Source organism: Barbatula barbatula, assembly GCF_947034865.1.
Source record: "Barbatula barbatula genome assembly, chromosome: 1".
Lineage (NCBI taxonomy): Eukaryota > Metazoa > Chordata > Actinopteri > Cypriniformes > Nemacheilidae > Barbatula > Barbatula barbatula.
The window spans coordinates 13,817,867-13,962,045 of NC_136766.1; the positions used below are offsets into that span (position 1 = coordinate 13,817,867).

Consider the following 144,179-nt stretch of genomic DNA (forward strand, 5'->3'; position numbering starts at 1 on the left):
GCCCTGTGTTTGCCGGGTGCCATTAGGCATTCGGTAGCACCTGTCAAAGGACGGCCGCTCTCCCAGGCTCCCAGTGCCACCGCCGTGATTGATGACAGGTCACCCACAGACAGTCCCTTTGAATTTTCAATACCTCCGTGGGGAAATTGCTCATTTCTTAGAAGTACATTTTCATTTTTGCAACAAGACAGCCTCCTAACTTTCTACATTACTCTGGGCCCGGGTGTGGAATTGTGATGTATCATACATGGACAAGAAAAATGTTCAGTTGAAGCAAATTTATTTGCTATTTTCTCCACATTCATTGACGTGTCAAGTTACCACGGAACACAGATTTAAGCAGGCATGACATCTTTATTCAGATAAGCATGGCGGGCGCCCTTTGCACTCATAGCAGCAGAGTTAAGATTGACACTTTGACATTGGGGCATTTTTGTAATACAAAACTTGTATCCTATTCGACGCGGCGTTGACTTCAAAAGAGGTTATTTGTCATCGCACAGATTTACGCTGTCACTCAAAAACATTTATATCACTTTAAGCTCCGAGGACGGCAGAGGACTCGTGACGTCGTGTGCTGGCAGCGGCACTGCAGCCTGTAAGCTCAGAACCGCCGCGATTACGGCTGCGTTAAACACCTAATAAAATTCCCGTATTTGAACTACGCTCACACAAAAGAGCATCTGCTTCTGAGGGGCGGTTAAGGCTGAGTGTATTAAGACTTCACGGATTCAGTGAGCTTGGGTCCAACCCAAGGGGCTAAAACCTGCAACACGAGCGCTCGGCGTGTAAATATTTGGAATGCCTATAAAGTGCTTCCTTTTTGGACAGATGATTAGCCAGAACATCTGGAGGAGAATCAAGCCCACATCTTTTCATAGGAACTCCATATGCCAAAAAGAGTGAGTTCTGCAAGTAGTGTCGGAAAATGAAAAGGAAGAGAAATGGGAAGAGGGTTTTAATAACAGCAATTACGGTTTTAATTAACCCCCGTGGTCTGCTGGCTTTCTCGAACATAAATCGAAAAGTCAGGGTCTTGACTGTTCAGCACAGCAGCTGCTTTTCCTCTAAAATATTCGAAGAATAGAAATATTGTACATTGAGGCAAAATGTAAAATACAAAAAACTCTAATGGCCTAAAATGCGAACAACTGCAAGACATCAAGCAGTTGCTGACAGGGTTGTTTTACAAAATGGCGCTGACAGGCAGTAATGGAAAAGCAGCGCTCTCTGGATCCGTCCCTAAACTCGTAGCCATCTCCTTATTCGGCCTTAATTAGACAGACTTAATGTGAAGTGAAGTGTGACTGATACTGTGATATTTGTGTCCCTGATGGAGGCAAATGTGAGGCTACTTTGCCAGCAGTGTCCCATCAGCGGGCATCTGGACAACGCACAGAGAATGCAGAAACCTCACAGCTTCCACCACCTAATGAAGCCATGCTTGATTTCCAGACTCCAAACAAACAGCCGAACCAACAAAGCAAATCATATAGTCCGAATGTATTTTAGCAACGTTTACACATTTTAAAGCATGCCTTTGACTAGAAAATTACATGCTTCTCTGGTGGGCCTGCCGTGTTGCAGAGAAACTTAGGGCGGGGTGTGACATATAAATATCATTAGGGGGATATGACTCCATAGGAGAGGTCCCCTGTAATAAAGGAGGGAGCAGCACTTCACAGGTCTCTACCACACTCTCTGAAACCTGTTTGGGAGCTAAAGAAATTAGGGGAATACCGTTAATCATATGCATGTTTTTTTTACTGTTTGGCTTTGTCGCTTTATGGATATGAAATAGGTTTTCTCTTCACTAGACCAAACATAGAAGTACATGTCTTTCAATTTCACTTTACTGTCATTATTGATTGTAAATAAATGTATACCGTTTTTAATATAGTTTGCTGAAGCATCAATACTCACAACACAAGGACAACTGAAAGCATACCTGTACAATGTGGATTGTCACAAAATATGACAAATTTTGAACAAATTATTCAGAAAGCACAACAGCTAATCAAATTCAGATTATGATACTGTATGGACTAATGCTAGTTTTCAGCATCTGCATCTCATTATATGAAAACTTAAACACATGAACTTCATCATCGGAGCTGCTGCTTTGAGAGTTTATTTCAGAGGCATTTTAAGGTCAATGACCTGCCAAAATAAAGGTCTGGGATAAAAATAGAGTTGTTGCAGCATACTCTAGAATAGCAAACTGTGGTAAATTTTAATATACTAGTATATGATACAGAGCGATACTTTAGTTTTAAGTTAACTTGTAAATTGATCAATTGTAGTAAATTATTAGTAGTAAACTAATTTACTGTAGAAAGGTTCAAAACAGAGATTTCAGTAAACACCCTGTAAATCTTAACAGTATTGTTTCTTGTGGACGAATATATAACAATAGTATTGTAAAAGAAATCTAGAAAAAAAACGGACTTTAGGAAATAAATTTGAATTTCAGAAAGATAAAATCACACAGATTTCATAGAGCCGTACACACACACACACACACACACACACTCAGGAGTCATTACAGAGGCTGAGAGAGCACCACTCCTCCGCCCCCATGCGCCCTTGCGAGACATTCTGTCAGGACGCCTTACTGTCCTCTGGCCTGAGAAGGCCACCCAGCTTTGTCACCTGAAGAAATAAAAGTCAGCCCTGATTTACCTGATGAGGGGCCTTTGTCTGGTCTCTCCTTGACCGCAAACTCTACCTTGTCTTCTATGCCAAAGCCTACATTTTAATTCAAAGGCGGCCCGCTTGGCAACAACTCAGCCCAGCAGCATTCAATCTAATTAAATGCCACTGCTCATTTTCAGGAAAGACATTTTTCCTATCCACCTTAGCTACAGTCAAAGATAAAATGTTTCCAGGTTGTCTACCTTCTTTTGCCACAAAGACAATGGGATATCATTGCCATTGCCACCCAAACTGATAATTAAAAGCACATCACATATTCAAACCCAACCATGTAAGTAAAGGTCACCTCGCTATAATTATGATTCCAACCATTATTTGCCCATCATATTTTCAGTGGTCTCTCTGCAGGAGCTTGGGCGTTGTAAATTTGGTTGTGAGTCTTTCTCCTGTGATTGATTCACTCAATATCATATAACATTACAACAGAAACAAAGCTAATTGACTGTAGCAGCGAAAACCTGAACAAATGTAATTTTAAAGACAACTGACTAATTGGTTTCTGTTTGGATTGTGATTAAGTGAAGGTAATACAGTAGTTTTCAGTTAGCTCAAATGACAGTCCAAGTTCATTTATGTCCACTAGACATTAATCTGAGCCTCACCATTCCAGCATCCTCTAATCACTAAAGTACAACCATCTCATATTGCTTGTTGTTATAGTGTTTAATCAATCTGCCCTCTTCCGACAGCAATATTGCTCTATTGCTCAGCGGACTAAGAGAAATATTTTAATAGAAAATCATTCACTGACTGTACAGCTGCCGCTGGTTGCTCAACTCAATGCTCATCTTGACTTTTATAAGTTAATCCCCGCTGGTAGTATTATTGTGTTTAAATGATAAACAGTAGTGTCCTGCTCTTCACTATAGGAGGCTAGTATACATGTTAACAAAAAGCCCATAACAGTGTCATTGTAAAATTAATTACATCATTAAATATATACGTATATATGTGACCCTGGACCCCAAAACCAGTCATAAGTACAGGTATATTTGTGGCAAAAACCCAAAATCCATTGGGCATTCTCCAAACGGCATTTATGCAACCTTGGGCGCTTCGGGAAGGTGGCTCCATTTGTTGGGGCATTCCAAACTAAAGTGAACACCTAAGTCCCTTTGCGAAGGGCCCGTTCAGAAGTCCTTTAGCGAAGGGTACATGCCATGGTCACTTCAAGAATGTGAGTTCTGTTTGTGATCATGTGATCTTAGATAATGAGTTCTTGCAACACATTTAAAGCAAACATGGAGTGGGATTTTGACATAACCTACAAAAAGTACAATCATTTAGTTTGTATGTGTTTTATACTATTCTTGTTGGTGATAAATATGATTTAAGATTATTAAAATATGTATAAGACAATTTAGTTTATAGGAAAAGTATGTTTAATATGTTTAATAATAGCTACATTTCCATTATCATATACTTCTAAAATACCAAGTGGAGTGAAAAATCAAGGTGCAATAAGAGATAATTGGACTATAGTCAACAAGAAATATATTAAGGAGAGCTGCGAACAGCACCACCGGGGCCAAGCCCACGCTTTGCGCAGCGCACCCACCACATCCAGCCCACACTTCCCCCAGTGTACCCACAGCATGCCCACACTTCCCCCAGTATGCCCACAGCATGCCACCATACAGCCCACACTACCCACAGTATGCCCAAAGCATACCCACACTTCTCCCATTGTACCCACACCCAGCCAACACAGGTCGAGAAGAATAGGTGACAACATAGTAAAGCCACACAATTTACATAAAAGTATGGAATACGGCCACAGTTGGATTTGAACTGCTGACCCCCAAGAGTCCACACTAGTGATCCCACAACCGGGCTGCTCAGCAAAGCAGATAGAGGTGTAAGTCGCGATATGTAACAACAACCAAACTTGCATCTATTAGAGAGCGCACAGCCACAAGAACAATATGTACGTGAAAAAGGGATATGTTCACACAACAGCCGGGAACGTAATCACAATTTACACTTCATATATACACTGAACACGCATGTCTCGCATGACCTTGCAGTACCCAGGCATGTGTTTTATTTGATGGGCAACTCAGTTGACATAATGTACTCTGCCTGCCATCCCTGACGTGGATGAGTGGATGAGTCAGTAGAGCAAAAGTAGCAGAAATACGGCGTACAGGAGGAACAGATGTCAGTGGTGACAATGAAAGAAAGATTGTCATTTTGTACTTACCATGTTTCTGTGTGTATATATTTAAAAATGTTTTTCACATTTACTAAATTAACTTCTCAATCGAACGTTAGAAAATGATAAATGAGACATAAACCAGGGAACATAACGAGTGACAAGAAATTGCTTGAAGAGTTATAAGGGATTTTATAAAATGCAAAATATCTTATCAAGATATCGCGATTCATGACACATTTCAAAATGGCGGATGAGCCTTCAACCGCGACATAATCCGGCACGACTCGAGGAGTCTGTAGACAGCAAGATCACGATTTACTGATAAACGTTTCAAAAGTTATAGGCAAAAAAAATAATTTTCCAAATCTCGCGATTCATAGGTGACGCTGTTCCCGGTTTTGGCAATCATGCGTAGCAATCACGCGTACTAAGCACTTTTTCTTTTCATCAATGTGTTCAAAAGTTATAGCGTTTTAAAACTGCATTTTGTAACTGTTGGTGGCACTAGAGAGTGAGTACTAGAGACCCCATACTTGATCACGTGACTAATGAGTACCACCTCTATGAGTGTGCCAATTTTCACCATTTCCCTACATATTTACATTTACATTTACATTTAGTCATTTAGCAGACGCTTTTATCCAAAGCGACTTACAGATGAGGAAACATTGGAAGCAATTATAACAACATAGGCAACAAAATACATAAGTGCATCAAACTAGTCCATTAAAGCCTAGCACAGTATAAAAAGCTAAGAATAGCGAGGTTAGTAAGGTTTTTTTTTTTTTTTTCTTTTTTTTTTTTTATAAAGAAGGAAAGGGAAGAGAATTAGGAAAAATCATTCAGCGACGTGTTGACGGAAGAGATGCGTTTTTAGGCGTTTTTTAAAGATGGCAACCGAGTCTGCTGATCTTGTAGCAGCAGGTAGATCATTCCACCAATGTGGAACAGATCCAGTCACAGTACGGGAGAGTGACTTATTTCCTTTTTGGGATGGTACCACTAGTCGTTGTTCCTTTGCAGACCGCAGTGATCTGGCAGGAACATAGATCTGCATTAGTGAGTGGAGATACGATGGTGCAGATCCGGTGTTGGTCTTGTAGGCCAGGAGCAAAGCTTTGAACTTTATGCGGGCGGCAACAGGGAGCCAGTGTAACCTGATGAAGATCGGAGTTACATGCGCTCTCTTCGGTTCATTGAAGACCACTCTTGCCGCCGCATTCTGGATCATCTGGAGAGGTTTGATTGTGCAAGCAGGAAGTCCAGCCAGAAGCGCATTGCAATAATCCAGTTTGGACAGGACAAGAGCCTGGACTAGGACTTGCGTAGAATGCTCCGATAGGAAAGGTCTAATTTTCCTAATGTTGTAGAGGATGAATCTACAGGACCGGGTGGTGCTGGCAACATGACTTGTGAGGTTAAGCCGATCATCGATTACCACTCCCAGGTTTCTGGCTGTGCTGGACGGTGTAATCGTTGATGAGCCTAGTTGAATGGCAAGGTTGTGGTGAATCTTTGGGTTGCCCGGGATCACAAGCAGTTCCGTTTTTGCAAGGTTTAGCTGCAGGTGATGATCCTTCATCCAACGCGAAATGTCACTCAGGCATGCCGCGATGCGAGCAGCGACCGTCGGATCGTCCGGTTGAAATGACAAGTAGAGTTGTGTGTCGTCCGCATAGCAGTGATAGGAGAAGCCATGCTTCTGAATGACCAAGCCGAGGGATGTCATGTAAATGGAGAAGAGTAGCGGTCCAACCACTGAGCCCTGTGGCACCCCCGTGTTGAGCTGTTGGGACGTGGAGACCTCATCTCTCCAGGATACTCTGAATGACCTACCCGAGAGGCAGGACTTAAACCATTGCAACGCCATTCCAGAGACACCCATAGCACCGAGAGAAGCCAGGAGGATGTGATGATTGACAGTGTCAAAGGCAGCAGACAGATCCAGTAGGATGAGCACAGATGACATGGATGATGCTTTTGCCAGTCTCAGGGCTTCGATGACTGAGAGCAGTGCAGTCTCTGTGGAATGACCGGTCTTGAACCCAGACTGATTGCTGTCCAGGAGGTTGTTTTGCATGAGAAAGGAGGAGAGCTGATTGAACACAACTCGCTCCAGGGCTTTGGCGATGAAGGGAAGAAGGGAGACAGGCCTGTAGTTTTCTAGTAGTGTAGGGTCCAGGGTGGGTTTCTTTAGAAGTGGTGTGATGCGGGCCTCTTTGAACGCTGTGGGAAATGTCCCAGTGGTGAGCGAAGAGTTGATGATGTGGGTCAGAGCAGGCACAACCGTTGGAGAGATGGCCTGGAGGAGATGGGTGGGGATGGGATCCAGTGGGCAGGTGGTAGGGTGATTGGAGCCAATGACCTTTGAGACATCAGCTTCAGACAGAGTAGAAAAGGCGGGAAGCACACACGTGTCAGGGATGTTGGCGGGTTCGACAGATGGTGGCGTAGAGAACTGGCTGCTGATGGCAGTAGTTTTCTTCACGAAGAACGATGCAAAATCAGCAGCTGTTAACTCCGATGAAGGTGCGGGAGCAGGCGGACAGAGGAGAGCAGAGAAGGTTTTGAAGAGCGTTCGAGAGTCCGGAGAGTTGCAGATCCTCGAGTGGTATTAATCTGTATTTGCAGAGGTGACATCTTCAGAGAAAGAAGAGAGAAGAGATTGGTAGAGAGAGAGGTCTGCAGGGTCTTTTGACTTGCGGCATTTTCTCTCAGCTGACCGGAGGCTGGCGCGATGCTCACGCAGTACATCCAATAACCAGGGAGCCGACAGGGATGGACGGGCTGGTCCAGATGCAAGAGGGCATAGGTTGTCCAAGCAGGATGAAAGCGTGGAACACAGAGTGTCTGTGGCATTGTCTGTATTCAAAAGAGAGAGCTCATCAGAGGGGGGGAGTGCAGAGAAGACAGCAGAGGAAAAACAGGAGGGAGGGAGAGACCGCAGGTTGCGTCGGAAGGTGACCATCGGTAAGACATCTGCGATATCCGGAGCAGTGAGGTCGAGGTCAAGGGTGACGAAGAAGTGATCAGACGTGTGCAGCGGGGTGACCTGAGAGTGATGAGTGGAGCAGTACCTTGTGAAGATCAGATCTAGATGGTTTCCAGACTTGTGGGTTGCTGATGTGGAAACCTGCTCGAGGAGAAATGATGCGGTCAGGTTGACGAAGTCAGCAGCTTGTGGCTTTCCAATGTGGATGTTAAAGTCACCTAGTACCACCAGGGGAGTACCATCCTCAGGGAAGGATGAAAGAAGCACATCCAGCTCCTCCAAGAAATGTCCAAGCTGACCTGGGGGACGATATATAACTACAAATGGTTCATAGGGCTACCATAAACACCCAATGGTTAGGAAAAATTTAAATAGAGCCCTTAAATACATTCAGCAATTACTGTATTGCATAAACGCCGTTTTCAATGTAACATATGGCCAGTAATTCCCTTTGTGAAGGGAGTTCCAAACACATAAACGAGAGACAGTTATGCACTAAACACTTCAAACAGTTCACTTCAATGGCTCAAACCTTCGAAGGGAGTAGGGCATAGGGATGCTCAATTCCGTTTGGAAAAATGCCCAATGTATGGGTCAAAATTTTATTTTTCTTTTATGACAAAAATAATTAGGATATTAAGTAAAGATCATGATCATGAAGAAATTACTACGGTAAACATCATCAAAACTTTATTTTTGTGAGTGTATGGAGCAAAATCGCAAAAACAATAATACCTGGAAACATGGCTACAGTCTTTGCTCGCTGCTGCCCGCTCTTTGGGAATTACCCACTAAAATGTGGTATCTATGTTAAGCTTAGAATTTCCGCTTTCAGGTACATGTACCCTCCACAACATCATTACAGTGGTAAGCCAATAAAGAGCATTAAGCGGATGTAACACACTCAGTTTCTGCAAATCCAGAATGATATTCACCTTTTATAAAACATTCTGAAATGCAGTGAGCAAACAAACACAGCTAAACATCGCGAATGCAGTGCTCTCTCTCTCTCTTGCTCCAGCTTGTTGAGGTATGAACATGCTCCTTCTCCTGCACTCCCTGGTTGACGTGTGGGCATGCATTTTCATCTCGCTTTCGCTGTTTGACGCGTGGGTGTGCTTTCGGGAGTATTGTCCAATAAGGGACTAAGTAAAGTTGTTAATTTTATATTCGGAAAAAGTTTCCAAAACCTATACGAACGCCGGGGGAGTGTATCGAGATCAGAAATACTACGTCCAACTTATTTTTTGACAAGTTGACCGTGTCAAGCATGAGAAGCCAGCATGTTTAACATTGTAAAGAAGTCAGACTGCATGAAACACTGTGGCACCACCCCTTTAAAACAAATCTGTTTCTTAGCAACGGCCTGCTCCACCGCCTCTGATGGTCAACTTTAAATATGATTTTCTCAGTATTGAGTTATTTTCAATAATTGTTTCTCGGCCAAATATTGTCCTATACTTAAATGTATATATTTTTTATATTCTGGTAACACTTTGCAATAAGATGTAAATGATGGGTTTTTGTTAACATGCATTCGGTTAATTTCAGCATTTACCAATATATTTAACAACAGAGCTGTAACTGTTAACATTAGTAAATTCATTGTGAACTAACATAAAAAATGCATTTACAAAAACTCACATCAAAAAGATTAAAAATGCTGAAAGCTTTAATGTTCCTTGTTTGTTAAGGCATGTACTAATGCATGTACTTTAACCTTATTGTAAAGTGTTAGCAATATTTGAAATATATATTTTTATATTTTAATGTTCTTCTTCCAACAGCCCAAAAGGGCTCATGTGACACCCCTTTTCATCTCTCTCCACTGGCTGCCGGTTCAAGCCTGTATCAGATTCAAGTCACTGATGCTTGCCTACAGGACTATCACTGGATCTGCACCGGCATACTTTCACACCCTCATAGACTCCTACAGCCCATCAAAAACCCTGCGTTCAGCAAACGAGCGGCGCCTTGTATTGCCTTCTCATAAGAGCAGTAAATCGCTTTCCAGCTCATTCTCCTTCACAACCACATCTCTCACAACCTTCAAAAAAACACTTAAAACCCATCCCTTCTGTGAATACTTGACAGACAATAAAAATAAAAAACCTCTCTCTTTCTCTCAACAGGTATTGTTCTAGCTTTTGTTGAATACTGGTAACTTTGTATTAGCACCTATTGTACTATTGCTCTTGTATGACATATAATGCTCCCTGAATTCTTTGTAAGTCGCTTTTAATAAAAGCGTCTGCTAAATGAATTAAAGTAAATATATATTTATATAATAGATATAGATTTTGTATATACACTATATACTGTACATACTGTAAAAGCACTGACATACAGTATGTACAAGCACTGATTGCATATTTGGTCTTGAAGAATTTGCTTAGAAATGTTAAGGTTAATACTGAAATCTCCAACATTCATTTGTAGACTTTAAGTCACCATAAAACAAATACTGACAATCCTTATCATTTATGGAATATTGCAGTGTTTATTATAAAGGATTTATCTGTGCAATTATTTTTTGTTTCAATTAATACACCCTCATATTATTTCATGAAAAACATTAGCTTCTACTGACATCTCTGCATAACATCTTGTCCTGGGAGAGGACTGACTGTCCAATGGCCAGACTTTAAATTTGCAGCGTTCCAATCAGTTGCTGAGGGATGATCAAGGACTGCCCTATAGCAGAAGCTGTTTCACTGAATTTGGAAGCAAAACACCAACAACTTCTGTTTCACTTTTAAACTTTCAGATTTATGAAAACTCTCAATTTGCTTGTCATCCTCATCGTTGGCAGAATTGAGATGTTGCCGAGACCTCATTAGTGATTTTTCTTTCCTAAATATGAGTAACCTCAGCATGAAGAAGTTCAAGTCTTTTTGCCCGATCATTAAAGTGCAATTCAAACATGAGACAATATAACTGCAGACCAACCTAACATCTCCCATGCCATATTGAATATGAATTAAAAAGTAATTTAATATCACATCTCATTTTTCCTCTCTCCCGCTCTGTCTTTCCTGCTGCCGATAGGTTCGCGGTTGATTCATACGAGTCTCCACTGTGAAAAAGTGGTCTTTAGGAGCAAAGAGTCTGGCCTCCACAAGGTTTGGAATTCTTTTGAACCAGCATCTGCTTTCATTCCCTCGGTTTGAACACATCAGAGAGCCACATCTTAAAAGTAGCCACTCGTCGCTAAAAGGAAGGCAGAAAATAGCGCAAGGTCAGTTTAGGAAACAGATGTGTGCGAGTTTGTGTGGATATATCGTTGTGTGCCCTTTCTCAAGGAAATGCTAAAACAATGTGAAGTGACAGTCATGACACGCAGGCCATTAATAATAAATGGAAGTCCCAGTGTTCACTGCTCTATCAACTGTCATCCAGTCAACAACAACAACTCCAGAAAAACTCCCACAACCTAGTAACTCACACAGGCACAAACCTTAATTCCCCGTCACTGGAAGAGCACTAATCTTGCACCATTTTCTAGCATGCTACACCACCTCACTGCTTACATTCTCAAACTGCAGATAATCGGCATCATTAAGAAGTGAATGTGCTCAAAACTGAATTGCACCCGCTGATATCAGGGTTTATTTGCATGTGCTGTCTGCATTGTTTTAGCACCCTCAATTAAAACCTGAAGAAATTATGCAAATCAGCTAATGGCGCAAACACAGCCAAAAAAATTGTGCTGAATGCAATTTGCATGCCACAATTCCCAATCTCGTGTGGCAGCTCTGAGTGGCAGCTGATGGAGAATGTGATTTAATGTTGCCTTATTACTGCCTGCCTTCCATAGTTTTAAATATAGCATAATCTATATCAAGCCTAATTGACCTGGAATGTTGACAGTGTCAAGGGCTGTATTATAGGGTGCTTTGTGACCTGAGAGAATATGGCACAATAGTTAAGTGAATCACCCCCTTAATCTCCATATTGGCAATCATATCTCGTTTTAAGTGTGATAGAAATTTAAATACTGCTACCCATGGCATGTTTTACTCTAGCATGTTCTCATTGTGCCCCGCTCACTTTTAGAGAAAAAGTGGGAAATGTTATATATTCTCACCAGTAAATGAGATTGTCCCATAGAGGGCCTCAGGGTCTCTGGGTGAAAAATGGTGCGGCAGCATGAATTAACACTTGAGCCCTGAGAATTTTGCAAACAGTGGGCAGGAGAGGATTCAGATGGCACCTGTCCACTCTGCCCCGCTTCCTAATATCACACAGACAAGGCATCAATTAAACATGGTGGCCACAGAGATGCCATCAGCTTGCTATGCGTGTGCGCATACAGTGGCCTCTCAGTTGTAATGTCTATGAAGTAGTTCCCTTGCTATCCAAAGTGTTCACAAGGCAACCAAAGAGATTCATTAACTTTATCCAAAAACAAACTGACCTTCATATGTTACTGTCTTTCAGTTGAGAGTAGTAAAGCGTCCTCAAACTTATTCATTTCCCACTAATCAGGCATCTGATATTGATGTGTGTATAGAAGTGAAGTCGCTAAAATAATGAAAAAGGAGATGCTGGTGTGATTTTCCTGACCGGAGGGGTCATAAAACACTGATTCATCTTATATCATTATCTGAAGTTTTACACTGGGGTGTCTTCATACTGGCACAGACATATTAGAGAGAAGAACTCGGGTAATGGAAAGACGTTTTTTATTTTTTGCTAACAGAGCATGCTGCGTTTCCTCTTGTTGTTATTGAGTAGTTCATATTGGTAAGTGCTGTCGGACCTAATAGAGTTGGAGTTGCTATTGGTCCCATAGGAGAAGTAGAGGCCATAATCGGAAAGTGAACAGGGAACTGCTGCATCTAAGCCTATGGAGTGCTGAGCATGAAGGAATTCATGAGTAATTAGAGGCTGCATTTTGTGAAACCTCACCCCCCCTTTGCAGCTGTTATCAGAACGAGTCCCTATTCTGCATTCAGAAAAACAATCTGACAACACTGGCGCTTGAAAAGAACATTTAAAAGTATTGTATGAATGCATACATGCTGTGGCTGCACATCTAAACCATTTGTGATCTCGCTTCAGGCGTAAAATGAAGGTTTATTATTTTAATTGCAACATGCAATAGAGATCTGAGCATCACTTCTTAGAAGTGTCGCCGGAATGCGTATCAAGGGATAAAACAGCTTCGCTCCGAGGACAGAAAAATATAGCGATGTGATAAAATGCACAGCAGGATCTGAATCCATCATGCCCGACACATTAAAGGCATGAAATACATGTCAATGGCCGTTCCTATTTACATGAAATGATTGAAAGTGTTGTCCTTTAAGGAGAATGTCAAGCCGTCGGACAGCCCCTATTGAATTTTCCAGACTCGGCCTTGCCAACTACACTTGGTGATGTCTAAATGCTGGCTTGATGGATTGGAGTCAGAGAGTTTGTGACGGAGAGCATTCAGGAGCGTGCAAGTAAACACTTGTAAGGCTGCGTTTACACATGAAGGACGGAGGTGATCGGTGGTGGTGCTTGTCAGCTCCTTGCCTTCGAGTGGGGTGATAGAGGAGCAGGCTGAAGAGTGAATACAAAGAAATACTGAGAATCAAGAATTTGAAGAACTGCATGTTTCTTTCATATGGGTATTATTAAACTAATCGCACGTGCGATTTTTAAATCTTAATGATGTTTTGATGGAAACAACTGCCGAGAGAAAGAAAAATAGTGCTGAAAGAAGAATAGTTATAATATTTTTCATGAGATGATTTAGCGCTCTTGGAAGTGCAAGTCAAGTTCTTGTCTAGCGGGCACAAGGCTTTGTGATTAATGAAATTTTGCTGCGATCACGGTCATAGACCACGCACGCTGGTGGAAGTGTAGAGAGCGAGTTGATTTGTCTCTTTCTTCTGGCTGGAGGCATCAGCAGGAATCCTGCTGTCTATATTAGCAGTTCAACGACTGCAGAAAGGCCCTCAAAATAAAGTATGACCCTCAGGACACATGTTTACGAATTGTTACACAAGAAGTGTTTATTGTTCCCTGTCAGGGATGTTGTTTTACTGTCTGGGGACCGGCTTGCTGAATTGACAGTGAAGCAGTGCCTTGTTCCTCTCCAATTACCAGCCTCGACAGCATTTTTTTCTTTCACTCCCTCCTGTTTTAGTTCGACATTTGCAAGACGGCTTTCCTGAGTAAAACAAACAAGTGTTTCTCAAAGGTGTAAAGGAGTGACAAAAACATTAGTCATACAACAAACATGCAATCTTGTTGTTTTGATGTGCAGTGTATAACCTTGCTGTTTGTCATTCCTGAGAGAAAAATACTGCTACAGTATATGCATTATTATGTGTTAACTACGGTCATCAAATAAATGCGCTAATTAAGTGCAGTTAATTATTAAATACAATAAGTTAAAAATGAAATGCCCCCTGGTCTCTCCATAAATTCAACAATAAGAGATTTTTCTAACATTCTATCATTTACTCACCCTCTTGTCATTTCAAACCTGTATGACTTTCTCTGTCATACAGTCACTGTCCCTCAGCCCTCATACTCTAAAGTGCATATCTCAACCCCATCTCCGGGCAGGTATCCATTCAAGATCCCCGCTAAACATCCTCTGATTCTGCATATCTGCTCCCTGTTTTCCTGCTCGCTATCCAGTATCATTCACAGACATTCTCCCTACTTTCCAATAGGATGGACATACGTCCGGATTTCGGCCGGACAGTCACGATTTTAAGCCCCCTGTCCGGCTTCTGGGGCAGCCTCAAACCGGACCCTCATTGTCCTCCTTTTTGGAGTTGTGCTGAATCGGCCTACACAAAACCCGCTTTAGAACATTTATTGGGACGCAGCAGCATAGCGTCTGACGCCGTAAGATCTCTGGTCAAACAAATGATTGGCTGAACGAGGTGTCAAATAAATATCTGATATATCATTGGTTAAAAACGTAAACAAGCCTCCACGACGTGGAACTGGAGTCCACGTGCTGGCTTCGTCACATCATAACGGTAACTTGCCGAAACGTCAGACCTCATTTAATCCGGATATATATATTTATATAAAAAAGCAGTACAGACACTTTTCATGGATGTCAATGTGAAGTGGACGTTTGTAGTCAAGGGACATGCGACATGCCAGCACAGAAAAACAAAAGTAACCAACGAGCTGCAGATACATCTTCCCTTAGGCTTAGGTAAAATATTTTTTCAAAAAATTGTCTGGCAATGAGTAGACTGTTTCAGAATCGCTGTATCATGATACCATCGATACGATGCACAAAATTGTATTGTAGTTGCGAGTACACCAGAGTCCTATGCAATTATTCTTGCCTCACTAAATGCTGCAGTGTCCTCCTTTTTGGTGTTATGGAACTACTACTTTCCAATCAGCATACCATCTGTCCTTATAGTATTCGAAAGTAGAATTAGTATGTCCCAAATCGTAGTATGTTGAAAATACTATTCCAAGGATGCCCGGATGTTCTCTGACAGCTGATTTTACCCACAACTCTTTGCAGTAGGCGGACTAAGATTTATACAGTAGCCTATACAGTAAACATCACATACAAAATAAAGAATGAATAAATACCTTAATGGAAAGAAGAGTTGTATTTTTATGTATTTGACAGTTATAGGCCACAATGTTGTCTAGGTAACAACCGCCATTTTCACTTCCTGTAAGCATATCCCAGTGTGTGCAATCACTTTTACCATGTGCTCAAAAGTACCTACTATTCTAACATAAAAACAGTACCTACTATAAGAGCATAGTATGCACCTTTTCGCAATCTGCCAAATTACCCATCATACTTTTATATCATTTGTAACAGCATAATGCTAAAGAGCAGTGTCAAAATCATTTTACAGGGGCTGCAGGAACAACTTTGTTTCTCACATTAAACTCCAGCCAGCAGGCACATTTTATATATCGTCTTATGTATGTTGATGGCCAAGAGCTTTAAATTTATAAAAAAACACTTAACATTTGACCAATTATTTGCCATAACCATCAACAGTTCACATTTCAAAAGTGGAGGTTGCTAAATCCAGTGTTTTTAACAGGGGAGTCATACAGTAATCTAACTGCAAGGTTTTGATACCCACACCAGATATAAATAAACCTGATCACATCGCGTTGGATCTTTTATAAAATAACGCAGTATTGGAGACATCTGGATGCTTCAGTGTGATGTCATGTAGTGAAACAGATGCTGTGTTGTTAAACGTGCCTTTTTTATAGAGCTACAATGCTGACTTGGCCAAACATACACTTAAATACATATCAAAAAATCAAACAAATCACTATTATTGTGAAAATACTTTATTGGCTACCATAAATGTTTTAAAAGAGTTGTACCTTAACATAGTTGACACATAGCCTAACATATAGATTTACATATTTACTTAGTGGGACAGTGTGATAAATAGGAAGATATTTTAACCCTTAGTAAACTTTGTTTTGTTTCGGCCACTGCGTCTAAAGATTACTGCGCACAGCCCTGCCTGGCACCCAATAACTTCTATTGTATATACAAAAAAACAATGCAAGTGACATTCTTAAAAATATGTTCTTTTGTGTTCTGCCGGAGGAAAGAAAGTCATACATGTTTGAAATGACAAGATGATGAGTAAATGGTTTCGCATTGTTTAACAGTTGCAAAAACAGTACGGTAATAACGGCAGTGTCAGATAAAATAATTGAGCAGATAAAAAACGCATATGCAAGTGTAGCGGAGGCTGGACAGTGTGTGAAAGCCCAGAGCGTAAAGGCGTAGATTGTAATTTCGACCAAACAATTCATCTACACATATATATATACATATATATATAACCTCTGTCTGTCTATCTCCTGTGTTTTTTACTTAATATTTATTTTATACTACATTTATTTTTCCTATGAATCGTTTAATTGAAAATGAAATCTTTTACAACCGCATTCTGTAAAAACAGCGAAAATTATGGCACACAAATGGTTAAGTTTTGTTATCGACAATGAGTCCCACCTCCGTAGTTTATGTCGCTAATAGGACTGGCCTCTCTAACCCACATCGCTTAATGATTGGCTTTGCCTTCTCTTGCTAACATAAGGCTGCAACTGATTTTATACAAACTAAGCGCCAAAACAACGCTGCTATGTCAACATGACGCGATGAGCAGGATTATGCAGGCTACTGGTAAGAAAGCATTATTACCAACAGTTTATTCACTAAAAAATACGGGACAAGTTGTTTTTCTCAATGCATCAGAATTCTTTGAAGCTTTGAATTGTCCAGATGCCATGCACCACCAAGTGTGTCATTTTATTAGATGGCAGAAGCAGCCTTCCAAGCTGTAGCCCAGGTTGAGAGACAGAAGCAGGGTCATAGGTCATTTTAAAAACATGATTATGTTATTTATTGTGCATTATATTAAAGTTATTATAAGTTGGCACCGGCACGAGTAGTAAAAAAAAACTCTGGGCCGCCGCAAAACGGTTTTCTATTATCTATCATTCATTCATTGTATGGAGAATGAAGCGTTAAGCGCGAGTGATTTACACGTTAAGTCAATGCAAAGACGCGATGACCTACTTGCGGTGCGATTTGCGCGAAAGAGGTGGGAATTCGCGCGAGTTGAAAAATCTGAACTTTGGCCACGTCAACCAATCAGGAGCTTGCTCTAGTAGGGCCTTGATTATGACATAGGGAGCATCAGAAGCCCCTCCCATGATGCGAATTCAATTAGTGGGCTAAAGTCAATCGCACACCACCTCGACTTACTTCCAAATAACGTAGTAAATACAGGCCTATAGTTCCTGCACATTTTAGTTTTCCTGAATTGTGTGAAATTGCTAATAAAAAATAAGTAATACAAAACGATTATGTCTCACCTCACCAAGGTGAATTGGTTTAGTCTTTCTGGCCGTGACTCGTTTCGTGACATAAGTGACAGTGTTGGGGGTGGGAAATCTGTTGATTGTCGACTGCAAAATAAACAAAGATGGACAGGAAAAGGTCAAAGCCATCAGGTGCACAAAAAAATAAAATTTTCTCTTTTACTTATGTTGTTCTAATAAAATATTACGGTTTGTCATAATTTTGTGTGTGTGTTTTATTTTTATATATACATTTTTCGGGGGGGCGCTCAGAGGTGGTCTCGCTGGGGTGCAAATCAATGTAGAATCGCCACTGGTTGCACTGTTATAGAGGTCTATTAAGCACTCAGTCATACATACAGCAGTTTAAAAAAATTATTTCCAAGGAAACTGATCCTGCTGTAGACAGCAATAGGCAGTATAGCATTGAGATTGAGAGTGAGAGTGACAACAATGAAGAAGAACAGTGTAGAAAACTATAGAAAGTATTGTTAAAATATTATTTTGTTGGAATAAGTCAAGTAAACAGCGCTAAACTTTAGTGAAAATGCGGCTGCAGACAAATTTTATGTCCCAAACAATGTCAAAATCAAACTTACACCATTGCGCGCAACTCTCATGCTGGAACTATTGTCAGCTCGCCTCACCACCCACTCGGCGTGGATTTAAGTCGGACTGGTTATAATAAATAGCATACATACAAGTACATAAATGCATAAAGAGTAAAACCAGCATCGGGTTTGACTTTGAAACTAGTTTGGATGATGAAACCAACGAATGAAACAGAAGGATGCTTTACAGAGGTATGTTTTATGTTGTCTGCTGTGACATGGCGGGCGGAGCACCACAGCTGCAATAACTAAATAACTAAAACCTTTGCGTGTACATTAGGGTGGCGTCATGCAAACATTACCACATACTGATGTAGAGATGTGGGGGCTTGATTCATTGAGGCGTTTTAGGCAGATCTGGATGAGACTTCTCTTTTAGTAAATCATCACTTTGAGTTTACAGTTTTGAAATGACAAGAGGGTGAGTAAATGATGACAGAATTGTTATGTTTGGGTAAACTATTCTTTTAATGTAAAATAGCACTTACATCATTCCCTTTTTCTTAATTATTTAGATATGCCTGCATTTGCAGATGCAAGAGACGATTTATCCTAAAAAATAATGCTGCGAAGAAAGCATTTCAGATCTTAACCAAACAAAAAAATCATGTCACTGCAATGTTTGCAAGCCAAGGAAGGACTTACACTGCTAGCCACCTCTTTGTGTCAGATAACTCTTTGACAATGAGAAGGCTAAATAAACACAATAAACCCCCTGAAGGCTGTGTCACGTCTTTTAAAAGGGATTATTGTATCTACAATCTTCTATAGATCCTCTTCATGTAGGGAGAGAGCAAGCTGCAATCATAAACCATTCATTACCATCTCTGCTTTTTTTTCAACAACAACACACATCGTTGGCCTTTTAAGCATCTGTGAATACCATGTCTGGCTCCTCCAAAGGGGTGGACCTGTGAGAGTGGCGGCACCAGAAAAACGAATAGTCTTGCTTACTTTCCCTGCAGGGATTCTTAAAGATCAGGATCAAGTGTGCTCTACAATTAGACCTCATCGATACGGAAGCTGATAGATGGTGATTGGCCTTGGAAAGAAAGACTGCAGCAAAAAAATTACCTCCTGCACACAGGCTTATGCTTGTTCCTGTTTTAAAGGCATTTGCAGACTTTGAATTAAAGTTTGTGTGTAATGCATGGAAAGCGTAACAGAGTTGACAAAAACGAAGATGATTGGAAACTTTTATGCAACCTTACAATCAAAATAAATGGTGTTGATTTTTTTTACCAATGTGCAGTACACCTCCTTTAATAATTAGCACAAGATCGCCCGTTCTCAGGAGCTCGATAAACAGTTTGGCTCAACAACCTTGTGAAGGAATGTCGGCAACAATATCTGTCCTAATTTGTTTGTAAACCATTATTTATGCAGAAACAGTTTCTAATCCGCTCACAGATGGTCTACTGAAGCTCATTGCCCAATATACACACTCACACAGTTTTTCTCCATACCCAGCTAGTTCCTCAAAATCTGAAGAATGCAGCCTCAGTGGCTTTGGCATTTCACGTGTGCTAACTTTACCCCTTAAGAACATCCCTTGGCCAAGTCCCCCCATCTCTGCACCCTGGGCCTAGTGTGGATTTTGGTGGGACTGTTTGAAGTTAGCTATAATCAGATGCTTTCCGGTGTATCAGCATGTAAACATTGACAGGGTGTGAACTGTGGCACTGGTGATTCCCATTTGGTTCAATTACAGCTGAAATGGAGACCATCCGTGACACCGGGCTGTGTGCTGGCCTGCTAGCGGTGTCTGCGTGCTCTCCAGACTAAAATGGGACTAAAGTCCATAATTATTTAGCCAATGAAGGGTGACTGTATGTTTTCTCTTGGCTGATGCAAAAACATTTGCCTTCAGACACATAGACTGTAAAAGATGCCAAAGAGTCTTTACCTCAGTCCAGCCTCAAACCTCTTTGGAATATTGATGTTATGCTGATTTGCACCATATAAACATAAATTTAAAGCAAAAGCTAGACTAAAATATTTGTAAAATTAAAACAGGATCAATGGTTTTAGGGTATGAGAAATAGCGTATTTTAGTAGAGCTCTCAGACAATGGAAATCAGTACACTATGGATATGAGTGCTCCGGCTCTCCACAGTGACAAAGCTTAGATATGCTACTCTCTCTCTCTCTCTCTCTCTCTCTCTCTCTCTCTCTCTCTCTCTCTCTCTCTCTCCCTCTCTCTCTCTGCATGCTGTCTTTTTTCCAGTTCTTTAGCCCTATAGTGCAGCCCGGTTGAGGGGCCTGGCCGTCTGCTATCGCTACCCTGATGGTGATTTCTTGGTCTTGGATGAACTGGAGGAGTTTGACTGGGAGCCAGAGCATAAAAATGGGAGGAGAGAACAGGTTATTCGGGTTCTGGCTGGTTAGCTCATGGCATATTCTCAGAAGGGGGCAAGACTAATGATGGAAGATGATTGTATATCCGTTAATCACTGCCATCGGGAGAAGGCACTGCCCAAGGGGGTCTGGATCGAGATCACAAAGTCAGCTTGGCAGATCTCAAACAGTTCAAGACCCTATGGAGCATCTCATCAACACAGATAGTATATATAGACGGTAGTGAAGGTGGACCAGACTTGGATTACAGATAAGAGCTTCAAAGGATAATGAACGGCGTGAGCGGTAAAAGACCTGCTCAGTCATCACAACCTTTCATCGCCACAAGCTTTTTTCATTCTTTGAGTGATTCTGTCTAACGTAGAGAGATAGAAACCCACGACTTTTATTCTGATAATGGAGGCTAAATGCTCCCATGATTGTGAGGGATGTTACTGCATAAGACATTTCTGTATGATAATAGAATTTATGAAGGTTAAACGTGCTATTCAGGGATTCCTTACGTCTTATCTTTCGCAGGAACCTTGAACAGATGGGCCATTTTCCTTGTGTAATGAACGCTTATTAACAAGGGGTCAAAGTGTTTAACATCTTCATTTAATCTGTCTTTTACATCTATGCTGAATTGATGTGAGATTAATCCATGTGTGTCTGAGTTTCCTCAGTTTTTTAATGACGGATTCTTGTTTATCGTTGAATATCACGTAAGAGGAGTCAACAGGAATGAGTCTTTGCTTTCTTTTACCTTTTAAGCGTAATTACAATGAGGTAACGTCACATACTATTCTGGGGAAATTACAAATCTATTCAAATCCAAGGAAACAGTAAAACCCATTCCCCGCCTACTTTTAAAGGCGCCATTCCCTGTGATGACAATTTTCAAACATTAGTTAGTGTGTAATGTTGGTGTTAGAGCAAAAAAATATCTGCAAAGCGAGATATTCTCTTTAACAGAATTCTCTTTTCAAGGACTACAAAAAACGGCTGGAATCGCACTACAGCCCTTCACTTCCTGAGCCAAAAGGGGGGAGGCCTTCGTTAGAGAATAGGAAGAGCCGCTGGAGTAGTGTTTGGTTATCAGAGATTGTAAACACTTGACTGAGCTACGCGCTTACATACTTTCACTTTCATCGCAGTCCTACAGCTAGTAATAGGAATTCAGCATTCTAAGATAACCAACAGTACAGCTCCCATGACTTTAACATTGGCTGTGAAAGCTTTTCTGTGTAATACACTGATATTGTGTGTGCACGCGCATACCTCTAAAACACTTCTATGAAACGTCCTTTGAAGTCCTGCTTGTTTTATTATCCAACTCGGGACCAACTATACAAATAGGCAAAACTTACGCTGTTAGTTATTAGTGTTAATATAACATGTCTGACGGAAATCGGTCCGGTGTAATTTCCCTCGCTATAGTAGGGAAAAAATTGTGATCTCTAACAAAGATTGACGTTTGAACGTGCACTTGCAGACCTCCGTTACACTTCGATTTAACTGATGCAGTGAAGTTGTCGTCATTGTTACTGTTTATTGCTAAAAGCCAAACTTTATGAATACACGTGAACTGACCGACTAATCACAACAACCTTTGAAGCGGAAGCTCGCTGATATGGTATGGATGAGACATCTTCACACGCTATAAGGGGGAAACCAATAACGACAGACTGGGTCAGCTTTACCAATCAGAGCGTTTCGGAAGAAGGGACTTTATACAAACCGGAAAAATCTGATCTTTTTGTAAAATGGACAGCGGTGAACAATAGACTTGAAATATGTGAAATGTAAAAAGCTTTCCCGCTACTCCTCGTAGCAGGAAACTTAAGAACATGCAAGACGCATAGGGCGTAGGATAAAGTGGATATGAATCTATATTTATCAAACCAAAACTGCAAATGTGTCATTTTGTGTGTCAGCAATGATAAATGCCCGCCATATGTTCGCGCCCCCAAAACCTGGGGCTCGTTTCAAAAAGGAGGTTCAACCAACTCTAGGTTAAACCTTAAACTCGAAGAAGAAATTAGCAAATGAGTTTTTGGTATTCAAAATAGTATTTTCTTACTGCCGATCAGTGCTCGAAGTTATGTACTGAAGACGTCATGGTGAAAAGGACACATGTAGAGCATTAGACTCTGGTTCAAGTTTAGATTGATCGCCTGTTCCCCGCTCTGAGCAGATTTGAGTTTGAGTTGCACGTCAATTTAAATTTTTTACGACCTTTATCGCTTCAGTATGTCTGTATTTATTAATTTCTTTATTCATGCACTTTATTTATTCCTTTTTCAGTCATTGGTCATCGTCCATAGAAAATATTGTTCTGATGTAATACACGTACGATGGCTGATGTTATTGTAATGTAATGTAACGATGGATAATATATATTTTGATATATCTTATTCAATGTAAAGAAAAACAGTACATTTTTAATAAAAAAATGACAAAATTCCACTCGGGTCATAAATTCCTCTACTGAAATCCAAGTACATTCCTATGAATTAATGCAGCCTCTTCATACTGAAACCTCTATAAAAGCAAATACGACATATAAGGCACTGAGATGGTCTCTGTGTGATCAAAATGTGTGCCATCAATGTATTAATGAATGAATGAATGAGTTACACCACTTGCGTTTTAAAAGAGCATATCGAAATAAACTCTGGGCTTATCAAAGAAAACCTAAAGGTTAGGTTCACAGAGTAAGTTATGGTTACTGACCCTGAGTATAAGTTTCCTCTCTTTTATAAACGGGCTTGAGTTACCCCGCTTTCTCCGTTTTGACATACCTTGCATTCTGAAACGGAAAACCCAGAGTTTCCCTCATTTCAGGGTTAATATACTCAAAGTTTTCACTAAACCTCCTTTCTGAAATGGCCCCTGTTCGCCAGACGCAGCAACATAAGCGCGACCTGACGTGGGCTTCCAGATATACATTTGAAGAACAGAAGGACAAAAACTTGTTGATGGGCGTGGGGTTCACTGTATGTTAACAAGTAAGAGCTTTTCACAACACACACCTGTGACACAACAAACAGTTTTGTTTAAAATCAGTTTGTATTTCATGTAAGCGAGCACTGCAGATGTTCTAGATCATCTTAGAAAATGCTCTGAGTTTAGTTAAATGTATTGCAAATACAAAACTCTGCAGGTTCACGTAGTTTGCATAGTCTAATATTATTCTAAATAAGTTGTGTATGCTATTGACATTGGGAAATGAAATTGACTGAAATGCCTGTCTCTTCTGTATTTGTCCATTCTTTAGTCTCTGCGTGTATATTGTAAATATATCTGCTCATGATAATAATAATAATTAAAACGATTTATTTAAATATAGGCATTAGTATTAATTTTATGAATATATATAATCAAACACAAAGTAACAAGTAGCTACTTGTGTAGTTTTTTCATTGCATTCTTTTTACTTCCTTTTTAAAAAAGTGACTTTTAATTGAGTTATCTAGTTAAGTTATCTAGTTTCTTGTACTTTTACGTGAGTAAAGATTTAGGCTACTCTACCCACCTCTACATACAGTACGTATAATCCATAAACGTATATTTTATCTGAAGCTTAAGTGTTGAGCCAATATTGCAGAACCACTGCTGCTTCTTTCATTGTCATTCCACAATTGAAATGTTTTGTTTATCTGTGAATATTTATACTTGTCAAATTCATTTGTGGCCTCTTCATCACATGTATTCTCTAAACGCTGCCTTACTGCCACAGCATCCATCCATATACTAAATTTTTAATGAATTCAGTCCAAATGACTTAGCGCTGATATTTGTCTTCTTGCTTTTTGTTTCATTTCTTTTCTCAAACCTCGCAGCTGCATGTCTGCTACCTTTTACCTGTCAGACACATCGCTGATGCAGAGGCCAAAAGAAAAAAACACCCTGGTGCAGGGTTTGTCAAAGTATCACAAGCCGGAGGAGAAACTAGGTCATCTGTTATGATCTGTGCAGAATGAATAGAATTCTAGTTGTATGTTTATTTCTCTCCCTTGGTCTGGTGCTCATTACCACTAGCTCTATTAGTTGTACCAAAGCGCTCAATGAACACTAAATTGTTTTCTGGAGGTTACCACAGAAGCTGCTATGTTCCCTTTCCACCTAAATTTACTGCAATGCTTAATAAAACATTCCAAATACATACTATAATTTCTCTCTCTGGTGTGGTGCTATGCTTCAAGCATGTGTGCGTGTCTTGAATGTATGGAAGAGTAGAGGGAAGGCAGTCTGGTACAAACATGTCACACTTATGGCAGTACAGTGGGAACGTATGGCTGTCATATTTGCTGTTACTATACTGTAGCAATGTTTCTCTGATGCCACATGCGATGATCCTCCAGGGACATCCCTGTTCACCATTACCAAAAATCTCAATTTAACAATTTCTACATGCAATTTAACACGACAGAGTATTACACCATCAAACGTAAATTTAGATTTTTTTGTGCTATGTGCATACTAAAGTTGATTTAAGCAAACTACATTGTGTTTTTCTTTGTTTTGCTCCTTCTGCCAATCCCGCAGAGCAAGCAATGTCCGCCCTATGCATGCAAACGTTCAGACAAGCGCTCAGACATGTATAACTCTAATACGCACTGCACCAGATTCCCTCAGATTGAACAGATGCCGAGTGACAGCACAGACGATTTAGTGTGTTAAACTCCACAACAAACTCAGCCCCCCGGTGTGCAACTGTAGGTCATTTCAATAATAACACAGACAACAGTAACCACTTCCCTTAAGAAAGCCTTCAAAGTTTTCAAATTAGTTCACCACTTTTGAGAAGGAAAAAAATAATGAGAGACAATGATCTTTGACCATTACCCGTGCTCATTCTCTACTGTGATTGGACAGAGATAGAGGAGGTGACTGGATGAAAAACTGTTGGCTGATTGCATCTACCAAGTGACAGCCAAAAATAAGGCAGCAGTCTGATAGACAGCAGAGGTTACAACCTCTATTTCTCCCAATGTGTGGCAAAGAAGCACTACCCATCTGTGAGAAACATTGATTGCGGTTTTGCATGAGTGTCACAGAAGACTTAGGTATTTGGTCATTTTCGGCGTGGGGAAAAATACTTGAGATGAGATTACTGTCAAGTATGACGGCAAAACTGATTCCAAATATATGGACAGGTCAGAAAAGGCAAAAAAATCAAAGATTGTCTACTGGTGTCATTTTCCTCCAGGCTGAGATCAATGCATTCTCATTTTATTGCTGGAATCGGGCCTGTTTTTGTTTTAGAGTACTATGAAACCATCTGACACTGCAAATTGACCTTAGAAATAAACAGGAAAAGCATTTATACATTTATATTATTCAATCTCTGCAGCCTCTATGTATCATTTGAAGACCTAGTCTGTGTGTTTGAGAAAATAAAAGCGATGGCCCATATCACAACTGAACCTCAAAGGTTTTTGCTGAAAAGAGTAAAAGGTTTTGGGGGGCTTTAGGCACTTGGTCATGGACCAGAGCTTTGGAGGAATCTAGAAAAGGCGGCAGTGAATTTTAGGTCAGTCCCTTTGCTGTCCCACATGGAGAGGAGACCAAGAGGCTTATCCTTTAATGTTTGATCAATAAAATCCAACCAGCTTGTGACTCCCAGCTAAAATATTTAGGTAAAAAACATAGTTCAGGAAAATGTGATAGAAAAGGTCAATGTATTTGCCTCTGATTGCTTTATTGCAGATTGAATTTACCGTGCCAAACGATACAAAAACATTAAGACATTAAAACACATCAGAGGCCACATATTTCTGGAATAAGGAAAAATTATAATAGATTACAAAGAATCTTGACCTTTTCTATGGTATATTCCTTTCATTTTTCTGTTGTCTCTCTCGCTTTGATATGTAATGTTTTAAAACACTCCCTTTCATATGTGTCGTTTAATCCTGATACATTTAAAGATCTTCCTGACTCCTTGATTTGAACATATTTTCCCGCATGAAAACAAGCTCTCGTGGACGGTGTCGTGCTCATACATCATTATTTACTGTTGAGAATCTCGGCTTAGAATGGAGGATTAATCATAGCGTTTTTGTAGTATACAGAATACAGCCAGTGCCCATTTAAAGCCTAGCGTGCTGGGTACTTTCCAAAAGTATCCCATTTAATCTTTTTCACGAGAATGCCTTTTTCTTGAATTTTAACATATACAGTAGCTCTGCACATTCACACTGCCTAATTATTCCTATACAGCAAACAAATGAGTCGCACACACACCAGAGAAAGCAACGCTTCTCTGTTAAAGGCCTGCATTAGACGCATTAGTCCTCAGAGTGCCAGGAATGTGGTATTGTCATGATTGTTTCTATATGCATATGGAAAACTTTTAATCTGTTCAGCGATGACTAATCTCTTTGAAACATTTAAAAGTCACTTATAAAAACACATATCTAATGCGTTATACTGACCCACACTTTACCTATTGGTTTGATGTATTAGGCCAAACTCAACAAGTTACTGGCACCACAACCAAAGAGAAGATAAAGACCCATTCATTTTGTTTTATGAATAAATAATATAAATAACTAAAACAGTACACAATATTCATGTGAAATGCAACGGAATGTCCAGATGATAAAAGATTAAGGACATCCAAAGGCACAATGCAGATATCACAATGTGCCCTACGAAAATGTCAATAGAAGAGCATCTCCCAATAATTTGTTGGATTCTAACATTTACCTATTCTCCTTATTCTAAGGGAATATTACTATTGTCTCGACATCACAACTCTCATTATATGAGTCTCTGTAAAGATCAGCCCACATACAGATGCCCTTACTGAGTGGCTCTTGTTCTTTTATCTCTGTAGTCTGGTTTATAATATGACAGAAAAAAACAACATCAGATATGGAGAAGTAAAAAAATGATTGCAGTTCTTACTAGCATTGGCATTTGCTCCTTCAAGTCAGACCCCAGTGCAAGATTTCAGGAAAGACAAAGTCAATGTGTTCAAATGACTAAATTACCGGAACTAACCGGTGTGAGTGTCACCAACAAACTAGCATAGAGAAATCCACCACAGAATCATTTTAACACCACAACTGAAGCAAAGGGCAGATTGACTTTCTCCATTTAAGTGTATTGTCTTTCAAACCCATGGGCCATATTGGGCAAGTTACAGACATCAACTCTCTCGGTAGCTTACAAACAGAAACCAATACCACAATTTGCTTAACAGAGGTATTAAAAAATGGAGAGGTATTGCTCTTAGTTGAGATTTTGTCAGGAAAATCCAATCTTCCATAGAGGATTAAACTCATATCCCATGGGATATACTTTACATTTTAACAGCTTTTTCGATCGAGGAATTGAACTGTTCCAAAGCTTTTAGATGCAAGACTATACTTCTGCAGTAAATGTTGCCCAAAACCCTTGTCATACATCGATGAGAATGTGGTATATTATTGTGTCAATATTTAATGCAGGTAACATAATAGAAGCATTATTTATTTGTTCTTCATAGTAAATAGCTCAATTGACCAGCTTCCAAAACTACAAAAAAATTGTATCTGATATTTGTATGTCATTACCTCAGATGTAAAAAGCTGCTGTTTTAATTTTACAAAAAATTAAAAGTTTCTTAGAACATTGGGTTGGAAACCCAAGACACATGCCCTGTCATCAATGCAGGCCGACTATAAACCCAACAGGCAGCTATTCTAAATTCTGCGTACAGCTAAATAAGATGTCTGATAGTTTTGACCTCAAAACATGGCTCTGTCTTTATTTTCCATAGATACAGTATATGCCTGGTCACAGGTTGATCTCATCTGCTACATGAAGCTGCTACGGTTTGACGTCTTTTAAACTAGACTAGGTCAAGGCCAAATACATTTCAGAAAATACATTTTGAGAAGAAGCATCACGCTCAGCATGTTCCTATCATAAACAGCAGTCACTGGTCTTTACCTCTTAAAGCCATGTGGAAATAATAAAATAATAATCTAGACAATTTATACTAAATAAAAGAAGAGAAGGACATTTCCTTCGGTAGTTTTTAAATGTTTAAAGAGAGACTTTATTTTAAAAAAAAGTTCACATACAGTAAGTTACCAAAGCCAGCATCATTGCAAGAACTTAAATGCTTTGACATACCATCCTACACCTTTGCACATTTCTATTAGCGATATATCAGTTAAACAAAAAGAGAGGTTTCTGATGTCAGTGGTGAGCTTTTGAGGAGAGGAGAGATGGAATCTCACACCTAGCAGATTCAGTGAAGTAACCCAACTCTATGAGTGCTTACGGTCAAGGATTCAAAAGGCAAATAAAGTGAACTAAGGTGATATATGTAATGACTTCAGGCACATCTGCAGTGGTGTAAAAGTACAATATGTTGATATTAGAACATTTTGGTCTTACTTTAACCCACCTTTCATGTTTGGGGTCAAACTGATCCCAAAGCAACTTCAGAACAGTGTCATGACAGTATTTAGCTCAAGTCTTGAAAATATTCCGGAAGAAAATATATTTATATGATAATGCCATAAAAAATTCTAAGGTCTAAAACTAGATAAAAAACAAGATCTGAGAAAATAATTGTTTTCAGTTATACACTATATAGATTTTTAATACACTAGAGCTTGAATGCTGATGTTATTTTAAGATGTAAAGCATCAATGCAAATCAACAGCTCCTTGTGGTTTCTGCAGGAACTCGGCAGCGATCAAATGTACAAACAAAATGTATCAAAAAGTGTTTTGTCCTTATATTTTATAATTTAAAAAGAGCAAGTTACAGTTATTAAAAACATATTTTATGATATATTTATAAATTTGTGTGGACCCCACACCTTACATTGTTGCTAAAATGTGCACATAGCCAGGAGGGTAAAAGTAATATGGACCTTTGATATATGATAATTTTTATTATTTTTGTTTTAATTTTTATCTTCACTATTTGTTCTGATATGTGAAGATACATTTCAGGTCCATCATTTTGGAGGCTATGTTAAGTATTTTAATATTTATTTCTAATATTACAGAATCTAACTATTTCATGCATATATTTGATGTTCATTTAATGCCTGCAAATGAAAATAAATTTAGCTTAAAATGGTTAAAGTTATTGTGTCTGTAATGTTGTTGTATCCATCAAAGCCTTTTTCCCTCAAGTGATCCCTTACAAGGGTATGACGCTTGCCTGAAGCATTCATCTCTCTCAGTAAGGAGATACAGTGCCATCTTGTGTGAGAACATGCAGTCTCACATAGGAACATACCGTATCACCTAAAAGCTTACAATATTCAGAACTATGGGGTAACATCAAACATTTTGATTTTCTGTAGCGGCGATTTCCTTTTTATCTCCTCTTGGGGAATCATGCATTTGAGAATTTTCTCTCATCTTATTCCTATTCTCCTCCTTTGATTCGATAGTGAGGTTTTTATGAAAGCAACACCAGAAATATGACTCATTTCGTAGCCACAGCTATTAGCGTTCCTGCAAAACTAGATGATAAGGGAAGAGATCATACAGTACATTAGTGCTGTGGTTATTCAGTGTTTATGTTTGCCTTATTATTTAAATGGCAGCGTTTCCCAATCATTACGCAGTTGTGTGTAACTGTTGTGATAAGTAAGATGCATCGTGTTTTCCTGTAAATCAGAAAGTAGAGGAGAAAAAACAATGGGAATTAGATCCCCAGTTATCAGATTCCAATCACCAGGAAACGGGTGAATATTACAGCTTGAAAGGCACAGCCACAGACCCATTCCATCACATCCCCCCAACCGCTCCCCCTCTCTCTCTCTCTCTCTCTGCCTTGCATCTGTACAGCAGCTTAAAAAGTCACACCATTGATGAAGGACTCTATCAAAATATTATCGCAGACTTGCACACGCTCAAACACGGGATTATACCCTCCACCATATGTAATACTGCCAGAGACGGGTCGCATTTGAACCACCCACGCAAATATTTACCCCCTTGCAACAAGCACGCTGCTTGGCAGGGCCCACCATTTAAACTCTAAATTAGCAAGAATGCATTGAATCTCCCCGAAAGTGGCACACAACAACGAGGAATCCTGCTTTTCCCCTTCATGAAAGTTATCGACTGTGACGAGAGCATAAACTCAAGGTTAATGTGCAGAGTTGGTGATACACAACTCCAATATAGGCCCACTCAACAAGGATGACGTCGCTGCCTTTTCATTTCTAGTGTTCATCTTGTTATCTGTAATTGTTAAGGGATGAGAAGACCAAGGCAGAGCCATTGGCTGATAAGCATTTGTGTGACAGCTTTGCAAATTGATGCTTATGGTCCAGTGCGGAGGGCTGCCGGCTGAGGATTGTTGGTGGGAAAGGGAGCTGCCCAGGCGTAAGACAATACAATTATGAAAATGACCCATTTCATAATGTGTCTTTAAACACTGACTGATCATATAGCTACGTCGGCGGCAGATGCAATAAGCAGAGTGGAGAATGAGGTCTATTTGCCTGGCAAACTTAAATGTAAATATAATGAAGAAACTGTGCACGCTGAGAGAGAGTTTAAAGAACATCGGTTTAAAATGTTCTCATTTCATAGCCACCTTAGATTGGCAATAAGCGCTACCAATGATGTTTTATTCATCTACATAAGTGAGAGTCAAGTCAGTGAAAGTCCCTGCTGAAATATTAAAAATTATCATTTATATTGCTTCATTTTGTTGGGGTGGCTCTCTTTAGATCCAAGTTCGGTAGCATAGAGGAGACTGGAAAGAAAGGCTTAGATGTCCAAGAAAGGCGGTTTAGAGGTTATAAGGACAACAATGGGAGGTGAAGCGGAGATCAGGAAGTCATGTGCATTTGAACAGAACAGCTGAATATGATTAGAGCATGTGTTTGTTTATGCCCTTCTGAACGCTTAAAATATATGAATGTTGTGCTAGACGCTATCTATTCAAGATCTCTGCAAACCAAAGATGCCAAAGCTTTTTGCAAACTAGCTTCACGTTTCTGACATTTTATCCATTTGATGTCAAGGTGGTTTATAAAGTCAGTTCCCCTCAAGTGTACAAAATGTCATGTTTCATCATTTGAAATGTACAAACCTATTTTAAAATTTAACATATATAAATATAAATTATATACATACAGTGTTAGTCAAAAGTTTGGAAACACTTGACTGAAATTTCCTTCAATAAGATTCCCAGAGCGAGACCTCAAGAAGCTGGATGATAAAATGCATAGTTTGATCATTTTTGTCAAAGGGTGGGTATAGTGGGTATTTCAAAGATGCTAAAATAAAAAAATGTATTTATTTGTTTTATATGGTTTTGGTCTAAACATAATTCTCTTACAACATAATTGATGAGTTTATTCAATATACAGTATGTATATGTTTGCCATTGCCTGTATCCCACATTTCCATCAACAACATCCTCATATTACACATATTGCATTCTAAAGTTGATCACATCCCAGACCTCATGCCACCATCTAAGAAAGCCATTGAACTAAAATACATTCTTTTTCTGAGTTTCCTGTAATTGATATTACTGCGTTGAAAAGGTTAAGCCGAAGCAGACCTTCTAAGCCCTAAACTCTCAGCAGCAATCTTTCATCTCACTCTCATCCACCTATGTAAACATCCCTCTTCAACCATCACCATCCCGCATCCATATCGGGCTATTTAACGTAGCCTCTCAACATGATCCTCCAGCATGCCGACAGCTCACAATATGTAGAACTAAACAACAGCACAAGAGCGCAGCACACTTCAGACTAAATTAGTCGCTTTCTCTTTCCATGGAGTGGGGCAGGGGAGAACAAGACCAATGATAGAAAAGCCCAGGATGGTGCGCTCATATTGAAACGGCGCTATGATTATAGATTTTATCCAGAGAGATAAAACAAGAAGGCAAGTCGTGATCACTGTGTGGAACCGGGATATATATCACAGAACAGAGTTGCACTGCTGGAAACATGAATTTGTTATGGCTGAAAATCTGAGTGTGCTGCACAAAAAAAGGAGGCAAAGTAAAGTATGTGGGTTAAATAAAGGTTTGGTTAGCCAGAGGGGACAGGGCGGTAGCAGTGATATATATCACCCAGCAGATATTTTGCCTCTGAGCCTCCTGGGAAGGCGAATCTGTGACTCTGCATGGGCAGCGAGTCCCGTTTGACGGACAGCGCTGTGACAGGCGGTGTCACGCAGCCAGTGTACGGTGGGTGTGGGCCGGGCAGGAGGCGATAAACTCTGTCACTTTTCCCAACTTCTAGCACTGACGAGTAAGACATCTACAGCTGTCTGCTATTACCATTTCAGAGTCTCCACCTGCACCCAGCTTATGATAACCAACAGCTGGTTAGCCTGATAAACCAACATCTCCTCTGGCCATAAAAGCAATCCTGAACATTGCTTCGCGGTTGATATATGGCGAATCTGAGCGAGATGCTTGGGCAGTGTGTGTTTTCTGTGTGCATTTCTGTGTGTCTCTGTTTGTGTGTGTTTGTTTTAGGCGATAGTGGGGGGTGCTTCTGCCACAGTAAAAGGTCACGGGTAATAGTTTTGACTGTGTGGAGGACTCCTGCAAATCCGGATGTGTCCTGCTGTGCTCATGGCCCTGTCAGTGCGCTCAGAACATGCCTGCCTCCCACAGTCCAATACCACACACACACAAACATTTAAATTTAAGCACAGCTACAAAAATAAAGAGAAAATTTAAAAAAAGAAATTAAAATAACCTAAAACATTGTACAAAAGCATGAAATACGAATAAAGAGCAAAAGAAAGAGAAACATCAAAAGAATGAGCAAAAACGTGACAGAAAGAGTGAAACCAAAGAAAGAAAGAAAGAAAGAAAGAAAGAAAGAAAGAAAGAAAGAAAGAAAGAAAGAAAGAAAGAAAGAAAGAAAGAAAGAAAGAAAGAAAGAAAGAAAGAAAGAGAATGAGAAGAGAATTAAGGAAGAGAATGAAGCTTAACATTTTCCACTGATAACAGGATTGTACAAGGCGAGCCATGGTGGATTTCTGGCTGCAGGGCTCAGTGTCTGGGGATTCATTCATGATACAAAAAGTGTGTCTGCAATTAAAGCACAGCCTTGTCACATCTAATGTAGATCACAGACAGGGCAGCTCAGCCTGGACCACCTAACCCTGTCTTTCACTTTCCTACCATTTTCCTTTTGAGTTTCAGGGTGTGATGGAGCACAGAGGAAACATTTTGTTGTCTTTTTTCTGTTCTACATCTATTTTTTGTGTACAGAAGCTACAAAACTGGCCGCTGTCCCATCAAGAATTCATGGGAAGAACAGAGAGAGCAGAACAGAGAAAATGCAGTGACAGCATACAAACTCGACTGTGGATTGTGTGTTCAGTGTAGTTTAATGTTCTACAAAACAGCTCATTCTCATGCTTCTTGTTTTTCCTCTGTTTTCTTTGACAAACTGAGTAACGCACATCAAATGAAGCGTGCAGTACATCATGTCATTATGCTGTTTGTCATAGACTTATTATTTCCCGTTCCTGTGTGCGTCTCTCTCCGTGGAGCTGAGCGTCTTTACTGTAACATCAATGCGTGACTGTTTTCATTTTGAAGGTCTTTTTGTAAATTTTTAATTATTACTAAAGGGTCTTTCTTTCTTGGTTGTAACTTTTAATTTAAAAGTAAGTGCGAAGTTCCATTAGAGTGATTAATTCTTAATTAAGCTGAGGACAATTTTTCATTAACACAATTGTAAAATGTTATTAGAGCAGAATGACCAGAGAGAAAAGAGTTCATTTTCATAATATGTTAGTGTAAAAAAAATTCGGCTAAGGACGAAAATAAAAACGATTGATCGCCCCAAAAAGCTTGGGTTTCATCAGAATTCCTTTGCATTTGAATACATTCAAGATTGATGGGAAGCCTTATGCATTTTCACACACAATAAGGTCTTAAGTGGTAAAAAGCCATTTGCCAATTACAATGCCAAACTATTTGCTGCCCAATTTCCGTCTTTATCTCAATCTACCATTCCCTTTTTCTGTCATTTCACTCTCCACATTCAGACAGCTGTAAAGGCTCATATCACGGTGTTGACCTCCAAAGTGTCACTCCACCCATCATCCCTCTTTCGTTATCCACATCTCTCCTTGTCCCTCTGTCTCCACCTACGCCCCACCGCCCCTTCTCCTTCGCTCTCCTTTTCTTCCACTCAGACCCTGTTATCTGCCTCAGATCCTCTGCTGATAACAATGTCTTTTATCTGTGGGCTACCTGCACAAAGGGACCTCCGAATTGATCAAATGCCAACTGGCTGATGAGCCCTCAACAGAGTGCTTTTCCAAATCCCACTGGGCCAGGAGGAGGGTGTACGAGGAGACAGAGACACAGCGTGCACGGAAAACACAACTCCAGCGGCTTACCGGACCCCTGAAGCCATTAGAACACATCATAAACACAAACCGCTTCTGCGCTCTCTCGATACCTCCATTAAAGTCCTTTCCAGCTGCCTGCTGTGGAGCTTTTCCATAATTTGGTAAAGAAAACTCCCCCGCATATGCAGGAAGAGATGGCAGAGTTTACGGCAGAATGAGAGAAGGCAGAGTTGTAATGCATCATACTATTAATTCAATAGTTACACTTTTACCCCAATATCAGAGAGCATAATAGTGTAGGGATGGAGCAGGGAATGTCATGCCCATGCTGCCTAGAAACAGCTGGGGATGGATCCGACTGGCTTTGATATACTGCTACTCTTTATGAATCCCCTTCTGTTTTGAATATGTGTATGCGTGCACTTTCGTTCCTCGTTTTCTTCTGTTCGCTGGATTTTCGCACATGCACATCTCCGCAAAACAACATGCTGTGGATCTGCCTATGCACCTGAGTCTAAATATCCTTGGATATATTTGGACAAGGATGCATGTTTCTGTACAAAACACACCCCCTCACCTATATGCATACCCACAAACATGCACAGCTGGGCACAAACATTGCCACAGAGATGTCTTTGACAAATTAAACCTATCCGCTTCACCTGTCATCTCACTAGTCAGCAGGGAGCGAGAAAGCTCGTGTTTCTGGCTAAACCAGCAAACCCATCTCTGGGTTCAGTCCTCTATGGCTCAGCTCTTGTCCGTGTTGTGCACTGACCCTCTCACAGCAAAGACATAAATAACCCATGCTGGGTGAGAGCACTGCAGTGGCCACAGACGCTCTCGGGTATTCAGGCAGCAGACACTCTGCGGCAATATTCAGCACTTCCAAGCTGAAAGTGGGGCTGAAAATAAGCTGAGTAGTGCTGGGGGTCTCGTGTACTGAAACGCAGAAAGAACACATCTGCACTATCATCGCTCACCTTAAAAAGCTTGTTTACAGATTTTGCTTCATTTTAACACACTAGTAGAGCAGTAAAATTAAGTTTCCGGTAAGAACATTTTTGAAAAAACGTTTGCTAGTGCATCTCATTTGAAAAGGGATAAAACTCAGAAAACGCTTACCAGTACACTTCATACATATTAATGTTATAAAAATTTGGCTGAGAAAACTAAAGGGATAGTTCACCCCAAAATTAAAATTCTGTCATCATTTTGCGCTCCTTGTCATTTTAGAACAGAAATTTGAACGACAAATGTTGGTAACCGAACAACAGCGATACCTCTTTACTAGCATTGGTTTTGTGTCTATAAAATGCAAGTCAATGGGTACCGTCGTTGTTCTGGTTTTCTTTTGCTGAAGAAAAAAGTCATACAGGTTTCAAATGACAAGAGGGTGAGTAAATGATAACAGAATTTTCATTTTGGGTGAAGAATCACTTTAATTAAAAATGCATCCTCTAAAAACTACTCTTGATATTTAGTGCAAGAAAATGTACCTTGTTTTTTTAAACAATAAAACAGGCCAGATAAACTGATAAGCATTTTGTGCTCCATATTAAAACCGAGGTAAGGCATTGACTTTCAAATTTTCACACTTGAAAAATCTGTATCTAATAACAATACCTGTGGTGCACTATGCACTTCACGAGAGACAAGTACTCTTTATTGACTGTGCCTTGTTCAGGCTCCAGCCTGGAACAGTGGGAAGGTATTAAGGAGTCAAAACAACTGTCTCTATTTCTCCTCTTGTTGCTTTTGTGGTGGAACTAATCGTTGTGTCCTGCTGTTTTCCAAAACTACTCTTCACAGCTCTTTTTCTGAGGGTTGGTCTGGTAATCACTTCCCCAACAGCATGCACCGTTCTGGGCTAATGAAGCCGCCCAACCACCCCTCAACAGGCTGAGGTGAAATGATTCTTTAAATCTGCACTAATTGATGTGATGCCAACAATGCGAACAGGTAGACGAAGGGTACTTGGCAGACTGCAGAGAGGAGAGTAAACTTCCCGCAGCAGGGGCTTATGGGACTGCACTCATCCCCTCTACGCCCCCGTTCGTGGATCCCAAATGAGAATGCGAGGCTCCCAGAGCAAAACAGGCCTTATTGGCGCTGGAGAATGTTAATGATTGTTTATTCTTTCTTTTAGAAAGTGATGAAGAGGGTGGGGAGGTGATTGATTTGCTTCATTTGCTGTGATATCTATTGTAATTGTTACCATGTTTGACAGCCGTGCCTTGGGCTTTGAGCGGCGTGCCGAGAAGGTGAGCGCGCTCGCGGACCGCTGCTCCCCTCGATAATGGAGTGATTTGTAAATATGATTTATTTATTCGAAGGTTATTAGAGGTGTGCATGCTTTATTTGTTTTGCGTTTCACAGCATCACGCGAAGGCTCTTGAGCCCTGCATGAGCAGGGCTCGGCACAGTGACAGCTTGTTTTGCGCTTTAATAACGACAAAGGGTAGCGACACTGCCACGACTCGGCACTTTCATGTTCGCTTTACCAGAGGCAACAAGCAAAAAAACTCGACTTAAGTGTGAGCTGTAACTGTCATCGACACTCCCCCTGTCTCCCGCTGTCAAATTTGACAGCTCTGAAGCAAAACAGTTGCAGGTAGCTGAGATTGTGGCGTTATCTTTGGAGATGGCAGGCCAGTTTTGAGTTATACCTGCCTGTCACTTGTTTTTAAGAAGGATCTTCTGAGACAGCCATGTAAAAATAGCTCGCTTTTAGAGTGCCGAACCGCATCTCTGTCAATTTTCCTGGGTTTTTAGACAAACTATGCATGATGTCAGCTTCACCAAACAGACAATTTAAACAAAGATACACAGCAGTTGCTACAAACTCAAGTAATAGAGGTCTGACAGCTCCTGAATATGTACTGAAAACCTAAGAGGGGGGCATGCTGTATGGTTTTCATGGTTCTTTACTACTGTACGACACATCGTTTTTTTTTTGGTCCCTGCGGCCCCCACTAAACCAACTGCACAAGGCTTTTACTTTGCTTTCAGATATTCCATGATAAAAAACCTCCTGTTTTACAGATTATGTGTGAAACCTTATTTCTCCTTGCAAATTACTGAAAGCATACTTTCAAGCTAAAACATACTAACTTGGTAGAGTTTCAAAAAGCATTTGGTCTATGCGAAAGACCTCTTGGTTGCTTTGTTCACATTAAGTGGAAGGTCTGACCTTGATCATTTCTCACATTTTGTAAAGATTTTCTGTGATTTTTCTGCTTTTAGAATGCTGGCGATAGCTACAACAGCATATACGAATAAAAGAGATCTGATACAAAATGTAAGTATTAAAATTAACCAACAAACAATGGAGGTCCACAGATATTTGTTCTGATGGACACAAATATATTATGGAAAAAAGACAGATATTTGGGAAAATGTTAGCAACCAACATTTCTGGTACATCACTGACTACCATGAGAGGAAAATTATTCTATCATTATTTTTGTTCTGTAAAAATATTTAGAAGAATTTTGGAAATCACACAGTTCTGGGGCAACAGAACAAAGACATTTATACAGATTTACAACAATTTGGGGGGGAGTAATTCATGACAGAATAAAAACTTTAGGCCAGAGTTTCCCTTTAATCAAATGCATGTGTGTAGATATTTTCAATATCGTCTTAACTCAATATGATCTTAACTCTTGATTTTACTGTCCTTAGTGACAGATGTTGCAACAAAGCCAGCAGCTCAACAGCAGGCAAGCACCTCCCTCTACTGGAGTCAAATGGAACAGTGCTAGGTTGAGATCCTGTGCGAAAGCAACTGCTTTCACTCGAGTGATATTGGCTTCTCTTCCCCACTGTGTCCCTTTTCTAAGGGTACAACCGGCATTCTTAATGCATAGTGCGTACTGTGAAATATGCAGCAGCCACTCAAGCACAAAGGGCTTCACTGACCTGTGTCATGTGCTTCATACAGATGCACAGGTGGCAATAGCTGAGGTGACCTGTTCCCTCCCACTGTTTGTATTGCTATGTAAAATAAATCAATGTCCTCCAACACACAACATCTCAGGGGAGTGGAGAATAGAGCAGAGTGTGTGTGCACAGGTGTGTGGCTGCTTTACAATCTCAGGTACATCAGTGCCTTGAAATACACTGACAAGAAATGGATCTGCTTTTGGCAGTAAATTGATTAATTCAGGGGTGTCAAAAGGAAGGACTTCAGATTGCCGGTGGTCTTTAAGGTAATACATTGCGACAGTTTAAGAGTCATGAAATGCATTGCAATAGCCTTGGAGAGGAGAGGTTAAAGCAGAGGAGAGGGACAAAGGGAAAGAGAGAGAGGCAGAACGGGGGAGCGAATACTACTCTAGTTGCGCGCTAGCATCTTTTTCTCTGTGCCAAGGTCAGCAGGGCTGAAGAGGCGGCAGCGGCTGTCTACCGCTATAGGAACTGTAATCAATTCTTACATTTCAAGGGGAGCAAAATCTGAACTAGTTTCTCAAAGGAAGATAGATGAGCGAGCTCTGCCACAAACACACAGATCAATAATATTCATAGCATACAGAAAAAAACACAATAAATTAAGACTCGATGCATTAAAATGTGTGTGTGTGCTCGTGTGCATGAGTGTTAGGAATGGGGGGACTGTAAGCCGCAACATAAAAAAGACATACTTTGCAAAACCTCCTGGAGCCAAACAGGAGGTGTGGATTTCTAACTAAAACCATAAATGATAATAAAATGTGTTGATAATATGTGTCTTTATCATGCTGTCTTCATGGTGTGGATCTCTGACTGGATCTGCACAATGCAAGTGGTGTGTAAGAATAAAGCAGAAAGAAGGTTTTAGAAATAAAGACATTTGCTTTTTAGCCAGCATTGACAGACTACATCTGCTTATCCTAAAGCTAAATTTGATAAAGTGAGATTACAATCTTATAAGCCTCACAACATTGAGCTACTTCATCTCTGTCTGCACAAATTAAGCATCAGTCCTCACAATGAAAAAAGTAAAAATTAGCAGTTTTATTTTTACTAAGGGTGTAACCAATTGTTCGGCACGCGCTTGGACCGCGGCTCATCTTAAATCTGACGACGCATTTCAAATACGGTTTGTTAAAAATTATAATGCGTTAAACAGACTGACAAATTTCACCTAGTGTATGGTTGTCGATTGATACACATTTAATAACTGCAAAAAATTAACTAACGTAGACAAATTTCAATAGGATTGAGGTATGAAAACTCACTTGCGCGCAAGGAAAGCTGAGTCTCAGACATGGCGCAAATAGAAGTCTTGCGCTAAAACGGACGAATTGTCGAGTATCTTAACAAACATACTAGGTTATGTCCTAAGTGAACAGACGAAAAATAACGCATGTGTACACAGTGGCCGATTTAGCAAATTGGGGGCCTAAGGCGAAGGTGTGTATGGGGCCCCACTATCCGATCTTTAGAAGAGAACGAAAACATTAATCTGATGCTGCACAAAAACTAACAATGCATCAAAGCCAATGTTGTTACTAATCTTTCACATGTCCAAGACTGTGATAAAAGGTTTTTAAAAAATCCAGTCCACAATCACTTTTTATATTGAAAATAAGTCATTTTGTGTGTGTTTTTCAGTTTTAAAAAACATCATTGGCAATAAAAGAGTAAAGAGTTCCTTAAACATTTAGCAGTTTTGATCAGGACTGATGTTGATTAACAGATTAATGCAAAAAAAATTAAACCAAATATTAATCAGATTTTTACAGAAGTTTAATTGAGTGGATGTTTTCATCACCAACATAACGAAAGGGTTGTGAATTTGCTCACAGTGCGTTGTTGAGTTTCTGAAAAATGTTCAAAGCATTTTCCCCAAATATGTGTAAAAATAAGATTTGTCACCAAAATCATTCCATTTGCTGTGACACAGAGAAAGTTGTGGCCAAATTAAGACTCAACAGCAACACATAATGGACGAAAACATCCCCAACATAACATAAGGGTTAAATGAGCTTTTTCTGTAGTAACGTTATTTACTTCACCACAACATATATTTTATCAGTGTAGGGCTATGTCTATTACTAGAAAAACTAGGCGGTTGACTCACCAAAGCCCCATCATCATCATCAGTGTCAAAGTGGCCATCACAGGACAACTCTTCCACCTCATCTGTGTCAACGTCATTAACACTGTCGCCGGTCACAGCGGGAGGCAACAAAGTGAATTCCTCTTCAATTTCTTCTTGGCTAACGTTATTTAGCGCCACTTCACTGCTAGCTGCTGCTGCTGTACAGGCCTTTTCAACACTTTGGACGTCGTTGTTGTTCCTGTCAGTATCCTCAACAACATTACCAAAAAAATGTGTTATCTTTGGCAGCGTTGCCAAGTATTTATCGCTGCCTTTTCGCTTTTTTCTTTTATTTGATCCGCTTGGGTAAGATCGTTTCATCTCGTGTTTATATTTGTCTTGATTCGTCTCTGTTTGTGTACATTCCCAGTCCTCCTGTCACTCTGTGTTTATCTTTCGCGCCGCGCACGGTTACGGACTAGTCCATTTCATTGTGAAAGAAGGGGGTGTATGTGTGTAGTGACAGATAAACATGAACGGGACCTTTTAACTACTACGTCAAAGTTTTAACGTATTTCTTGAGAATATTAATACAATTTGCCATGCTTTTGAAGTGTTCATGATGATAAGGGTTTTGTTTAATTTTTACCTTTTAGGTTGGTTGGGGGCCCCCCGCTGGTAGGGGGCCCCAAGCAGCCGCCCACCTATGCCTCTATGTTAAGACCAGCATCAGTGTACTGGAAAGCGAAAGCAGCATATTCCTGCTGTCTGTTAAAAGTCAAGGAAATCACTCACTGCTGGTGACTCAATAGCTTCTGTAACTTCAATTATGATTCATCTTTATTTAATTTGTACATATGCAATGTCATGTTATTTGATTACTTTCATTTCTATACCTTAAAAGGTATATACAATGTCATAATTTATTTTCTGCTTTGCTCATTTGTTTTATTGGTGCTGTTACTTGTAGCTTGATTTAAGATCCAAAAACACAAAAGATAATTCCAAAAATGTATCAGTGATTTTGTGTTCATGTAATGGTAGTAAATGGAGGCCGGTATTGTTTGTTTACCAATGTTCTTTAAAATATCTTCTTTTGCACTCTGCAGAAAAAAGTCATATAGGTATGGAAACGCCCGAGGGTGAGTAATGATGAAAGAATTTTAAAGGGATAGTTCACCCCAAAAATGACAAGTCTGTCATGAATTGCTCTCTAGTTGTCCCAAACCTGTATACATTTATTTGTTTGGGTTGACACAGTGGAAGATATTTGGACGAATGCTTGTAACCAAACCGTTCTTGGACCCCATGGACTACCATGGTAGGAAAAATACAATGATAGTCTAAATGACCCAGAACTGCTTGCTCTACTTAATTCTTCAAAATATCTTCTTTGGTGTTCAACAGAACAAAGAAATATTTTGTAATATTTCCTACTATGGTAGTCAATGGAGTCCAAGAACTTTTTGGTTATAGATATTCTTCCAAATATCTTTCTCTGTGTTCATCAGCACTCGAAGGTGAGTAAATTGTGGCAACATTTTTATTTTGGCTTAAACTATCCCTTTCAGATGTTAGACATAGTACAAAATTCATTATGCTTGCCTCAACACTCAGTCCAGATGTTCCCCACATGAAGCACATCCTTAAGCAAAAAAAAATGTTTTCCTGCACCATACAGGAGCCTGCAAAATACACTGATATGTCAAGTTCCATACACAAACCCGTTTTCCCCTAACAGCCTATAAAATGTGGGTGGCATTCCACAAATCTCACCTACATAGACTTTCTGACAGGGGTTTAATGCCACCAGTAAAACTTTTCAAAGTCGCAGAGCTTCCAGGAGTCGTGGCTGTGAGGGTCGGAGGTCTTCCGCTCAGCTGGAAAGGCAGCCACACAAAGGTGGAGCGAGCCGCTATCAGCCCCTTTGAGATGATAATCTGCAAGATCGCTCTTGCCGCGACAAACGGGGCCACGGAGACTGCCATCTTTACATTACTGAGAAAAGGCCAATGCCGACTGACAGCTACAAATGAGCCCTGCTCCTGAGCCCAGACACAATCACAGCCATCTAAACCCACACTGACGTTTTAATCCTCCCGAAATAACCTACGCTGAAATTCTCCCACAGAGGCAATGTGAAAGGGTGTGTGTGCGGGTACTAAAATGGGAAGTGGGGCAAAGATAGAATGCTTGTTAGAATATAGAAAAGTATGGATATGGCTTGCCTTTGATTCTGAACATATATGTTCATGGCATCACAGATACATACACCATTGTTCATATCCATGCAACATATATTTAAAAAATAGCCTACTATAACATTTTAATATATGAAACAATATATAACATATTTTAGTGAATACTAAACAACAGACTTTAAAATGTCTCAACTCACAAGCATGGAAACATATAAGTGGAAAAACCAGGTTATCTGCTTTATATTGGCACATATATACTGCATGTTAGCAGTATTAGAAATATCTATCTTATATAATTGTACCTGATACTTTTTTTGGTACTACCTTGGTTGAGATTCCAAGCGTAATGTACCAATGTGACGGGTTTACACACAGATCACTGATTGGGCAGAGAGAGTCATTACCAGCATCAATGAATTTGCAACACATAGATACGCATTTTAATATGTAGTATTGGCATTAAATGCTATGCTTGGTGACATTAAATAGAGATTGAGACAAAATGCTGAATGCAACATTAGCTTACCCTTGTGCGCCGTCAAGCAAATCAAATGATCGTTGTCTGCTCTTTGCTGTAAGATTTCCTAAACTCTCTAGTATTTAAGCAGTATTTTCTTTTGCTGCCATCCGCCATTGATATGCGCCATTACTCCTGTGTTGTGTGTGTGTTTGTCGCGTTCACAATGATACTACGGCAGTTGAGGCGGCCCAACCATAACTATAAGTTTATAATCCCCACCCGCTGTGAAGTGGCACTAAACTGCTGTGGAAAAGCAAACTGAGGCGAAGTGAAATAAGCTGAACAGAGCCAAATCGTACTAAACCCGGCGGTACCATGCAGTGGAAAAGGGCCATAAGATCTATGAATATAAGTTCTATATGTCTGCCAACTTGTTAAAATGTATAAACATGCCGTTATTTCAGCAACTGTGTTTGAGAGACATTGAAATGAATGGGGTTCAAAGTGCAGTTCTTTAACTATTGGTCGCTCCATGACAAGTTACTTCTGCATTCCATTCTTCCAACGGACTGTCTTAACTCTGTTTTCCATGGCTTTGGGCTAGGCCTAGTCTACTTCTATATTATTCGTTTGGTCCTCTTTTATCTATCAACGCGTCTGTCACCGCATATCTCTCTATGATCAGAGATGTATAGTAATGAAGTAAAACTACTTCACTATTGTACTTAAGTACTAAAAGGCTGTATCTGTACTCTACTGGAGTATTCAGTTTTTTTCCTACTTCCACTTTTACTTCAATACATATTGAATACATATGAGTTGAATACTTTTACTCTGATACATTTTTGATGTGCTGCATCATTGCTTGTTACAATTATAATTCTAAAACCACATTATCACTGCCAGAGCGGTAGATGGCTCTGTCACCAGGTTTGATGAAGCTGGCTCATCATTCAGCGAATCAAGAGAACAAGACTGCGCGTCCTGTTCTGCCTGCTGCCTACCTGCATTGAGAACACTTGAACTGTGTAGTTTGTTTCGAGATGGAAGAACCAGAAACACTATCAAAAGGCTATCAAAACACTTCAGCTGTTTCAAAATGCAGAAGCATGCCTCATCTTTCAACAGCCCAAAAGGGCTCATGTGACACCCCTTTTCATCTCTCTCCACTGGCTACCGGTTGAAGCCCTGATCAGATTCAAGTCACTGATGTTTGCATAGAGGACTATCACTGGATCTGTGCCGGCATACTTTCACACCCTTCTACACTCCTACACCCCATCAAGAACCCTGCGTTCAGCAAACGAGCAGCACCTTGTAATGCCTTCTCATAAGGGCACTAAATCCCTTTCCCAACTCCTACCTGGTGGAACATTCTACCCAATGCGGTCAGGTCAACCACATCTCTCACAACCTTCAAAAAACTACTTAAAACACACCTCTTCGGCGAATTCTTGACAGACAAATGAAAAACAAAAAGTATACTAACCCTCTTCTCTCAACAGGTAGTGGTCTAGCTTTTGTTGAATACTAGTAACTTTGTATTAGCACCTAATTTTCTATTGCTCTTTGTATGACATGTCGCTTATTGCTCCCCGAACTCTTTGTAAGTCGCTTTGGATAAAAGCGTCTGCTAAATGACTAAATGTAATGTAGAATGAAGTGCTTACTCTGCCTCCAGAAAGATTGCAAAACCGTAAAATTTGAAGAAACATATCAAGATAAGTTTCAAATATAATTCTAAAATCACACCATCTTGAACTATCAGTAAGCGCTAGCTAACTAGTTATACGTGGTTCATGACATGCTGCATGTTCACAACAACATGATAACATATTAAAAAACATGATTTTTGAGTTATCTCATTTTGGAACCAAACTCTTCAAATATTTTTCTCTGAAGGTTCAGTGTATGACATTTAGCCATGAGGTTGCAATTGAAACCAATGACTCACTCCAACCCACCCTTTTGAAGCACTACAGTTACTGACACAGAACTAAGATTTTGTCACGTTTTTACTTCAATGCTGAAGGAGATAATGTATTTACGAAACGTGTCCGTTTAGTACAGGGGTCGGCAACCTTTAAGACAAAAGAGCCATTTTGGGCCATCTCCCACCACATAAAATTTGTCTGGAGCTCCAAAATATAAGTACCCTTTAAATGACTATTACACAGGTTGTTATGCACGTAATGTAGAAGTTACCTAGTTGCACCACTACGTGGCAATATAGTGCGATTTCATATCTTATAAAGACTCCGGGGAGTCACAGCAGGGGGTCAGAAGAGTCATGTGCGGCTCAAGAGTCACGGGTTGTTTAGTGCTACTGTAGAAACAACTTGGTGAATTCCATGCAACGGGACCCACGGTGTAGATAGAAATGGGCTATTCTAAATTAAAGTTTTTTACGATTGCTAAACGACAGTGAGCACAACTGGAGTCACATGTGCAAAACTCTAACTACAGTCTGCACTACCAACAGTCACCTGAGATAAACTGTTCACATCACCTGCAAAACTCATTCAAAGCAACACAACTTTTAACACACGGCTCAAAACAGGCTCAGTGCATCCAAACACAATCCACAACCCTCACTGAGATAACACACACTGTCACTCACAACACACTGAGAGTAAAAACACTAGCATCAAACACCAATACAGAAAATACAAACTTTTCATCTTTACAGTTTCAACTATTTCAGTGACTTTATACAAAGTCATATTTTTCCTCTTCCTCTTGTTGGGGCCGGCCTTTGGGTCCTGTTGTAAAAATATATTTTACAGTCAAACTTACTGTCATATATATATCTGTGTAAATATTCTATACTGTAATTGCAATACAAAATAAATTCCTGTAATGTTTTCATTTACTGTAAGGATGTAAATCTCAGCTGTTTGTATGATGGAAAATTCGCATTACAGATGCCACTGTGGATCTTTGCAGATTGTGTTGCACCCTCAACCCTTCCTCTCTCAATGAGAGACCATGATTCAAGACAGGGTCTATAGTGTAGCCCTTATTTCAAATGAAATAACAGATCTGTGTCTTCTGTGTCTTCCTCCACGCATCTGCCCTCTCCCTGCCACCCTTCTCCCACCACGAACCCGTCTTCCTCGTTCCATTTCCAAAATTAGTCTTTCTGAGCTCTACCTTATATATATATATAAATATATATATATATAAATATATATATATATACACAGTATATATATATATGTGTGTGTGTGTGTGTTCATTAAAAACTCAAAGTGTTTTAAAGTGTTTGAAAGGCACAAGGCTGAAATCTATTCTGTTTTGAATGTGTGGTTCACAGTTTTGACAGCAGTGTTTTAGCATTTGAACAAAGTGCTGTAAATCCACAGTGTTGTGCAGGTTGTGGTTAAAGTCGTGGGATAAGTGTGTAGAGTTTTGAAAACTGTGTTCAAGCAATGAAAACCGAACTAGAGTTTGGTCCACATGAACTGCTGCTGTGCAGACTGGAGTTAGAGTTTTGCACATGTGACTCCAGTTGTGCCCACTGTCGTTTAGCAATCGAAAAAAACTGTAATAAAACCATAAAGCTTCATTATGTATAATATTGTATTTCTATCAATAGATCATCAAAAAAAATTACATTGGACCTTTAATGTAAATGCAGTTGTCATTCTTTAAACTTTCATGTCTGTAAAATGTGATCCTGTACATGTCTATTTATTGTTTGCTGTCATACCGACAGGGCACGGAGGAAATGGCTAAACTGATGATTGGAGATATGTCTGAACAAGATGACAGTTCTTCCTTAATCTGAGAGCTGAAAGGAGACAAACAGAGGGTGAACCAGAGAGTGCTTTTGGCCAACGCCCTGTTAAGATGCTATTAGAATGTCAGAATTGAGGGGTGCTCCAAAGAAGCATCATATAGCCGTAGTCTAAGTGAAAGAGTAAGAGAGACACTGTGTGTGTGTGTGTGTGTGTGCGTGCGTGCGTGCGTGTGTGTGTGTGTGTTCTCGCGTAAGCAGTTGGTAGGGAGGGAGCACGAAGAGAAACAAAGAGAGTTTGCGGCATGCACAAGAGGATATAGAAATGCCACAGACGTGCTTGGTATTCAGTCTTCATAATCAGTGTCTGTGCATCGAGTGACACGGATGAGGAATTGCTCCTTTCTCTTACGAGTCTCTCGATGCTGTCAGAAATTATCACAAATAATTGTACACAAAGGAAATTAAGAAATCTGACAAAAAATGACAAATGCCTGCATATTATGAAGAGGAAAAGATATTCAAGAGTGCCATGGGAGGACTTAGTACACACAGGAACATTTCGTCTGAAACAAAAAGAGATAGGGGAATATGAATGTTTTGGGTATTTAACATGTTGCAATTGGCTTGGAAAGATAATGATTTGCATGAAATGTGTTTATTAACACTTTATTTATAGCGTATTATAATACTGTATGTCCTTTGTGGCATCTTTGAGGGGTGTTACTTTATGTGCATGAAGAACAAGACTGTCTTTGCAAGAATGCGCAGGGAGGAGCTTATCCAAAATCCACTTTCCTTCTGGCTTGATGTTCTTTATAACTTTACAGTTTTATGTTGTAGTGATCACAGCATATCATTTTTCATTCTTACATTTTGCAGCATTTCCATCCTTCAAGGGCTATCTCTTTTCTCCTTGCACAGAAAAACAATTTTTATCGTGCATGTGCATGTGCAATATAAAAAGCATCACTAAAGGAATACAGTAAATCAAATACTTTTAATTGTAAAACTTTCAGTGAAAGCATTAAATATTACATTTATAGTGTGCTATTATACAGGCAGCTCCCCTCAAAACAACACTGTAGCCCAGGAACTATGAAGACATAATAAATTACACACTTTTTCCATTTAGACAGTGATGAAAGACATCGCAAAACAACTCATCATTTGTACAACATACATAAGTAATGACACGGGTAAACAATGCATTTACTTTTGTTCACAACCAGGAAAACTTTTAAAGATGAGTAAGCAACAAACATAACATAAAAGGCTTATACACGTTTCAGCAAAGTAATATAACAAGAAATAAACTTCTGAGTACCATTTAAAATGTTTCAGGCAAAAGAAAAGGGTAGAGCACCCTGCAGTGCAACATCTAGTTTTGTAGTGACCTTTTGCACTTATTAGTATATGCAAATATCCCTTCAAGGGACTGGGGATTGGAAATGAAGTGTTAGGAATGTAATGAGGACAGAATCAGTGCCGGGTATATCTCTCAAATCCCATCTGCTCCAATGTATATTGTTAGAGCACTCCTAGCCTGAGAAGGGCTCTGACCCGTCTTACCTGAACCCTGTTCAAAGATTACTAAGGTGAGGACATGAGAATGTGTAGTTCAGCTTTTCTGCCAGGCACAAGCCCTGGGCACGTACAGTAGCCCACTGGACCCGAGTGCAGTCCAGACAGAGAGAAAAAGAGTGAGGTAAAGACAGAGAGAAATTGAGACAGAAAGCACTAACAAAGTAAACTGAGATGAAGTCCCAAGTCCCGAGAGGGTTGGGTTTGTTAGCTGCACCTCCTCTTGAACATGACACTCACTTCTGCACACTAATTGGTCCCCCCAAAGTGACTGAAAGCAACTACTCTACTCTCTCTGACACACATCTGGGACGAGCTCGGCCCTCTCGTACATCACGTGGGAGATAGCGCGGCAGGAACTGCACACAAATTACACACACACACCGGGTAAAAACACACACAAAGTAAGTTAATCCTCCATTGGACCCACTACATAATTTAGCAGAAACACTGATCTTCATTAATGATAAATCTATCTTGTCTCCTCTAGTCTTCTGTGATGATCAGAAGGGATTGGAACTGAACCTTACAGCAGACGATACCAAATCGGACAAGTTCCACTGTGATCATGTGAGCATGTTAATGCCTCTTTAAATCAAGCGGAGATGTGGATGCTCTTGACTGAGGGATTTAGACCATTGTCCGAAAATAAAAGGCTATTTGAGAAGAACAGTTTATAAAAGAAAGACTGCACTATGTAAGCAGTAAGTTCCGGTAGCTCAAATGGTAAAGTATTGCACTAGCAAGCCAAGGACGTGGGTTTGATTCTTGGAAAACACAGATGATGTGTATGCATTAATCCGCAAGGTGCTTTGGATTATACATTTAAACGGTAAGGAAATAAACACAAGGCAGCACCACTGATCACAATGGAATGAGAATATGCAATGCACCTCTTATTGCACCAATAACACAGATTCACTTATTCATTAAATAACTACAGGAACATCTGTAGCACCTCAGTTCCATACTGAAGAAATGTCTGGGTGTGCAGGGAGACGTGGATTTGTTTGGAGCTTGAAGAGCAAACACAAATTCTTCAGTACTTCAGACTCAGTCACACTTTACACATCACCGCGAGTGATTCCAATGTTAATCTGGTGCTCTACATTGTAATACACATATGATGTCCTGGAATTCTCTGAATGGCTTTGACTGACGGTCCAACTCAAAAACAAAGATGTTCTGCACTCTGAAGAACTACAATTCCAGTCATGAGTCACTGTTGAAGCCAAAATCAGGTGTAGTTTTCCAAATAATTGACTTTGGCTCAAACTGATCTTAAGTTCCTCTCCAGTCTTTCGTAATTATAACGTCTCTTAATTCAGAAAACATCTTCCATTGGAATGCCTTTCTTTCCCACATCTCGCAAATATCAACTTTGTCCATAGTGGTCATTCTTATTGTAAAAATTACAAATCACAGAATGAGTAGGGAGGCTCAAAGGAGGTAAAAATCATGAGCTTTACTGTCGTTTGGAGGAGCAGGACTTGCAGCATTGTTGACCGTAGAATTTGTGATTGCAAACACCATGCTGAGGCACCAGATGACACCAGCTGAAGAAGTCAATACAAGGCTGATCTTCTGTGGAGGGAAAGCACATAATGATTGTTATTCATTTTTAGCCATAAAAACAAGTGTGTCCACTCAAACACTCAATGTTAATGTTTAAGTACTGTTTACTCTGAAAAGAGACAGTACGGGAACGTGTTGCAAAGCACTTGGAAAAACTGCACCGGCATACTGATAAGACCCTGACCTACTCTCTGAATTTCCCACTCAGCTCTCCCTCTAGAACAAACACTTGTGCACAAGTGCAAACTCTGTGGCATGTATTACCATAGAAGTACTTTTGAAGTCTTTATAATGTTTTTGTTATTTTTAATTATTGTGTAGGAGCCGTTGACATCAGACAATTCTCATGGGGATTATGACGTTCAAATGTTTTGTTTTACATTCTAATGAACTATAAACAACATTTACATTTTTATCTGGTATTGAATCTGTTTTTGCAACATGAAAATCCCACTGTGGTATTAAATCAAGCAAAAAGTAGATCATTAGAAAAAATGAACCTTGTTTTTACCACTACATAATGAATGAATAAATAAATAAACACCACTGGTGTTTATCAAGATTCATAATTGCAAATGATGCAAACGCTATTATTATATTATGTTGCAATCAGAATAAAAGCTATAAATTAACACTGTGGTAGATTGATTAACATTATATTTATTCACCTGGCATAAACTTTTAACCAATGTGACTTGCAGTACATTCAAGGTACTCATTTTCTCATTAAGTGTTTTCACGGAGAATGTAGATAAAGTGATGATCTAGAAATCAGTCTCAGTAGCTACCTGATGAGATAAGAGAGCTTATACCCAAAACATTTTTGCCGCTGTGTCCTTTAAAGCATTATGTATACTGTTTGTAAGTTGAGATAAATAAGCAAAGGTGAAAGTTCATGGCTTCAAGGTGGCTGGTTTGATCAGCCAAGAATTAAGCGATATGTCATCACCAATGTGCTCCTAAGAAAGTAAACTATTTCCCCGTTCATGTTTCATTTCAAAACTGTAAGGTAGAGAATTAGAGTCAAGATAGCGTGTACCTTTTCGTGAGGGTGAAGAAGGTGGGGCTGGAGCTGGAGCAGGACAGAAGTGTGTATTGCAGGCTTGTGAGCTTATAGGTCTGTGATGAGGTAAGCAGCCTACTGAAGGACGTCCCTGTCTCAAACACTGGACATTACGTGTCTGCACCCCACCACCACAAGATACTGTGCACTGAAAAACAGAACGGGAAGATCAGAGGTCTGGCAGCTTATCAATTTATATCATTATCAGTTTTTTTTAAATATAAGAAGATTGACTGGACTAAATGTGCATCTGATCATGTGTTTTTTTTTTTGCAATAAAATATCTATAAATAAAATAAAGTAAATACAATTCAATAAGAACCTCGATTCTAAAAAATAACTAAACTTAGCATTCCAGAGTTTCCCGTCAGCTTGAATGTGCTCATTCTTCTGCATGTTTTATGGCTACAAACTGAACATCTCTGTTGATCATGATTGCTTACGAAAGTCTTGTTGTGCTTACCTGCTGCCAAGGAGATGAGTACCAGCCCAGGGTCATTGAGGTGCCGCTCTTGTCTGGGCTAGGCTGAAGGAGTTGAGGCGTGGGATCTGGGCAGGGGCCATTATTACAAGCTTGCTCAAGCTCTGTTTGGGGTTTATGCAGGTTCCTGCACCTCCTTGTGGGAAACTCTGTGTTGCCTCCTTGGGAGTCTTTCTCTCCACAGCGCAGCTCTCTTCTCTTCACTCCTGCTCCACAGGAGGCCGAACACTGTAAAACAACAAGAGGAAGCGCAATCAGATATTAACCTATGTATATATATGCACACTTGACAAGGTCACTGCATGCCTCCATAACAACGGCTTAACAATTCTGTTTAGAGGAGAGTGAGATTCAAATGCAGAATAGGAAGAGAGACAGCGGAAAGCGCTCAGCTGTGCCACTTATCTGCATGAGTGTCTGGAATCAAACGGTTCTAGAGAACTTGGGATCTGCATAATTATGCTTCAATGTTAATGCACACTTAAAATTGTGCATTTTAGATGTCATGTGTTCTGTTAAGCAGCAATGGGATTAATACATCTTATTCATGCATCAGAGATAAATGGGGGAAAATGTGTGCATACTGCATAGGAACTGTTTTGGTATGTATCTAGGTAACCTTTGATATTCCTATGAGGGTGCTTACCTCTCCCCAGGCGCTAGTTATCCACTGAAGATGCTCATTCTTGGGGCAACGGCTGAGCACACAGGTCTCCTGGGTTTTGGGCTTCAGGTGTAATTTACACATGCTGTCAGGTGCCACCACAGCCCTGGCACCTGGATCAGTGCTCCTGCAGAAAACACTGCGCTTCTTCAGCCCACGCCCGCAGCTCTTAGAGCACTAGAGGGGGAGAGCTTTATTAAATCTGTAAGTTTACAGAAAATCTTTCACACTATACATTAAACATAGCAAAGAGCATACAAATCTACCAATTACAGACCTCAATGTCGTTACAGTATTGGTAAGAAAATGTAAGTTCCTTAAACAACAACAAAGAGCATCTCCAAAGAAGCATTTACGTATAATCTGTCATCATTTAGGATGAATCAAATTATTCATGCTTATAAACATCACCAACACACAGTTAATCGAGGTTTACTAAAACTGTAAATTTGTTCATCTTTCTGATTTAGCTTTTTTGTATGAAAACAAATAAAACAGTCATATCTTGATTTAAAATATATTTCTTCAAGAAATGTATACGAAAGAAAGCTAATAAACAGAAAAAGAAAGTTACTCTTGTGTGTTTTGAGCGCTGTTAGTTTAAACATTGTAAAGGTCATGATGTGCACTTCACCTAAAACAACAACATATGAACTCTAGAGACAGATAGAGTGAACTCCCTCTGACCTTTACCTGGAATTTAATCAATATCAACTACTGCATTGAAATGTCCTCAAATATCGTATAAACTGTATTAGGCCTGTGCAATTAATAGAAACTTGATCATAGTCGTCAATTTTGGCCTTCATCAATTGCAAAAACAAAATAATCGAGTTAAACCATTATTTTAACGCATTCCATTTGGCAAGGATCCTCTCTTTTCTTGTAGTATAAATCCGCAGCGCACACCATTACTTTACAGTGGTTCAGCAGTGCTATTTATTTAAATTTATTTTTCTGTTAAATTCAGACTTAAAATTTATTTTCTAGGTTGTTTTAAAGGTTGATTAGTAATCGTGCAAAATACTCGGGATCTCAATATTGGCCAAAATAATGGCGATTATGATTTGTGTAATAATCGAGCAGCCCTAAACTGTATGCAAAACACAGATTTATAACATAAATGAGGAAAATCCACATTGTTTATAATTTTTTTTAACATAATTCTCACTTTAAGTTTAATCGATCAATCTGGGCTTGAGCTTGAATTTGCATGAATTTAAAGGTGAGTTTACAACAAAACTCAGGCAATAACTGCCACAAGCCATTCAACTACACAGACCATTCAAACCAATTCACTTTTCAAAATAAAAGAATAAAACACCTCTTACAGTACCAAGAGAACAGATCCATAAACTAAACAATAGAATCATCGGAATTTCAAAAGAGGAATGAATATGATGTGCCACTTATATTTGAACAGCAGGGGGCAGTAGCGTTTCAGCACAAATATATAACCCTGAGCACCTCAAATCCTCACCTTACCTCCTATGCAACTAGTTAAACACACCATAAATCCAAAATAAATATGACTCAAAACAAATGCATATTACTCAAATGCAAATAAATATGACTCAAATAGAGTTCATGAATTTTGGATTGTGATATTAGAAATAGGGTTTATGTTTAGGTAAACACACCTGTGACCAGGAGCCAGTGCTCCACTCAGGAGGACACGCTTGTGTGTTGCATGGCTGAAGCTGTGCGGGTGAGATTACTGGACACAAGGAGGAAGCTGCCACCTCCTCCCGCTGGTACGTCACCTTCCTCATGCAGCGGGTGTTTCGTGTCTGCTGTCCAACTCCGCATGTTCTGCTACACACTCCCCATTTACCTGTGGTCCAGCTGTCAAAACAAGACACGTGTCCTTTAGAGAACAATCGAGCAAATGTAGATGGCATAGACACAAGTGCAAACACACACATACATACATTCAGGAAGGCTCTCTTTGTGAGGATCATTACATCATAACCTACCTCATTATTCTGTAAACCACATTATGGAAAGCACTAATCATGAAACCACATCTTTCTTCACCCACCCCACCCTCTCCCTGTGGTTTAGATGGGCACACAAACAATATGCAGTTATTCTGCACGCTCATGTCTCAATTCTACAGTAAGATCTGTAATGGCATCAATAGTTAAAGTTACGTAAACACCTGAATTCAAAAGCAAATAATTTCCGCAATAGATATGTTAGAGGGATATTTCACCCAAAAATTTAAATAGTTTCACTATTTACTCCGTGTCATTAAGTATGAAATGACAAGAGGGTGAGTAAATGATTAAAACATTTTTATTTTTAGGTGAACTATTACTGTTATACTTCGAAAAAGAAACAAGTAGATTACTGTGAGCATTCCAGCATTCTGTAATGAATGCGTTTTAATGCAGTAATGTGATCAGTACCAGCTGTGATAAATCAATGGCTTCCTTCTGAATAATCGCAATATGTCAAATTTGGCCATGGACACTTCCAAAAACCATTTGGGAAATCTAATATAACAGTGGCCACAACGACCAATCATTCAGAAGAATCACTGACTGCTTGTGCAGGTCTGCATATGTCCAGGGTTTGAATCGCTCTTCTCCAGTGCTGAGATAGCAGCGCTATTCCTGCTTCTCTTGGCTATGGATAAAACAAGGCTTTAAAATAGAGCTGGGCAGGCAAGGGAGAGATTAGAGAAAATGACAGCTCTGACGAGAGCTGCGGCCGCCACAACGGACAGGCGTCCCGGGTTGAGTTCTCAGAAGACCCAGTTCCACCCAACCACCAGACCTGTGCCACAGATCTGAGAAAAATCCTTTAATTTTCTCTCCAACCATCTGACAGATTGGAGGCATAAAGCTAAGCTACAATTTTCATTGAGGAAAGAAATGGAATCCGTTGTGCGATGTGCCCTCTCGTTCCCACTTTTGCTCTCTTTGCCACATAAATGACAATGTGTCAATGGTCAGAGAGCAAACTTGCCTTGCCTCGCTGCAAACCATTGCTGGCTCTGGTTTAAATTTTGTATTTCTGGAATCCTTTAAAAAAAAACATATTTCAAGCCATACAATTAGAGAAATTGAGACAACATTGTGGACTGCTTCATATTTCCTGATACAGCCTGGCATTGTCTATGTGTCTGCCCAAAATGATGTGGCCTAGAACATACTTGCGTATGTTTGCATACTTGTATGCATGCTTGTTGAGCGTTCCAAATCGCTTGATGAAATTTAAGCTACCGTTGGTCGTATGGAAGGACAAAGGCTGAATTTTTTGCACTCTCTGGGGAATGGTTTTGGTTTGGAAGCATTTGTCAGTTTGAGAGCACTGAGAGAGCCATCTATTTTCCTAAACCCTGGCTTTCTGCATTTTCTTGCAAAAAATATCGGTTTCCAAAAGAATGTGCATGAAATGTTAGGTAGCAGTTTGTTTTGGCTGCTCTATCTTGAATTGAATATTAAATATGAAACAAAAGGAATGGCAATATGCTGGAAAATAAAATCCAATTTTTTAAATAATACATTTCCATATACTGGATATTTCATATACAGTATATAGCGACAGGAAAAATTAAGAGACCATTTTCTGTTTTTCAGAATTAATATTCATAGGTATGTGTTAATGTAATATTATCCTTTTTTCCATTCTATAAACTACTAACGATATTTCTACCAAATTTTAAATAAAAATATGGGGTCTAATTCACTAAGCATGCGTACGCAGAAATTTGTGTGTGAAACCTGCGTACAAACATTTTCACAAACAAATCATGATTTGATAAAACATTCGTACTAAAATGTATTATAAATATAAGCAAAAAGATAGGAACAGCTGAAAGCACATGGAAAATCGCAAAAACAAATCGCTAATCTTTCTCTCTCTCTCTCTCTCTCTCGCGCTCTCTAAGACAGAATAAAATATTTTATACAGTATATATGTGTAGATAGTTAATATATAGAAAAATTAATTTTCTTTGTGTGAAGGTGGTGAGCATCCCTAGAGTTGTCCCCACATCAAAGGGTGCACAGACATAAAATCTTGTGAAAGTCAAAAACAGGAGAATACAGAGGGGACTGCAAAAGTCTTAAAGGCGTGTAAATTTATCTTTTCATGTCATGTATTGGGCGAAGGAACCAAGTTGGCCGCTGTAGGGCCCGGCTCATGTTTGAAGTAACCGTGCACTACGCTTAACAGAAGCAGCAGTGTAGCCCGTGCAGCTGCGAATATGTCATCAGAATGAGTCCTGCAGGCCGTAGTCCGGAGATTAGCGCTTGATTCCTGGCTGGCTAGACGGACTCAATCCCTATGGGGATGTAGTCCCTTCTGCTCCGAAATAAAACATGGGCAGACATGTCAACACTGGAAATATTTTCTGGAAAGATAAGCAGAAGCTTTTTTTGTAATGCATGCACATACATTTTCTGGAAGAGTTTCTAAAGGTCTATTTATTTTCACTAAGACTTTTAGAGTTTTCCTATTTTCATAAATCAAAGCACATAATGCCTCAAACAGATAATGTTTCGGGAGTCGCTATCACAAATTTAAGCCTGTGATGTCATTTTATATGGGGAAACAGGCTCTGTGTACAGTGGGGGAGGTCATGAGTAACTGTGGGACTTAAGACCTGTCTGTCTGAACACTAAACACACTTAAGACCTTGAATGGTGGGAACTTAATGAAATAATGAAAAATAACACAGGGCTACTTAAGACTTCTTGCCTACTTGTTAGCTCTTGACTCTACTGTGTGACCTGGTAAGGAAGCTGGTGTCATTGAGTCCTCTGACGCAAATTGGAAGGAGACTGAGATTACTGGTAATCTCTACTAGTAATATAAAACCCCCACCCTGGCCACTACAGCACGGGAAAAGTTAGTGTTATTATGTTCCAGGCAGACATTGTTTGAGATTGGACATCCAACATCACGGCATGCTGTTCTGCTGTCAACCTTGTGGTTGTTTTAATTTTCCATGTGTTATTGGACTATTCGTCAGACTTTGAATGGGACAAGCTTGTTGCTTTAAGGAAACAATCATATGTTCTTAATTTCTTTTCTTTAGCATTGCCAGTGCCCACACATTACAACTGGTCGCAGCCAGCATTTCACACACAACCTGATGATTTAAGGCCTGTGTGAAACAGAACGAGAGGAAAGCCAGCAAGGTTAAAGGAGACATTTGTTATCTGAGTGCCAGAATGCCGTGTCAGTGCCTTTCACCACAGTGAGTGAGGGATGCTGGGTTATTTAGATGCAGTACAGGCGTGAGATCAATAAATCAAGCTTTAGGTGAAACAAACGCTGTTTTCGAAGGAATAGCTATAGACGCTAAAAAGATGGACCAGCAGATTGACTTTGACCCTTTGCTTGGAGTAAATCCCTTTCATAGGTATCTTTCCTGTATCCAGATGCCAGAGGATTTGACTGACACCTAAAGTGTTTCATGAAACCATCGGTGTCCACAGTACAATGTCTCTATCCAATGCATTCATCATCTTCTCCACAACATTTAATTCATTTATCATCCTTACATCCAAGAATAAAAGAAATTTACTCACTTAAAAGTAAATATGTAGGAGTCTTTAGACTTCAATTCCTCCTGAAATATCTGTGAATTATTCACCCTTTCATTCAACATACTTGCATTTAAATCAATGGGAAGAAAAGACAGAATGAGAGGTAGTCTTTATGTTTTTGTGTGCGTAACTCTAAGAGGCTGTGTGTGCAGGTTTGGTCATTCTTGTATGGAAAATGGGCTCATGAATCTTAACCGCAAATGCCATAATTAACATTCTAAATGTTTTAATATTTTTAATATTTCAATTTCTTGTTAAAGTTAGATGTAGAGGTAAGTTTAGGAGATGCTAACTATTATCATCAGCTCAATGTAAGAACTATTACAGGGAAAGTTCAACCCAAAAATGTTTTTTTTATTTACTCACTCTCTCATTTCAAAACTGTATGACTTTCTTCCACAGAACACAAAAGAAGATATTTTGGTAACCGATTTTGGTAATAATGTTGGTAACAGAACAGAGCTAACACCTATCGACTTCTATTGTATGGACACAAAACCAATGCAAATGAACCGGTGCCGGTTAACAACGTTCTGCAAAATATCTTTGTTTATGTTGTGCGGATGAAAGAATGTAATACAGGTTTGAAACAACATACATTTTTGTAATTTGGGTAATCTATCACTTTAACAGAAGTCAACAGAAGTCTGTGTATATGTATGTAGGTACAGTATGCGTTTGTATAACCTAAGAGACTGTGTGAGTTTGTGCGTGTGCCAGGCTGTGGTTCGAAGCTAGAGTCTGGCCAGTGAGGAAGCAGTAAGTCCTTGTCTGGAGGCTATGTTAATCCTGTTTTCATTAGAGAAGTAGAGAAGAACCTTAGATTGTGACTCCTCTTAGATCGAGCTTTATGTAGGACTCTGCCCACACAGAAGCCACCATAGCTGGTTTCAGACAACCAAACCAATGCACTATTCCCGCCAATAGAAATAGAAGGCCAGTTCTTGACAGACAGAAAAGCATTCTTACTAGGCAGGGCAGGGCTGTGTGTTACACAGGTGGGAGCCCATCACAGGTCTGGTCTGGGGGTTGCAGAGTGAAGCGTTGACCTGTGTGTGCCGATCCTGCAGACAAATGGCTTTCATCGAGACTCGACCTGAGAGTTAGAAAGAAAAATGACATGACATTGTGGCCATAGGCACAAGTTTATAGCAAGACTGTGATAGGGGTAAAACTGCTTTTATACAATAAAGATAATGTTAAAAAGATAGTTCATCTAAAAGTGATAATTCTGTCATCATTAAATTACCCTCAGATTGCTCCAAACTGCTAAACACAAAGGATGATATTTAGAAGAATGTCAGTAAACAAAGAGATCTCATGCCCTGTTGACTCCCATATATTTATTTTCCCTTATATGGCAGTACATGTGGGATGAGAACTGTTTTGTTACTGACATTCTTCCAAATATCTTCCTTTGTGTTCAGCAGTATAAACAAATGTATACACGTTTCGAACAACCTGAGGTTGAGTAAATTATTACAGAATTTTCCTTTTGGGGTGAACTGTCCCTTTACCATTGGTAAAAAATTCAAAACAATGATTAGACAACCGTAGTGCATCAACGACCAAAGCAAATACTGACATTGTGTCACCACAAACACGAAGTGAGATGCATCAGTGCTGTTTTATTAAATATTAACACTTCTGGATCACTGCTTGTCAAAACAGGTTTATAGACTGAAACTTACTATTGTATAAAAGGACAAAAAAATTACATCCACTTTCTTTTCACATGTTGCATCTCTTCCAAAATGACCCACCTAACATACGTCTTTACCATTTGATAAGCTAAAGCATACAGTCTTTTAAAAGGGAAAGCTTGCAGCACACACGGTGTGTTAAGGGGGGATTATAGGAGCTCAGGATGAATGGCAGTACTGTAGTTTGGCTTCTGTTGTGGCAAACAAAGCCGGGCCTCTGTCAGTGTGAGAGGCCAGGAGGGGCGGCCCAGAGGTCCGCTCTAAAGAAAAACATGAATGAAACCGTGTGAGAGCTCAGATAGAGATCTGTGCTCCGGGGATGTCATGGTGCTGTCTGCCTGCCACCAACACTCAGACAATTGACTGTGAATGGAGGAGCCACAACCACACAGACGCATATACAGAGATGAGTGAAAAAGATTGGGTGGACATTAGCGGAGGTCTAGAGGAAGTTCAAACTTTTGTCTTTCTCTACTGCTCACAAAGGTGCTTTTGATTGGTCTGGACAAACACTTGTCATACAAGAAACATTATTCCTAATCAAACAAAAGCACAAATTCTGTGTCTTTCTTCTAACATGCAAATGCAAACATTTAAATATGATGTATAGGCAGAAAAACACACTTACCTCCAGCACAGGGCGCAGAGCAGTCTGAGCGTACCACAGACCAGGTGTAGTTGTGCTTCTTCTCTGGGTGAGGTAGCGTGTACTCCCAGGACACACCAGGATTTTTGCCTTGAAGAAGAATCTGTGGAGGAAGAAAGAACATCAAATGAGCAGGTCAGAGGAAAAGAGACAGCTTAGCGGAGACATGGGTCAAAACAATGGGTCTACCACTCGCTGAATGAGAGGCTGCCAGAGCATCTGTGGCTGTTTTGTGGCTGTAGCTCTGTTGGGATTGACAGTTGGACAGCACAATGCAAAGTTAGTGACCACTGCTCTAAAAGGAGGTTTAAATTAGATTGTGTATGTGTCCGAACTATTGCTTGAAAAGTATTACTTTCATAGTTTAGAAAGTTGTGGGTTTGTTTAAATCCGGTTGACATCTTCGTCTTGTTTTTTACATTTGATGTCTTCTGTTTGCATTATTGATTATTTTATGTTCAGTCGAGCTGTACGTTTAGTGGCTGGAAAAGATTTTGTAGGGATATTTCTCAGACTAGACCACAGAGGAAGATCAAGCGGCTTTACACTAAAACTGTGCCCAGGGCCCACTGAGTATTGCCTGAGGATGATTTTGATGGAATGGAAAAGTGTTCCTAAAAGAAGAGGACCTTTGTTTTAACTTTGGCTTTTCCACAAGGGCAGACTATTCGTACCAAAGAAAATGCAATGACACCAAATTCACTGGAACTGGTAAACCACCAAACTATTTATAGAAAGCACAGGGACAGTTGTGCTTGAGCTGAAACCACTGTCAACTAAACAAGGTTTAAATCCTGAGGCTCTTTACACTCACTGGAGAGTTTCAGCCACATGTTTAAATAAGATGTTTGCAAAGCAGACATTTCTGGTGAGTAAAGGGTCATTTATTCAAGACATTAGGCATGTTACTAATAGTTTTTTATGTAAACATGAAATAGACAACTGCAGTTTGTTTTATACTGTTCTCCTATCCTATACTGTGAAATGAAGCAGTGGATTATGTACAAACTGCTTTACACATGTCTTCGGGACTCTTTTTGCTGATGAGGCCAGATTCTTAAATCAGACACTAAAGATGACATAAATACTCAGCCAACCACAATGCTTCGACAGATTTTCCAGTAAACCAAAACCAACTAATATGTGACACAGTCTGTAAAACTGTAAAAATCTAATTATGACATAAGCAAAGTTTGATTTCAACCAATTTCAACATAATTTAAATCGTTGACATTGCCTTACTCAGTCAATATAAAAAAACAATGTTGTAATTTCACAGAATGTTCTTTACATTATATAGAGTGATATTATGTAAATCACAAAAAATAGGGGCTTTAACAGACTGAGCTGATTACAACCTCTAGAACCACGTCAAAGTTTACCTTCACATTTCTCCAAATGTATTTGCCTTAACGTTTATACCAGTAAGGGTCTTGAAGCTGAAGTATCCCTTTTCCACAGTGGTGACGGAGAGATCCAGCCAAGCTTAATTGACCAGCTGCTTCCCTCGAATAGGGACAGCAAGCCTCTCTGATCTATTGAGTTAAATTGCAAAAATCCTAATCTTTTAATCTCCGTCTACCCTCCTCTTCTTTTCAAAATTACAGAGCATTCTTACAGAGATTAATTCCAATTTATTTACAAATCAAACATCAGCCAAACCAGGAAAAGCAAAGCGAACACAGAAAGACCAGTCCATGTTGAAGAGGAACACGAACTGAATGTAATGTAAAGGCTGAGTGCACTGCAGATCAATGTGTGTGAAATAATGGATGGCTAACATCTGTTCAATTTGCACAAAGAAAACTGCAAAAGTATCAAGGCCAAGTGAACAGAAGAAGTGTTAACAGCTTGGGGTGCTGTAACAAGAGGAATCTGGAAGTAATGTTTCAAAGATTTTAAATACATAATTCATCTCCAACAATAAGCGCTTTTCCACCATCGTGCCAAGCCGTTCTTGTTGCTTAATCGTTCCACTCCGTGCCGATCCATGTCAACCGGTACGTAAATGGTTTCATTTCCACTGCAGGGCTGATAACGTACATTTTTAGAATGTAAACATATATGCGTCACGCGCTGCCTTGGTAACCCAAGAGACTGAGGTACAATGCCTCTGCGGGCATTCAGTTGCACAATTTAGCACAATAAGACAACCTGAAAAAATAGCAATATTTAAGGTTGGCGGAAATAAACTGTTCTGTGCAAACAGAGCCGGTTTTGAGTGAGGCACGATTAAGCAGCTGATAAAGATGCAGTCTTGTACTGTATGTGTTGTATGACTATTGGTTAATGTTGATTAGCTGCACCTGATGTGATCGGCTAATGCAAACTGGACTCACATGACCTGCGAGAACTGATGCTATGTTTGATTTCTATTTTATTTCCAGTGCGCTTTTCACAGTTAGGCCCTATGCATTGCTGTAATACAACTACATGAATATAGAAAGATGTAGATTTGAAAAAGAAACTTAATAGAAAATATAGAATACAAGTTATACGAATATATGGCTATTATTGCAATTTCCTCACAATCTTTATGGGATTTAACTAAGTAATAGTGTAAACTAACTGTCTATACAATTGTTATCAGTTTCTATGCAGAAAGGTGACCGAGTTGATGACAAATACATCAGTTTTAAACCTGAAATGACATGGACAGGTACCAGAAATCATATCACCCAAGGACTTGTATTTGACTTAGTACTTTATGAAAAGAAATGTAGCCAAGAGAGTATAACATTTTGAGACTATGAAACATTTGGACAATTATTATTAGAGTATATACAGTTCAATATGGCTACTTTTCTAAACATAGGGAGGGCCCAGATCTTTAATATAGCTAAGCCACAAGGAATTAGTATGATTTATTATCAGAGTAAGTTTTAGGATTATTAGGATAGTTACAATAGACATTTCTGAAAACATGCATCTGTATTTAATAGTGTAACTGTGTTTGAAACTGTAGTTAGAGATTGTGGTAAACAAGTTTAGATTTGTACTCCTCACAGCTATCTTGCAAGACTGTGGAGTCTACAACACACTAAAAGAACAGACCTCTCTTTCCAAAAACAAGCATATTACTGCATAAAATATATATATTTGCATAGAATATAATTCATCTACCATTTATGAACAGTCTAAAATGGCTAAAGGTGACCTCTGTATTTGTTTAAGTCATGCTGGCCAATATGATTGTTTTTGGTTGACACCATACAATGGGTGAATGCAGGATCACAGAAAAGCTATTTTATTCAGTTACTAAAGCCACTATTCAGAAATGGACAATTTATTGCATGAAGTGTTTGAAATAAGGTATGCATTATTTCCCATGTGAGGCAACCTGATCCATGTAACATAAAACAGCTTATTAGGCCACATGTATGACAAGAGAGTGCATAGGACTTTGAATTCCCCATTTTCAACTGAGTTCAAGTTTAAAGTTTCTTTTTGAAATATAATGATCTCCCATTATTTTCGGCTCTTTAGATTTTCATACAAATAAATGAAGAGTTCTTTGTATGCCTTAACCTCAAAGGTCATCTGTAGCTATACTCATCACCCTACAGCGTGCGTTTCTTCCTTATAAGAGGTGCACTATATTGCCCATTAGCAATAGCACGCAGAGCAAGAAGTTCAAAGTTTACTGCCATTCACATTGTCGCACTGTTAGATCTTCAATCTCTATACACCAGAGATAAAAGTCGCGATGACCACGTCGGCTCTGGCCTGCAATTAATCCCAAACAGAAGCTTTAGTCTGCCCATTAAACTCATTTGTGTGCTTTCTTTTCTTTCTCTCTCTCCCTTTCTCTCATTTGTTTCTCATCTCTCTCGCCCACCCACCCACTGTCACTCAGCGTTGTTTTCATCTGACCGAACGGCCACGGCGCTCTTGCCAAGGCCCTGTCATGGTTAATTCACTAACAGGTGTCAGATCGGAATAGGATGGGGTGACTCACTTCAAAGAACAGGGTCTCATTAGTGGGTCCGGCAGCGTAGAGGCTCTCAGGCCGGTTGAAAGAGCGTTGGTAGCTGAAAGTGGTGCCGGCAAACTGGAACCTGCCTGGCCAGTCCACCGTCCAATCTCCCGTAAGGTAGTAAGAGCCTCGCTTCAGGCTACGGACAGCCAGGTAGCTGGTGGAGATCTCCATCTCCTGCACCCTGATGCTCCTTGCTCCAGCAGGAACTACCACAACAGGGTAATACTCTGAAAACAAAAATAGGGTGATAGGATGAGAAAAGCATAGTTAAACTTTTATAAGTATATATTTTTGTAAAGATAGATGATACATTTCATATTAAGGCAGACAAGCCATTCCAACTTTCATGGAAATCGACCAAAAAGAGAAAATAAGTATATTATTCTCTTTAAAATAAGACAAGTGTAATGAGCAAGGCGGGGACGAGAGCCGTGAGGGAACGGCGCAAGGCCGGTGACGCGAATGATAATCAGTGTAAGCTGCCATTGCACCGGTCTCGCACCGGTTTGTTATTTTTATTAAAAGTTAGGGTTACGTTCGCCGGTTCATGCCTTCTTCCTCCCAGATTTTTGGCACTTATGTAATACGGTTCAATGTAAGGAAGGAGGCGGGAACTGACAAACGTACAACCACTTTTAATATAATAAACAAACAACAAACTGAAAGTTCCCTCACAACTCTCGTCTCGCATAGATAAGAAACAGTATCTACAAAATTGTATTGAATGTGTGAGTATGAAAAACCCACCATTGGCTCTGTGTTGGAGGATGTACTGGCCAATGAAGAACTTGCAGGTAGAGTTGTCACCTTTACACACCCCACAGGCATCCAGAGCGGCCTTTGAACCCAATACTTGGTCACAGCCCACGGGCTACACAGCAAAAGTGATGCAAATAAAATGCTCAATCTGACACTCATATTTTCCTATCAAATATACCTAAACAGTTGTAATTGTGTCAAAAAATGTCTGATATTCTTTTATCCTCACAAACCTCACACATCCCATCAATGCACACCCCTCTTTTGTAGTCAGAGCAAGACGTCCCATCCTTGACTTTGCTGGACATAGCAAAGAAAAAATCAAAGTCCTCAGCAATGCAGTACAGCTTGCAGATGTCCTCTTCTAGAAAAGAGATGAATAGGGTTATCACATATTATAGCTCCAATGCGATTATATGTCAGCTCTTCTAAAGCTTTGCACCTGTTGTGTTATCACACTCCAATGCCGTTTTTATGTGCGAGAACATATGGAGACGTAAGCTTATAAACCTTTATAGGCAAAATGCATATGGACTTTTATGTCAAATGGAAAACAAATCCAGCTAGACTTTATTTATAATGTATTATATGTAAAACCACACTAGTAAAGATTATTCCCACTAACGTAGTTTGAGCATAGAACAATTCTGATAGCACGTATCTGACATTCTGAATATGATTTATATATTTAACATATATATATTTTATATATAACACAATATAGTTCTATACCAAATTTAGGAATTATATCAGTTGGTAAAAGACACATTTGTGAAGTCTATAATTATATATATTGTCATAATAACTAGACGTGGTTTCATGTCGAGTCTGGGAGTCATCATTACACAAAGTACTGAAGATTTCCATCAAGCATCATTTACTCTTAGTGTGCACAATGCAGATGTTTACTATCTAATGCCAACCGAGAGTGAGAGTTGTGTGTGGTTCATCTGGCAGTAACTACGAGGCGCATCATGCTGTAGACAACAAACCCACAGAACACGTGACACTAAAACTTAATGGTGTCATAAGACGTGTCTAAACCGAATATTACAGTATAGTTTGTTTTGGTGTAAAACAATGTGTATACATGATTTAAAGTTTAAAAAAACTTGTATTTTCCACATGTATATCATCTTTTCCCCGCCTCTCTGAAACGTGCAGGTCTTTTTACAAAGCTCATCGCTGTGAAAAGCGAGGTGTGCTAAGCGAGGTGTGCTATGATTGGCCAGTTAACCAGTGCGTAGTGATTGGTCGAATATTGCAAGCATGTGATGGAAATGTAACGCCTCTCACCATATTTGGACAGATACGCCCACCTTACTTAGGTATACATTATGGCAGTCTTACCATAATCATACCAGAAACTGACGTAGATTTGTGGGGGTATGGTTACACGAGGCATTCAGGCAGGTCTGGTTGAGAATTTACCTTTAAATAAACTTACATTTTTGCAATTTTACGTGTCTAATACATGCATGGGCAACGTATTCAAAAACACAGAAAAACACGTATTTGCGCTGTATGACTCCTTTAAACACTGTTACAAACGGGACCATAAAGCTGGAATGCAAGAAGGGCAGTGGTATCCAACTCTCCCACAGGGGAAACAGACCTTTATAAGAGATGCACGTGGATCTCACAGTAACAGCACACTTTCAAACAGTATACAGCCAGAAAATGATACTTTACACAAAATCCATTTTTGTTCATATAACTTTAACATATAATATTCGTACTTTCTGCATGTTCTGGGCCATCATTGACTACCATAGAAGAGAAAATTACAATGGTAGTCAAAAGTGCCCCAGAACTGTTGGCTTTCATACATTCTAAAAAAATTGCTTGTAATCATAGGGGAAACACTTTAAGTGCTATATAGCACCATATCTTGGTGCTTCAGTGCTTCTTCTGAGGTCCTTTGGGGTGAACGAGGTGCTATACCTAAGGCAGGACACAATCTACTGATTAGTACATGGGGTTCCTTTCACCCCAATGGCAAAAGTTTAGCCTCAGTGGATACTCCATCCAACATCTTCTCCAAACTACTCTATCTTCAATTCTCATTAATGAAAATCTACATCTTTGTATCTTTCCTTTGTTTTTCTGCTTACACTTTATCAATCCCAGTCCTCCACTTAATGTGTCCCAAAGCCAATACAGTTTTTTTCAATTGCTTACATCCCTTTGACCAATCTGTAGTCACATTTTCAAAACTCTAATTACAATTAGCACAAGATCAGTCTTTTGTGACCATATCTTAAACACAACATGTGTTGTTTTCACACAATATTCTGTCAATTAACACGTTTCTAAAATGCTTAAATTTTCTTTTCAAAATCACAGATCTTTCTTATCTTTTTTACAAATGCTTAAACACAGCATGACAAAAATGAAGACCTAACGTTCTTCTGCATAACTGCAGCTGACAGTAAAAGAGCTGATAAGAAATGTATAATTAGTAATAGATGAAAATTAACTGATTCCAATCTCAATCTGAGCCAGATGTTTTGAGATTAAGTCTTTCCATCATCCAAAAACTGAAGATCATATAGATGTCAACTGCACTTTTTCTGTACATTTTGTTTTAAAATTTCAGCAATTTAGCATTTTCTGATTCATCTATCCACATGCATAGATCTATACTAGAAGGGTGGTAAAATGAGGGATGGCTGCATGATATTTCTATCTATTTTAGACAAATGTACAAATAATATCCACCTTTAGTTAATAGACAGAAAATTATGTTTGAACACAGATAATTCAATATTATTCTGTTGCAATGAACCCCATCCATGGGTTACTGTAAGTTGTAACGATAGCACTTCTGTCAGTATGGTAACGGTATGTTCTAGAAAGAGACTTTAAGTGTTCATTCGTAGCAGAGATGTGTATGTTGTTTGTGTAAAAAAAAAATGATCAAGCTCAACTATTTTTGAGTGATTGATCTAAAACCAAAAGCGTTATGCCCCGCTATCCCTTATCTAAAATAACTCAAATGTGTTTACAGCTGACTGAATTTTAGTATTTAAAAAAAATTACTTTCATAATCTATACGCGTCGAACTGAAACAAGTAAAGCAATTTTAGTAATGTTATTATTTGTTAGCATTTTGACAGTCTATGCACTATGATTGACTATGGGTTCCTGTTGGATAGAAAGAATATTTTGACCAAATCACTCAATTTTTTAATCGGGTCTGCTGTATTTTGAAAGAGTTAGTATATGCAGAAAAAGGTATTCAGCATTTGCAATGTAGAGTTTGTATTTATTTAAAAAAACAATTGGTTTTCGTCAAAAACGAATTCTGTTGCTGTGTTACCGTGTTAAGAGTTTTAAAAAATTACTCTAAGAATTGGTTAACAATTTATAAAAACTGTAAACATAAACAGTCTGAATAAGTCTTATTCAGGTATAAACGTGCCTGCAAGGTTGATCAGTGAACTGCATGAAGCAAGTGGCTGCATGTTTCCAGTGCAAATTCATTCATGTTCAGTCAATACAAATTATGTCAGCTGAATAGATGGGGCACAATATATATTGCCTATGTAACAATCTTCATAAATACATTCTGTCAGAACCAAATGGGAATGATTACATTAAAAAAACAAACTTGCCCCTGTTGAGTCAACTATCACAGGGTACCAAAAACAAACAAAGAAGGTCAAGAATATTTTTACATTGCGTGTTGTAATACATTTTCTCTAAAGAAAACTGTAAATCTTGCATGTGCATTAAAATTACCAAGCACTGAGTAAGCAGGCCCAATTTACAAAAGCAGACAACAAGCACTTCTGTGGTGTCCTGGTGGGAGTTTACAAAAAGGTTGTATTTGTTAGTAAATGCATGAGCTGACATGAACTAACAATAAGCAACATCGTTTTAAGCATATATTCATCTTTGTTAACATTAACGTCAATTCAATTATTCATTTTAGTTCACTGTGCATGTCCAACTTACCGTATGTTAAAAAATACTGTATAGTATTGTTCATAGCCAGGTTATGTTCGATAAAGTGATAGTTCAGAAAATTCTGTCATTTACTCCCTCGTTTTGCGGAAGAAAGTCATACAGGTTTAACCGATGATAGAATTTTCATTGTTGGGTAGAGTATCCCTTTAACTAACATTGTAAAGTGTTACTGGTATCTCAGTGCTCAGTATTGTTGCCTTTTTAAGAGTTAACAAGCATGAGAATGTTTGAAACAACTACAGAGGTTTGTTGTGCTCTTTCAAACTGTTAATGAGACATTTGCTCTTGTTATAATGAATGCATTATGGCACAAACATCTCCCGTACCTTCCACTTTGGTGTATGGCTTCCATTTGTAGTACCATCCCCTGAAGGGTTTGCTGTTGTACTCTGCGCACTGCTGAGCTCGGAAGTCCACTCCATTGGCCTGGCACGGTTTGGTGTTACACAGCTGGTGTAGTCGACTGGGGCCTTGGCAGAACTTGCCATTGTGCTGTGGGCTTGGGTGAGACAACCGACAATTAGCACAGCTAAGATGGAAGCAGAGAGAGAGCGAGAAAAAGAGAAGAACCAGATGTGCCTCAGCGAGCAGCTGCTTGGTATGTTTTGGAAGACGTTTTTCATATGATGTGCATTAGCATCTTCACCATGGGAATGTCTTTGTGGGTTACCTGTGATGTGTCCGACTGAATCACATTTTAACTGACAGCTGTAAAAGTTATAAAGTGTCTGGGATGCAATTCCATTCTTGGACATGCCTGTGTTGTCAACATTGGGTCTGAATATTAAACTTGAGAGAGTAAAGACAACACGCAGATGTGCCGATGTGCTTTACAGATCGGGATATCCGAGCAGACTCGCTTGCACGCTGCAGCCATATGGAAAAATGCTAGAACAAGAGAACACAGGCCAAGACTTTTTTGGAACCAACGTTACTGTAAAGCTCTGACCCGCAGGACTGAATATCACAGAAGGTCAGCTCCCAGGATCAAGACAGTTGGAATGGTCACCCTGCTTTACAGAGGCAACTTGAGGCTGCAGAAGAGCGGCAGCCTCCGCCCAAAGCCGCAGGAATCCTGTCGAGTGCCACATGAAGCACAGTCACCCTGTTTTCTCCAAGAAAACCAGACCAGCAGCTCCTCTAAGTGGTCCTGTGAGAGCAGAGGTATGTTTGCGGCATGGCTGCGTGTTTCAAAATTGAAGACTTTTGTGTACCCTCTTGTAGCCTAACCTCAAAGCAAATGACTGCACCCTGGGCCTGGATTTGTTGGGCTTCTATCAATGTGTGTGTGTTTGCCTTTGCATGTTCTTTTTGTCTCTGGTCTTTGGCTTTTTATTGCACGTTCACACTTGAGGTTAGGAAACCACACAGAGAAGGCAGGTGAGCATTTCTCATGTTCTTAAAAAATGTCATCACTTCTATGCATCCAAAGTGATCAAACAGAATGAGCCTTCAATGAAAAAACAAACACACACTTACGTATTACTGCTCTTCTGTTGTGAATGGCACAACCGCTCTGTGTTCGACAGGTGTGTACAAACAGATTGTGGTGGAAAGTTTTGCATCAGCCTCCTGGATATAAACAATATTACAGCAGTGCTGTCAGAAGTCTGTTTGTGCGGGGCTGCTTTTGTTTTTGGAGCAGGTTTCAGGCTGATCCTATTAGGGCTTTAGGGACAGTGTAGTAAGGGTCCATATGGTGGAGTACTTACAACCACACAGAGCTAAAAAAACAAGAGAGGGCAGGGGGGAGTTTAGCTTTCCAGATTAGACGTTGTTTATACAATAACTGTTCCAAAACCAACTTGTACATAAACTAAATTTCTTCCTTTATGTCGGCAAGCTTCGTATCATCATTGTCCCACTCTGAATGTTAAACAGGAGAAGAATATCCAAACTTCAGAAGGGAACGGGGTCACCCTGTCTGCCTGCTTGCCTGAATCTCTCCACCCCCCGCCCTGACCCATATCCTTCTCCGCATCATGCCATACACCATGTCCTCTTTTAATCAAAGCCCTATAATGCCCACAATGTTCACTATTTTGCATCCTGTTTACGTTAAGACCATTAAAACAGACCTAAATATATACAGTATATACTGTACATAAACAAGACGCAAAGTATGCTACTTAAGGGGATAGCTCACCAAAAAAAAATCTGTCATTATTTATTCACCCCATGATGTTCAAAACCTGTATGTGACACAAAAGAAGATATTTTGAGAAATGCATCCATTCAATGGAAGTTGATGGAAGACAATGTTGTTTGGTTACCAGCATTCTTCAAAATATCTTCTTTTGTGTTCTGCAGAAGAAAGAACATCGCACAGGCATGACATTCATTTTAATTTCTGAGTGAACTATCCCTTTAACAATGCCTTATGTACAGTAAACAAACAACACGGCCTGTTAAACACGGCAATTCAATCCACAACCATCTGCATGCACTTTACTGTAGGCTGTTGCCAAGAGACATTTATCTAACTCTCATATCAAAAGATACACTTACATCCGGCAGCTGAGTATGGATAAAGTAAAAGGAGCATCTTTATTAGATCATTCTTACTGATAAATGTCCTTTCAATGAGATGAGTTCTCCTGCCGCTGGCTTCAAACAGCTGTCTTCTGAGCTAACACTGAAGAAGCAATAGAATACGCAGACACCACCCGACAGAAAACGTTGAGATAATACCATTGCTGTTAAAACACCTTTTCTGCTGCAGGCGCCAAAAGGAATAATAATCAAACTCAATCCCACAGGAAAATATTTTACGAGGTGGCTAATTCACGAATCATTGTGAATCATACAAAAACGTACGATACATACGTAGAAACAAAGCAATACTGAAGCCCCACCCCTAACTCCACCCCTAAACCTAACATCACTGGCATGAAAGCAAATTGTACTAAAATGTCAGAATGAGATCGTACAAATTCGTTCGAAGTAACCAAAATTAGCAACCTCGTAAAATAGTTTAAAAAAAATCGTGATATTGTATTGAATAATCTATCAAAGCCTCTTTTATCCAATAACGTTTATCAAAAAAAAGCTCCAATATTTTCCTGTCAACATGTGAAAATGTTCTGATCGACAAGAATTAAGATTTCCATATGTAGACATTAACTGCCATGCACGCCATACATACATATTCACAAATAACTACTTAATAAGTATATACTAGGAGGGTAAAATACAGTCATACCCCCTTTTGTATTTATCTTTGTGGGGGATGACGCTGATAGCAAAAACAGTGGAAATGAAGGCTAATCCCTTGCTTCCAGATTAATGCACAAAAACAAATTCTGACAGACGAAAGCAACTCCATCTGACTGATTCCACTGCAGCCTAGGCCTCTCTCAGTTTATCAGATGCCACCGGCTTAATACAGACTATCAGCATAAAGACTCCAAGTAAAACATCATTATACTGCTTACATGAAAACACTACGCTGATCTTCTGAAAGCTGAATAAATAAGCGTTCTATTGATATATGGTTTGTTAGGATAGGACAATATTTTACCAATATTTGACAATATTTGATAGTCAATATTTGGTGCATAAAATAAAAAACTGAGAGAATTGCCTTTAATGTTGTCCAAATGAAGTCCTTAGCATAGCATATTACAAAAATAAAGTTTTGATATATTTATGTCATAAAATTTACAAAAAATCTTCACAGAAGAATCTTCTTTATGTAATATCCTAGTGATTTGTGGCATAAAAGAAAGATAGATAATTTTGATTCTATGTATTGTTGGCTTTGCCACAAATATTCCTGTGGTACTTAAAACTGGATTTGTTTATTTTATCTGAATTTACTTCAGCATGTTTCATACATTTCATGAATCGAAAATGTGAAGCGTTTAAAATAAAATTCAGAATTCTATAAAACACTAAATAAAATCCAGATAATTAAAATTTATTCTGGTATTTACCTTCGTATTCCCATTATTTCATGTAAGAAACACACTTGACAAATATTTCTACCGTTTTTCCTAAACCATTTGCTTGATTATTTGTCTATTCACTCATTGTTCATTTTCTTTGATCTTATTGGAGCTGTTTAGGTCAGACATGTCTGCCTGACTGTCTAAGGCATTTGCCATGTTTCCTTCCAAAATAAAATGCCATACACGTACAGTAAAACTTTTTGTGCTCTTAAAAAGAGAAGCAAGGGGGCACGTGACTATGACTGGCTGAGGACGTGTTTTCGCTGAGCTCCCGCTCCCACACAATATTAACTAGATTTCCAGCAACTTACTACACTCCTTTTAGCTCAAAATAGCAACTACATAAGTGGCAACGAACAAGTGAACTTTGCTGGTGATTAACCATGTCGAAACAGCAGAAAATTCAGTCACGGAAGTTGACAAATACTTCAGCTGCTAATGCTAGCTCAGCTAGCGACTCTCCATTACAAGACGATGGGCCTCTGCCTATTGTGGACACCACGACTTTGATCCGCGAGGTAACCCAAAGTTTTACTAATGCCATGGACGAAAAGCTCTCTAAATTCTCAAAGACTCTAGAAAAAATTTCCTCAACTTTGGAGAGCCAGTCCAAACGCATCACCGCGGCGGAGCAGCGAGTTTCGGATGTGGAAGACACAGTGGCCGGGCTGGAGCTAAGAGTCGCTGAAGCAGAGAAGAAAATTAAGTTAATGGCAGATAGCATGGATGATATGGAGAACCGAAGCAGGTGGGACAATATCCGTCTCCTCAATCTGGAAGAGGGCACGGAGGAGAAACGTCCTCTACAGTTCTTTGAATCTTGGCTCCCGACTGTACTCGGCTTAGAGGGTAGCCCCGGTACTAAAACCCATATTAAGATCGACCGGGCACACTGCAGCTTGGGACCACGGGGAGCGCGTCCACGTCCGGTGATTATTAAGCTTCACAACTCCAGAGACAAACTCAGGATAATGGCAGCACTGAGGGCGAAGCCGAACCTGGAGTACGAAGGCAGGAAGATCCTGATTCACCAGGACCTATCTACTGCGGTTCGAGAGAGACGTTGCGCCTTCAATAGCGTATGTCAAGCCCTTATTGACAAAGGTATCCGTTTCAGCATGCGATTCCCGGCTATACTCACCGTGAACCACAACGGTACGGAGCACAAATTTGAAACACAGAGAGGTGCAGAAAACTTTCTCAATACGGTGGAATAGAGTCAGAAGATGACTCCGGTCTGTGATTCTCATCTGCCGGTTCGCTAAGGACTGAGTAAGTTTTATTATATATATGCAGAAAACTGTATATTCTAAAACTATTATTACAGCAAACTAAAACAGTTTGCATGAGAATTTAAATGGGCTCAGAGTCGAGTTGGCTCAACTATGTTTCTTCCTCTATTAAGATACAAGGGATTTGCTGTTACTGATAATATTGTAGCTACAGGAGCTTTTTGCCAATCTGACGGATCAGAATAATAATGTGCTTGTTAACTTTATGTTGTGGGGGTGGGAGTGAGATATCGAAACTGTTTTGTTTTTACAACACCACCCATTGGGTAGCTTTTTGTTTACTTGGTTTTCTCAGAGTTCTGACGTTCTCTGTTGGTGATGGGCATGTTTATCCCAGCACAGTTTATCTGCCCAATAAGTGTGTTTTGTTATTTTTTTATTTTATATATTATGTTTTATCTACCCTAAATGGATCACTCTCATTTGCTACCCGATAAGTAGTCCACGTCATGAGTAACACAAAAATTATTACACTAAATGTCAAAGGTATCAATCATGTGGTGAAGCGGCGGAAAATTCTCTCCATGCTCAAAAAAGATAAGGTGCACGTGGCACTATTACAAGAGACCCACCTCACTGATCTGGAACACTTGAAATTAAAGATGGACTGGGTCGGCCAAATTTTTTACTCTTCATTTAACTCAAAGAGTAGATGGATGGGCAGGATCAGCCTGATAAAGACGAACGTGCTTCCCAGAATATTATATCCAATGCAAATGCTACCACTTAGGATCACTAGAAGGGCATTTTTAGGTATAGAAAGAGCTCTCTCAAATTTCATATGGCACGGAAAGAGACCTAGATTAAAGATGAAAACTTTACAACTACCCGTTAACAGAGGGGGTCAAGCCCTTCCCAATTTTTTGTATTATAACTGGGCCTGTCATGCACGCATAATATCAGGCTGGCTCAATCATTTTCTCCACCAGGAGGGAACCCTGGTGGATGCCTGGTGCTGTGCCCCTTACTCCCCCATCAGTCGTATTTAAATTAACAAAGATGAAATCATGGCAGAGGTTAAAAATAATCCCATCATGCTTAACACTGTAAAGACTTGGCGTGATATCACTAAACATGTTGGTCAGAGAGGCTTTTCATTAGCATTACAACCTATAACCCAAAATAAAGCTTTTCCTCCTGGTGTGGGGAAAAGTATTTTCAATTTTTGGTACTCAAAGGGGTTACGATTCGTGGGTAATTTATTTGAAAACAGTAATTTTATGTCATTCTCACAACTTCAGAATGAATACCATATACCACACTTTTTTGGTTTTCTTCAGGTTAGACATTTTGTACAGTCCAATCTTGTACTTTCAACAGACCAATCAATAGAGAGTCCAATTGATGGCCTCCTCCTTACTTTTAATTCAATTGCTTCCAATAACAGAAAATGTATCTCACTCTTTTATGGAAAACTGTACTCTTTTAATTGTGCCAATGTTAACAAAAGCAGGGAGTCATGGGGAAAGAATTTGGAGATTGATCTTGATACTGATATCTGGTCAGATGCATTTGAATCTGTTAAGAAACTGTCTATGTGTAATAGACTTAGAGAAAGTCTGTACAGGATATTGCATAGATTGCAGCGCACTCCTCATTTTCTAAGCAAGATTAACCCCCAAGTCTCTCCCCTCTGTAGGAAGTGTAAGAAAGATGTAGGGACCTACTATCATTGTATTTGGCAATGTCCCTTAATACTCAGGTATTGGAGTAATATTTCTCAGGAGCTAAGTTAAATTTTTCACAAAACAGTTAAATCAGAACCAATCTTGTTCCTTCTGAATCTACATTTAGAGCAGCTCTCTCTACCTGCAGGGCAACTGTTGTTAATGGGTAAACTCTTACTTCTAGCAAGGCGTTGTGTTTTGTTCCAGTGGATTGAGGAAAGACCTCCCTCGGTCATACAGTGGTACAGAGAAATATTTGAGGTTTTTCCTCTGGAACGCCTCAGTGCCATATTAAGGGGCAATACCAATTTGTTTTATAATGTTTGGCAACCTTTTCTTGACTACCTTCCTGGTGATCTTGCTGGTTTGCTGCAGGATGGGAGACCACATTTTGTCTTCACCAATAAGTCATAAATTATTTTGAAATTTCCCCCTTTTTTATTTATTTAATTTAATTTAATTTAATTTTTTAAGATAAATGTGCTTCTACCATTCATAGCTAAACTGCGATTCATGGCATCCTTATGTCGATTTAAAATGTAATTCACGTTTTATTGCAGTGAGATTTCAAATAAGCAAAAAGCAACAGCATACCAGAAAATATTTGTTTGTTTGTTTGTGTTTCCCAGCATCTTTCGATTTATCGGGAGATCAGCAATTGAGAATAAATTTGAAACCGTATGAGCTTTTTTTGGAACTGAGGCAAGAAATGTTTTGATAAGGATCAAAACCATGTCTGGTCCGCAGATTAGTGGCTGTAATACACATCTTGACAGCTGAAAGACATTCAATGGGCTGGCATGTAGAGAGTCTTGGGAGTGGTGTCATGTTTTTATATATAATATAAAGTGTGTTTATTGAGATGTGGCATCAGAGCTTTGTTCTGGTTACCTGGGACTGTTGCAGAATCGCTCTCGGTACATGACCCCTCCACCACAGGTACGTGAACAGTCAGACCACTCCGACCAGCCTGACCATTGGCCATGCACTGCTTTAGGACCATGATCGCCAAATTTCACACACTGTCCCTTTCGGCACCACTGCATTATGGGAAAGAATTACGACATGCAATTACATTAACATTCACAGATGTGCTTGTGTTGTCAATGAGAAAGACGGTGATAGGTAGAGAACTTGGGTGACTTGGAGAGATTATGGGGATCGATAACTACAGTTCTCCTCAAAAATAAAGTTGAACCAAAGTCAGACCTAAATAGGCAACTGTGCACTCACCATGTCTGGTCCGCAGATGGTGCCCTCGGCAGCGGGCATGAACTTGGTCTCACACCGGTGCCCTGTCCTGTGGCACCACAATGATTTACAGATGTCCTGGTGGGCAAGAACAAACACAGTCAAAGAAGAGCCTCCACACACTGGGAACCCTACAACCTCCCTGGCTTGCACCTCGCCACACCGACCCGCCGTTTCTACAGCAACAGCCAATCAGCTCTTGCAACAAATAAAAACCCTGTCAAAATCAATCACTGTTCTGCCCAAAAGAAACACGCTGTTATCGTTGCATTTTGTTTCTTCCCACAATACAACGATAATAATGGGTGATGAAGGGTTGGGACACCAGCCACTGCTGGCTGACGGCCCGATTGCATCTGGCAGTCACCAAGGAAGACGTGGCTTACAAAAGCTAGTAACATTGAACTCTTGCTGGTTTGTTAGCGAACTCTGCTAGCCTGCTTGCTAAAAGCAGCAAGCTCCCACAGCTAAAGACTAAGTGACAAGGACAGGATGGCTCGAGGGAACAGAAAACAAAAACATTAGCCATTATCTCCACAATCCTCCTTAATTAAGATGTACAGCTGCCTTCCATCAAGGTTGATGTTTGGGACTCTTTTCATTGAGCGTTGAAGGTTTGGAAGCAAACAAAAGTAACAGGAATCTCTCAAAGAGGAAGTTCACAGTCTAATCCCACAGATGGACTCTCACAATGTTCATTTCCCAAGCATAACTTTCTTGCAGGTCTTAGTCTTCATCCTAATTATTTGCATATCAATGTGTGTAAGATGCAAAAAACTATGGCGGGTGCCAAAGGAGGCCCCGTCTATCTTGTTGAATTGTGGATGAAGACTTGAGTGAAGTTTGAGGCAATGGGCTTCCTCTCAATCATTTGTTTTCTTTGCAAAGCTCATGTATGTTTGAATTGACCATGAACACTCCACACACAAACACTGCAGGTTTAAGTACATTTACATATCGGAGACACACTAAATCTTTGTGACTGAGTCTGCTGCAATTGCTTTTGTCAGAATAGCATTCATTGAGGCTAAATTGTTTACCAAAAGTCATTGAAATTTTCTAACACATTGACAAAGATTTACGGACTTGCTTCAAATATAAATAACAGGTTTTAAATTCTATGGGTTACCTTTACAAACTCCAAGCTGCAGAGTTGTGCCTTGGAGCCAAACTGCCATTTGCACTGTATGTCGGCATCGTATAGCTGACCTGGAAGCTGTTCAGGGTACTTGTACTGACCTATTTGTTTGGGCTCATCCACTAGACACGAAGCCTGGGCTGTACTGTGAACACATGTGCATGCAAAAACAGATAAACATGGAAACCACCATTAAAAAGCATCGGCAAAATAAAGTACAGCAGTGGCTAAAAAGTAATGTCCAACTTTGGGCAATTGATGTATTCACTCTTTACTCAAATGAAAGAAGCTGTATTAAAAATTGGCATGTGTGTTGCACAGTTGTACTTTGAGTGTAAACTGAAACTCAGCTTTGAGGAAAAGAAAGCATCAACATGTATTAAGAACTGATAAAATCATAGTTAATATGCTCTGTTTCGTGTAAGCTTTTGGTTTTCTATGTATTTTTATATTATGATAAAACCCATATCTCCACGTAAGCAGTAGTTTGCCTTTTTGTCATGTCATTTTGTACAAAAGTTTAGAGTTTTGCCCATGTCGTACCACACAACTTATATTTTGATGGTATAATCTCACCAGAGGGGGCATTACAAGCAAATATACAAATATACCCCAGACATTACATGGTGACCTTATCAGATATTTTAACTAGATTATCCAGTAAGACACATTTGGTGAATCTGGCAAACAACATGTCTATGATCCACAAGCTGAACCAGCATTGAAATTAATTAAATAAATGTAGATGAAGGTTAGAGTTTACCCTAAAAATCTCTTCAGGTATTGCCGACTACATGCAGACCAGGAGAAAACGCCATTATTCCCAGCCAGTGTGGGAGACATTATGTTCCCTTCGGTCTTCCGACAGGGATTCCCCTCTCCATCATGGATCATTCCAAAACTGGTGGCAAAGAAGAGTGAATAAAGGAAAGCAAAAATGGGAGGGAAAGAAAAGGGAGAGAGAAACAGAGAGCTTGTAAATTCTACGCAGTAATACTATTAATGTAGAGCCCTAGGAAACAACCCGCTCCATGACCCAACAGAGCTTTCATCCCACGAGGCCCTTTTATATTATGTACTCTACTAAACTAAAATCATGATTCACACTCACATTTAGATGCATCAAAATGAACACATGCATCATAGCTAAGATATTCAGGAAAACATAAGGAGATTTGGCAAACTGTGCCATGTGTTTAAAAATGGTCACTCCTCAATGAATCAGAGATTAATATCTATTGGCTAGGGAAGATTTTGCCCCAAATCTGCACACATTCTGGGCATGTGTCCTTTTTATTTATCCAAAATGTTTAAACAATTGAGAATAACAAATCCCGCAACATGCTATCAGCTTGGTTCTTCTCCAGGACGCATTTTGTTCCTGTTTGTGTGAGTATGCGCCAACCAGAGGACTCAAAAAACAGCTTTGTCATAAAAATGAGATCTCAGGCGTGCAATGTAACCTTTCCCTTCTCTTACTGAAAACACAAATAAAATGTTTGCCTGTTGTACAGCAGATGGTTTCCCAAATGGAATTAGACCCGAGAGCAGAAGTTAACATACTTATGTCCCGACTCGTGGGCAATGGTGAAGGCGAGGCCCAGCCCAGTGTCTTCATTTATTGTGCAGCTACGGTATTTGCTACACATGCCACTTATTGGAGCAAAACCTGTAGATAGGAAGAACAGTGAAAGATACATTGATGCATTATGGGCAAAAGAATCCAATTCAATGCTCAAACGAAAATTAAATCAGCAATATACTATTTAAGTCTCACTAAACACACCACAATGTGTTCAAAACTACAGAATTTAAAGAAGGATCCCATTACACAAAAACACACGGTCATACTGTTTGATTGATTGTAAAGACAAAGGTTTGAGTTACGCATCACACAGGCAACTTTAAAACACTCATCTCCTCTTTGACATAGATTGAAAGAACTGCATATTTGTGGTTTGAATTCATTACATTTGGCTAAAGCCTTTATATAGAGCAAAGCCTTAAGAAACTGTGCCAACTGATAGCAAAGTGGATCTTGGATTGAGTCAGTTGAAGTTCTCTGCTTAAGGGCAGACTAAAAAAACACGTCACCAACCAAAAGCTGTCTCCGACTTTGGCATTGTGTTATTCACTCTCCTGCATCTTTACTATGCAGTTACGTTCAAAGCACGGGGCCCATGTTAGGTGCTGGATGGTGAAAGTCTTACCCAAGGTGTCACATGGTTCATTTTTCCAGGAGCAGATGTCCAGCCCTGTCAACAGGATGGCATGGTCGTGGCGCTTGCCATTTTTACCCATCAGGCCTGACTGCCACTGGCAGAAGCTGTTGAGGGATTGGTCTGCGTGGTGGTTGATAGACAGACCCAGCTGACACGATAGATGCGGAAAGAGTTAAAAGGGGCGATGAGAGAGAGAAGAGAGGGTAATGAATCAGCAGACATTTAAAAAACGTAAATGTCCTGTTGTTGTACATTCTCAGGCTTTCATAAAGTATGTCTTAATTGCTGAATAAAATATTGTACAATTGTTGAAAGTTATGCATTGAAGTAGCTACTTTCGACAAAGATAAATAGCATTGCAGGTTGCTTTTTTTTAGCTACATCTGCTAAATCCATAAATGTACATTTAAATCTTACCGGATCATTTTCAAGTAAGAGAAGGCTGACCACAACAATGTTAATATCCGTCCCAATAGTTCCATCTTTGAAAAGACTGGAGACCTGTTCAACACAAAAAAGTGTTTGCACATCACTCCACCAAAAGCCAAGTGTTTAATGCACATGCTGGAATTACGTTCTCTAAGCCTTTTTAAGTGTTTCAACAACACTGTTGCTGTGTAGGGATCATCACCTCACCATGTTCATGACAGTGAGGATGTAAGTAGTGAGGTTCTCTCGGCCGTGTTTCTCCAGCATCTTCCTGTCTGCCACCACCAGCGTTTCCACATTCAGGCCTTCGTCTTTGTTGGATGTAATCTCTGAGCGTTTCACCCGGCTTTGCTGTTCAAACTCATCGGGCATGACAAAATTATCTTCTGTGGGAGGCTTGGGAGTATCTGCAGGTACAATGGAGACAAAAAAAAGAAAAGATTATGAAGAGGACAGAGAGAAATTAAATACACCCAAATTTCCTCAAATAAAGTAAGTTCCCTGATAAAACCAACAGAGACGTGATGACGGAGCAGGAAATTTACAGTAATTATTTTTACTTTTCTGTGTCCAAGCACTTATTGAGTTACAAAGATGATTATGAGAAGGGGAGTAATGCTACTAGAGAATATAATGAATATAAATGAATATGATATTGTAACAACATTTATTTGAGAAATTGTTTTGGAAGCTGCATTTAAAATTCTTCAAAACCTGTTGGGACATGTCTGAATAGATGCAATGTAATTCTATTATCACTCTTTTTAATCCTAAAAATACCAACTACACAAAGCACTTTCAATCTAAAAATAGCTCAAAGGAAATTCCCTTACATACATTGCTTGCGGCGTCCACAGAAATGTTGTCTCTGGAGCTTCACATGCTGGTGGTCACGGTTACGGTGATGGTGGTTGTGCTCATAAGGATTGTTTGTGGAGAATCTGCTGGTTTTGTCAGTCTTATCCATGTGGACGCTGCGTTCAGCTGATCGCTTGTAGATGACATGTGGCTGATGTCCAATGGGGGCGCTGTAGTTATGTCGTAAAGCCAAATGGTGTGGTAGTGGCGTGATGAAAAGCTCCTCACCAGAGAACCGGATCAGACCTGACTGCAGAGTAAAAAAGGAAGATGTTTTTATCAGCAGGTATCGAAATAATAAGAATCAAAGGGGTTGTATAATATTTGATGTTCAACATAACATTAAAGGAAAGGTCTATTCATGCATGGCCGTGCGAGTACTCTTCTTTAGTGTTACTGTCAATCCCACGGTCCAATGCTATGGGACTCGGATAGAAATTACTTTAAAATGCTTTAGAACCATCCTATATTTTTACATAAATTAAATTAAATATAAATTGTTATATTTTTAGACACTAGCCAAACACAAGCCGGAAGTCAACTGGGGGTCAGGCGTACACGCGCCCGATGAAACTGTCTATAACACACCCGTCACAAGCATAGACATATGGTCACAAGTATCAATTGCATCAGGTATCAACTCTAGAGACCCATCTATGATATGAAGGTTTTCTCTGACTGCACGTTAATGCATATATTCATACCTATTCTTTACATATTATCTGTATTTAATATACTTGATTCATAAACTATGGGTTAAAAGACCATTTGGAAGCAGGTTTCCCTAAGCTGTTTACATCTTCAGTGACAGTATTTAAAGTTGTTAACTTTAAATATTATGCCTTTCAATTATTGTGCGCAGTTTCTTCAAGCTTAACTACTAAATAGTTATGAATAATATATTTCTGTAGGGTTCTGTGAAAACCAATATTAATAAAAGAATGAAAAAGTAGCTGAGAGAACGATAATAATGAAGAGATTGTTTGAAAAATGCTTAAGAGGTTTCTTTAGAGAGTTTTTTCACATCTTTCTACATTCATGTGCATAGTCATCCAAGAGGGAATTTCCCTCATTTCATTTTCAGGTCCTTCAAACTAACAAAAAGTACTCAAACGGTAATCAGTTGAACAGAGTCTTTTGTTAGACCTCAACTTGTGTTTAATCTAGAAAATTCCATAATAAAGGACCTTGAGTAGACTTATCCCTTCAGTTTAAGAGTGCAAAGATCCAGGACCAAAATATATCAAATAAAAAAGTGAAGTAGGTATTTACAGTATGCGTGTTTGATGTCATGGGGAAAAAGCCCTCCGGGAGACCATCAGAGTAAAGGTGTAACTCTTCTCACACTTTTACATTCCTGGTGGTGGGGGCTTCATAGCCCCTCCAGAAGAAGTCTCAGTGGTTGAAAAAACAGCTGTTGCCAAGTCACAAAAAATGGGCATCACCATAGTTGCAGGTGTCAGCACACAATTAACAGACAATGACATGAAAAGATGTAGAGCAGCCCGGGGCTTCTGAATGCATCCCGCGGAGCATCCCGTTCATCAAATGTTTCAGTCCAGAGAGCAAAAGAAAACTTCATTTGCAGCATAAACTTTCAGCAGCTTGTTTAACGGTGACGATTACAGTGTGGCCATGAGCCAGGAATGTCAGGTATAATAGACTCCAAGACTCTTTCTAGGTGAAACTTGACATATCTATAACCTTTCTCGCCGACACAAAGCTCTTAAACGCTTCTTCTTGAAAACCTCTTTTAAAAAATTGCATTTTAATGCATTATCAGAGAACACCTAATATTGATCGCAAGTATCCACAGTTCCTCCTGGGCAGAAATCACATGATCAGCTCTCCTCTCGTCTGTGTGTATTTGTATTTTCTGGGAAAGGAGGAATTTGTCCTTCCGAGCAGAATTAGACGGCATGTTTGAGAGGTAGGTGGAGGAGGTCAGATATTCACGAGAACTTGATTAATGAGGTGTGGGGTCAAAGGCGAGATCCAACCTTATCGTCTGCTATGATAGTGACACGTATTGGTGCCCTGGGACACGTCCGCAGCAAGCCAACACATGAGCACATTTCGCCATTACTAATAAAACATGTCAGCCCCTAATTGCTTCATTATAAGTCACGCAGACGTGTCTCCAGATTTATTTGGTTTGGGTCAGTGTTTGTACAATGTGGTCCTATATTTGCTAGGACAGAAGGAAACAGCCAAATGGTGCCGCTTTCAGCAAATGTGGCAACATTTCAGCATTAACTTCTTTTAATAACTGCCCTGTCAACGGGAAACGCAACGTGTCTGTTTTATTAAATAAAAACATTCTACGCATTCAGGTCTTTTTAAAAAATTAGATTAGCTTTGCACCATGATTCTTTGTATTGTGCATTAGGTTTGCTGTAGTCGAACCGACAGAGCATGCCGCCAACAAATTTCGATATCCAAGAAAAGCATTTACTGATAAAATGTAAAATGTGAATGCCCTGTAAGCCATTAAAAAATAAATGTGTCGGCCAGGTGAATAAATGCAATTCAGGTTAGATTTATATTGGATTCTTTAGGGTTAGATGAGATAAAACATAATACATGTGGTTAGAAAGGTGTGAAAGCTATTTTTAAAAATCTATAATGGATTTACAGCGTAACCAGACAAGTCTGAGTGGAGACTTGATCAAATAGGTGCTGCTTCATTCATTTATTGAATGTTGTCCCTTTTACCTGTTTTAGGTTTGCAAACATACTCTGATACTTGGTGGTCATGTTATAAAAGACTAAATTGTCGCTGCCTTCTGAAACCTAGGATGTCCACATTTGCTGTATTTCAGAAAATGGAAAAAATACAGTACAAAAACAACTAGTTGGATTTACTAACCCTTTTTAAGTTTTTTAAAAACAAAATAAAAAAAATTAAAACCTACTAGTTGTTTTATCAGTGTACGTTTTATTGGTTAAATACTTGCAAAACCCATACACACATACAGGGTGACTAATAATAAGGATTTGACAAAAAATAAAAACAACAAAATATGGTGATACAAGGTTTTAGAAGGACAACAGGAACAGGTTTGTTGCAGTTGGCTGTAAAATGTCTTGTATAACAGATCCTATAAAAATTCAGTTCATCAAAGCCATTGCCACACTTGTTTATATTAAAAAGGTCCACTAACAATATTTTTTTTTCCCATTTTAGGGTATTGTGAACAAACTGAAAGTTGTTTGTTATCGGCATAACCACAAAGTTATAATAAACAAATGCTGAAGATGAGCACCCTTCCCCTCTTCCATCTGGCTTTGGGATAGAATAAATATTGATAGTTTTCTTCAACATTGGCTACTAAACTGAACATAATATTTAGAGACCTGTGGTGTCATAAAGAAACCATACTTGAGTGTGTCACGGTACAGCGCATCTTCCAGTCGCTCTCTCAACCTCTCCGCTACTGAGCTGAGGTCATCTTCCCTCTTTGGGACCAGATCTTTAACCTCTGTCTCCCAGACTGCTGAACCTCAATACATTCCGTCTGGCTTTGGAATTCTGCCTAATCCTGGCCTCCATGCACGGGCAAATCCTTGCAGAATAGTTGTGCATAATTCAGTCATTGATTCAGCCCCCTTCTGTTTTTTACTCCCCTGATCGTTTGATCTCGCCTGCATGACCCCTCCCACATCGCAGGTGGCAAAGTAAACACAGGCACTCCCAGGGTTGAGGCGGTGCCCGCTAAAGCACATGCTGTGAAAACAGTGGTAGATCATGGCAGACTGCCACAATGACCTGGGGCATTTGCTCTCAGGGCAACAAGGCCACTTAACGGCGTCCAGACCAAACCTGGCCTCTCCTACGGCACACGGCCCTGCCAGGAGCTTTGGATGTGCCAGACACAACCCCTTAAAACCGCTGCTGTTTCAGATTGGATGGGGGCCGTGCAGATTTAAAGACTGATTTAAAGATTCAGCAGGCTCAGAATTATTGTTATAATCAGAGTTTGCATTTCCACTAGCTAAAGACAAAAGTGAGGTAAGGTGCTAGAATTTGCCCGGAACTACAGAAAAAATGAGAGAGATACTTAGTATGCAAAACATTTACATCAGTGGTCATCATGAGACCTGGATTTATGCTTAAAGCAATATTAACCTTCAAATTTAAATTCTGTCATCATATACCCACCCTCTTGTGATTTCAAACCTGTTGCTTCTGCAAAAGAGAAAAGATACTTTTGGTCCCAAATGACATTGGATTTCTGTCAATGGGGACCAACATTTACTGTCAACCAATATATTTCAAAATATATTATTTTGTCTTTTGCAGAAGAAATAAAATCACACAGGTTTAAAATGAAAACAGGGTGAGAAAATGATGACAGAGTTTTCATTTTGAAGGTGAATTATTCCTTTACATATAAAATGTGTATTTATATTTTATTTATCATGAGTTTCCTATGTCTGGCTTAACTGCAGAGGCAACCATAAGTAGTTCCACTTTCACCTTGTCTAGCTTATTTGAGCGATCAGGTTTAGTTAAATTCATGCCAAAGGGTGAAACAATATAAACCTGAAGCATTTGTGCATTAAGAACATCATATAACACACTAGCCAATACATTTATAGGCTATAGACTAAACCCAGGCTAATGTCTGCTGCATACAAATGTCTGCCAAAGATGGGTAGCATGTAATTTACTTTATTTAAATTACAGGGTTAACTTTTTTGATGATACTAGCGCTGATTCACCCTATTATTAGCATATTGGAATTACAGTGTAGTTTTGCGTTAAAACTTCACTTACAACCAGAAAACCAACGCTACTGATAAACATTCTGCATCATAAAACACAACGTTCAAAAATATCTTGACAAACCCCGACTCTTTGATGTGGGTTTGGGGCACATCTTCATATTTTAAACCACACTGACAGGAAGAATTTAAAAATTTTCTTCAATAATTTTAACATCAATCTTTTAAAAACGTCTGCATTTGTGAAATAAGTGCACATTATTGTGGTATGTAGTAAGGTTTATGCAAGAGCGTCTAATGATAAATTTGTCTGTGAAATATATTGTTAATAACGTTCCCATCTATTGGGCAATTTTTTCAGTGATTGCAAAAACAATAAATCTTGACTTGACTGACATTAACCGAAAGAAGTAAGTGGTGATGGAAGATAAAATACAGCCTCAGCTGACTGACTACATAAGCTTCCAGTTTCCGAAAAGCTGCCAGATGTCCTCTTCTGAACAACCCGTGTTAGCACATTAGCCAAGATGAGTTCCCGCAGTGAAGTCCTTTCCATACAAACCACCCCGAAAGCATGCGCTTAACCAACATCCTGAAGGGCCTCTGCGAGTGCCCTGGAGTCCAATTCGCACAATTATAGCACATGTATTCCATTTGTTTTAGAGGCATACCAAACTTTACTGTCAAATATCTAACAACTTTGCCCAGCAGTTAGCAGATGGAGGTGCATTGGTTTGATAATTGGGGCAAATGGATTCCTTCTGGGACAGGTATTTTTTCTTTTGTAATTTGGCAGCATGTCGAAGGACATGTGGAACTAAAATAACTGACTAAAAACACGAAAGAGGAAACTAACTACGGACAACAAAGATTTGCAGAACAGCAGGGATCCTCTTATCACAACATCAATTAGTGTATTTGTCACAGCCAATGATGGTTACAGCAATCCCTTGCTTAATAGCATATAATCTCTAAAAGATCTTCTAGACAAACAGTAAACAGAGATGGTGTTCACCTCAGATCTAATGCATGGCAGACTTCACTGTACTGCTTTTGAATACACAGTCAGCTAAAAGCAAGTCTTTGTGTAATAATGTACTATATGAGATAGGTACTTGCGTAGCCTTCTACAAAAACCACCTGACTACTCATAGCCCATTACACTCAAAGAAGGGAAAATTTCTTCTGGTTTCGCATTCATGTGACCGACTTTTAAGGAACACTTGTAAGAGATGGAGATTAGAGGAACACCGTCTGCCAGATAGACACGCTTCATTTTCACAGGAAAGACAAAAACCACCAGAGGTCTTAATTAACTCTCGCTTCCCTCCCTGAGACACTAGATTAGTCAGTCTTCGCATTTTCAAAGGGTTATCAGATGTGGGGAATTAACTAATAAACCATAGTTCTCAAAGTACTGCTTTATGGAAAGTCAGTTGGTTTTATGAGGTTTGGTAAGTTCTATCTTGTGCTGAAGACATACAAAGTGACATAGTCCAAGTATGGGAAATCATTTATTTTCTCTGTCCATGAAACAATTATCATCTTTTTGTGTAAACCGGCTGTGCTTTTAAAGCCTGCGACCGTGGCATTATAAAGATGAGTAAGTGCATACATGCTGTTAAAGGTTAGAAGGAAGCGTTGAGAAAACCGAAGCTGCTTATTACCCAGCTTTAAAACACATCTGCATTCTGCCATGGGCTTGCATTTGACCAGAGCATCCACTCAATGACTACTGTGGGGAGAGAGTGCATGTCATGTTTACAGAGACAAATGAAGAACCTTACAAGGCTGTTTTGATCTTTTGGACCAAAAGCAACAAAAGTAATTTTTATCTTTATTTAAATGGACTGTTCTGATTATAAATGTTTGATGCTGACATAATGTTATGAAAGTTATATTTAATTCAAGATTCTCTATCTGCTTCTATAGAACATCTAAAAGCTGATGAAATATGCTGCTTGTCTATTAAAAAGGTAATTATAGTGATACAAAAGTATATCCATAAACATTGTACCCTGTCATAATTTAAAGACAATGGAAATAGCTTTCGGAGTACAAGCGCGCTGTCAAACTTATTTACTAGGCACTGGTTAATAAGTATTTTCAAGTTTTATATAGCTTTCCTCTGGCTCAGCGGTTAGAGCATGGCACTAGCGATGCCAAGGTCATGGGTTCGATCACAGGGTATTGCACCTACTCAGAAACAAAAGCATAATACAATACAATGTAAGTCGCTTTGGATGAAAGCGTCTGCCAAATACATACACAGTGTAAGAGAGTAGTTGCTGCATAATCTCGATGAACATAACACTAACTCTAGGTTACTGTTTACAATAAATAAAAAACTAGCAAAAGATGACAAATTCCAACCAATAAACCAGCTATAAAAGAAAATCTCCTCATGCTCATGAATTTCAACTATCCTTCAAAAACCCTATTAATTCCAGAAAGATGCACAAAGAACAATGCATTGCGGATTAAATAAAATCACATTTGAAAACAACCACCCTGCCTTTTATACTGCCACACACAAGTTACAAGTGTCGGGTGAATTTTACTCCTTATAATATTTTTATGGCCTCTGTGTACTGGTGTGACAGCATTATATTCACTTGAAGACCGAAAACTAATGGGCAGTAGAGAAGTGGCTGTTACAGAACCAGAGTGGGACCGCCCTGCCTTCTCTCACAGGCCCTTATTCTCTGTCATCCCTAAGCAGCCTCTACATCACTGTCACCACGGAGACCACCAGGGAATAGCCCCTGGCAACTCCCACAGTGCTAACATGGCATAACACCCTGTGAATTATGAAAGTGGAAGTGGGAGACATTTGTAACTACAAAGGATCCCAGCATATATTCATTCTGGTTTCAATTTGTCTGCCTGGCCTCCCAAAACTCAGACAAGTATAAATTTCCAGCACATCATCTGAGTATTTTCTCCTGTGACCCCTGTTTCCCCTTATTTATGCCTCAGCAAGCAGACAGATATTGACCGAGTTTAAGCAGGTGTTCAAATCACATTTTGTTTGGTATCACATCCAGGGTTCAAAAGGTGCTTAAAAGTTTTATAAATAATAGCACTTGATATGTAAATCGATTTAAATTGTCATTAAGTACCTTATGATTTTTTAATTATATGCCCCATTCACTTTTATTGCATGGAAAAATGAGCAGCATCTACATTCCCATAAAATCTTCCTTCATTGTTCCATGTAAGATAATCATGGATGGTTTGGTTTAAGTCATCCCTTTCAACTGCAGGAAATGATGAACACATAAATATGTTTTAAAAGGTCTAAAGTCGACATTGTGTTGCCATGAAAGAATCTTAATATTAAAGACCCAATCCATCCATATGTCGGTCTCAAACTGGGAGGCCACCAACTGCAAGCACTTCAGTGAAAACCATACCATCATCATGACAGACATAACCAATGGAAATCCCAAAGCATTCTTACAACTTCCTAAATCAGACAAGCGCTAAAGATCGGCTCCCTGAGACTGTATTCTGTAATTCCCAGCCATTCTTTTCCATTGATGTTTGAATGGCTGGGTGCTCCACACTCGCTGCAGTATATCCAGTCAGTCTTTGAGCGCACTGACAGCTTTTCTCCTTTGCAGTCAGAGTGAATTAGCATCACAACTGTCCCTAAATGCAATCCCACACGCTAGCGCATCGGCTTGAACCAGCAGGTCTAGCGCTGAATAAACACAGCTGAAGTGCTTCAGCAGCAATTCACATACACACACACAAACACACCTCTGACTGCACCTCACACATTCACAGACAGTCTAGCACCCACAAGGCTGGACTATGGGCCAGGCTGTCCATAAAAGATAAAAGAACACTCTTTGCTATCCAAAAAGGCTTCATGAACCATCCAACCCCCCCCCACCACCACCAGAACCTCCCAAAGACTCCAGAAAGACAGACGGAGAATGCGGGAAACCTTCCTCAGCAAAAGTGACTAACACCTCATAACATCTGTGCATGGTACGTAATTGATTAAATTGTCACTCTTTTTCTTTGTTTACACAGCTTACGTGATGCGTGCGATTTATATGAATTCACAACGTTTATGTTTATCTCACAAAATTTAATTGTCCACATTTATTATGAGTAATAGATCCATGGGTGTGTTTAAATACGTTACTTGCATGAATAAGTTACTTATATAGAACGTATTTCCTGCGGAAAATAAGGATGATAGTCTGACACCTAAAAAGAAGAGAAATGTCATATCTGAGTTTAAGCATGATTGGATAGAGTTTGCAGAGAGCTGATATTCGATGGCATCTCGAGTGGATCCCCGTCTTACAAACCCTTGCTCACATACAATTCAAAAAATGAGGAGGATAATTAACTATACTCAGTCAGACTGCCTGATGGGGCCATAAAATCACTCCCTCACCACCTTTACACACTCTTCTTTAGCTTGTTTGGATTCTTTAAAAACAGCTGGAATGAACATTAACAGAAAACTATGCTGATGAGGCAGTCTTCTGTGTTGAGGGTCAGTAAGAAATCTAAAAAAGATTATACAGTGCGAACAATGCAAAGTCTCCGTAATCTCAATTACATTTTTACATCATGACGATTGAACAGGGTTTACATCTGTATGATCTGAATGAGATAACTCACTGACGACATTTGTTATCTTAACCAATTTAATCATCCAATTGTTATCTTACCTAAGAGTGTTTGCATACATGCTGATTGTTAATAAATGATGTTGTCAGTAAACATGAACTGATAAAGAACAAGTCAAGTCTACTGCCTCATTACCTGCTACAGTAAACAAATGTGCAGGCAAGTAAATTAAGTTAATGAATAAGCCAGTAGTTAATGTCCAGCATGCCAACCAACAGAAACAGTTTGTTTCTAAACAGTGTAAATACAATATAGGAACAGAACAGATCAATCAATCAATAATTCATGTTTTATAGTGAAATAAAAGTTATTATACTGCTTGCCATTTCAGACAGTTTGGTCTGACTACTGAAAGTAGAATTGGTCAACTCAAAGGAGGTGGGCTTGAACCTGCCATAAGCCATATGTAACCGTGACCTGAGAAAGGCGGTGAAGGATGTGGATTTATCTATGCCTCCAGGCTGGGAAAGCATGTCTGAACCTGCACAACCATGTGACCCGAAGCATAATGCGCTCAAAGTTCTGCCACTAAACAGGAAGCAACAGAGAGCTTCTTCAAAAGACCCTCTTGCTAAATAAAACTGTGGTCAGTACTATCTTGCCATCATACTGTAAATATAGCCCATAATAAGAGTTTTTGGAAAAACCTGGCTCAACTAACACACATAGACTGTAGATGTGTTGTTTCACAAGAAACACCTGAAACTTTCATGGCCAATGGAGGAGCCTCCAGGACAAAAACTAAAAACCACAGCGCCACAGTAAAACAGGAGCAAAGTTCTTGTTTGATCATCTGAGGTCAGACATCTATTCGAACCAAGTAGCAACTGAAGGGCACAGACAGCACAGTAATTAAAAACTTAAATGAAGCAGGGTTTAGAGAGTAAATCCCCCTGTTCCTGATTAAAAGACCAAGACGGCCTGTTCTTCATTTAACAATGAAATCCCTCTCCATATGGTATGCTGTGTGCTGTTAAACAGAGAGTGAGAGGACTAGACCAAGCAAATCAGGCTTTCATCAACTCACTAACTTAATGGACAGGACTACCTCTGAATGTACCGGCTGTGGGGGTTTCTCATCCACGGAAGCATTTATTTTACTTCTGTACCGGCGTTCTCACCACACATAACCTCTCTCTCCCACTCTCTCTTTCCTCCTCCTCAGCTTTTCACAGCAGCTCAGAAGTGGGATGAATAGATTCTCATTTGTTCTTAATCCAAAGCTCCTCATCAAGCAGAGATGACATGGAAGGGTTAAAGTCCTCTGGGACTGGTTCTTTTACATTCCAACAAAGAAAGGGAAAAAGAAAGTGAGTGTGAAAGAGAGAGAAAGTGACAAAGTGAGAGACCCCTTTTTTCTCAGACATGTCCTTTTTCCTCTTTACATTTAAGCACAAAATCCGAGGGGACACGGAGGTCTTGTTTGGTGTCCTGTATATCTGAAATGGGACAGTCATTGAGAATCACCTATAGCTCTGGCCATCCTGCAGAAAGGAGCTATAAAAGAAAGAGGACTAGATCAAAGAGTTCCTGCAGTCTATTCAAATGCAGTGGCTGCTAAATCACATTGTGTCGTCACACCATCTTAAAAGAATGGGCCACTGCTGTTTTATTGTGAAGAAGCTACCACTAATGAAAAGGACAATGCAAAGATTAGCGCTCCCAGCCAAGCGCCTGATACCTCACTGTGTCTATAATTGTAGGGAACAAGGGAGACAGGAAAAAGCAGGGCAAATAAGGAACAAAAGAGCAGAACTCTGGATGTGGTTTTACAGTAGTTCACCGTCAAAGGTGAGACATTTGATCCTCTCTTTAGAAGAACGGTGAGAGATTTGTCAAATGGGGCTTGATGCTCCAGCGATTTCTATGCTTTGGTTTACTTCCAGTAAAGCTGCTTTAACAGTTTACATGTACTTAATATTTTTCTATATTTTTAGTCGGCACAAGGCAGTAAATCTTTAAGAGACTTTAGAGAAAACACTTACCAGACCTGTGCAGGTGGATATGGCCACAGAGGATTCAGAATGGTTGCGGATGGAACCCTGATATAGACAGTTATGAACCGCAGGGTCAAATGTCGCTGTGCTGATGCCCTCTGCACCCAGTGTTTGTATAGTAAACCCATCAGCCAGCACATGGGACGGCTGCAGGTCTAGGTGTAATTCCTTTCCAAAAGCAGAAACGTGATAATGCACTGGACCACCAGATTCAGACAGAGACCTCCTGCTCCGTCTTTGCCTTGACACATCGTGGGAAATGTAGCTGCCAAGTGAGTCCACTTCAAACGGTGTGACAAAATCGTAATCTGGCAAGTAAAAAAGTAGCCTACATTACATTTACGACTTTGGCAGACGCTTGACTTACATGGCATAATCCTATACATTTGTTTCTAAGTATGTGCAATCCCCTGGGATCAAACCCAGACCTTGGCTTTGTTAATGTCCTACTCTTACCACTGAGCTACAGGAAAGATCAATTGATTCCCGCAGTTAACAGCTTGCTGTATTTGGCCAAACAACTAATACGAGTAAAAAAAAGATCGAAATACATGATAATATGGGATGAATATGATTATTTTGTATTGATTTATAAAGAAATGCATCTTATATTTCTAATTAACATCTCAAACTTTACAGATCAGAAGCTATTTTTGTCCAAATAAACAGTATTCTCATTTGAATAAAACTAGATTGATATCGTGTGAAATAGAAAAAATAAAAAATATAAATAGGAAAAAAATAATTAGGTCAGATCGTACGCGGTAGATAGTACAACAGAGGGGAGCACCTTTCACTGCCCTTGTATACTGGATGCGCAACTTCACATGCTGTGGCTATATTTACGTCATAAAACACTTGTAGCATGCTTTTGCGTTTTTATATTTGTTTACAGGTAACCATGTCCAGAGAAAGACACGTAATGCATCGTTTGTCAAATAACATAGCGCAGCTTTTGGAGCGCATGCGCGTGCATCCATCAATAACTGTCTCGTCTTCACTCAGAACAGAAAACAAATGAAGTCATTATTACAGTGGGATAAAACACAAACCTGGATAGAGGACGCCGGTGACACCGCTAAATGACACTGATGACACAGAGTGAACGCAACAGAATTGCAGAGCCTGCAGAAACACATGCAATTCAGCAAAAAATTACTTGTGAATTATAGCCTCAAATGAGACAAAAAAAATGTCACTTGCCTTTATAAAGTTTCCGAACGACACGCTCGCCAGTAATCTCATTGACGCGCTGTTTACAAGCGGGACTTGTAAAGTCCAGAGCAATAGAAAAAAGCAATCCATATGGACATGCATGCACGTTTCCTGTTACCTCTTCAAAAATCGGGCAATCCATGCAATGCAATAGATGGTCATTGCTAATTGTTTCACTTGTTTTCCTCAAGTTAAATCCAGCGGGTGCATTAGGGCAAAGCGCGCTGCCTCTGTTTGCGCGTACAGGTAACGACTGAGAGCGCTTCTGACTGCTGAGCAGTGACAGTCAGCGAGTGCATGCGTGTGCGTGTGTACACTATACAGCGACAGTGGCACCGGCTGATGGGGAAGGAGGGGGTTCCACCAATCAGTGAAGAGCATCTCACGGCAGGGCTGGACTGGTAATCTGGCATACCGGGCAAATGCCCGGTGGGCCGACGCACTTGGGGGCCGGTTGATATAAAATTATTTTTTTTTATTTGCCAACGACCGGCCCATAAAGCAGGGACAGCGGCCCATTGGTTCATTATCCATACTGACACTGGGCTGGCCCAATCATCTCTTAGGGTTAGGGCTCCACCCCTCCCCCTCGGTTTCTTGTGTCAAATGCAGTCAGTGGGTCAGAGCCAGAAATCTGTGGATTTAGGATGGAGAAACAAAAGCGCAAGGGCAAGGGGGGTGCGGAGAAGTTGCGGGCCAAACAAATACAAATTCTAGAGGTTGATGCCTCAACATGTGCAAAAATAACCGACATGTTAAGTGCTGTAGCTTCAGTTTCCAAGCCTATAGTAGCTTACCTAACGACATTTTGCAAAAACAGGTGATCATAGCACATGGAGGAGAGGTGACTAGCCATAGCGGCACCCAGGAAGAGGAGTAGGTGTCTGATAGTGAATTCAAGGAGAGACAGAGTGAGCAGGAGAGTGTACTTGAAACGGTAAGCAGTGTTGGGCGCTACAAGCAGTGACGCTACTAGCTTAACTAAATTTTTCAGTAGCGTGGTGGTAACGTCGCTGTTTTCTGAATCAAATAGCTTTTCCGTAGCGAAGCTCTTTTGTTGATCAAGTAGTGCGGTAGCGTCCACACAAGCTAACGTTACATATTACCAAACACAGACATCCCAAGTCTCCCGGAAGTTCCGGGAGTCTCCCGCATATTGATAGCGGCTCCCTGATGCCCGCAAATGAGTTAAAATATCCCGGAATCTAGAGCGAGTGATCAAGAGCGCGCATGCGAGACAGAGACTGTGCTTCAACACATGTAGCGCGCGCACAGCAGAGAGGGAGCGCGATACCTTGCGTGTGTGTGTGTTTGTGCTAGTCTGCGTGTGTGCCTCGTGAAGCGCAGGTAATACAGAGAGCATCCTGATTGGCCCGTTTCGGTAAATCAACCAATCAATTGTCAGTGTGGGCGGGCTTTTGTCTCTTCTCCCTAGTCCCGAACTGAATACTGGGTTTAATGATTGTAAAGACATGTTGAGGTGAGTTCATCAAGTTTTATTTGATTTCATGCGCATATTATTCAGGTCGGCTAACAACTAGCTACGTGAAAACACCTTAGACATATTTAAAATGGCAATGGAATGTAATTAAAAGCATTTCCCTGAAATGACTTTTTGCAGGTTGGGATGTCTGCAAACATTTCTGAAGAACAAGCTCATATCGGAAACACAACTGCTAAGGATCTCCGATCCTGGTCCAGTAAGTGACGCCACCACCATACAGGGTGACTTCTTCGTGTTTTACGGTAAACAGCTTTTTGGTGCATTACTGCCACCTTCTGCTCCGGACGGTGACATCACAGTGTGTGGGCCTGGTTGGGCCACGACGAAGATGATGATTTACCTAAATTAATGAATATTATAGTAAGACAACATAATCGTTGTCGCTATTATAATGTCTGTCAGATTGTCACCTACTGCACTAGCCACTCAGTCAGCTTAAGTCAAATAACACAGCATAAGCTATTTTGCATTGTTTTTGTAGCTAGGTTAGCAGAGTTAACTTATTCAATTGCAACTTTGGCTGATTATTCTAATGTTAACTAGCTTTTATAACATGGAGCACATTGTAATTGACAGAGTTGCAGAGAAGAGCAAGCTACTGAGGAAACTGCTGTTATTGTAAGGTGAGTTGAGATTATTGATATTATTATAAAAATATTCATAATATTGTAGACTGAAATGTGACTCGTTATTCTCTCTCGCTCTCGCTCTCTCTCTCTCTCTCTCTCTCAGGATGCCCTCACGTTTGTAGTTCGTTGTCTTTGATGTTCAGAGCACCATGGAGCCATTTCCACTAAGTAAGTATAAAATATGTGCAACCATCTCTCTACATTGTTATATATTAAAGATACTTGTATGGGGATCATTTTTCTCATTCAGTTATCATTCTCGTCTCTCTCTCTCTCTCTCTCTCTCTCTCTCTCTCTCTCTCAGGATGCCCTCACTTTGTGTAGGCCCTACTCCACTGCCACCTTTGGTCACCACGGAGTCAGTCAAGAGAGAGTGAGTACACTGGTCCATGGCACTTAGTTCTCAGCTTTGTAGGGGTTTTTGGGAATGGAAAAGTAGATATGCATATCTACAGGGACCGCAAGGATGGTGTACTGGTTGGTTGTGTCCGACCGATTGTGGTGGGCCGGTCTGAGCAAAAATGCCAGGGCCCTTTTTTTATCCCAGTCCAGCCCTGTCTCACGGGCGATAGTGTATTAGCGCTGCTCACTGACCGACGGTCCGCAAACAGATGAGCGCACGCACAGCACAGAGTTCATTGAAATGGAAAGCATGTCCGCAGCGCTCTCTAAATGAATGTCCGGAGCAAGTAAACACACGCTGTCGAAGAAGTTTATCTGTGTGATCTGAAACTGAAGGGTTGATTTACGATACTGCACGCCGTACTGTATAATGAAGCGTTTTCACGTCGGGTCTTGTTCCTAAATATTCTACTGTCATTAATATTTGCTCTAGCAAGCGCTCAGCTGATGTTTATTAAAATCTGGAATAATAAATGCACAGAAGCATATTTACATTCATGCATTCTGCACACACTTTCCTTTAACACATTTTGTCAGTATCCCTTGGTAAACTGATGACTCTTTATGTTAGAGTGTATTCTTCTGCCACATCCTGAAATACTTTGTTTGAACTTCATCCAAAGAGGAGCTTCTGTCCTCCCTCCGTGAGATGAGATAACCAGAGAGAGGACAGCTGTTAGTGACCACTAGGCATCCAAAGTCCGATCTGGAGAAGAGCTCTGTCTACTGTTGGGTGAATGCGAGCCTTATGAGAGTGGTTTGGTTGTTTTCCCTGGTTTAGTTGTGGATCTTGTAAAACAAACATATTTTTTAATCCTAAAATGTTTATATATCGTGTGAAAGTAAAAGCCAGGGTTAAGCCAAAGCATAAAAAACAATTTAAGACATCATTAGAGGTGGATTAAAAGCATCTTGATATTTGTTTTGTTTTTGTGATGTTTCAAATTTGACTAATGAACAGCTGTGGCCAAGCTTATTGCGTTCAACACTATGTCCCCTATATGACAAGAAGCTCAAAGAAAATCTCCATGTGAATAGAATCATTCAGTAAGTTTAACTGCGCCTTTACCATCCATTAGGTTTTATCATCCTTTTAGAAAGTCCTTAGAAAAAGTGTTGTCAGATGTTTAAGTCAATGTTGGCTGCGGTTCAGCTTGTCAAAGCCAACCCCAAAACAAACCCCACAGGAAGATGAGCTTTGCTTTGACTACAATGTTATTATTTACAACATATTTGTGTGCCAGGATTTCTTTCTGTTTATAAAACTGTGCCCTAAATGCTCTAAATGGAGTGGGCACAGATGTCTCAACGTGGATCAACACCATACCATGAAACAATGGTTTGCTGACATATGGGTTTATATGTGGTATGCTAAATTGAGCGTGAAAAAAGAATCATTGCCTAGATGTCTATCCAATAATCAAGCTGTCTTTGCATGAAGCCAACCAATGAAAAGTACACTGACACAACTGGACGGATAAACTCTGGAATACTGAAAAAGAAAAAGTTTAAGGTCATTATATCAATAGCATTGTCTATAAAACGTCTTCATCTACTCAAATTACATTTGTGCAAAAAGTTGGCATGTATGACCATTGAAACCAGCTTTGAATTTCACAATGTAACAAAAATAATGCAATAGGCAGTGAAGTCATAAATCAACCTCTGACCTCATATTTGCTAACATTTGTTTCCCCTCTCTTTACGTGGCTGTATACCATTTGTTTTATATTTGTTTGCATGTTGTGGAGCACTGGCTTATCCAGAAGCAGCCCCAGCTGGGAAGAACGATGCCAGAGTTGACTGTATCTGCTCCTAATTTACCCTGTGCTGAGTTTTGAGAGAGAACAGTGAAACCATATCCGATGGTCAAAGCACATCTCCAAATAATGCAAATGATGGTAGAGATCTAAACCTTGGTCAAGGTAGCCTATTTACAGTATATTGGATTCAATTTATTGTCATTACACACATACAAGTACAGTGCAACGAAATGTATTATATTGACATATGAGGTAACACAGATCATGTGCAATATATGTGATAACATTCTGTTTGTAAACTCTATGATTCATTTTTGGTGGATAACTAGATAAAGATATTATATTATTCAACACAACAGTTTTATCAATTTTAGTCTAGGGCTCTGGATTTACAAACTAAATAAATGTGGCATCCAGACAAGGTTGTTGACTGTTGTTGAGTGGTCATAAATCATAACCCATGACATGAATCAATATACTGTTGAGTGGCAGTTGCACCCACTATTTATTTAAATGTGTCACTGAAAGCCCAAATAGTCTAGGAGATTGTGAAATTGCCTTTCAAGACTGACCTCTTGACTTTACCCTGGAGAACATCCTTGATTTCTGGCATTTTCACTTGTAGGTCACAGGAAGCATACATCAAGAATTCCTGAAGTGAAAATTCCTGAAGTTTCACTATTAACAGACATACCATGGCCTCCAAGACTGTACGCGATGATTCAAGATTCTAAAAAATTACAAGTCAGAATGTAATTTTGCATTTATTAAATGTGCCACACTTCTGGTGAAAAACTATGAGGCCAAAGAGAGAGGTTCTCTACTAACAAAGCTCCAATGAAATATTGCTAGTTTTTAACTTATATACTTGTATATTTTTATACTTAGTAATAGAGAAATTAGTAATATATCATTGGTAATACGTCAACCACATTGCAGGTTTTCAACCCCCCCTGTTTTCCCCTATAAATTGCTTTGGATAAAAGCGTCTGCTTAATGACTAAATGTAAATGTCAAAAGCATTACTTTTGCCATTTTTCACATAATACATCAAAACAGTGTTAGCACAAGTGTATTGGGCGGGGACTGCTTAGGAAGGAGATGAGAGACAAAGAGTTGGATTTGTATTAAACTACGTTTAGCATCTGATAAGACTAGCTAATGACTGCTTAATCTGGGATCAAGACCCCTCATCCGTCTCCTTTTAAAAGCCATCAGTATGGAACCATAAAATCTTAAGTGCCTCATCCCTATGATGGAATTATTTGAATACATCCAGTATAGAGGCAGTAAAGTTGTTATCTTCATTTTACAGAGCATTGAAAGACAAAGTAGACAGAGAATGGGATTAAAAAACAAAACACAAGATTTAAATTTACATCTCTATGAGTGGCCCTTTTTGTGTCTTAAGCACAAGTGATGCCCACTGAGTTTGGTGACTGCTGCTTTGAAAAAAAGAATACATTTATTGATGTCTCTGTGAAATCTCCACTCTCTTCAACACAAAAAAAACATGAAATGTAGTTAAAAACAAAATGATATGTTATTTAATACAAAAAATCATGTCACTAGAGTAACGCACATACATACATAATACCCTTTCTCCTGCGGTTCTTCTTTAAGTCCTGGATTCTTAGATCTTCAGCCACCATTACGGACATATTAAACATTAAACATATGAACTCACAAATTACAATTTTAGAAATTGACATAACAAACCACAATCTCACAGCAAATCACTTCTCTCAAATTACAACAATGTTATTTGGATTTTGTAGTACGTAAATTGCTAGATTTATCTAAGCTCCATATTTGTTCTCCTGTCACAATCTTGCTGATGCTCCCCATTACATTTATTTTGTTTACGTGGCTTTTTTCACAAATTTAAATTGTCAATTTGCTCTGCATTATTTGTATGTTTTGATATTTATATGCAAATGTTTTGGCTATTTATCGTGCCAATAATGCACACTTAAAATGAAATTGAGTGTTTTTTGATGTAGAGAGAAAGACTGTGACACATGCTGTTTCTGTCTGGAGTACCTGTGTAAAGTATCACCACAGGTGGGCTTTAGCCCTACAGGCTTTAGGTAAGAGGAAGATCATTTGTGGTAAAGGAGGCACCTGGGAGTCTGCTGGTAAAGGACTTCACTGTGATCTATCAATTACACACACAAACACACACCTATATGCTCATTTATTCAGTTCCTGTTCTGTTTTAAAGGCCAACACTTATCATATATGAAAGCTCACAAATGTACTCAAGCAGTAAACACTCTGCATCCTATTACCATCTGATTTATGCCGGTTTAAAGAGCATTAATGTAGACCTCACAGCGAGCCTCCATTGTGTCCTTGTTTGCAGTGAGCAAACAGACCAGCTCACTTTATTTTTAGTGTTAGCGGTCTGCCAAAGAAGAATCTCCTGAGTGGCGTTTTTGACCCTTCGCAACCATCATCCTTCATTCGCTGTCAGACATAGAATTTTACTCTCCAGTAATTGCAGCCTAAATATTGTTGTTTTGGTTATTTTTTTCCTCCATGTGTGGAAATATAAAAATTGCAGGAGTGGAGGTTGGAGGAACAGGCAGTAATTTGTTCTGATGCTTCTTTCTTGACTAACCGCAATGACCAGAGAGAGCCTGGGGATAAGGAGTGGCAACACTGACACTCCAAATACAATAATCAAGATAAAGATGTGGTTCATTTTACTCCGTGTCAAATAGGCAGACCAGCAAATACAGTAAAAATAGCTGCATAGAACTGTCATTTCTGTACCACCATGGTGAGCCATAAGAAAGTTTGGTGCAACATCAAACAAAACATTCTTGGCATTTTCATAAAAGTTCCTATTTACCTAAATATTGGTATTTTTGTACAAAATAGTGCCACATCTGATACAAATATCTTATGCAAGGAATGACCGACAACAGACTAAATTATTGGAAAATAACGATGCGCTGAAGTAGTGTTAAGTAGAATGGCCATTTTGTGCAATGTTGGACAGCGTCTCTACAAGTAGTGACGCTACTAGTTTAACTACATTTCTCAGTAGCTTGGTGGTAGCGTCGCTGTTTCTGAATCAAATTGCTTTTCAGTAGCTTTTTTTTGATAAAATAGTGCGGTAGCATCAAAGGCTACATTTTCACAAGCATACCTAAACCTCAAGCGCAAATCAGAAATACTTCTAAGGATCACTGATCCGCAGGATCCCTGACCATCATACACGGATCTGAGTGACATCCAATTGGTCACCATTGGTGCCACCCCAAAATTGTATTTGCTACTGATGGTGATTGACATCTGATTTCACCTCTTGTTGAACAAAGCTTTTGTTTGACGTTCGGCGGCAGCCCAGCGCAGCTGCACTGGAAAATGCGCTGGATGATTTAGAGATACACAAGAATGAAGCATCCCATTTTAAGCAAGTCTCACTGTTAAGCCTTGGGTTTAGGCTTCCTTCAAAACATTTAATTGTGTAAGTGAACGTAAGAATCCATTAGCAGATGATAGACTAATTAGATAAGAAATACGGTTCCTAATATGTGTTGTGTTAACATCAGGGTCGGACTTGGAAATTATTAAGGCACCAAGGTGAACAAAATGCCATCCAAATGCATGATAAAAGGTATTCAAGATATTCAAACTAACTACGACAGCGATATAAAAAAGCGAACGAATGTCGTTAACAGCATTACTGTGGTGAGGAAGGCGGGACGAGAGCCGTGACGCGGGGCCGGTGGCGTGAGTGATAAGTGCAATCAGCTGTGCGCGCACCGGTGCCCCATCCCTCACGGAGGTGATTGGGAGCTTAAAAGGACGACCGGCAGGACTGTTGACGAGAGAGGACCGGGCCCGTACATTGTGTTTCTGTTTGTGTTTGTGTTTGTGTTTGTGTTTGTTTTATGGCCGGCAGTCGACCGTGTGGTGGCTGCCGGTCTTTACTTCCGTGTTTATTGTTTGTTTAATTAAAGTTTTATTATTTGAATGTCACCGGTTCCCGCCTCCTTTCTTCCCTTCTATGGATCTTTGCTACAATTACATTATGATTTGCTACAGCGGTGAGCATTACAACCAATCACCGTTCAGCCGTTCATTATAGTCACCATTCATTATAACAAGCACATACGTTCACGATGAAATCGAGATTTATTGTGCTGAGTAGTAAGACTTTTTCATGTATAACCTAACGTCATTGAGTGTTTTAGAGGTGTTAAATGTTCTCTGATTTAGTGCTTAATTTGTAAATTCAGAGGTGCCGGAATAAGGGGGCGTGGCAGATCCGGCACATTAGTGGGGTTGTTATTCTATGTCTCTTCACAGCATTTGTCCAACAACATACGATATACGCTCCATAAATAGGGGAAGAAGAGTCATAAATACTGTATGTTTTCTTTATTTTGCAAAAGCAGACTGTTTTTAGTGCAAGTGTGTACACGACAAGCTAAAAGTAGGGTTGTTAACTTTGCAGTATTTAATGACGTACTCATCTGTTTGACCAGAAATCATCACAGAGTTTTTAAACATTGTTTCTGCAGTAACAGCTCAAGCGATTGTGCCAGTGACTTACACGCACACAATATTCCCGCAATTTGACAGCCTGTTCATTATGAAAATAAAATTGTATTGCCATTATAATTATTATACGTGCTTCCATTATATTTCAATACATGGACGCAACAGGTCAGCACAAACGTTCTCCATTAGCGCTTGAGGAGTGGGATCTGCGAAATTAGGCTTGTTTCGGCACAGATTAATTTCTTTATATTCCGGTAACAATTAATGATTTTTGTTTAAATCTTTTAGTTGAATGTAATGAGCGCCTGCTGTTTTATATTTATGATATGGCATGCGCTCATCAGACTTAGTATTTTAGTTTAAAGACAAATCAGCCTTATACTTTTTGTCCTTTTTACTATTCATATTTTAACATAATGTACTTGATGCACTTAACATGATATCTTAGAACATTTTACAATTGCTGTGTAAACAGTTATGGCACATTTGAGCAGCATTAAACAGTCTTTGTTATATGCCATCACAGATGCAAGATGCAAGTTTTTGTTGATGTTGATAATATTTTACTGTCTACATTTCATTATTCTTTGTTAAAATAATTGATTTAATATATTTTCGTATTTGATATGAAAGACAATGCACTAAAATACAAAAAAAAAACCCTTATGAAGAATAAAAACTTAAAAAATGTGCCCCTTGCTTGAAAACTTAGTTCCTGAATAATGCAAATCTGTTTGACTGAGAGTTTTATTGATTACTGAGCTAGCACTTGGAAAGAAGTCGATCCAAAATAAAAATACATTTTAAAAAGGAGCTTATATCTAGTAAGCTACATTTTCCAGGGTGGTAGCTTTAGTGTAGTGAAGCTTAATTTAATGTAGAGTAACCTTTAGCTTAGCTCACTACATTTTCCAAGTAGCTTGCCCAACACTGATTTTAGGTTTGCATTGCCATAATTCAACAGTTCAGAAAAACCTAATAACATGAGAAAGAGATATAGAACTGTAATGGCATCACAAAACATGCAATTACTTAACCATGCAGTTACCATCTGGAACTTTTGTCACAATCCAATCAACAATGGTATAAAGAAAATTTTTAATTTAATAGACTATCAGTATTTACATTCATGCATTTGGCAGAAACTTCTACTCAAATCAAGGAACGTTTAGGTTTTGCATTTATCAGTATGTGCATTTCCTTGAAATCAAACCAACAACCTTGATGTTGCTAATGCCATCCTTTCCCAGCTATAGGTACAGTATGTCATTTTTTTTGGAGCATTTATTGACAGAAATTCTATATAAAATACATAACTATGTCTTCAGAGGTGTGTAAAGACCTTACATAATGAAGCTTATGATTTGATTACGCTAGAATGAGCTACTTCTATCTGCATATACCGCGGGTCCCCTCGCCATTTTGTTTCTAAGTAGCCCTAAACGGACAAACTGCTCTACAGAGTGTGTTTCGTAAACACGTTTTCTCCTTCAGCAAAGAAACGAAAACGTGACAATATCTTACTGCCGTGTCAGCCCCTGAATTGCTTTGAAAATGGAGGGGGAGGGTGGAATGAGCCATTGGTAGCAATTTGCAACCTCACTAGATGCTGCTAAATTTCAAACACTGGACCTTTAAGCCACATCATTTCTGACTTGTTCACATCTGTGTCTTTCAATCTTCTGCATACTGATCTCAAAAGCAAAGTATTTCCTTTTTGGGTCCCATCACTGAACTTAGATTTCAGACCACCACATGGACAGTTCAGATAAGTGCCCATCAAGTATCTCTGTCGTGGTGGTCCGTGAAAGGAGAGGACATGGTATCGTCCCCAATCGCCTCATACATCACACCCTATCTGTTGACCCTGGGCTTGCTGCTCTTCAGGATTTATCTCCTATGTAGTTACAAGTACATCTGACCCCTTGACCACCCATAAAGTGAATGGCACTGTAACCTACACTCCTCTAGAGGATAAAGCTAGCCTTTGATCACACCAGGAGGCAGAGCCCATCTCAGCCCTGAACAGGCTGCCGAGGGAGCTATTATTGAGTTTAAGATTAAGAGAGGTGAGCTAAAGTGAACATTAAAATGACTCGACAAATAAACAATGGAAAAGACACTTAGCATCCACAGAAGCATCGTGCAGGTGATGAATAGACAGCCGACAGTCCTTCTCTCAGCTGATTTGTTACAGCTTGTTCCTGACTGTCAGTCTAAATAATGGTGTATGCTCCATGTTTTAATACCTTGTTAAACTGCCATTAGCCGTGGTCTGCTGGTGAAGTGCTGTCCTGAGCTGCACTCAATTCTTTCATACATCCAGAAGCTGTCTGGTTCACACAGCCTCCAACTCAGCCCTCAAACATGATGAATGATTATAATGCTTCTCTTAATAACCAGTACTAAACGCCACATGCGATATTAAGTAATGCTACTTTTAAACATAAAATGTGGTATAGTGCTACTCCTAAAAACGTAACTGAATTTCAAATTTCCTTTTTCGAATAAGTAATAAAATAAAACGTAAAATCTTAACAGAGTGTCTATTTACGTATAAAAATGATACTCTTTCAAATAGTGACTCCAGTGGCGTTAGTTGTAGCACGGGAGGCCAGGGTTCTAATTCACTTATTGTTGAAAATGCAAAGTTCAATCTTTTTCTATTACCTTACAGATCATAAAGGCATTTGATTTCAATACAATTTATTTAAGACTTAAAATTCATTTTTATTCATAAAGTTTAGGTTTAGGGTAAGGTTAGAGGTATGTGCTGGGCTTTAATATCTCAATAAATTGCCATAATTATTATTATTTTTAAATAAAATTATTTACACTGTTATTATTGCAAAATGTTTAATGCACAACAATAAAGAGTTGCAAATATTAACGTTATCTGCCACTATTTATAAGTAAATAGCATCTACTATTTCTACTTAATCCACAGAAAATACAACTTTTTTGTTTAGTGTAAATAGCATATCCCTAAGATATGCTATTTTCACTTAGTGCACAGCCGCTGCCAAATTGTAAAGGTGCTATAAGTTACCTTAGTTTTTGCTAATGTCTAGGGTGTGGAGTGTGTGGTTTGCAACTTAAACCACACCCTCCAAAACTCCATAAGCAAATCAGAATCAGAAAGAGCTTTATTGCCAAGTATGTTTGCACATACAAGGAATTTGTTTTGGTGATAGAGCGAGGAATACAGTACAGTGTCATGGTTCTGCCACGTCTTTGTCAGGTTTTTCTAGTCTTAGGGCAGGGTCATGACAGTACCATGTGTTTTGTCACATTATTGACGGTCACGATGATATTGTCGGTTATATTTAGATTAGCCCATCAAAGCCTCCCATGTGGTTTAAGAGATTTTTGCTAAATTGAAGTCCTCATTGTGCATTATATTGATTTAAGAACTTGTTAAATCATCTCCAAGTTCTCGTTTTTGTTACATTGATGGCGGCTAACTGCTTCTCTAATGTTCCTTTAAAACCAATGCGGCTCACTTTTATTATTTATTATTATACAAGCTAAGACAATGTGAAACTATTTTTGTCCAAAAAAAGCATCCATGGTGGACTGTGAACATACCAATTCATATTTTTTTAATTAGATGAGGCTTCAGCTCAGTCACCATAATCAACATTTTAATGGCTTTCTCTAGTTTCCATAACTTTCTCAAATTGAGCTGGCCAAGTTATTTAACAACCAAAGGAAGGGTCAGTGAGTTAGAAGGAGTGAATGACAGAAGAGCAGTAATGAGAAGATCACTGGTGAAAAGGACTAAGGTTAGACAGACTAATAAAAGAGGGGATGCGTTTCAGCATGCTTAGGGAATTCCCAATGCAGCCCCCTGCTGGCCGGTCAGACAATAGTCTAACAACACGAACGCACACACACATTCTTCTCTCGCTCACTCCTTTCACTCTCTAAGATGATTTCCTTTCACTTTGTCAAATTAGCCCCGTCCACCTCTGGTTTCTTACATTCACACGGGGTCCTGCAAATAGCTGCAGGCATCGTCAGCTGTGGGCCGAGTGGCAGTTTGGCTTTCTTCTCCTGTAAGGAGGCTAAATAGACGTCTCCAGACCCCATCAGGAGGCCTATTGACAGCGGTCACTGCCTGTGGTACGCTCAAAGAAACCCTCTGCCCGGACAGCCACTCAACTTTTCCATTTTTTCAATGAGTTTTTTTTACCTTCATAAGAGAGTTAATAAAAAGTGGTTTGATGCCCCAAACTGCAACTGGGGTTTACTCTTCTCATTTCAGACAGGTTTAAATTCACAAAGATATGGATACTGACTCATGCCTGCTGCAAGTGACACAGAGACCTGCATTCTTTGTCACTTATATGCAACCGCATACCATATGATCCACATTACATCAAAATGCACATGGTTTCAAAACGAAAAGATTAAGACCACAACACAGCTTCTGCTCCTCTCACACATTGAAACAAAGTCAACTAAGCTATTATAAAGTTGCTTCAACAGGGTCTAGGCAGATAAATATTTAACTTACATTGACATGTGGAGGTGTGAGACAGGCGTGACGGGACATGCTGTGACATGGTCTCGCTTGTGAACAGGAGACAGCTAGCCGGGTTCCATCAAAAGCAAAGCCACCGCTGCTAACCACAATCAGCCATTCAAGTTTGCCTTTTTTGTTGTAAAGAGAAGTTGGCAGTGACTATACGAGGATCTCCAATTACCCATCATACAAAGGGACTTTATGACCTATTTTCCCCACTATTTTCCTCCTCATTTAGAGCTCTATTATTAGGGAATAAAGAGCATTACCTCGTTCTCATCCTAGTTGCAAATGTAAGTGATTCATACCCCTCAGTGACTATCAGATGATGACAATTTGTGTCCGGAAAGAGTCATCCTTATCCAGGATGAAGTACTGTATGTTCATTATGGTCATTCACAAATTGTGAATATTATTTACCAACTTGTTGTTCTTAAAGGACCAGTCAGGGAAGTCTTGCGGCGAGGTTCACAATGGACACACAATTTCACAAAGGACACAAATGCATAAAGACCCCCCCAAATGCATAATTTTCCATAGCTCATGAGGACCAGAAGAATGTGCAAAGAATTGTGGGTAACACGATTATGCCACATCAGCACAGGGTACAGTCAGAGCTGATATGGCATACGGGATGTACCGAGACTACATTTTTAAATAATGGGAGGGTAAAGCGTATCCAATGTCAACAGCTCGGCTCTGTAATGCCTTCTGGACCGCATCATGAACTGGTGCTATATTTACGAAGCCATAAATTACCACCCAGTCATCCAAATGGACCGCCTTTGGTTTGTTGTGTCTTTATTCCCTCTGATGTTTGCCTGAAATAAATATGGAACGTGCCTTTTAGCACTGGGACCGCGCCATCTATCAGTTTCAAACAATCTCCAAATCCAGCATTATATCCACCGTTTATATAACATCCATCACTGAAATGCAAAAGTACACCTGGCTGCAGCCTGCAGTATGAAGAAACAGATACACCTAAACTTAACTATTGCAAGTGCAGCTCATCTTGACTCTCGTAGATAATCTTGATGGTATGCGGGTCTCGTTTGTTGGTTGGCTCGTTGGCGGGCTCTTTCTTTCACCTTGCCGTGCTTTTCTGGGGGGATTTGGCCAGTAAATGGACTTTCCGAAACTAGTTGGAGTGCTGGGGGAGTAAATAAAGTACAGAAATACTACGTCATACGTCACGTGACCATGATAAGCCAGCACGTTTAACAGTGTAACAGTGTAAAGAATGCATGACATAGCATGATACCCGGTCTTTAATCTCTCATCATAGCCATGTTTCACAGTCCTGTACAACACTGAAGAGAGCAGGGAATATTAACAGCACACCATGAAATCCCAGCACTCCTAGAGAACTACACGTTTATGGGCTGTAAAGCTCAAAGCAAGAAAAACACACACATGGAGAAAGGATAATTAATACCCCACACCTCTGTATAATCAAACACACGAAGGTCCATGTAGAGAAAGTTGTCCCATTGAAATTGAGAGTAGCATGAGCTCACTCTCACACTGCGTTTGATGCTGTAAATACATCTGATGTATTACTTTCCTCCAAAAGCATTATGTCTATCACTGTACGCTGGGCGTAGGGTCAGAACAAAAGTGCCAGAGCTCTCCCAGAAATCACCACGGAAGCTTTGATGAACACTGTGAGGTTTGTGGGGAATATTTGCTTGGGATTACTAAAATGAATTTGGATTCATGCCTTACAGAGGATAAGCAAAGCTTTGTGTTTGTGGAAACTGCCTGTCACTTATTAGTGCTATGGGTCCATTGACAAATAAATGTTTGAGCACTCTGTGTCATATAAAGCAGCCTCACCTCCCAGAGAAAAATAATTTATATAAAAAAAACCCAAATCAGTTTTATATGTGTTTGTGGAAAAAATTAACGATTTAAATTCAACTCAATATTTTAACGCAATACTTTTGACGTAGGGTGATGTACATCACAAAATATTGTTTCAGTCCTCCACGATAGCTTCTGTCAAATTGGTGATGTGATCATTCACCTGATTCAAAACCTGCATACATTTCTTTGTTCTGATGAACACAGAGAAATATATTAGAAAAAGTTTCTGGCACATAATTTACTAGTAAAATTATTGTATAATTATTTTAGTTCTGTTGAGGGTTCAGGAAAGCAAACAGTTCTTTGATATTTTAATTTTACCTAAAGTAGTAGTCAATTATGTCTCTGAAATGTCAGTTGCTAAATAAATTTCCAAATATCTTTCTCTGTATAAAGAAATGTATGCAGGTTTGGAACAACTTGGTGGGATGCTGCTAGGTGGAATCCCACCTGTGACATCACACACATCATAAAAGTCCAAAAAGGATTCTTCATCAGGAAACATTGTCTGACATTGTTTCTTGTCCACAAGAATTAAGTTATAAAATAATATGATGTTACAAAAAAACATCTTATGTGTTAATATTGTCATATTATCATGACAACATTCTAACCTATTGAAAATAACAAACTTTTACAATACCAACAAATTGTGTACTCAGAAGCTGTAAGGGCCAGATGGATTGGCACCAATATGACACATCATTCTGCAAAACAATAAGTTGGCTTTGCCACATGGCAGTGCATTGCTCATCGCGGAGGACGTGACAGGCATCAGAGCTCCCCAACAAGCTTAATTCACCAAACACAATCATCCCAGCCTTTTCTCTTTATCCCTTTAGCTACTGTCTATTTAGGTAAAAATCATGATGTTGAAAATAAGAGGGAGAAATATTGTAACACAAAATGAGTAAGCAAAATGTATTTTTAGGAAAACTTTATCCCTGATTATAGTGAGATGGCTAATTCCTCTAGTTTGTGGTATGCCCTGTCTATTGGTGGAGCGATTACCCTTGATGTTTATTTCAATGTGCTTACTTGCACACCACTTAACAAAAATAAAACACATATTTAGGGGCTATGTTGTTGAAATTTACTTTAAGGAACATGTGGTCAAGAGGGGTCGAGTGTTTAATGGCTGGGGTCCATCCATTATGGATTGGTTTGGCTGAAGGACTATCAAAATGCACACGTCACATTAGACAATGAAACTGAGCGAGATTTGAGCACAATGTTTAATTTTAATTTCTTTAACCAATAATTTGCCTTTCCACTTGGGCAGACATATTTTCAATAGACTGTCAGCTAATGAGGTACATGAGGAACATAACAGTGTGGCATTATGATTATTGAATAGCCTAAACAGTTGCATGAAGGTAAGCAAATAATACAGAATTGTCATTTCAGAATTAACTATTTCATTTAATGTGCTCTCTAGACTTTCAAGTCAGTGAGGGGCAGCATAGTGTTTCCTGTCATGATCTTGCCTCATCTTGTCATGCTTTTCTAGTATTGTGGTTGGATAATGACAGTCCCACGTGTTTTGTGTGAAAGAGCATGGTCATTGTTTGTTTATGGAACACACTACACTATTTATATTTACAAACACATACACTTATTTATCCAACACACATACTCAGTGTACACTTAGATTTTTTGCACATAATATAGCTGTACATACATAACTTCTCATTGTAATATACCTGCCATACAACTGTCAATTTGTATATTGTCTCCGTACCTACTTATTCGTATTTGTGTCTTTTGTATTTTTTATTCTTTTATTGTGTTTCTTGTTCTGTTGCTATCATTCTGTTGCACTGCGGAACTTCTGTCGCGAAAACAAATTCCTCGTATGTGTGAACATACCTGGCAATAAAGCTCATTCTATTCTATTCTATGATGGCCATGTGCTCTCCTGTCTCGTCTCTTGACCTAGGAGACTGAGATGCTGAGGCCCCTGGGTTTTATGAGACATGGTTGTGTACCTTGAGAACCGGGGGGAGCCCTGGCCCTCTTTCCCAGCCTGGGATTCTCCCTCATTGGCATCTGTCCCGGAGGGCTGTGTCCTGTCCGTCATGTCCTTGGTGGACTCAGCACCATACGTTCTGAACCCCGCAGATCCTGTCCCACCAACCAGTCTTTGTAGCAAACACGGAAGGAGGTAGTCATGGGGTTCTGCACCTGACGGCTCCTGCTCTGAGCCAGCCATGCTCCCTGCCGCGTCACCAATCACTGGAACGAGCACACAGGTGTTTAAGATTTGCACTTGACCTCCTTACACCCTGTTCGTTTCACGACTCTCTGTCTCCCGCTGCAGACCTCGCTGAACCATGCCCCTCTAGCCACATACCCCCACCACCCCACTCAGGCCGGGATCTCCAACTCGCAGTGTGACCACAAAGGGCCCTTACCAACGTCACCCGGTTGCGGGGAGCAGGGACCCAGCCGTGGTTGTAGACCCTTCTGGGACCTATGAAAGGGAATATGTCGGGGGAAGAAGGGGAAGATACAGGTAGAGAGAGATTTCAGGGGATCACCGACCCTGGGGCACGCCACCATCTGGTCCTCCATAGACCAGGAGGTTCTGGGCTGGCAGCTGTTGGGCGGTGAGCTGGGCCTCCCCCGACAGCAGCAGGATGAGGCTCGTGGACCAGACGTCCTGGGGCCAGCCAGATAACTCCGCGGACCTCTCGAACAGCTACAGGAAAGCCTCCGGGTCATTCTGCGGTCCCATCTTATGGAGCGGGAGATGGATGGACGTGGGTGTGGCCAATGGGAGTTCCTGTGGCTTGTTCCCCTCGTTGAATCCAGTCCAGTGACATCTCACGGTCTTCATGCTGGACCTTGATGAGGGCCTGGAACTGCCCTTCCTGCTCTTCGCGGAGGCCTTGATGTTGGTCCTGATGAAGACCGGCAAGGGCTTGTATTACCTTCGCAAAATGGCGATGCTGGCGGAGACTGCATTTTGGCGGCGCCATTCTCCTTCCTTCCCGGGTTTCAGCACCAGTGTAACAAAGTCTATGTTAAGGAAGGAGACAGGGTGCGCATGGTTGGGACTCGGCAATTTATTGAAACAAAACAATATGATGGCTCCAATGAGCTTTCACTCCATAAAAACTCAACGATTCTCTCTTATCTCTCTCTTTGACTTCCGCCTGTGTCCCGAGTCCTCAGCCACTCTGTCTCCTTGCTTCGTAGCGTTGAGGTGGCTTTTAACCAATCACTGGAATGAAACACAGGTGTTTATGATTTGCACTTGACCTACTTACTACTTGACCTTCCCGCCTCTGTCTCCCACAGCAGACCTCGCTGAACCACGCCCCCCTGGCCGCAGTATTCCAGGTTAAATTTAGGAAAGAGAAGTGAAATCTAATATATAAATATTAGGTTTTAAAATCCAAATCTCAGGACAAATTCAACCTCGTTATCTGAAAGATTGAGCATTAAGATCCACTAATCTGCCACAAGACACAGCTCATGCAGAATCCTTAAATCTTTCATATATCTTTCTGTCTGCTTATTTTTATTTATTACCGAGCTTAAACAAGCTTGTCAATTTGTATTTTTTAAACTGTAGTTTTAAGAAAATAAAGGAGGTGGGTTCTGTTATGGGTCATCATGTCGTGAATTATTTTCTCAAGTTCCACAAGTCTGAGGATGAAGGGTTTCTGACCACAAAGCTCACTAAGAAAAAATTCTATAATAGAAGTTTCTAGATAATGTTTCATAACTCCCCAGCACCTGCACATTTACTTCAGTTTTTCCATCCCTTGATTCTTTGGGTATTTCTCTCTCTTCAGTCATTCTCTGCCAACATCCTCTCTGCTTTAAACCTCAACCAATACTGCAAACAAAGAATGTTTGTTCGATTTCCGTAGGGTTAGGATTTAATGTGCCAAATCTGGTGTGAAGGAGGCTGTGATTTCCCCGGAGGTGTGTCATGAACATCCTTTCTGCATCCTTTCTTTCAAAGAGAACAAAAACCTTGGGCACAATTAATGGTGGGTCTTTTTTACACAGTGCGTGGATTTACTTTTCTTGGTGTATTCAACACTTCAACAGGTTGAATTGCTGAATGTGAATGTTTGATCCTTCAATCAACATGTTTCTGAAGAAACTTGACTGGAATGGGGGGATAAACCTTATATATATCAAGTCTTAAATGGAAATGGAGCTTTGAGCTGCAGGATTTAATTAAATAAATGAGGTATAAATGAAGAAAACTGCAGTAGTAAAACACACGTCTAGGGCATACATGCATTTAAAAACAAACAAATGCATGTGTGCACAGGTAAGGAACATATTTCGCTCTGTGATCTTTTAATCTAAAGGATGTTTATCATCTGAGGCTCATGTAATGAATTAAACAGATCAAACCACTCAGAATTTAACTAGACAGCGGGTGATAAGCACCAAAGCAATTTGTCTCTGTTGTGTCCAACTTTGTTCTACAGTGTATCGTTTCTAAGCTCTTTCCTCTCAAGTGATAAATCAAGCATGTTTATTTGGCTTCTGCAGTTAGCAGGGGCTTTGAATATAATGCTGTTTCATTTGGTAATATTTGTCTGTGCTTCAACGCAATTGCTTGGGAGATCAGCAATAAATCCACCCCCACAAATGAAGATTACAACTGGTCCCTGGCTCACACGGTAAATTGCTCTGTCATCAGCTAAATTTATCTCGCTGAGCCTTTATCACTCTTGTCTAAACAGAAGCATCAATTAAGACGTCATCCACAAACATTTTCCCTGTGAGACATGAGCACAATACGGTAAAACGCCCAGGCATGTTTGTCTGCAGTAATCGTGTTAAATATCCATTTTCTCCTGTCTGTCACAGCTGAGCCAATCAAACATTTGTTTTCTAAAGGGTGCAGCCGAAATTATTCTTTGAGAAAATATTGGAAAATGGGGATTTGTGAGTGTTTGGACTTAACTTTGAACATTTGGAGAAAATTAAATTTCAATAGTGCACATTCTTCACCCAATAACACTGAGTGGAGAAAGGGCTAAAATTAATATTTATATACAGTCACAGACAAAATTACGAGACCATTCCAAATCTTCATTCAGTCAGCATTTCTAGATGCATTTTGGCCATTCCAATCCAGTGTCTGTTAAATTTACACAAAATCAAACCTCAGGAGTGACATAAAATCATCCAACAGCAATGTGAAAGACCGACACCAAGACAAGACACAGGACAACTGTGATCAAAATTGAGGTTGTCACATAAACAAAATAATAAATACATATTACTGTTGTATCGCTTAAAAGTGATTATTAACTTCTTTGTTTTTTCAGATCTCAAATACTACAAAGCATCTTTACTGTTATCTGTTTCGCCAGTTTTCATATTCTGCAAAAAAATGCAAAAAGTAATATTTGTAATAATTTTTAAATAAATATTTCATCACAGCCCAATCCTTTGCATGAATGGCCTTTGCTTTTCCACTGCATGGTACCGTCAGGTTTGGTACGACTCGGCTCAGTTCATTTCACTTCAGCTCACTGCTTTTCCACAGCAGTTTAGTAGTGCTTCAAAGTGGGTGGGGATTATAAAGTTATCGTCATTGTTGTGACGCCTCTACTGCCGTAGTGAACGCGACAAACACACGCACAACACAGGAGTAATGGAGCATATCGATGGCGGAAGGCAGCAAAACAAAATTCTGCTAAAATTTGGGAAATCTTAAAGAAAAGAGCAGACAACAATCATTTGGTTTACTCGATGGCGCACGAGGGTAACCTAAAGTAGCATTTAGGATTGCGTTAAGGCTCTCGATCTCTATTTTACTGTCACAAAGCATAAAACTAAATGCCAATATAACATATTAAAATGCGTATTCATGTGTTGCAAATCCAATGACGCTGGTAATGATTCTTTCTCTCTTATCAGTGAACCATACAGTGCAGTACTATGCAGTGGAAAAGCGCCAATATAAGACATGACACTTGTTTTCCAGTGATGTGTTACAATAGGGATTGTTACTGTGATCTGAGGACACTTTGAAAGGGCTCACAGGCATAGAAAACAGTATGCTTTGCTTTTGCACGTTGGCCCAGCTTTGGAAAGCCACGGGCAGGCCTCTTGTCTCCAATTTTCCGCCCTGATTGCTCAGAATGAGCGACGACTTTTGATATGGCCGCACAGTCCTGGAGTTACACGTCTGTTAATCACAGTGAAGGCAAACAGCATTATTAACGAGCAACCTAAAATATGACATCATCTTTTACTATGTAAATATTTAAATGCCTATAGACAAAATGATATGACTTATGATAAACATCTGTAAATGATGCAACTAAAAATCCTTTAGGGAACTGTCATTATTTATCACTTTATCACCGTATTACATTACAGACCATTAGGAATTTTTACATGATATTTGTTAGATCATTAAAACCTGCTTATTTGAGGTCAGAGTTTACTGACAGACAATTGTGTGAAAAAGGGCAGTGGTGAGAATTTATGGTGAAGTTGATTTACTTTAGATGAGGACTCTGGAGGAACAGCTCTCGAAGAAACATATGATTGATGGAGTCCCTTCGCAAGTTGAGTGACTTTGAATGAAGTTCAGGAGGAAGCCAGCACTACGAACAGGAAAATCCATAGCCTAGAGCCCTGGCTTTATACCCCCACCTCCGTCCACCCGTGACCTTCGCCCACGTGTCGCACTTTAACATGCCTCTCACCACGCTAAACCTCCCGCATCAACGCCGGCAGATACCGACAACCTTTATCCACTTACTACATTATTACTTTCAAATGAGAGTCATTAGTGTCTAAACCAAATATTGAGTTAAAACCTACTTTCCTACAGCTTTAAAACACATCCCTTCTTGTAGGACTGATTGTGGTTTTAAAACATGAGCCAATGTAAGAAATAAGAAGTATCCCATAGAGTTTAAACACTCTCAGTCTTGCAGATTTGCTGGCAGCTGCACACTCCAGCACAGAGCATCCCTGATTGCTCTGTCCCATAACGTAAAGCTTTTTCCCAGCCCTGGATCCTTTGCCCTCTGGCTGCTTGCTGTGTCAGAGCTTCGGTTTGGATGAACCCTACAAAGCCCACATGGCCATGCAAGCCCGGCCAAACAGCATATGAAACAGCAAGAGCAGACTTGATCGATTAGAGGCAACACCAGGGGCCTCTAATCGAACACACATACAGTTGAAGAGCATCCCAGTTCAGATGCTAAGATTCAATCAAATTCACATATAACAAGTAGACATAGATAAATGCGCCATCATTTGCTCTGAAATATGTTTTTTATTATTTAAAGTTGAGGATGAAAGGTTTTGTAACCTTAGCATTTACATCCCTGTAAACCCTGAAAAAGGGTATGCCTGACAAATCATCCTGGAAGAGGAACATCACCTGTTTCTAAGTACACCTCAAAAAGCCTGTGGGTGTGCTGTGTGTTGGGTAAACAGTCTTCCAGCAGTTCTCATCATTGTCAGAACTCAAATGTTTTAAAAGTAGTCTGGTTTATAGAGATACTATAACCGCTCCGTAATGAGGCACGGTCGCTTAGCATTCATTAGCTCTCTGGATGAGTCACAAAAATTATTTAAAATGTAAGATTTTACATGGAATCTCAGATTCCATAAAAAAGCATTCTCTAGTAATCAAGCTCTGAGTCCAAGTAAAATATGAAACAGTTCTCTATCAGATGTGTAAGTAAAGAATTATGTTCATTGGACTTGCACATGTTTTTAGAATTTTTTAATTTTTAATATACTTCAAGACAGCAATATGGTTAAAGGTCCAGTGTATGAAATTCCACGGCATCCATTGGCGAGGCTGCAGATTAGCGAAACAAGCTCTGTATGTCATGATCACGGGGGTGACACACGGACAGAGGACCCAGGTGCAGACAGCGGGTAAGGGGTTAACAGAAACTTTTATATAAATTACAAAACAAAGACCCACGTGGGGGTAACAGAACAGGGGAATATAATAACATGACGAGACAGGACTAAAACTAACTACACTTAAACAAGATTTAAATAAACTCCTTACATGAACTACAAAAATAACTAAACTAACACAACACAGGAACTCACCCAAGAACCACAATGAACCAGCACAAGACAGAAGACACAAGGGCATTAAATAAGTTACCAAATCAAGAGCGTAACAGGTGTAGGGCATGAATCAATAACGAGGAAATGAGAAGATGGGAATAGAGTCGAGACCAGAGAGAGTGTATGTAAGGCCATAACTGCCTCTCTCCACACAAGACATGAGACTCTGTCATGATCCTGCCACTAAACCAAGAGAAACATGACATGATGTGGCAGAATCATGACAGAAGCCCTCCTTAAGGAGCAGCATCCTGATGCTCCTCAAGGCACAAACAAGACAGATTGTGACACAGATTGTGACACAAAACTACGCAACATGATAATACAATAAACCAAAACAGGGAAGGAAAGAGTCCAAGGGAAGGGGCAAACAAGAGTCCAAAGGGAAGTCCAAACAATGGCTGACACGGACACGATAGCTGGTATGACAGCCGGCAGGCACGAACGGGATAGACCGGGCTGGAATGGCCGCATGCACCGTGCTGGAATGGCCGCATGCACCGGGCTGGAATGGCCGCATGCACCGGGCTGGAATAGCTGCATGCACCGGGCTGGAATGGCCGCATGCACTGACCTGGAATGCCCCGCTGGGGACCTGTATCGGACACAGGATTCCGGCAGCTTCAACCCTGGAGGGGAGCCCGGCAGTCTCGACCCTGGAAGGAAGTCTGGCGGCATCGGCCCGGAGCGGGAACCCGGTGGTCTCGACCCTAGGAGGGAGTCCGGCGGCCTCGACCTCTGCTGCAAAGATCCCTCTGTCTTTTGGGTCCTGTGATGGGTCGTTTGTTCTATCGTGATCTGGGGTGGAAGAAGAAGTGCAGGCAGCGAGGATGAAGGGATTAAACAATAACTTTAATATATATATATATATATAACATGATAACACAAACACCCACAATGGGGGAAAAACACTAACCAACTAAATACAAAAACTGAAAACAAATACTTTCCACAAGGGGGGCAAAAACAACCAACTAGGAATAATAAACAAAGAACTTGGAATATACATACAAAATGACCGGAACATGAACAAGGGAACTCTGAACAACGAACGAGCACAAGACAATGGACAAGAGGGCATTGAATGGGGAAACTAACAAAGGAGATAACAATGGGAAGGTGCGGGGAATGAGACACAGGTGGAAAGCAATACTAGGAACAAGAGGGGCGGGGCCAATGACGAGACTGGAGAGAACACATATTATGTCCTGATTGACAATAATGCGTCTCTCTCCACATAAAACATGTGGGCCTGTTATGATTCTGCCACTAGACTAGAAAATCAAGACAAGAGAAGGCAGAATCATGACACTGTGGAGCAGTTTGTCCGTTTAAGGCTACTGAATAAACAACATGCAAAATATCTTGCACAGGGACACACGGTGTGTGCAGATTGAAAAAGCTCATTCTAACATAATGAAGCATTATGTTTTTATTATGTAAAGTCTTTATACACCTCTAAAGACAGTTATCTATATTATATTACATTTCTGTCAATAGATCCTCTTAAAAAATTTACATGGGACCTTTAAAAAAATTCTAGCCAAGTGACAGATTTAAAAAAGCTATTTTTTAAGATATTTAGCACAATGGCACTGGGACGTTTTCGTGTTTGTATCACACTGTCTATGTTTTCTGCATTCTCAGATGAGAAGTGTGGAGTTGTGCACAAAGTGTATTTCCTCACTCCAGGATCAATCGCACTGGGTTTTCTGTCACCATCAAGCAGGGAGAGATGCTGGAGTGGGGTGATACTGAATGTTTTGACAATGAAGGTAAATCTACTATATACTGTGATAGGCTGTCAAGTGTGTGCATCACACATAAATCTAAACAAAGAAATCTTTTGAAATTCAATTTTCAAAGTGGCCAATTCTGTCTAACAAATATATATAAATTATTTGTTAAAAAAACTGTCTGTATATAACCTAGAGTATATTGGACATGGACAATGTTTTCTGAGAGCAACCGAGGACACGACAACACGTGCACTTGACAATAGTGAGGATTTAATGTCACCGGAAAGAAAGATTAAAGAAAGGGAGTGCTGCGGCTAACATGTCATCCAAAGGTATTATTAAAAAAACAAGAGTGATCCCTCTAAGCCTGCCATCAGTTGGGAGATGAAAAGTGGGCAGGTTGTGTTTTGTGACCCTGAGAAAAAAACAGCTGAGGACATGACTTTCTCACAAGGCATGACATCATTACAACAAACCTATCAAGTTTTTCATTTGCTCCCCCTAGTGGCAATATCTAGACATCAGTCTTCAGGGTGATCATGACACCATTTCTAAAACATTTCATGATTCAGCAGGTTGAAGATTCACTCAGGCATGAAGTCTGTGGGGCTGCAGGGGCCATTTATGATGAGTTGGGCTGTTAGTGCAGAACATGCAACTCAAAGCTTGTCGGCCTGAGGGCTTTGTGTATATAAGAGACAAGAGGGGCCTCTTTCTGTTCAACGCTCATAACTTTATCTACATCGCTTCTCATCGCTGGAGTTCAGGGCGGTTGCTGGCAGCCAGGATCTCATTCTGACAGGGAATACCCCCTCTCCTGTGACTCCCTCAGGTGCGCATTTGCTGTAAATTACGGAGCCCGGCGCGAGAGAGTGTGTCGACACCTGTGTTGGTAGACTCCCTCTAGGATGGTAAGAATGTGCTTCAAAGAGCACAACATCTGCAGGATGGGAAGGTCATGGTCATGCTTGACCCACATTTGGCACTCACTTATTTGCTTACTCTCTATCTTCATTAGCGGCTTTTACCTTGCGTCTTCACTCTATTTGTCCTCTTTTGGCTCTCCTGAGTCTATTCATTGCTACCTCGCTTTTTTTATTCGGTCTTTCATAATAATTACTTAAAGCAGCTATACCTTACCACAGTCCCAGAGGCTAAAGAGAAGTCAGTGTTTTGGACACCGAGCAAAAAATATTTTTGAGCATGTCTGTACTTGAGTATGTAGGCAGTTTATTCAAGCAGTGAAGGTAAAAGGCTCTGTGTGTTGCAACTGCATATTTGCTGGTGTGCGTTTTACCCTCAGATGTATTATCTGCTGCATTGTAATTTCATCCCTATCATCTTTGCCAATGGTTTAATAAACATACTAAAATATGTCTAAATGCAAATGTAAAACAGCAAAAAGTTCTGTAACGGTTATGTTTTGGAGTACAGTATCAACTCATTATAAAATTGAAGCCAATGGAAAATTCACAATAATAGGAAAATGTGGGTGTGATTTTACTGCATATTCTGTTTCCTGCTCCACTTAATCCCATATCCCATCTGAATCAAGCAAAAATGTCAATCTGTTTTATCCAGAATTCTTCCTTATCCTCACTCTCCTCCCCTGCTGAGAAGCTTCTCCTGACCCCTGCTGCTCGAGAACTCCGGCACCACCGTGTCCACCTCCACCCCTGCACATGTGCAGAATCCATTACTGTTAAGATCCACCTCGTGGGGCATCCAAAGCAAGTTCAGGAGTAAAATTACTTCAAGCAGGTAGCACCGCATGGAGCCTGGCCAAAGAGGACTACAGGGAGAATTTAACAGAGATCATGTTCGATTGTGCCTGGTCCAGCAAGAGCCCCTTGCGCAGGCGCCTGGGAACAGATGAGACAATCTGTTAAATCGGTCATTAATCTAGTGCATTCCTGCAGCTCGCTCGCTGCACCGTGGCCATAATATTGCCATCGCTTGCCAATGCTAGCAGCGTGAGGTCTCTGACTATTGGGTCAGAATAATCCTGATGTTAATAGACAGTAAAATACTCGCAGCCACATAGTAACATTAACAGCCCCACAAAGAGGCTGAATACTGTGCAGGAATTGAGCTGTTGGATAAATTAAGGCTTTCAGCAAGAGTTAAGCGTATTTACTTCACAGTGACAGCACACATCAGATCGTAATGTGTCTTCTAATTCCAAGTTAATTTATTATAACAACATCCAATATCTCCAATTCAATATGAGAGAGATCAGCAGTAAACAATTAATTTTCTTGACAATAATAAGTTCTGCTAAACAAATAAATGGGAAGTTCTTATGTAAGCAAATTAAAAAGTCCAATAAGCTCAGACTTTAAAAAAAGGTTGTATTTGTTAACATTAGTTATCGCACTTGTTAACATGAACAGTCAAAAATAATTCTACAGCATTTATTATCTTATTTCATGTTAATTTAAGCATTTATACATTTAATTTTACATTAACAAAGATAAATAAATGCTGAGAAACTTTATTGCTCATTTATAACTATGCATGCACTTTAATAAGTTAACAAACACAACAATTTACTGTCACCATAATCACTGTAATCACTGAAAAACATAAAAGATTGTCAAAGACACCTGATGTAATATGCCACAGTTCTCGTTTTTGGATGTCACAGACACTGCAGACTGGCCACATGAGATTAGATTCAACTTTATTGTCATTACACATATACAAGTACAGTGTAACGAAATGTAGTTTAGGTCTAACCAGAAGTGCAGTTAGCAAGTGCAGGATATACAGTTAGAATAAATACAGAATTCAATATTGTGAAAATATTATACAGTTATGAAAATATTTTACAGTAGGTATGTTCTATGAAAATATGACAGTAGGTGTGTACTATGAACAATATATACAGATGACTATATACTATGAACATTAACACTATGAACAACTACCTCTGAAACGTGGTTTGGCCTGTAAGATGAGACACCAAAGTGGCACTAAAGTATCATTCGCTGTTGGCTAATGATTTACACAGGGCAGGCACATCTCTATAGGCAGAGATCTATGTCACAAAGATAATCTGCTGAAAGAGAAAAAAAAGTATGTGATGTGATAGTATAATGAACATAATGTAACATTGCAGAAATCATGCTACAGATAAAAAAAATACAAAAAAAGCTAAGACAACTGAACTTGATTATGGACTATTCTGTATTGAGAGATTCAACAAATAAATGAGTTCTGATGACGTTTATATTAAATATCTGATGATATCAATCTGGCATGTGAACGTTTTAATCAAACATATTAATTTGAAGTGCATTAGCAACGTCTGTTATTTATACAGCATGTTGCTAAAACAGTTTTCGTGGTTCATGGACAGTATAAAAGTCAAACACATTTCCATCCTGACTAATTGGTCAAAATTAGACCATTGTTCTCTGTGTGTTTGCTTTTGGGGCAGGTAACATAAATTGTCACATACATACCATCTTAAACCTGATAGCAATTTATACCCGAGTGTTGGGTTTCCTGAATTGTTTTCTTTCCCTATCCCCTCGTTTGACATGTAAAATTAAATGCAATGAAAGTAATTAACATGTCATTTTAAACTACAGATGCAAGATTGGCCAAAAGACCGGAACTCTAAACTCTCCACAGCTTGTCACTTTCTCATTTGAGCGTTTCAAGCAGTTTTGTTTTGCATTATTGTTCCTGCATGGGCTGGATTGCTACCAGGATTTTGGAGGTGTTTTGTTTGCAAGGAGAGGTTTGTTTGGTGAGATAATCTCTGCAAAAGCGCACGTGTTGATGGGTATGTGTCACTCTCCTTGGGCCTCCTTTAAAGATTTTGTCGTTGAAATTAGCCCAGATCCATGCACAGAAATAATTTTAAGACAGGGTTCACGTCTGAGTCATCAAACATTCATATGCTGCCAATTTCATCCTACGAATGATCGTACCTTGATAAATGCAGCAGCTGAAATCGACCACAATGTACATATCATGCCCCTTTAAATTCAGGGTGTACACACAAAAAACAAATGGTGCTATATAGCACTAAAAGTGGTTCTTTGGCTCGTAATCATAGGGGAACCATTTTTAGTGCTATATAGCACCTATTTTAAATGGTGCTATATGGCACCTTTATCAAATGGTGCTATGTAGAACCATTAAAGGTGCCATATAGCACTTTATGCTTAATGGTGCTCAACAGAACCAACAATGGTTCTCTGGATCATAATCATAGGAGAACTTCTATATGGCACCTACTTATAAAGAAGCGTTATAGCATTTATCAAAAGGTGCTAGGTAGAACCATAACAGGTGTCGTATATTGTTTTAATTTATCTAGTAGGGCTCATTTTAATGCCAGATACTACCATAGACAAGTTGAAATGCTTTAATAAATGACACTTATTAAAAAACATTTTTTAATCGTATCAAAACACCATAGATTTAAAAACCTTTAAATTTATGCATTTAAGCAGCAAATAAAATATATGCTTAAATAAAGGGAATAAACAGAGGCAATACAAAATTAGATTAGATTCAACTTTATTGTCATTACACATATACAAGTACAGTGTAACAAAATGTAGTTTAGGTCTAACCAGAAGTGCAATTAGCAGGTGCAGGATATACAGTTAGAATAAATACAGGATACAATTTATTTCTTACCACTGAGCTACAGGAAACTTGCCTCTGGAACCACTTCTGTCCAGCAAACGGTTTGCGAGTTATCGCTGATGATGTAAAAAACCTACTTTTGCGAACTAGTCCTTGGTTTTTCGACCGATCGGAACCAAACCAATGCAGATGACTTCTGTGGAGTGTGAATGTAAATAACTAACTAAGTTTACTACTTGTGTAAATGTTCCATTTCAGTGTTTTCAATGTAAAAATTGTGCAATAAGTTCTTCAAACTGTAATCAAATGTTCATGGCTTACCTCAACCTCAAACAGCAACCCTGGGTCCTCCTTGAACAGTGCAGGTAAGAGCAAAATAGCTGCTTCCAACAGTAGGCCTTTAAATACAATAACCTCATTAGGTTGACATAACATGGTGGATGCTTTCACCAAATACTTGTTTAGTTTTTTAAACATTCATTACTGTGCAGACAGAAACATGCAGGGAGACTATCTAAGCAGTGCAGATTGAATTACCTTTTTTAGTCTGCCATTTACACAGTCCTCAATTTTGCGCCTGAATCTCTTTTTCAGGGGACTCTTCAAGGACTCGAGGTGCCATTACAGACAGCTGCGCAAGAAGTCGTTGGTCCACATCAACAGATGTGTGGTCTCTCAAAGTCCAAAGTAGCTTCCGATTAAGTAAAAAAGACGCGTATTAAAATATAGCCATAACTCAATTAAAGGAGCCAATTAATATACTACTGTACTTACTATTTTGGCCAGTCTAAAACACGTGAACTCACAGAGAGCCTCCTCTGTGCTGTGGTTGGACATACAATTTCTTTGGTAGCATTTAATCAGTGCCAACTTTTCTTTTCTGAGCTCTATATTTGGTCGAAGCTTCTCAGTTTCCACCTTCATTGCTCACAGATGTTCCTTGATGCTTCGTTCATCTTCTCCGGCATCTACCTATTAAGGGAAGTTAAATTGTCATAAATGAGGGTTGTCAATAAAATGTAACAAATAAGTGTCAATACTAAAGTGATCAATGACATTATAACCTGTTCCAGTCAACTATGCCATGTTATGTTTAAATAAGGCACAATACTAAACTCACCGGCCACTTTATTATGTACACCTGTCCAACTGCTCGTAAACGCACATTTCTAATCAGCCAATCACATGGCAGCAACTTAATGCATTTAGGCATGTAGACATGGTTAAGACGATCTGCTGCAGTTCAAACCGAGCGTCAGAATCAGGCAGAAAGGTGATTTAAGTGACTTTGAACGTGGCATGGTTGTTGGTGCCAGACGGGCTGGTCTGAGTATTTCAGAAACTGCTGATCTACTGGGATTTTCACACACAACCATCTCTAGGGTTTACAGAGAAGGGTCCGAAAAAGAGAAAATATCCAGTGAGCGTCAGTTCTGTGGGAGAAAATGCCTTGTTGATTCCAGAGGTCAGAGGAGAATGGCCAGACTGGTTCGAGCTGATAGAAATGCAACAGTAACTGAAATAACCACTCGTTACAACAAAGGTATGCAGAAGAGCATCTCTGAATGCACAACACGTCGAACCTTGAGGCGGATGGGCTACAGCAGCAGAAGACCACACCGGGTGCCACTCCTGACAGCTAAGAACAGGAAACGGAGGCTACAATTCGCACAGGCTCACCAATATTGGACAATAGAAGATTGGAAAAACGTTGCCTGGTCTGATGAGTCTCGATTTCTGCTGTGACATTTGGATGGTAGGGTCAGAATTTGGCGTCAACGTCATGAAAGCATGGATCCATCCTGACTTGTATCAACGGTTCAGGCTGGTGGTGGTGTAATGATGTGGGGGATATTTTCTTGGCACACTTTGGGATTTTATGAGTCCGAAAAACATGGATACGTAAAGAACTTACTCTTTTGTACCTTTTTAGGCAGCCACTGTGTCCACATACAACAAAGAAATGTGGCTCACTTTCATGGAAATACTGCAGGTGTCTGAGGTATTTGTTGTAAGTGAATGTTCTTACATGGCAATTAGGGCACTGGTACATCAATTGCAGAATACTTGAACCTTACCCAAAAAAGTTTCACAGAATTCCCCCAATTCGATATCTTTTAGCCACTGGCAAACTTGAACAGAAGTCCAACTCCTAAAGTCTGTCATAGTCTAAAGAGAAAGATAAAATAAAGGTGAATGTTAGCCTATAACATTATCTGCTATTATGCCTACATGAAAACCTGAATTACTCATATCTGCTAGAACAGTAGTTTAACACAATTTAAACTGAACAGTTACTGTAAATCAGTTAAATGACCACAAGGCCATTAAATGTCTTAAATCCAATTCATTAACACTTGCAATGAATCGCTTACTGTAAATACAGATACACAAAATATACACGTAATTATGAAACCAAGGATATTTCGTTACACTTTACTGTTTGTAAACTTATCTCTGTTACGTTAAATGAACCCTGTTTTTTTAGTCTCGAGGTTAACGTTAACGTTATGTGTCTCGAGCTTTGTCGGTTGGTTCGTTTTTTTGTTTAAAACTAGCAATTACAGCTGGTTCGACTTTGTTGGTGTTTTTTGAGCGTGAATGGGATGGTAATCGCATATTAAAGAAAACTAAATCTGCAATTTAGCGTTACCTTACGCGGTTGGTTTGGCTCTGTCACAAAACGCTATAAGTTAAAGTTACGTTTGCAAATACAAATGAAAAATGTCGCCTGTAGAATACATTTTGTAAAGATCCTATTTCTGTGGCACTGTTACTCACCTCGATATATATTTGATTCTTTTCCGTCTGAATCCGCGTCCAACGATGAAGTTTTCTCCTCAGGAAGCTTTAAACTCGCGCTTGCATGGTGCGTCCACCTGATTGGCGAATGGTTGCTAGGTTACGTGACGTGCTCTGGTCAAAGGTAGTTCTTAGCAGGTCCAGCTCAGGTTTTTAGCGATTTAAATTCTTGTTCATGGTGGGATTTTATAATCTATGTAAATAAGATTAAAGATGGTACGGTCTAAACCTTTTATAAATGAAATGTAACTATATATGTAAGATATAATTTAAAACAATGGTGTGATAAAAAACACTTCCAACTCATTTTTGTGGGCAGGACACATAACCATTGTTGTATTTTGTCTAATATCAAGACTATAGTTATTGAGAATATTGAGAATGCTTTTGATAATCTATCTGAATATTGCCTATTTATAATTTATTATATTTTGCTTTTCACCCAGTATGTGACACACTAAAGACATTGGAAATTAGTAGTCTACTTGAATGCAGTTTCCAACAGAAAGGTCATTATATAAGCTTAAATCACAAAACATTCATATATAATATTTCACTAAATAAAACAAAGCAAAGTTAATATATGAGAAAAAGGCAATAGCCCAAAAATTGAGTTTGTGATATAATTTCTGTGACTTCGCACACCCATGTGAAGTGTCTTATCCATTTACATTCATTCAAAGACTACAGCCGTTCACCATGTTTTAGCTTTCTCTCATCCTCCTTTCTCCTTCCACATAATTTAAGCTACAACTAACAGCTCTCACATCCCAGAATTATCTTGTTGTTTATGTTGTTTTCAATCCTTTCCCCAACTAAAGAGACTAAGAGAGAGTTGAGATCCTAAATAACTATATACTGAGGGGTTAACGGTTTACTTGTACGGCAGTGGTGCTATATAGCACCTTAACAACCCCAAAGAACCAATGAAGAACCACTGAAGAACCATACAGGTGCTTAACTGGTTCTTTATACAGTAGCGGTGCTATATAGCACCTCAATCATCCCGAAGAACCGGTGAAGAACCGGTGAAGAACCATTTTTTTTCTGTGTGTAGTGTAGATGCCTCGCCCAGAGATTTTGCGAGATGGAGAAAAGTATTCCATTTAAATTTAAGTTTTCACTTAAGAACTTTGTTTGAGTTACAGTAATGTGTTAATGTAAAAATGAATGTATGTGTAAAAAAAGCCCTAATGGTCATATTTGCGGTGCAATTAAGTGTGTAAATGTTTTTATTAAAGCAAAATGATTTCGGTTTAGAGAAAATGGTATGTGGCCGAGGAGATACATGTTTCTAAACAGGATCTAATGCTAATCTCGGTCTGGTGCCTGCCATACAAAGTCGGTCAATCTTGAGTTGTGACCCAGTGTGCGTCTTCCACCCCCAAGCGAACATTGCACAAATAAAAAAAAAAACATTAAATTGTGCTTTTTGATGGTGCTTGTAAATCGTGCTTGTTTTCATTAGAATGGATATGTGTCAAACAATGAAGCTATCATCTTATATTCAAATAGGTAAACTAGGCCTATTGTAGTTTTTAAAAAGTTTTAATTTAATTGTGCATTTTAACTGTCGTAAAATATCTCAGAAGTAGCTTAAAATTTTATTCAAGTTTTGTACATCAAAGCACCCGTTAACTTTGTAATTTCAAGCATTTAAATGGTCATAATATGATCTTATCATATAATGATAAATTCTTTATTAATGTAATGAAAACAAGAAATCGCATTGGAATCTAAATTTACATTGTCATACTAAACTTTCTATTTTTTATTATTCCTTATCAGTAATCAAAGTGGTAAAGAATAAACGGACTTTCAACCTAGCAATTTTGAGTATTTTTAGGTAAGCTTTGGTTCCTATGATATGCAATATTCCAGCAGTAATGTGGAATTATGATCTGATTTCGCAGACTGTTTAAACGTAGTCAACAAATATTATTATTATTGTATCTGGGGATATCATCTGGTACAGAAATCGATAATGACAGAAATAGGCTATACAATTATGATGCCAATTGGTTGGTGTGTGTTGTGTTATCCCTTTAAAATAGCCAAATGTTTTTTTTTGACAGTACATTTGATACTTGCATAAACATGATATAATGTGTTGTTCTCTTATGGGACCTTTTACATTCCTGGCTTTCTGGCGGTGGAATAAACTGCTGTCCCATATTCACAGTTCATCTGTCCATCACCCAGAATTGCCACACAGTATTGTTCCCTAGAAGCTAATCGTATGGGAAATGTTTGTTTTTTATATCACAGTTCAACCTTTTAATTTCTGTGGGGAAGACTTAATTAAATACAAGTCAAGAAAAATGAGCCACATTTTCTATTAGTTTCCAGACAAATCTCTTGAAACCTGAAGAAAAAGAGGGACAACATGCATGGTGATCTAAATTCACCCTCGACACCCCTAACACCATTCAAAAGTGTAAACACTATATGAATCTGTAATTCAGGTCAGCAAGTCTAACAGCTAAAAAATAGCTGTTCAAAATTATTTAATGTTTACTTGGATCATATTCAAGTACACGTCACAAAGATAAGATACGTGAAACCTGATGTTTGACTGAACTCAAAGGCTAAAGGTCTCTCATATGTCGATTGGCCCTTTTTGTCCTCTCTTGGAAATTGGCATGTCCTGCCATCTGGTGGACATGTTCTGAGAAGCGTGTATCTGAGATGCACAGTTCTAAATAGCTTTGTAGCATATGTGATCATTAATGCTGCTCTCTTTATACATTTACGTTCATAAAACTTTAGCAGCTCTAACTGTAGCCTACATACACACATTTCTGTTATAGCAAAAACACACACAACTTACCCAAACACGCATACGTATCATTGTTTTACTTTGCCGATGATCCTATTCCCTACAATGCAATAAGGAAATAATTGTTTATTTAGTTCCCTGCACAAATGGACACAGACAAGACCCCCTTAAGTGATACTTCACCCAAAAATGAAAATTCTGTCATCATTTACCTTCGAGGTGTTCCAAATCGGTATACATTTCTTTGTTCTGAGGAACACAGAGAAAGATATATGGAAGAATGCTTATAGCTTGGATGATATGGATTCTATCCATATCATATAAATGTAATTGTAAAAAATGAACATGTTTACGGTTTTATAACAACACAGGCACAGCATAAGGTCACATTACAATGTTGTGAAAAAATGTCTTTGCTTTAGAGTAATGTGAAAAACGTGAAATGTAAATAAACTATGATCAGCAAATAAATGTAGAGTTTCACAAACGTTTTTTAAATCCACATATGCACAAAAAGCGAACAATAAATATAGGTTAGACGTTCCACAAAAATAAATGGCATTCACAAATAAATACGATATGAGATTTGCAAATAAAACATTTACACATTTATTTTAATGGCATTTATTTGAAGATCGCTTTCTGCACATTTGTGGATCGCTTTCTGTGCATTTTTGAATCGCTGCACGCATTTGTGGATCAGTGGACACATTTGTGGATCAGTGCACACATTTGTGGATGGCTCTCTGTGCATTTGTGGATTATTAAACATTTCTAACGTCTAAACGTGCGCACAATCTACAAAAAGGTGGACTCCGCCCACTATCTATGCAACCCAATCGGGTTCTTTTGTTGACCAATAGGGTATGTTCTAACGTCAACCAATCACATTTTATCAAGATTCAGGGAGCAAATGTATAGCGGCTAGTGGCGGTCTAAAATGCGTTACAGTTTTTTACGATTGTTTACACACTAAAATAAAAATTTCACCAACACAATTTCCAAAGTTCTACTCCAAAGGGCAAAACACCACAGATTTGCACAACATTCACACCATTGACACAGATAAGGATTGTGAGGTCACTTCCTTGTCATTACAATGCCCCGGATTGCCAATGACCACACTAATAAACAAATTGAATAAGCACATCCACCAGGTGTGAGGCACACATGTGCTAATTTGAAAACGCAGCCCTCAGTTGTGCTATAAAAGGCAGCAGGTGAGTTCACCTGTCTTCAACAAAAATGGAAGGAGGAAGAAGAAGAGAGAATGAGAGGTGGAGCTCAAAGAGGAGATGAAGGGGGCCTAGGTAGAGGAAGAGGAGAAGGAGGTAGAGGTAGAGGAAGAGGCCTAGGTAGAGAAGGACTTGAAGAGTTGATAGAACCGCAACAAAGAAGACGAGGACCAAATTTGAATTGAAGCTGGACAAAGAGTTCAACCAAATCTCAGCAGAAATACTGTTTCATCAGTAATCCTGACATTTCATCGAGAAAACAGGTAAGCTAATCACACAGTACATTGAAACTGAAGCTTGCTGTACCTAACATCAATATTGTTTACTGTGACATTTGACAGTAGGCTGCATGTGTATTTTTTATATATATTAAGGGTCGAGGACACCAAGGTGGAAGGGGCCCTATGTTCACTCGTGCACAAGAGGCCGCCATTGTGGACATGGTTATGACCAATAATTGTTTCAGGCTGACCAATAATTGTTTCAATTAACTATACTTGTGAATGCTGAATAGTCATTCCATATAAAACTAATTGTCCTCATTTCATTGGAGTCATTACATACAAAAATGTTGAACTAGTTGTAAAAATCTGGGGAAGGGTCGAAATCTGGGTAAGGGGACAAAACAGGGGAAGAGAAAGAAGAGGCCAAGTACATAGGCGGATCCCTGATGAAATCAGGGGCCCGTTCTTCGTACTTCGCTTATTACATCCGAGATCAAAAGACACATCCAAGATGATATCATCGTGCTAATCATGATCCGGCTAATTAGGTTCTTCGAACACACCTGTTGTTTATGATAAGTATCGCTGGATTGAGTTATCTGAGATCATTGCGCGTTCTTGCGTTGGTTTAAAAGGGGATATGTATCGATAGTAGAAACAATGATCAGCAACGCTGTGATTGGCTGTTCAGCATGGCTAAAGAACACGCCCAGTTTTCCTCTCAAGCAGAACGAGAGCTTTTAATGGAAGGTTACGCCCAATTTGAACATTTAATTCAAACAAATTAAATGCATAAATGGTGTCCATGTCAGATGTTTCTATCACTTTCTACAGTATGTATTTTTGCATTTTTTATTTATTTCATATTTACTTATGTCAGAGCCACCACGGGACCCACTAGAACATGGGAACAAGTAAATGTGAAGTACAAGAATATTCTACAAAATGGTAGCCTTTACTTCTTATACAGTCCTTATGTAAAAAGCCACTGTTAAATGATGTGTCTATTTATGACAGCCACAAAGAAAAAGGCTGAAAGATTACAGGTGGTGGTCCTGCACCCCCACAATATACCCCAGCAGAAGATCTGGCCCTTGGGTTGAATTCAAACCGACCCAGTGTGGAGGGCATCCCTGGGGGCAGCTCTTCCTTATACCCAAAGCCAGGGACCAGTAGCAGCAACACCTACATTACTTTTAGGCTAAATTAGCTTTTATTTCTCTTAGTATACTGTAAAATGGTTTGTTGCTGCATTAAATGAATTTGGTACAGTCATTTCAAATGTTTGTGAAAGTGAAAACTAATTAACTTTGTTCATATAAAATATGTTGCCATGAGTAATTGATCACATTATTTTTTTACAGTGTAGTTAATTGTAATGACATTATTGACCCCCCCCCCCCAAGAGTGCAACACATTGTAATACCCATTTATTTCCATTGCACGTCCTGTGAAGAAATCCTCTCAGATGACTGTCCTTTGGAGGAAGAACCTGTAAGTGCATAAATAACTTAACTATAATTTGTATATACTTGTGTACCTATTCTTTCTGTCTGCAACATGAATTGCAGGAGTCCACACCTAGAGAAAGGTCTACAGAAAGGCTCACAGAACAGTCTGCACAAAGAACTGATACAGAGGTGGGCAGTGTTGTACTTTTACTTTTGTCTTTTGTTGCATGAGGCATGTTTTGACCCTTTTTTTCACAAAATTACACCGGGTGACATCCGTTCCCTATATAAGCGGCATCTTTAACCAAAAATAGAGTATTTTGAGGTGAAAAAAGAGAAATTAGAGGAGAAATTGAACTCGACAACTTGAAAGAGAGAAAAATTTCACTGGAGATAGAGTTGCTTCAGAGTAAGTGCTAATACACTATTTAACACATAGTAGTATTGCTGACTTTCCATAACTATCTCTTATTGCAGGCAAAATATGACTTACTGGCTTTTCTTTATAAATAATCTTTTAAATAAAACTCAAGAAACTAAGCATATTTGTCTCGTCTTTTATTCAGTAAAAAATGGTGTTCCACAATTCTGTCCCGTGCAGCTCTGCCAATAGGTTGGTTCAAGTGCACTGGCTGGAGGTCATCATCAGGCTGCACCCCCACCATAGGGGTCCTCTCCTTTCTGATGGTGGCAATGTTATGCAGTATGGCATATGGAACAATTATGTCACAGGCCCTGTCAGGTGCAACCCTCAGACTTTTCAGACACTGAAATCTTCCCTTTAGTTGCCCAAAGGTCATTTCAATGCTTGTCCTGGCTAGAGCTGCATTGTAACGGGTTTGTGGTCCAGGGTTTGGCTCAGGGAAGGGCGTCATAAAATACTGCCTGCAGGCATAGCCCCTGTCTCCAAGCAGGATCCCGTCACAATCCCCTGTATAATGGAAAAATGCAGTTCTGCATAATACTGTGTATAATACTGTGAGCTTGAAATGTATGTTCCCTTACCACGTTCAAATAATGTGCATAAATGTGACTCTCTGAAAATTCTTGAGTCATGTACTGATCCTGGCCATTTTGCTTCCACATTGGTAATGTGGAGCATTGAGTCACACACCATCAAAGAGATTTTAGTCAGTCAACTGCATACTTTTTGATTTCATTACTTTTTTTCCATGAAATAATCTGAAGTATTATAAATTGTAATAGTAATTTACCTGCACATTTACACTATGAACGCCCTTTCGCTTCACAAAATCCCCCTCATTATATTGATATTTTATAATTATAAAATTATATTTTGCCTGGGGGGCCTTGATGGGGACATATGTGCTTTCTATGGCACCAATCACGTTAGGGAAGCCTGAAGGACACAAACTGTTATTCATACTTATTGGTATGGTCATGATTGCATGTCATTAACAATTATAAATGTACTTGCAATAGCTAAAAAACCCTGCGGTTTTAAGTGGCTTCGAAATAACACAAAAACCCCTAAAAACTGCTTGAGCGCCAGGTAAAGTTTGCGAATGCACACAGTCTTGTGCTGTTGTTAAAGCCCGACTCCTCCGTGTTAAACACGTAATGTGTGGTTCCAACAAATGAATGATGTAAATAACACCCTTACGAGAAATACGGTATCTCTCAACAATGACGCTATCGCGCTGCGCTAAATGATCCTGTCTATTCATTCGAAAAGCTCTGCGAATTATTCTCGCACCTTCCGCAACAGGTTGTCGTAAAAATGGACAAGACATGGCTGCGACAGACTTACCTATCTCCTCCGCTTATAACGCCGCAATCTAATCCTGTTTACATGAAGTTAGCCTGCTCCCGAGCAGGTTCAAGCTTACGGACCTGTTGCTATGACAGCAAGTCCAGGATGAGCGTCCAAGAACCGAACAATCCAAGATCATGCCAAATCATCAACAATCAAATCCAGCTAACCGAGTTAGCGACGTACGAAGAACGGGCCCCAGGGCTACAATTGTGGACCATGTTGTCAATCACAGCCTCACAATGGCTGAGGCTGGTCGAAAGGTGCAGCCAAATGTTGGGAGTACCACTGTAAATACAAATATTCAAACATTTCGTCGGGAGAACAGGTGTGTATAAATGGACAGTAATTCAGTACTAAAAATTCTGCTGCTATAGAGGATGACACCATCTTTGGGAATATTGAATCTGTTTCAGTCGCTACAATTGACAAAGTGCTCAGGAGGAATGAAATGCCTATCAAACAATTGTACAATGTGCCATTTGAACGGAACAGCGACAGAGTGAATGAGCTCCGTCACCAATATGTACATGTGTTCTATGCATATTCTAATGTTCAGTGCTGTAAACTGTTTACTTTGTGTAGTGTCATGCACTACACTTACATGACAGTTCTGTGTATGTGTATTCACAGTGCATACTGTTCAATATGTTGTCCAAAATGCATTATGTTACACAGGAAAATTTGTTATAGTTTTTCTCACTCCCTTTTCTGTAATAAAGCATGTACTGAAGCTGGAGGCCAGGGAACCACTGCACACATTCATATACCTTGATGAGGCGGGTTTCAATTTGGCAAAAGGTAGAAGACGTGGAAGGAATTGCATTGGACAGAGGGCAACCATTGATGTCTCAGGCCAACGAGGTGGCAATATTACTATGTGTGCAGCCATCTCAGAAAACGGCATCCTCACCCATATCGCCAGTAGTATAATCATATACTATGTGTCAAAATGTTTGATTGATTTATGACCCTCCTGTCAAGGTCTGTCATCCTGACAGCCTGTCAGTCAGATCTTCTTTATGGCCTGTCAATCTAATTGACATTTGATGTTTTATGACTGTTGTAGGGGTGCCTATGGCCCCCACTTTTCCTGCAGGGTTGTTCCCCCAAACCCCAACACCTTTTCAAACCTGGCTGCTTTTTCTATCAGGACACATGCTGTGAAATGTGTTTGTGTATTAGCAAATTAGAGAGAGATAGAGGCATACATAGAGGCCTGGATAGAAGCATGGATAGGCTAACCCTGTAATATGTTCGATTGTCACGGCGGACTTAGTTAATTTTTTGTAACAAGGTGATAAGACATATCCCTATGTCATTGAAAATAGTTTTTTGTAACATGGAATGAATTTGTCACGGACGGTCTTAGTTAAATTTTGTAACAAGGTGATAAGACATATCCCCATGTCATTCAAATTAGTTTTATGGCCTGTCACTCCAAACAGGATAGTTTTATGGCCTGTCAATCTAAAATAGGATGGTTTTATGGCCTGTCAATCTAAAAACGATAGTTTTATAGCCGACTTGTCTACCTAAAAACCACTTACCATCAATAAAGGTGTTTTTCACACTACCTCGTGAAACACCTGAAGGGTGTGTCATAATAAAGGGTTTAAATAATGGAGGGTTTTCGTAATTTTAAAGCAGATACTTACGTTGTCTTACATGCGATACAATGGCTCTAAACAGTACCGAAACGCCCAAAAATGTTGCGACCGACTCGTCTACTGATGCCTGGATGGAATCGGAAGATTTGACAAGGGCTCCGCGGCGTTTAGAACGTATGCACATAACCCGTTTTATACATGACGATGAAGAGCTTGTAACACGTGATTTTTCACTCGCCGGTAACCGTGTTGGGTGTTTCGAGTTCGACAAGACGAGACGCTGTGTATCATTGTACAGCACCGATTTGGGGATGGAGAGGTCCATCCTTGACCCCTGTCTGTTTTTGCCAGCGCAAGACTGGTCATTGTTTTACAACTACGTTTGGAGCGATCTAAACAAGTATCGTGAGGAACCTATGTTCGTCTGTGAATGGTGGAGTGTAATACCCGGTATATGTTGTCGGATGTTCGCCGACGGCTGTGGCGAGAACCCTGAAGATGCCCTGTATATATCATGCGGCTTTGATTCTGAGCCGAAGGCCCGCAGAATTGATTCTCCAGCTAAAGGGGTGCGTTACGATCTGCGGTTTATGTTTCAATGGAGAGATGTGTGTGTGCTTGATGACATTTTCGCGGATATTAACAACATGTTTAAATGGTGTAAGTTGCGAGACCGTTACAACTCTGTGAGAGTGAACTTGTTTGATCCGGAAATGGATGTTGCAAATGACACCGCCCCCCTGCTATAACCTTTAAAAACAGACCGTTCAGACAAAACCCTCACCACAAAATCCAACATTCAACTATGTCCCAGGAGGAATCATCCGTATACCACAGTGCCGGACAAAATCCACCGGTGTGTGAGGCCGTCGCCGGGGTGGCCGAAGACACATTGCAGCAATCTACAAACACCTGGCTGGATAAACTCTGCGAAGAGCTGGGTTATCACAACCTTACATTCATCACTACAAGGGGTCAAGCCCTCTCGGACGCCTTCGTATGTGAACTACGGAGTGAACCATTTATCGTGGGTAAACTTAATGAAATTGCAGAGACTCTTGTGGATAATCATTGTGAGAAGGTAGTCAACGACGCGGTAGCTTGTTGGAAAGGGGTTACCGATAATCTCATTGTGTAGCTGTTGCGGAGGGATGGGGAACATGCTTTGCAGGTTTTTTCAAAAATTTATTTAAGATGTATTACAAACGTGAATTAACTAATCTTTTGTATTGTGTGATATATGACAATGTTGATAGGTGTGATGTCTTACGAGTAGATAACTTAAATGTGACCGTGCGAATGGGCCTATATGATGAAGAGTGTCAAACGCAACAGCCAGCTTCTTAAAAGATTCTTTATTTGTGACCACGCCACACAAAAGTAACGCAGCATTAAAGTCTGTGGAGTTTCCCTTTTCGTGAAAGAGGATGAACAATATTTAAAGAAAACAATGAAAATCCAAAAGTAGTTCACAAAAATATCACTTCACAAATAAAATAACATTACATTTCTCTTGGAAAATAAAGTAAAGAAATAACCCCAAATAAACAACGGTAGTGACTTGTGTACCTTTAAATAAAACAAAACACAAATGTTCAAATAAAAGAATAAGCCACTCACATTTCTTATATCAACCATAAACAGTTACCGTTATGTTCATCTTTTTGAACAGACTTAAAACAACATCACTGCTCAAACACACTTTACACAGAGTATATGTTTTGTATAGTTATCAAATAAATTGCACTCACTCTGTAATGCTAGCGCAATCTCCGTAACCGGAAACAGCTGCTGACTTCCGCGCACAATCTCGCATCACTCTCCCCTCTAACATGTTTTATAAAAAGAAGAATATAAGAGAAACAATTATAGTATACAACACTTTTAACACTGCTCACATACTACAACAGTTCTAGCGTGAAAAAAACTCTGTAAACACTCACGCGCAATCACCAACACTGTGGCCCGTATACTCCACTTGGCGATCTACCACACGCACGTGATCGGGAAATCAGAAAACTGTTAATTAAACTTACTTTTGCAAAACTGGGTTTTCCTTAATATCCGCCTACAGACCGCAAGTTCTCTGTTCCTCGCCAAAAGCCTGGCTGTACTAACGGCATGTCTGTCTCGCTCGCTGTCTTTTTCGTACTCTGCAATCATACCTGCGCGCAAGAGCGCCCCCCCACAGTAACGGAGGATATGATATTGTTGCCCCGGTTACATAAAGAATGATATGATCGTTGTGCGAAATTGTTCGGACTTTTGGGTTAACGTGACACAGGCTTGTGTCAATGGTGATGATTCAGCAGCAGCGTTCATCAGAAAAGTATTAAAAGCATTGTGTGAAAACACTATTATATTTGATATTGAACATATCATAACGATGTTTACATACACAGTTAATGTTTGCATAAATCTGATATCCGTAAAAAAGAGAGTAATGATGTTTCTGAAATTGTTGAAATTGTGAGCGACTACGTGCTTGATAAAGATTTTCACATGTGTACGTTTTCTTGGCTATCTAGACAGCCTATGAAATGTGTTGTTTTTACTTTTTTATAGTTGTTGTATATTCTTAAATAAAAACCATTGTGTTTAAAATTGTATACTTTATATGTCTGTGTCTGTTGAAATGACAACATGTCAGATCTCATGAAAAAGGTTTATTACACACCGTCTAACCCGGGGTCTTTAGGTGGTAAAAACCGTTTAAAACGGGGTGTTTTAAATGACTCAGGCGTTCGACTAACTGACAAACAAATTTCAGAGTGGCTCGCAGCAGAGGATGCCTATACATTACATAAAACGGCACCCCTAAAATACAAGAGAAACAGGGTATTTGTTTATGGTATGAATAAACAGTTTCAGGCGGACTTGGTTGATATGTCAGCATACTCCGAGGAAAACGACGGTATCAAATTTCTCTTAACATGTATAGATGTATTTAGTAAATACATGTTTCTATACTTGCTGATAAACGCATCCCCCAAAAAGTACAGTACAGACAGACGCCGGGTGTGAGTTCTTTAACAAACAGTTTCAATCTGTTTCTAAAAAGTATAATATTCAACATTTTGCTACAGCATCGGATTTAAAAGCTAGTGTTGTTGAACGTTTTAATAGAACTCTGAAAAGCAGAATGTGGCGGTACTTAACAGCCGCTAACACACGTCGATACGTACATGTGTTACAAGATATTACGCTGGGTTATAACACCAGTTTTCATCGAAGTATTCAAATGAGACCCGTGGATGTTAACAAAAACAACGAAGACACAGTGTTTCAAAATCTTTACGGGCCTAGGAATGCTCGATGTGTTAAACCAATGTTTAAATACAAAATCGGAGATATTGTAAGAATATCCAAAGTGAGGGGTCCATTCGCCAAGGGTTACGAGAAAAATTATACAGAAGAGTATTTCACGGTGAAGTGTACAACGAGACCCACCCGTTTACAAACTTTGTGATTATGACGCAGATATTATTGATGGTAGTTTTTACGAGCCAGAGTTACAAAAAATATCCGTGAGCAAAAACGATACGTTTAAAGTAGAAAAAATCTTGGACAAGAAAAAGCAGGGTAAGAAGACCATTGTCTTGGTAAAATGGTATGGATGGCCGGCTAAATTTAATAGCTGCACTGTAAAAAAAAAATGTAATTTTACAGTAAATTACTCTAAATTTTTACAGTAGTTTTTCCGTTTTTTAAAAATAGTATAAAAAACAGTAAATTTACAGATATTATCTGTAAATTAACAACCTGCCTGTTATTTTACATGTTATGCCAATAATGAAAAACTACAGTTATTTCCTATTTTTTTACAGAAAATTACTGTAATAATTATGATATTTGCCTGTTTTTAAACGTTTTGCTCGTTATATAAAGGTTTATCTCCATATTGTCAATTTAAGATTTTTTATTTTATTTTACGGTTAATCTCATTAGTTGTATGTGGTTTTACATTCAAGAGAGAGAGAGGGACAGACAGACGGAGAGACATCAAAGCTCTGTGCAGTTTTACAATGAAATAAGATTTTACCCTCTGCAATTTGTAAATGAGAAAAAAAGTGATAAAATCCAACATCAAGACAGCAGTGCAGCAGAAACTTTTTTGCCATTTGTGATTTAGTGTGGACTACTGTTAAGTGCTCACAAAAGGCAAGATTCATAATAACACAAATGACAGTGGTGCAAACACTTTATTTTTAGACTTGGCAAAAAAGGCACATTACAAAATACAGCCTTGGTGTTAACACTCCTGGACCAACCAGGGAAAAAATAATGAACCACAGATAGAACCCCGGGCGTTGTGATTGGCTGCCCACTGCTCCCTTGAGGGATGGGTTAAATGCAGAGTATGAATTCTGCTACATGTATGTGTATGTGACAATTAAGTACCTTTACCTTCACACACACGCTTAATATTCGTTTTTTTATATATTTACTATTTTAAAGTATTGAATTGAATTATTTATTTTATTTTAATATATTAGTTTCTTCTTATTTGTTATTACTGTTATATTGACAACAGACTACTTGTTTTAACTGTAGCCTGTTACTTTACTACTGTTTTAATGACAATTGTAATTGACACAAACTTATTTGATTGATTCATTGTGATTAATTACTTATTGACTGAGATTGATTGATTGTGACTGTGATTGTGATTGAGTCAATCGTAGTAACAGTTATACAAACAGTCAGTGGCGGCTGGTGAAAAATATTCTCGGTGGGGCTGTGCCATACTTTTTTTGTTTCCGTAACCATCGCAATAATATTTAACACAAACTGCAGGACAGCAGTGCTCAGTGAAATAGTCAGTAATTATTTAATGCCAATATTAAAAAGTTGAGGCATTCGTACACAAAAACAAACATCATGATGCACAAACACAAGCCTTTTATTTGCATTTAAACTGAACTTGTAAACAATTGACTATTTCTACATATAAGTAACATCTTTTGGAAAGGCTGTTGGTGCCATTGGTAGTAAATAGGCAACACAATATGCATGCTGTCAGAACAGAGTGGAAAGTGGACAATAACATTAAATTATTATAAAGTTTATAGGAATTCTTACACTGTATAAAGGATGTATAATATAGAAATGGATATCAAGTGGCTGAACTCAAACCTTTGACTGGAAGAATTGCATAAAGTATTTTATGATCAAACTAAATGTAACTAATTGTTAATGTGCTCCAGAACTGCAACAATTAATTGATACAAAACATATAAACATATATTGCACGGAAAGCAAAATAAAGCATTAGCATGGGTGCACCCAGCTAGCCAAGCCTTCCTGGTGTACCAGCTACGGGAGAAGCCGCGCATATACTGCTTCCCTTTTTCGCTAGCCTGCTGTTTGATTGAGAGGTCAGGTTGATCTGGGCCCAGCTCTTTCACCCGAACTTTCTCCGACAAAGTTCTCCTCTCAAACGGATCTTGGAAGAGAGATTTCACCGAGTTAGGGTTGGGTCTTGGAGGAGTAACGTCCGCGCTCGCCATTGTCGTTTAGTAAAAATGGCGCCCCTAGAGCCCAGTCCTTATTTTATCAGGGCTTGGGGCGATAAAATGATCGCCCTTCTTGGATTCTATTTAAGAACGCTGATTGGCTAAATTTTATGTCATACATTCATATCTTAAATTAGCAATTGGCTTAACTGCTACATAGACCCGCCTCCTTGGGGCGCTTTCTCTATCGCCCCAGAGCTGATGAAGCGGTCAGACAGGCAGAGGAAAGGTTGCAAATATGATTTTGTATCATATTTTACATGTATTACTGGGTGCATTCCATATTTAAAACACACAAATATTGACATACTGATGTTTTTCTCATTATTATTACTATTTTTGTTTTAATTGTTTTAATTTTTTTTTTTTGTGGCTTAAGGGGGGCGGCGCCCTAGCGCCCTCTATTGGCCGGCCGCCACTGCAAACAGTATAGATTATAATTAATTTATTGTAAATATTGTTTTCTATTATTGTTATTATGTTTAAATCCAAACGCTTGCTTTTGCAATATGTACAAGGTAAAGGCCGTTTGATAAAGCCATTTGAATTTGAACTTGAATTTGTATGATTGGTCAATGCGCCTGTCATCCAGGAAACTGGCCAATGAGCACTGAGCGCGCCTTCATTTGAAAGTACGTCAGTTTGAATGCTGCAGCTGCAGGACTTCAGCGCTACTCTGTCGATCCACTCCTAATGAATTACTGGCGATATCAGGTAAGAGAACATCTCCCTGTTATTTTTCTAAGTTAATAACCTAAAGTCATGTTTGTGTTCATATCCATAATTTAGACTGTAACGTTGTCAGACTGTTAGGTTAGCTAGCAAAATGCAGAGTAATTACCGTTAACTGATGTTACAGGTTAATGTGGTAACACAACGTTAATATTGAGTGTGGTTTTAGTCGAGATGGTTTGCTTGTTCTGTTTGCGGGTAGCAAATATGTATAATGCCATTAACGTTATGTTACTAACATTACAGACACTTGTTGCTGAGTCAACCTAATGTACAGCTCAGTAATAGCGTTAACTTACGTTACGTTGTTATAACGTGCTTGTGTAATAACGGTAGCAGTTTTGGTGAGTGGTAACAGCCTTACTGCCTTCTGAAAATATTAATTTAAAAGTTACAATGCAGCCAAACTTCTGGTCACAGTGTGCGTGTGCGTGTGTGAGAGAGAGAGAGAGAGAGAGAGAGAGAGAGAGAGAGAGAGAGAGAGAGAGAGAGAGAGACAGACAGATATACTTTATTGATCCCAAGTTGGGAAATTGCAGTGTAGCAGCAGCATTACACACAGTAAATGTATGTTAAGTTCTATGTATGTGTTTACATAATACATACATTTACTAATATTATTTTAATTCCAGAGAGATGCTCATCAAGACAAGGTGATGATTGCCAGAGGGAAAAGTCAAAGTAAGTTAAAAAATATACAGCCTATACTACCAAATTTTTTAAGGAAGCAATATTTGAATGTTTAAGAGGTATTTATATGAATCATACTATTTGCCTAATAAATCCTGGTGAGTCTGAGAGACTGAATGAGATTGAATGCTTATCTCTTATTTGGTGTTCCTTATCTAGTTGAGAGTGTAAATAATTAGGGCTCCCTCATGAGTTTCCTCATGGGTTGGCACCCTGGTAGAGCCTGCCATCAGTGTGTGAATGGGTGAATGATAGACATGTATTGTTGAGTGCTTTGAGTGGTTGGTTGATAATGCTAGAAAAGCACTATATATGCAAGAACAATCCATTTACCATATTCTTCACTGTGTCCATCTGTATTTCACACAGCAAAGAACCTGTAGTTGTGCATCACCTGTGTGATCATGAGAAGGCTGAAGAACCAGGAGTGACAAGATATCACCGGCTGCTGGGGTGCAGCATTAAACCCAGGGACAGGTAGGCAAGCAGAGGCACAACATACAGAGAATGAAACCAAGTTCACATCAGTCATAATAAGAATATTATGTAAGAATGAATGTATGTGTGAGGCTGTTGATTAACAGTTTTGCATGCCTATGTCTTCAACAATAAACTGGCTAATATTCTTTGTTTGTCTGTGTGTTTTCCCCTCATGAAGCAGACATTTTGGAAATGAAAAGTCTCCTGCCACAAGATCTTAGGAGCCAGTGAGTATTCATGTTAATCCTGACATAAAAACTGTGAATGTATGTGTATACTAGTGGCCATATTACTGCCAGTTTGTCAGCACAAAGACAAACAATATTGTACTCATCTACTATATGCGCGGTGTATGAATCCAGTGGTGCCAAATGGTTAACAATGGTTAAACAACTTCTTTCAAATATGAAAATGTACATAGTGGCACAAACATGAATTCC

At 39.5% G+C, this 144,179-nt stretch overlaps 1 protein-coding gene and 3 long non-coding RNA genes across 4 annotated transcripts in view; 2 read left to right on the top strand and 2 right to left on the bottom strand.

Moving 5' to 3' along the window:
- Positions 1-48,381: 48,381 nt before the first annotated feature.
- Positions 48,382-95,080, bottom strand: adamts18 (ADAM metallopeptidase with thrombospondin type 1 motif, 18). Its single transcript, XM_079467673.1, has 23 exons — positions 94,781-95,080; positions 94,630-94,702; positions 93,566-93,885; positions 82,176-82,446; positions 81,546-81,745; positions 81,327-81,410; positions 80,898-81,057; positions 80,251-80,356; positions 79,451-79,588; positions 78,679-78,832; positions 77,532-77,627; positions 77,190-77,338; positions 69,716-69,888; positions 65,651-65,781; positions 65,406-65,529; positions 64,638-64,885; positions 60,662-60,782; positions 59,300-59,426; positions 54,407-54,611; positions 52,749-52,943; positions 52,085-52,330; positions 51,598-51,769; positions 48,382-50,567 (listed from the first exon to the last, which is right to left on the bottom strand). Exons 1-23 carry the CDS (start codon positions 94,892-94,894, stop codon positions 50,449-50,451), a joined length of 3,726 nt encoding a protein of 1,241 aa, XP_079323799.1. The 5' UTR covers positions 94,895-95,080; the 3' UTR covers positions 48,382-50,448.
- A 636-nt stretch (positions 95,081-95,716) lies between these two features.
- On the top strand, positions 95,717-97,384 carry LOC306891210. Its single transcript, XR_013786330.1, has 4 exons — positions 95,717-96,538; positions 96,873-96,919; positions 97,029-97,093; positions 97,230-97,384. It is a non-coding gene; the product is annotated as an uncharacterized lncRNA (long non-coding RNA).
- A 27,046-nt stretch (positions 97,385-124,430) lies between these two features.
- Positions 124,431-125,191, bottom strand: LOC306902241. The gene is made up of 3 exons (XR_013787418.1): positions 124,984-125,191; positions 124,768-124,844; positions 124,431-124,642 (listed from the first exon to the last, which is right to left on the bottom strand). It is a non-coding gene; the product is annotated as an uncharacterized lncRNA (long non-coding RNA).
- Positions 125,192-142,462: 17,271 nt separating this feature from the next.
- Positions 142,463-144,179, top strand: part of LOC306902231 — a 2,933-nt gene continuing 1,216 nt past the window's right edge. The window contains exons 1-4 of the long non-coding RNA XR_013787416.1: positions 142,463-142,551; positions 143,202-143,250; positions 143,629-143,736; positions 143,918-143,966. This is a non-coding gene — a long non-coding RNA (uncharacterized lncRNA). The remainder of the gene's footprint in view (positions 142,552-143,201; positions 143,251-143,628; positions 143,737-143,917; positions 143,967-144,179) is intronic.

Excerpts from the sequence above, each read along its gene's own strand:
- adamts18 (XM_079467673.1), bottom strand. The coding sequence starts at position 94,894 with ATGCATGTCCATATGGATTGCTTTTTTCTATTGCTCTGGACTTTACAA. Across the intron at positions 80,357-80,897 it reads TGAACCATGTGACACCTTGG|GTTTTGCTCCAATAAGTGGC; the intron begins GTAAGACTTTCA and ends TCCTATCTACAG. Across the intron at positions 50,568-51,597 it reads TTCTTCACCCTCACGAAAAG|AAGATCAGCCTTGTATTGAC; the intron begins GTACACGCTATC and ends TTCCCTCCACAG.